This window comes from Myotis nattereri (genome assembly GCF_964212035.1).
Source record: "Myotis nattereri genome assembly, chromosome: 5".
Classification (NCBI taxonomy): domain Eukaryota; kingdom Metazoa; phylum Chordata; class Mammalia; order Chiroptera; family Vespertilionidae; genus Myotis; species Myotis nattereri.
This window is the reverse complement of record NC_138080.1, coordinates 22,162,731-22,297,122: the sequence shown is the minus strand read 5'-3', so window position 1 is coordinate 22,297,122 and position 134,392 is coordinate 22,162,731. Positions and strand designations below refer to the sequence as shown.

General features: G+C 57.8%; 3 protein-coding genes across 14 annotated transcripts; 2 read left to right on the top strand and 1 right to left on the bottom strand.

Annotated features, from left to right (window-relative positions):
* The first annotated feature begins 14,951 nt into the window (after positions 1-14,951).
* Positions 14,952-23,332, top strand: TRMT1 (tRNA methyltransferase 1). 2 transcript variants are annotated; one of them, XM_081090895.1, is made up of 17 exons: positions 14,952-15,040; positions 15,191-15,538; positions 15,625-15,680; positions 15,909-16,051; positions 16,225-16,412; positions 19,121-19,236; positions 19,314-19,426; positions 20,278-20,426; positions 20,556-20,642; positions 20,722-20,791; positions 20,876-21,010; positions 21,099-21,184; positions 21,501-21,609; positions 21,696-21,772; positions 22,630-22,749; positions 22,837-22,966; positions 23,152-23,332. In XM_081090895.1, exons 2-17 carry the CDS (start codon positions 15,279-15,281, stop codon positions 23,299-23,301), a joined length of 1,989 nt encoding a protein of 662 aa, XP_080947021.1. In that variant the 5' UTR covers positions 14,952-15,040; positions 15,191-15,278; the 3' UTR covers positions 23,302-23,332. The 2 variants fall into 2 exon arrangements, with proteins under 2 accessions (XP_080947021.1, XP_080947022.1); XM_081090896.1 differs by lacking the exon at positions 19,121-19,236.
* Positions 23,333-24,987: 1,655 nt separating this feature from the next.
* On the top strand, positions 24,988-30,559 carry LYL1 (LYL1 basic helix-loop-helix family member). Of its 2 annotated transcripts, XM_081093387.1 has the most exons (5): positions 24,988-25,616; positions 26,492-26,844; positions 26,926-27,017; positions 27,890-28,296; positions 30,399-30,559. In XM_081093387.1, the coding sequence occupies exons 2-5, from the start codon at positions 26,513-26,515 to the stop codon at positions 30,414-30,416; spliced, it is 849 nt and encodes a 282-aa protein (XP_080949513.1). In that variant the 5' UTR covers positions 24,988-25,616; positions 26,492-26,512; the 3' UTR covers positions 30,417-30,559. The 2 variants fall into 2 exon arrangements, with proteins under 2 accessions (XP_080949513.1, XP_080949514.1); XM_081093388.1 differs by lacking the exon at positions 30,399-30,559 and having other exon boundaries at positions 27,890-28,417.
* Positions 30,560-31,998: 1,439 nt separating this feature from the next.
* On the bottom strand, positions 31,999-123,971 carry NFIX (nuclear factor I X). Of its 10 annotated transcripts, none has more exons than XM_081093376.1 (11): positions 123,837-123,964; positions 95,355-95,886; positions 52,630-52,692; positions 52,247-52,321; positions 51,838-51,958; positions 50,635-50,771; positions 47,909-48,031; positions 45,750-45,925; positions 40,135-40,282; positions 37,937-38,028; positions 32,886-33,042 (listed from the first exon to the last, which is right to left on the bottom strand). In XM_081093376.1, exons 1-11 carry the CDS (start codon positions 123,861-123,863, stop codon positions 33,028-33,030), a joined length of 1,509 nt encoding a protein of 502 aa, XP_080949502.1. In that variant the 5' UTR covers positions 123,864-123,964; the 3' UTR covers positions 32,886-33,027. The 10 variants fall into 10 exon arrangements, with proteins under 10 accessions (XP_080949507.1, XP_080949508.1, XP_080949509.1 ...); XM_081093378.1 differs by lacking the exon at positions 123,837-123,964 and adding an exon at positions 96,046-96,148; XM_081093381.1 differs by lacking the exon at positions 40,135-40,282 and having other exon boundaries at positions 31,999-33,042; positions 123,837-123,950.
* Positions 123,972-134,392: the final 10,421 nt, after the last annotated feature.

The window sequence follows — 134,392 nt, the reverse complement described above, 5'->3', positions numbered from 1 at the left end:
AGAAGTTGGAACCCTCCTCTACTGCTGGTGGAGATGCAAAGTTGTGCAGCTGCCGTGGAAAACCGCTTGGCAGGTCCTCAAATGGGTTAAGCATGTAGGTGCCATATGGCCCAGGAATTCCATTTCTCACAATTATACCCAAGAGAAGTGAAAACATATATCCACAGAGAAAACTGTGAATATTCACAGCAGCACAATCCACAATTGCCCAAAGGGGCAAACAATCCAAATGTCCATTAAGTGATGAATGGATAAACAAAAGGTGGTACATCCATACAGTGGAATATTATTCAGCCATAAAAAGGAAAGAATCAGTACATGCCATAACTTAGACCAGCGGTCGCCAACTGGTGGTCCACGGACCACTGACTTAGACGAAACTAAAAACATTATGCTAAATTCAAGAAGCCAGACAAAAGGATGACCAAAATATCTACCTCATACACTGGGTCTTCATCCAGAATTCCTGACTCACAGCTCTAGCAACACTTGGAACTTCCTAAGTGCTGAGTGGCCTTTTGTTATGTTAAGGAGGTGACTTTTGGAAGCACCTTCATGGAAGCTGGTTGCTAAAGGCCCCACACATGTGATTAGAGGGGTGGAACTTTCAGTCCCCCCACCTCTGGGGAGGGGAGAGAATGGACCCAATCACCAGCAGCCAGTGATGCCATGGGTCAGTCTATTTATGGGGATCTGGAGTCGCTTGTCAGGAGAGGGCCTGGAAGCATGGGATCTCTTCCCACCTACCTGGCCCTATGCAGCTCTTCCATCTGGCTGTTCCTGAGGTATAGCCTTTTACAACAAACCAGTGATCTAGTTAAGTGACATGTTTCTCTGAGTTCTATGAGCAGCTCTAAGAAATTAATTGAGCAAAAAGAGAAGTTTCTGTGGCCAGTCAGCAGAAGCATGGTAACCCTGGCTTGGGACTGGTGTCAGAAGTGTGTTGGCGGGGCAGTCTTGTAGAACTGAGCCTGTGGACTCTGAAGCAATTTCCAGGTAATGTCAGAATAGAATTGAAAAAAAAAAAAAAAAAAAAAGAATAGAATTGAATTCTCGGACACTTTTTTGGTGTCTGAGAATTTTTGTTGGTGTGGGGAAGCCCAATCTCTATACCCCAAGTGTAATTATTTGAGTCCAAGAACCCAATTTATAGGGTTTCCTCTTGACCTCATGAAAAATGTTCTAAAATTATGATGGATGCATAACTTTGTGACTATACTAAAAAGCACAGAAATGCACACTTTTAACGGGTAAACTACATGGTATGTGCACCTCTATAAAACTGACACCATATTCTGGGCAGAACTGGGGATGAGACGTGCCAGGTACATTCTACGGGTCTTTTGAATTTTTAACCTGGTGAATGTATTGCCTATTTGCAAAACTAAACAATATTTTTAAATAAAATCAGCCCTAGCCAGTTTGGCTCAGTGAATAGAGTGTCTGCCTTTGGACTGAAGGGTCCCAGGTTCGATTCCAATCAAGGGCACATGCCTGGGTTGTGGGCTCCATGCCTAGTAGGGGGTGTGCAGGAGGCAGCCAGCCAATGATTCTCTCATCATTAATGTTTCTATCTCTCTTCCCCTCCTCTCTGAAATCAATAAAAAATTTTTTTAAAAAATGTGTAAAATCATACCCATTTAATTTATGCAAATTAACCCTAAAGTGTTGGGGTAGGAAAGAAATGCAAATTTAAGGAGCTGCCTGTGATCTTGCTCATGGAAGTTCAACCCCTATCCTGATCAGTGAGTGGGGAGACCATGGGGGTTGGGGGCAAGGGACCTCTAAAAAGTGTGCACTTCTGAGCCAGAGCCTATTCTGTCCGTGCATATTCCAACCCAGGAGAACTGGCCACATGGGAGGGGCGTGTCTCATACTCTAGGGCAGGTGTGGAGACCTTTTTTCCTGCCAAGAGCCACTTGGATATTTATGGAACATCAATCTCGGACCACACAAAATTATCCACTTAAAAATTAGCCCGCTATATTTGGTCAAACATTTAATTAACTCAACCCTAATGCCTTGGCAGGGCCAGACCCAATGATTTTGTGGGTCTTACCTGGCCTGGCTGGATGTTCCCACCCCTGTTCTAGGGGCAATCATAAAAGGTCACTGAAGGGATGCTGTGGCTTTAAAAGTGCCTCCAGGTGTAAGGGTACCCCTGCAATTCTACAGTGGTCCTGAATAAGCAGGCTAGGGAAAGAAGAGAGGCCCTGAGCACAGAGGCAGGTGAGAAGGATGAAGAGAAATGACAAGAAAGGAGTTCGGCAAAGGCCCTGGGGCAGGAACTAACAAGAGCCCCCAGCTGGTGTTCCCTCATTCCCCAGTTAGCTTTCACAGCGACCATTCCTTATAGCAAGTCCATTCTGACCTGCCTCCCTGGGTTGAGCACGGGGACACAGTGGAGACTTGGGCTCTGTCTTTTAACACTGAGTTCACTCTGAAAAGGCTGCCTAGAGAATAAAAGCAGCCATAAACTCATGGGCTCAGAGGTACACTTCGGGGCCAGGTTGAGTACTGGTTCCAGAACTGACCCACTCCTGGGATCAGGAGCTCCCAACCTCTGCTTCTCTATTTGTAAACAGATGCTGATAAGGCCAAAGTGGTTCTGTAAACTCAATCTGAACTCACTGAGTTGCTTCATCTGGCAGAACCGGAGGGAGATGCAGGGGACCTGCCTGCATGAGCTCCCCGAATCCTGTTAGTAAACCTCTGGAGAGGATTTCATACTCCCAATCCTCAGCTTGGAGGTCATGTGGCAGTTCAGGACTGTTCCGAAGTCATTGGTGAGTAAGTGGTAGGGACAAGATTCAAACCGGGTCTGCCTGGGCACTGCAATCTGTGATTTCCCCAGGCTGTGCCCTCCTTCTCATTGTCACAAAAAATCACTTAGGGCAACCAGGGGAGGGAGGCAGACAGGAAATCCCATTAGAAAGAAATGCACCTTTCCTGAGCTCAAACAGTGCTGGATGGGCCAGTAGCTGGCCCTGTGTGAGGAGGTAGGGAAAACCGAAGCACCAAATGGAGGTAAAGGAGAGCCCCATTCAGATGAGCCCCAACCCCCTTTCTCAGGCTGCCAAACAGAAACGGCTGAGTACTGGGGCTCAAGTGACCAAGGGAGAGAGTGGCCCCCCGGCCCCTGGAAAGGTGCTTCAGACTCCCAGCTTGGAAGGCTCAAGCCTTCCAAGAGGTTGGACCAAGGCAGGACAGGCAAACCACGAAGTCAGAGGCCCCAGACTTGGGTTCTGATGTCAACCACACTACTCTTTTTTTCCACCATAAAAATGCAAACGCCCTCTCCCCAAACTCAAACGGTACAGCCACGGTACAGCCGCGTCCAAGGATTTGCGCGCCCCCCGCTGGAGAGGCCGCTGATTATAAAAGTGTAACGAGGTGGCGGCCTCAGGTCGGTGGGAAACGTTTCCGAGTAAAAATAAACCACACACGCGAACCTTAACTGGGAACCCAGCTTGTGACCAACCACCTTTCACAGCTTTTCCTGGAGTCCGTGGTTAGTGAAAGCTTCCGAAGTGAGGGGGCAGGAGCCAGCCCATAGCCTGCGAGGCCGGCGCTGATTTGGCCCCAGCTGGACTCCCCGGCCAAAGTCACCAGCTCTTTCGCTGTCCCTGCCGCGGCGCTGCCCAGTGTGAACATCACGGAAAGACCAGCGGGCAAAGCTTTCTCTTCTGGTCGGAGCCCTGGCGTCCCCACAGTGCCCCCCCCCCCCCCCCCCCCGTGACCTCTCGCCCCGGCCCTGCCCGTGGGGTCAGCGTGGCTCACTGTGACGCGGGACACACTACTCTTTAGCTGTGTGGCCTCAGGCCAGCTCCTCACCTCTCTGTGCCTGTTTGTTCACCTATAAAATGGGGATGCATGCATCTAACCCACCCTGGTGGGCTGCAAGGAAGGTTCTCACGGAATTAGTTCACTGTCTAGTGGGGAGATATAGGGAGAGATTTAATTACCGTTGGGGTGAATGTTACCTAGCAGTCACCCTTGGTGGCAAGGCAAAGGGGTAGGGGAATGACGCACAGAGAGCCACAACAGTCTTGGGCAGGAAGGATGCCAGTGTGGCTGGAGGGCAGCAAAGGGGGACAGGAGGAACCTTGGCCTAATGAGGACGAATGTCTTTTGAGAGTGAGTAGTGGGAAGCTCGGAGCAAAGGGACTAAGGCCCAGGCCAACTCTGGAGAATTCCCAGCAGCGGTATGGAGACCAGAACACAGAACACAGGACAAAATACAGAGGTGGTGGTGGCAGGGAAGGAGAGAGGATGGTCAGACTCAGGAGTGAACAGCTGTGGGGAGGGAAGGAGGGGAGGTCAAGATGGGCCCTTTCTCTTTGTGAACCCCCAGTCCCCATGCCAACCTTGGGGTTGGGGGGGGGGGGGCACAGGAGTCCTCTCATTCCACACTGCAGCAGTCATTGGCTCTGGACAATTCCAATGCCCTGGAATCGGGGGACAGTGTTTTAAGAGCTGTATGTATAGTTCCTTCTCCAAGGAGACTGTCTAACCATGAGGGCAGACATTCTGACCAAATTAGTTCATGATCAGCAAATCAGAACAGAGGCAGAGGCTCAATAAATATTTGTAAATGTGTTAAACATGGAGAGGGAGGCAGGAATAGATGAGCCGTTTGCGACAGGGCTGCTGATGGGGATTACAGGCAGGGGCCATCCTGAGGGATCCCCCTAACTGCACCTGGTGGGCCAGGCACCACTGCAAGCAGTCTCAAAGGGCTCCCCTCTGAGGTGATAGGACTGCCCCCTTTATGGGTGGGGACCATATCTCAGCCTGGCACCAGCCCAAGCAGCGAGACTTTAGGCCCGAACTCCTCCCTGGGAATTGGTGCAGCTCAGCAACAGGAGTGCAGACAACAGAAATGCAGGGAGGAATCTCCCAATATTCTGGCTGAACCCCAACCTCAGAGTGCAGCACCCACAGCTTCCAAGCTTTAGATTAGCAATTGGGGGAGGGAGCACAACATGGCAATTAGTGCAAGTGGCTCAACGAATCAGTGCACAAGTCTTGGCAGGTCTGTGGGCTGTAGAGATCTGGTGTGACCTTGCTGCCCTTGCAAGGAACAGGTTGGTGGGGGAAAGGCGTTAAAGGGCTTTGAGATCAGTGAGGGGCCAGAGGGGACCCCAGAGACCTACCCCGGGGCTCCCTTCCCAATTCAGTCTGCTGGGCTCAAAAGTCCCTCACTCACCTGGCCCTGTGAGGGAATGGGCATAGAGCCATGATGAGCTCTGAGAAGAAACAGGTGTAAAGCAGGTGGTGCCTGGCCCAGGTCACCTGCTGGCTGGAAAGTGGTGGGATGGAGTCAGGGGTCATGGTTTCCAAACCACCCAATAATTTTGTCCCCACCAAGCTGAGCCCCTCACCCACCCTATCTCAGGCCTCAGCCCACTGCATTGTTCCCTCCACTGGCCAGGCTGTGTGCATCCTGCCTGGAGTGCCCTTCTCCTGCCATTGCCCACATCTTCCTCCTCCACCTCAGCTATACCCGCTCCCCCACCCCCACTCTGGGGGGTTCTAGAGAGGAAAACCCTCCTCTCTACACTCCCCACCCCCAAGCTCCTATGCTCACCTCTGAGAACACAAAATCCCACTTGACTATAAACTCCCGAAGGGCAGAAAACTATATTTTATTCCTCTCTCCTCACAACTTGGCATGTGTTAAATAGTGGAGACGGAGGTGGACATACAGCACCAGGGATATTATTCTCCCCGAGCGAGCACACAGAGGAAAGGCCATGTGAACCGACTAGAACCTGACTGTGCAGCCATCTTGGACTTCCAGCCCCCAAAACTGCGAGAAAATAAGTTTATGTTGTTTAAGTCTCCTCATCTATGGTATTTTGTTATGGCTGCCTGAGCTGAGACAGACTCGAAACACCATCTACTCACCTACAATGCTGCCAATGGAACCCCTGGCTTGGACCTCCCCATGGGTGCTACATTTGCACATGACTCAGATGCCAATTCCATGTGCCTATAACTGAGCTCCTGTCCCCTCCAGCCTGCTCTGATCGTAGCTCACCGGAAAGTTCCCCACTGAGGTCAACACTCTAGACCCCAAGGAGGGGAGGGGCAGCTCTCAGCCCCACATGAAGAGCCGAGAATCCTCCCAGCATTGCTAGTCCTGGTCCCAGACTTGAGCAGGTCTCCCAGTGAGATGTGAGGCCATAGCAGGTCTCACTGGGATGTGAGGCTATGAGCTCCCACAAGTTACTCAACAAACATTTGCCTAGCACCTGCCCGGGCCAAGAAGTGTCCAGGAGCCTGGCGTGGCGGGGGACATGGCCATTCCTGCAGAATCACAGTCAATGTGCTGCATGCAGGGGACTCTTATCTTGCCCAGAAGAGCGGAGATCTGGGGGCAGGGAGTGGCAATCTACTGAGGCAGTGGTGGGCTGGCGTCTTACCCTCAAGGCACACGGAAGGCACGCAGAGCCTTGAGGGAGAAGCAGATGTGGTTATTCCAGAAAGTGAAGGTTGGCACTAGGCTTAGTCCTCTGCTATGGGCAGAACTGGTGTCCCCCCACCCTAACCCCCATGTGCCTATACTTGGAGTCAGAATCTGTAGGAGAAAATTAAAAGGTCACAGAAGTGGGGCCCTAACTCAGTAAGACTGGTGCCCGTATAAGAGATATTTTTCTCTTCAAGCACACACACAAAGGAAAGCCATGTGAGCACACCAGAACCCAACCAGAACCTGACCTTGTGGCCATCTTGGACTTCCAGTCCCCAGAGCTGTGAGAAAGTGTCTGCTTAAGCCTCCCCATCTATGGTATTTTGTTATGGCTGCCTGAAATAGGCTTCGAACACAGCTCTACTCACCCACAACTCTGCCATGGAGCCCCTGGCCTGGACCTCCCCCGGGGGGGTGCTGGATTTGCACATACCTCAGATGCCAACTCAATGTGCCTACAACTGAGCTCCCATCCCCCCAAGCCTGCTCCGGCCGTAGCTCTCACTGGAAAACTCCCCACTCAGGCCAAGACCCTTAGATTCACCTTGGACTCCTGCAAAACCACTTTTCACCATCTGGGTCCAGAGTAACACCACCAGGGCCCCTACAATGCATATTGGGGCCCAACCTGCTTTTGAGCCTCTAGAAGGCTGTCCCAAATGGCCACAGCTCTTTATACCCTCACAGTCACCAACCTCAAATTTCCAAAGACAGACAACGTTCCAATCCCAATTCCTTCAGTTGTTTTTTTCTGTTTGGTTTTTCCTCCTTGACACTTCCCACTATCTAGCAAATGTGTTCTTGGTTTTGCGTCAGCTCCACTGGGGCAGGGCGTTGGCCCGTTTCCGGCTGCTTTGTCCTCTGCCCCTAGAACCTGCTGGGCACACAGTGGGTGTTCAACAGTTGTTTGAGAAACAATTGGGATAAATAATTATTCCCATTAATTCCAACCTGGTTCCCTTTTCCCAGTTCACAATAATGAAACTGAAACTGGAGTGGCACTCAAAAGGGGTCTCTGAGGCTGGTCTCAACGTAAGTGAATGTGAACAACTGGTCACACTGCTGCCGGATGAAAACCAGGATTCGGGACAGCCTCGGGCGCACTAGGCTTCAAATGAAACCACTTGTGTGGCTGGTGATTCTCGGGAGTGTGAGCTGCCACCTCTTCGGGAACGGAGCTCCGAGTTCCCCAGCCAGCAGAGGCTGGGGGACTGATCTGTGCTTTACCCGGGAAGCTCTGAGTCGCCCACTGATATGTGGGAGACTCAATTAAGGGAAACCAACTCCAAGTGTAAGAAGGAACTAAGGCTCCTGGAAAGCCCCATAATCCTTTACCCAGCTCAGCAGGAGGTGGCCAGATCCAGCCATAGCCAGGGATGAACCCAGAGCCATTGGGACCCTCTTAGGGGCCGAATTAGACAGCTCAGGCAAATGTTTGATAGGGAAGCACGTGTGCTCTCTAATTGTACGGATCCTACTGTTTGGCATCTGTGCACATTTAACTCACTTCTTTTTCCCTGAAAAGCAGCCACTAAACCCATGGTGGGGGACAGGATTTGCAATAGTAGCTGGCATTCACATTTGTCCCTACTGTGCACCAGTACCCAGAGAGGGCTCAGAGCGGGTGCTTCAATTATTCCTCTCGCTGGTTCTGGGGGAGGAAACAAATCTTTCTGTCATTTAAAGATTAGGAGATCAGGAGCCAGAATCACACCCAGGCAGTCTGACTCCTGTCTGAGAATCAGGAAGCTTCCTGACTCCGGCTGGCTAGCCTCATCCTCTGCACGGTCCTGTTGTTCCCCACAGCAGGCCGCTGTGACTAGACTGATTTCAGGGATAGGAAAACGGGGGCTCAGAGAAGCCAGAGTGGGGGAAGGGAAGCAAGGGCAAGCCAAGGCCAGAGCCAGGCTCTTTATCCTCGCTGGGCATGTCCTCTGCAGAAATGGGATCTGCTGCCCAGCTGGGGACCCCCCATCCAGGGTCTCAGGTGCCCTCTGAGGGCCAGGTGGGGTGCTGTTCTGTTTCCCCAGCTCTTCTCCACTCTTCCTTCCTTCACTGCCACCTCCGGGGATCAGCAGTTTAGCCTGCAGCCTCTCCAACTTCCCATTTCTCCTGACAGCCCTGGGCAATCTAGCCTCCGCCTGCAGCAGCTCCAGAACCCAGCAGCAGCCCAGCCCCCCTTCCACTCTGACCACAAGCCCTCCTTCTGAGCTACAGCCTACTCCCCGGTACAGTCACACCCCAAGGACAGAAGAGCAGAGGCCATGCAAAAGCCCTGAGGTGTTACTGCTCCAACACAAAGGAGGCTGGTGGGGCTGAGGGCGGGGGTTACTGGGACGGGGCTTATTGAAATGCACTTGGACACCACACAGGGCTTGGCAGGCTCTAAGAATGGAGTCTTATTATTATTTTACTAGGCTCAAATATCCCTTACAAAGCTTCCTGCTTAGCATTACACTTCCCTTTCCCTTCACTTCCAGGAACATTTATCTATCTTAGTGCTTGCACCAATCAGTCTTCCCAACTATAAAAGGGGCCAATAGCAGCAGCAGCAAACTTACAAGGCTGTTTCAAGGATTAAACCGACAAAATAACCCACCATGCAGTGTCCAGTAATGCCAGCTGTTATTAGCTGTGTCCCCTTCTGTCCGTCCACCTACCCCTTGCCAGACTATACACTTCCTGACAGTAACAAACATCTTATGCCTTTCGCCATCTCCCAAACCTTGTGATTTCATAATAGGCGGTACATACAGGGGGCTCCCCTGGTGCCATCACAGCATCACCTGATCGCACCCAGACAGTAACTTCTCATGTAACCCTCACCTTGGCCACAGCACTGCAGCTCTTGAGAACAGTTCCATGGTGGGGCTGCCCTGTGCATTATGTGATGCTGAGCAGCACCGTCTGCAACCACTAGAGCAGCGGTTCTCCACCTGTGGGTCGCGACCCCTTTGGGGTCGAACGACTCTTTCACAGGGGTCGCCAAAGACCATCCGAAAACACATATATGATTACATATTGTTTTTGTGATTAATCGCTATGCTTTAATTATGTTCAATTTATAACAATGAAAATACATCCTGCATATCAGATATTTACATGACGATTCGTAACAGTAGCAAAATTACAGTTATGAAGTAGCCACGAAAATAATTTTATGGTTGGGGGTCACCACAACATGAGGAACTGTCTTAAAGGGTCGCGGCATCAGGAAGGTTGAGAACCACTGCACTAGAGGCTAGTAGCACTGCCAGACCAGCTGTGACAACAAAAAATGTCATCAGGTATTTCCCAAGTACCCCCTGAGGGGGCAGAACTGCCCCTGGTGGAGAACCACTGAGATAGGTATGCCTGCTGGTTCCCACTTTATCAGATGAGGAAACAAAGGGCGCCGCCGAGGTCAAGACTTTTGCCCAAGGGTTTCAAGGCCAAGCCAGGTGGTTCAGGGTAGTGCTAACTCTCTCCACTACAGTATGTTAGTTCATCCTAACCCTCCCTGTACTTCAGTCATGACAGAGTCATGGTCCTCACAGACACTCTTGGGTCTCTGAGGACGCTGAGACCTTCGCCGAGGAGACAACAGGGGAGAAGGGACAATGACCACAGCCAGGCACTGGACACAAGACAGCCACCTGCCCAGTTCCACCTCATGGCCTCTGTGGTTCAAAGGGCTGGGGCGGGGGGGGGGGGGGGGAAGGGGATGCCATTCTCAGGAGAGGGGACCCAGGATCAGAGGCAGGAAGGTGAGTCTGCTTGCCCATGGTAGGCATGAGAAAATTCAAAATGTGCAAAAATGGGCACCCAGGAAAGTGGTCAGGGGTAATGAGGATGACAGAGGACCCAACAGAGGCTCCTGGAAAGCCCCACAATCCTTTACCCAGTTCACCTCCATGATTTCAAGACCGGGCAGCTCACCATAATCTCAAATGTAGTAATCCCCACTTCACCTGGCATGCCACCTTCTCCATCAGGAGCTTTGGCAACGGCACTGATGAATTTCCCAGTCAGACCTCACCACACCAAACCCCAATCCTCCCTGTTGACCCCAACAGTGAGCCCAGCAAAGCCAATCAAAGCTCTCATCTTCTCACAGCCTTGCTCAAGAACCTACTGGGGCTGTCCAGTGCCTGGCCCTGGCCAAGGCCGGGGATGCAGGCCAAGGGGGTCTGGACTTGCATCTGGTGTGACGGGGAAACCCAGAAGACCCTGAGGCTGGGTGCTTCCTTTATGTAAATGGGACTAAGGGTCTATCTGTACATTAGGGTCACCCCTTGCTCCTTCCTCATGAAGATATTCAGAGCACTTGGCAGAAGCCTGGCACATGCTTAATGAAGACTCTCAATGGGCTGTCCGTCTGCCTAGAACATTTGCCCCTCCTTGCCCCAGCCAACTCCCTGCTGCCCCCCCCCCCCCCGGCTGATTTATTCCTTATTATTCAAGGTTCAGATCTCCCCAAAGTCTTCCCTGACCACCCTATCTAAAGCTCTTCACCTCCCTGCCCCACAGCACTCACTCATTTCCCCTTGTCTCACTACATTCATGAATGCAGGGATAGCAGGAATGCTCTTGGTCGTTTGTTTGTTGGGTCACCTTCACTAGAATAAAAGTTGCTGAGAGAGACTCTAGGATCTGCTACTCAGGGCTGCTCCCCTAGTCCCTCGCAGGGGGTTGGCATCCTAGTGAGATAAAACTGCCCCATGGCCGACGTCTACCACCCTACCCCAGATTATGGCTCCTCTGTGCCCTAGGTCTGTGCACCCTAAGTCCTCACAGAAAAGCAGTTAGTTATTAAACGTGCCTTCTACAGGTGCAGGCATAAACCCACCACCCACACACCAAGGCCAACTGAGACCCAATCTCTGCCCCTGTTCCAGCTGTGTGAGTCAAGGTAACCACCCCTGTCCTCAGTACCCAGAGCCCTGCCAAGGCCCAGGAGGCCCCAGCCCCAGCCCAACCAGGCAGGGGAAAGGCCTCTTTACGTGGGGCTGATGGCCCAGGTGCTACCCCTCCCAGAACCCGGAGGCGAGCCACAAGATGGGAGGAGGCCAGGGCCCAAATAGAAGGCCGTTCTAGGAACGATGGGGATACTGGGGGAAGGGAAGGAATGAGGGTGACAACCCATCATTAAACCCAGATCTGGCTGATACCAATCGCCCCAGCAGTCGGTAGCTTCTGCTCCAGGTGCGAGGCTCCCAAGTCGGTGTTCTCGGGACACACCGGTAACAGCTTTGCAATTAGCGCCAAGAAAAGGAACAAAAGCTGGGGTGGTCTGACCCGGGACCAACGTGGGGAAAAAGACAAACCAGGAAAGCAAAGCAAAATTCAGCTCCACAGCCCAGCCCCGTCCTCATAACCGCCTCCCCCTGGCAGTCCACAGCTCCATCACCTCTAACCTCTTGGCTCCCGCATGGGGAAGGGGGATGAGAAAGACTGGAGTCTGAGAAAGCTTTCACTTTCCCAGCCCCCTGGGACACCATGAAAACTGTACGAAAGGGTACTGACCCATCCCCTGGGATGGCAAGAAGAAAGAATTTTTGAGGAGGAATCTGGAAGACTGGGGAGCTCCTCCAGTCATGACCCTCAAAGGCCAGCTTGGGGGATTATGGGTTTGGGCTCTAGTCACATGACCTGGGATAAGCCACCCCAAGGCCTAAGCTGACCCGGTTGGTGGTGAGCAATGAATGAGCTCATGTGACCAGCAGGGGCCTGGTCCGGACATCACCCTAGAAGCAGAGCCCCGGGGGTCAGTAACCCCAAGGGCCTGGGCTAGGGTGCCTGACTTGATCCCCTTCTTGGTGACGGGTCCTACCCGTTACCCCATCATAAACCTCCAAGACACAATGAACAAAACTTTATACACTCACCTCCCAGTTCACCTTCAGGGAGCTAGTGCCCGGGAAGCCACCGTCTAAGATGGTGATTGGGGGCCCAGCCTCCAGGTTTGAGCCTCAAGGCTCCGGTCACAATCGGGCGGGGAGAGATTCTAGGAACCTCGGATGCTCAGGTAAGGTCACCGAGGCCGCCTCCCTGCAGGTACAGGGGGTGGGGGTGTGCAAGGGCCACCCCCATGGTAAACAAGATGCCCGAGCTAGGTGTTCCCAAGCTGCCCACACCAACACCCACCTGGCAGAGGCTTGCCCCAGGGTAGGTCGGGGACCCAGAGCCGGATGGGAGTGAGGTGTGTGTGTGGGGGGAAAAAGAGTCCCCCCCATTTGGCCCAGAGCTAACTTCTGGCCGGGAAAGGGGGTACATCTTGGCATGGCACGTGCCTCTCGGTCAGCACTAGCTCTCGGACCTGCCTCCACATCCCCACTAGCCTAGCCCCAAAGCTCCGCCTCCTCCCCGACTCCCCAACTCCTCCAGGAGTCCCCCAACTTACCCGATCTCCCCGGGACCTGGCCTCTCCCCCGCAACATCTCTCCAGCCCTCACCCCAGGTGACTCCGCCAGCACCTCGGGGCTCTGCGACCCGCCGGCTCCCCGCAACCCACCACCCCCAACCCCCATTCCGAACTCGCCCCGCCCACGCCCACCAGCCCCACTTCCTGGGCTTCTCCTCGGCCACCCCCGAGCCTGTAACCTGACCCACCCACCTCCGCCCGCGACCGTACCTGCCCGCCCGGCCACGCCCCGACCCCCTCCGGGCCATTTCCCTCCGGCGGCGCCGCCCGCCCCTCCTCCCCGCACTCGGCCGGCCCCCGAGCCCGACTCCTCTTCCCCTCCCCCTCCGGGCTCCCGGGAGCCTTCTCACTTCATCCCTCGGGCCCTGCAACTTCCCCGCCGCCCCTCCCCCCGCACCTGCCCGGCCCGGCCCGGCCCCCCATCCCCCGCCGGGAAGGAGGGGAGGAGGTCTGGGCCCAATCCCGCCGTCCCCCAAGCCCCGCGGCCCGGCCTGGGGCTGGACACTCCAGGCCGCGGGCGGGGACCAGGTCACCCCGCACTCGCCGGCCCAGCCTGAAGTGCAGGCTGCGGGCCCGGTTCCTCCTCTCTCCGAGGAGGCCGCCCCGAGCCCTCCCCGTTCGGGCCGGAGCCGGACCTCGGATGCCCTCGGGCCGCCCCGGCGAGAGGAGGCCGGAACCGGGCCTGGAGCGGGTCGCCTCACCTGCGCCGTGGCCGCGCTCCGGGGGCTCCTGGCGGGCTCCGCAGCGGCAGCTGGGGCCGGACCTGGGCCCGGGGCGCACCCCCCTGCGCCGGGGCCTCGGCCTCCGCCTCCGCGGCCTCCGCGGCCTCCGCCTCAGCAGCAGCGGCAGCCGCGGCGGCCATTCATTGTGGGCCAGGCCGCCCCAGCCGAGCGCCGAACCAGCGCAAGCCCCGCCGCCGCAGCCGGGCTGGGGAGGAGCCGCCTAGGCCCCGCCCCCGCCCCGCCCCGCCCCCTAGGCGAGGGCAGCCGAGCACCGAAGGCGCCCCTTCCGGTCTCCGCCTCCAGGACCTCGGCTGTGCTTGAGAGTTCGAATCCTGACCCTGCCACCTTCTAGTCCCGCGACCTGGGGCAAGTCGCTCTGCCTCTCAGAACTTTAGTTTCCTGTCAAACGCAAATAATAACAGTGTCTGCTGTTCATTGTGCCAGGCACTGTTTTAGGGTCCTTCTGTGAATGATCTCATTCCAATTTTAGTTTATACGCTGCTGAAGAGAGCACAAGTGAAAGGTCTCGTTTAAACGTCCCAGTAACATTCTTACGTAGGAATTATTTCACACACACACACTTTATAGAAAAGGGAGGCACAGAGAGAGAAAGAAAATGGCTAAAGGAAGTGATGGCGGGTGTCAGGCTTCAAGCCCAGGGTCCAGAAGCCACAATAAAACACACTAAGTCAGATGACGTTATAAGCATTTTATCTGCACTCATTTGTTTCATGCTCATCACAAACCAATAATGAACCTTGAAATTTCTGCCCATTTTGCAAATGGGGGAAACATAAGCACAGAGAGGGGTTAAGAACCAGTAGCAAAGGGAGCTGGGACTGGGAGCCCAGACAGCCCGGACCACTACCCTGTCCTCCTTTCTTGTTGAGCGTTACGTGAAAGAGACTTCCTTGCATACTTTCGGGGTGTTGTCTTGTAATCTTTGCTCTATCTTGGGAGCTAGGACTCTTATTTAACATGGAAGGAAAGTGAGGTCCAGAGAGTTTAAGTAACTTGCCAAGACCATGTGGTCGGGCTACGATTCAAACTCAGTAAATCTGATTCCAAAGCCTGAGCTATTCTTGCAGGATGCCCCGAAATAATGTGTTTATGGCACCCAGAATCCAGGAGACGATCGATAGGCGTAGGATTGCTTCGCGTACCGCCCTTTTTCTGAGCGTCAACTTCCTCATCTGTGAAGTGGGCTGGTGAGGTGCGGCCTTAATTCCAGGAGAACCGCTGTGATCAAGGCCTTGGACACCACGCGTTCTGCGCTTTCCATGGTGCATTTTGACCCCGGCCGCCCACGGTAGGTGGCATCACTGATTGGCCAGATTCTGCCACATGACCCGCCCCCAACTGTGCCAACATGGCGGCGCCCAGGTCTTCATCCGGAAAATGTGACCGAGCCTAATTCGGTTCTCCGTTTCGCGAGAGCAGGTGAGGAGCGCCCGGGCGGCGAGGGGAGGGATCTGGTGCCGGGGCGGACCCACTTAAGGGCTTCAGGCTGCGCTGGGGCGGGTCTCCAGAAGATGGGCGATGGCGTCAGCTCACGGAGGCCACGGGCTCTCCTGAGCCTCTGTTTTGCAGATGTGTAGGCCCCCCGGCCCAGGAAAGCAGCTCTCCCCTCCCCTCTGCGCCCTCCTGATGCGGGCCGGGCGGGCACAGGCCGCCGCGGATGTCCCACGCGAGGGCCGTTCTGCGGTTCACCCTGAGTCTCCGCTCCGCCGGCCGTCTGTGTAGTGCTCGGTTTATGGAGGGGCCGCCCCACCGGCCGGTAAGTCCGCCCGCCATGGAGAACGGCACGGCGCCCTGCGGCGAAAAGCGCCCACCTGACACCCAGGAGACGACGGTCACCGAGGGGTCCGCCAAGATCGCCTTCCCCAGCGCCAACGAAGTCTTCTACAACCCAGTGCAGGAGTTCAACCGGGACCTGACGTGAGCAGGGGTCCGGGTCAGCTTGGCGGAGGGCAGTGGGTATGTGTGTGGTGAGGGGGTGTGAAGCGGTCCTCCGTCTCCCGCAGATGTGCTGTGATCACTGAGTTTGCCCGCATTCATCTTGGGGCGAAAGGAATCCAGAGTAAGTGGGGGTCCAGTGGCCTGGTGGGTGGTGGTCACACGGAGGTCTCCCCCTGTCCAGCCCCCTCCTTCCCTAAAGTCTGGAAACGCCCCGGGCTCTGCTCCTTCAGCCTTTTCTTAGGGACTTTGGGGAAGATTTTCTTTCATGAATCTTCTGTATTTTGAAGAGTAAGAGGTTTCTCAAAGAGAGTCTTGATAGTCCCTGACTTGGGTTTCTGGGTGGCTGCAGTCAAGGTGCCAGGTGAACAGGAGGTGCAGAAGGTGGTGGTGGACTTGTCGGAGCAAGAGGAGGACAAGGCTGTATTGAAAGAGGGGGCAGACCCGGCCCCTGGAAACCAGCCTCGAACAGCCACTGTGGGGGAGATCTGTGAGGTGAGGCCTGGGCATAAAACAGGTGGCAGCCCGGGAGTCCAGTGGGTGGAGGAAGGAAGGCTCCTGGAAGGGGAGAGCTGTAGGAGGGTGTGTGTGGGGGTGGGAGGGGGTGGGGGTGCTCAGCAGAGAATGGAGATATTGATGTGAGTGGGGCTCCCTGCTTACTCCAACAGGAAGGCCTGCGAGTGCTGGAGGGCCTGGCAGCCTCGGGTCTTCGTTCCATTCGCTTTGCCCGAGAGGTGCCCGGGCTCCGATCCGTGGTTGCTAACGATGCCTCTGCCCGAGCTGTGGATCTCATCCGCCATAATGTGCAGCTCAACGAAGTGGCCCACCTGGTACAGCCCAGCCAGGCAGATGCCCGGTAGGTCCTGGGCCGCAGACCCAGGCAGCTGGAAGGTGCCATCTATAGCCAGGCTGCCTGGGTCAAACCCTAGCTGTGTCATACATAATCTTGCTCTCTGATCTTGGGAGAGATCATAATCTCATAATCTAGTCTCTCTGAGCCTCAGTTTCCTTGCGTATAAAATGATAGTTTTACAGGGGTTGCTGTACTGATTAAATTAGAGTTAATTCTTGTATAGCTCATTCTTGGTGCCAGAAATTTGTACCATTATGGTTTTCATTTTAAACTTCTCATACTTTTATTCGTTCAAATGAACTAGCTTATATCCACTGTCCAATGTGTGCCAGACACTGTTCTCAGTGCAGGGAATGCATCCGTAAACATTACAGACAAAATCCCTGACCTCGTGGAATTCCCATTCAAATGCAGGGGTCAGCAGACCATAGCCTGGGAGGCCCCACAGTCTGAGTTTTGTGGCCTGTGATGTAAGAATGTTTGTTTTTTTTAATCCTCACCTCCTCAGGTGAGGATTGTTTTCCCCCATTGGTTTTGAGAGAGAGTGGAAGGGAGGGGGAGGAGGGGGAGAGACACAGAGAGAGAAACATCAATGTGAGAGAGGCACATCAATTGGTTGCCTCCTGTGTGGATGGAGCCTGCAACCAAAGTATGTGCCCTTGATCAGAATCGAACCAGAGACCCTTCAGTCCTCCAGCTGCTGCTCTAACCACTGAGCTAAGAATATTTTTTACATTTTTAAAGGTTAAAAAAAAGAATATGCAATAGTGACTGTATGTGGTCTACAAAACCTAAAATATTTACTGTCTAACCTTTATAGAAGGTAAATAAATAAGTAAAAAATATTTGCTTTCCTGACCATAGTAAAATCTAATAGGAAACAGAAGATAACAAATAATTGTAACAAATAAGTTACATAGTAAAGTAGAGGTGAGAAGTGCTCTGGAAAAAAAATTGAGGGGGTAGGGCAGGGGTGGGCAAACTTTTTGACTCGAGGGCCACAATGGATTCTTAAACTGGACCGGAGGGCCGGAACAAAAGCATGGATGGAGTGTTTGTGTGAACTAATATAAATTCAAAGTAAACATCATTACATAAAAGGGTACGGTCTTTTTTTTTTTTTTTTAGTTTTAGTTTGCCCACGGCTGGGGTAGGGGATAGAGAAAGATGGTAGGGGGGGGGGGGGGATTGCAATTTTGAAAAATGTGATCAAGGTGGGCTGTGTTGAGAAGATACCATTTACTTTTCCTCATCAAAGGGAACAATATAGGTCCAAATCCACAGAGTTATTCTGAAAGGCACCTTCGACCCCCATTGGAAGATTATGTGGTTAAATGAGTTAATGTATCTAAATTGCTTGAAACAGTGTCAGGCATGTATGTGCTACATTCGTACAGTAGGTCCTGGAATAATGCCATTGTTAAAATGTTGATAAGAAAAAGGAAAAATCACTTCCTGGCCAGGGCTACTGTCTGTGTGGATTTGGCACATTCTATCCATGTCTATGTGGCTTTCATATGGAGACTTACGTTTCGTCCTACAACCTAAAATACTCAGGTGAGGCCTGGTTGGTGTGGCTCAGTGGTTGAACGTCGACACATGAACCAGTCAGGAGGTCGGGGCTCAATTCCTGGTCAGAGCATATGCCTGGGTTTCAAGCCTGATCCCCAATAGGGGGCCTGCAGGAGGCAGCCTAACAGTGACGTTGGTGTTTCTCTCCCTTCCTCTCTCAAGTCAATTAAAAAATAAGTAAATAAAGTATATATATATATATATATATATATATGTATGTATATATATATATATATATATATATGTATGTATGTATATATATATATATGTGCAAATGAGGTAAATTGGCATGCCTGCATTGTCCCAGGCTGAGGGAGTGTGCGTGGGTAATAAGTGGCCTTGCAGTGGAAGGGTGTCCTGTCCAGGGTGGATCCCCTGAGCTGCCTGGATAGACTCCAGCCATCTATGACCCTGAACTGGAATAAGTGGGTGGAAAATAATGATCTGATTTGTTTTTATTAATTTTTCTTTTCTTTTTTTAAAAAAATATATTTTATTGATTTTTACAGAGGGGAAGGGAGAGGGACAGAGAGTCAGAAACATCGATGAGAGTAACATTGATCAGCTGCCTCCTGCACACTCCCCACTGGGTATGTGCCTGCAACCAAGGCACATGCCCTTGACCGGAATCGAACATGGGACCTTTGAGTCCGCAGGCCGATGCCCTATCCACTAAGCCAAACCAGAGCTTACTAATTTTTCTTAAATGTAATTAGAGATCACATTTATTTCATCTTTTAATGTTAGAAGTGTTTTGAGTCTTTATTTAGAATTTGAGCAATGTTTTTGTGACCAGAAATGCTGTAGGAATTTAACTCTTGTTTATATCAATTAGTCTGTGAAAACTTTGGTTTCATTACATGTTTTTCTGCTTAAAGTCACAGTTTTCAATAACTGATGATGTTAAGTGAGGACTTACTGTATTGGCTATTGTCATGCCATTGTTGGAGATGGGTAGACAGAGGCCTGAGGGGAAAAGCCATGAAGTTGTTATTATTAGCAAATGGATGCCAGGATCTAAGCGCAGGCAGCTGGCCCGAGTCCAGGTTTAAACTATCACGCTGCATGATTGAACGTGTGTAAGGAACAGAACAGGTCCCTGGCACAGGGCCCTGAGGAATTGGCCCTCTCACTCCCAGGATGCTGATGTACCAGCACCAGCGGGTGTCGGATCGGTTTGATGTCATCGACCTGGACCCCTATGGCAGCCCTGCCACTTTTCTGGATGCAGCTGTGCAGGCTGTGAGTGAAGGAGGTGAGGCCAGGCTGGCCCAGGAGTAGAGAGCAGGGCTTGGAGTGTTTGAAGGATCCTCACCCCTTCCTTACCTGCAGGCTTGCTGTGCGTTACCTGCACGGACATGGCAGTGCTGGCAGGGAACAGCGGGGAGACATGCTACAGCAAGTACGGGGCCATGGCCCTCAAGAGCCGGGCCTGCCACGAGATGGTGAGGACCCTCCCCCCGCACCCCTTCCCACCCCTCAGACCCGTTCAGCTTCCTCCAGGCAGCATATTAACGACAAGCACACCTTTAACCAGCATGGTTCCTAACAGCATGGGCTGCCAGTCATGGTCATGTGGGGGGCAGTGGCTTTGTCCAGGGTAGGAGCAATGATGACACCATTCTTTCTAGTCTCTGTTTTAACAACTTTGCAAAATTGTCTCTTTAAGGCAATTTTTCCAGGTCTGGGTTCAAGTCCTAACTTTGCTGGTAGCTTTGAGCAAGCAGCTTCCCCTTTCTGGGCCTCAGTTTTGGCATTTGTGAAATGGGCATGCTGAAGGTGGCCTGGGTACCACTGGGTTGCTGTGGGGATTCAGGAAGGCGGGCAGGCTACATCAATGGGCAGGGAAAGGAGAGGTTCCATCCTGTTCCTTATGGGCCCTGTCACAGGTCAGCCTGGGAAACGCTGCCTCTTTTTCTGGGTAGAGTGTCACGGCAGCTCCCTAGCATGGGAGGTCCCCAGCCATGCTGCAGCACCCAGTGTCCCCACTTCCTGCCGACAGGGCCCGTGGTGGCCGGACTAAGGTCCTTGTGGCCACGTCGCAGCACACGGCATGCTGATGATGCTAATCGGAGAGATTCCACTTACGGGCCCGAATGTTCCTAAGTCACTTAGGCTCCCAGCAGGGCCATCGAGGCAGAGACCGGTGAGGGAACTGAGCAGTCGCCAGGGGCCACAAGTCAGAGTACTCAGGGCTGGACTTGGCCCCCACGGAACCTACCTGGACCCTGTGCTGTGAACACCTTGTTCAGAGGCAGGGCTGATGGCAGATGCCCACCCCCCTTCACACCCCCAGGCCCTGAGGATCGTCCTACACAGCCTGGACCTCCGTGCGAACTGCTATCAGCGCTTCGTGGTGCCCCTGCTCAGCATCAGCGCTGATTTCTACATACGTGTTTTTGTTCGTGTCTTCACCGGCCAGGCCAAGGTCAAGGCTTCAGCCAGGTTAGCAGGGGTGGGGCAGGCACTGGAGCAGGCGACAGAGCCTTCCCCTGCGGAAATGAGGTCCTACAGGGGACCAGGCCACCCTGAGGGAAGAGTTGGGGTGTGGTAGCCAGCCCCGTTTCCCCACAGCAAGCAGGCGCTGGTGTTCCAGTGTGTGGGCTGCGGAGCCTTCCGCCTTCAGCGCCTTGGCAAAGCATCGGGGGCCCCTGGTGGCCGGTGAGCAACAGTGAGCCAGGAGGGAGGTGAGGGGTTTCCGAGGGGTGTGGCTGCCCCCTAAACTCCTCTCTCTGTGCAGGGTCAAGTTCTCTGCGGCCTGCGGTCCCCCTGTGGCCCCTGAGTGTGAGCACTGTGGGCAGCGACACCAGGTGGGACCATGCCGGGTTTAGGCATGGGGTCTCGAGGGTCCTTGTGTCTCACTCCTTGTCCATCTGGCCCCTGTGTGTCTGCAGCTCGGTGGCCCCCTGTGGGCGGAGCCAATCCATGACCTGGATTTTGTGGGCCGTGTCCTAGAGGCTGTGAGCACCAACCCCGGCCGATTCCATACTTCGGAGCGGATCCGAGGAGTCCTGAGCGTCGTCACTGAGGTAGGGGCTGGGCCAAAACAGGATGGGGCTCACCTGTGCCCAGCTTCCTCCATCTGCCCCATGCATATCCTGTTGTCCCCCATGGCAGGAGCTGCCGGACGTGCCTCTGTACTACACGCTGGACCAGCTGAGCAGCACCATCCACTGTAGCATGCCCAGCCTCCTGCAGCTGCGGTGAGGGCTGGGTGGGGAAGGAGCAGCGCCTGAGTGCTGGGTGCCCTGGGCAACTTGGGCCCCTTTTGGGCCAGAATCCCCCGTAAAATGGAGATCAGACTTCACTCACGTCCAGGGAGTCTCATGTACAAGTGCTCAGAGGCCAAGAGCCCTGGCCAGGGGGACAGTCTGACTGTTTCAGTCATTGGCATTATACCAGCTACGTAGTCACCCTGAGACATGCAGCCAGCCTCACAACTCACCGTGACTCCCACCCACACATGTCATCACTGGCTTTGGGATCTAGCTTGTCCCTCACAACCCCTCTTGGTCCCAGGTCAGCCCTCCTCCATGCTGGCTTCCGGGTCTCGCTCTCCCACGCCTGTAAGAATGCTGTGAAGACGGACGCCCCCGCCTCAGCCCTCTGGGACATCATGCGCTGCTGGGTACGAGCTGGCCTGACTAGATACGGGATAAGAGGGCAAGGCATGGGCAGGCGTGGCATCCCCTGGCCCCTGACCTTTGCCTCCAGGAGAAGCAGTGCCCAGTGAAACGAGAGCGGCTGTCTGAGACCAGCCCGGCCTTCCGCATTCTCAGTGTGGAGCCCAGGTAGGGACATCTCTGCCCCATGCGTGGATGCTCACCTGCTTGCAGACGGCCCAGACACTTCCCTAACAGATACATGTTCATTCTTCAAGTGAGATCCAGAATCTACCTTTTCCCACCACTTCTACCGCTTCTCCTCTGCCCCCACCCTAGTCTGGCCCTGTCACTGCTCACATAGACCAGTGTGGTCACCTCAGCCCTGGTTCCCCAGCTCCCACCCTCGCCCCCCACAGACTGTTCCCCCTACACCTACCAGAGGGCGCCTGTGAGCACCTGAGTTAGATCATGGTCCCCCCTCTGCTCAGCAGAAACAGTTCCACCTGCAAGCCCTGCCCCATTTCCGTGACACTTTCCAGCCCTCACTTATCCCCCAACTTCCCCCTGGCTCACTCCACACTGGCCCCCTCACTCAAGCTCATGAGACACAGCCCCATCTCAGGGCCTTTGTACAGGCTGTTCCCTCTGCCTGGAGTGCCTGTCCCTGAGTGCCCCCCAGGACTGTTCCCTCACCTCCTTCAGGTGTCCCTGACTCTGACCTGTCCTGCATCGAACCCCAGCCTCAGTCTCCCCAGAACCTCTGCCCTGCTCTGTTCTTTTCAAAACTCTTCTCCTGCCCTAACGAAACATAACTTGCTGATTTGTCCCGTTTCTTGTTTGTCTTGTACACTAGAATGTCAGCTTTACCAGCGGCAGGTTTCAGGTACACTGTAGGCAACAATAAATGTTTATTAAATGAGTGAGAGAATCCTGACCCAGGCAGATGCCTTCCCAAGTCACCAAGGCGGGCAGGCCCCATGGGCAGTTTTGTTGTGCACGTCCAAGGGGTGGCTGCCCCTCAGCTGCACCACCCCCTTCTCCAGGCTACAGGCCAACTTCACCATCCGGGATGATGCCAACCCCAGCTCCCGCCAGCGAGGACTCAAGCGCTTCCAGGCCAACCCCGAGGCCAACTGGGGCCCCCGGCCCCGTGCCCGGCCAGGGTGAGTGAGAGTGATGGCAGTGGGATTTGGCCAGGGCTTGGGGTGCAGAGACCTGATGGGGTCCCAGCTGCTCATCTCCCTGCACAGGGGTAAGGCAGTGGGCGAAGCTATGGAGGACAGACGCAGATTGCTCCAGAATAAGAGAAAGGAACCAGCTGAGGACCTGGCCCAGCGGGCTGCACGGCTTAAGACGTTTCCTTGCAAGAGGTTTAAGAAGGTGAGGCACCCCCCACCTCCAACTGCAGTACACATGGGTCCCCCTTGTGGCAATAGGGCAAGGATAAGGGGCAGGGAGGGATGGGAAAACAGGTTGGGCAAGTGTATGTGAGTGAGCTCCCCATCCAGGAAAGGAACCCAGCAGAGGCTGCTGGGCTTCATTCATATCCATCATCTTTCCACCAGGGCACCTGCCAACGGGGGGACCAGTGCTGTTACTCCCACAGACCCCTGACACCTGAGGCCACTGCTGAAGCTGCCCCCGCCGACTGTCCACAGACCCCCAACCAGAAGCCTCCTGGGTCTGGGGCCACCACTGGTCCAGGTGTAGATTGAGCCAATAAAGAGATTTCACCTTGCCCTGTCATTTGTCTGAGTGCAGAAGCTGCTGGCGGTCTATCTGTCTAGCATGTCTGGGGCCTGTTCCTCTGTCCATCTGAATTAACTCCCTGGGGGAGCTCTGCATCTAGAGGTTGGTGTGTCCCTGCCTGACTGAGGGAGGTGGCGTCAGTGTTTATGAGGTGTTCTGTCTGTGTGGGGAGTGGGCTGTTCCTCTACAGCAGCGGTTCTCAACCTGTGGGTCGCGACACCTTTGGGGGTCGAACGACCCTTTCACAGGGTTCGCCTAAGACCATCGGAAAACACATATATAATTACATATTGTTTTTATGATTAATCACTATGCTTTCATTATGTTCAATTTGTGACATCCTGCATATCAGATATTTGCATTACGATTCATAACAGTAGCAAAATTACAGTTATGAAGTAGCAACGAAAATAATTTTATGGTTTAGGGTCACCACCACATGAGGAACTGTATTAAAGGGTCGCGGCATTAGGAAGGTTGAGAACCACTGCTCTACAGCAAGAAGCACTTAGGCGCCCGGTTGCTGGCGCTTGCTTTTCCCCAAGCGGCCACGGGGTGGCAGCCGTGCGCTCGTACCCACGGGGCCTTCCCCCACACCCCCCTCCACTGGTGTGCTCGGGAATACAGGCGCGCGCACGCCGGTGCCACCAAGCTCCCACGTGGCCTCTCGCCGCCAGCCCTGGCTGCCTGGTTTCTCTGGCCCAGCTCCCCGCAGGGCCGTGGTGGCGGAAGCCAGACCGGAACCAGGCTCCTTGTGCATCCGCTCCAGACCAGGTGTTTCCTGCCCTGTGGCCCCTCGAGGCGGGGGGTGCACATAGAGGCACCAGCCAGGCTCCTGCATCCTCCCCACAAGGGCAGGCCTTAGCAAAGTTAACAGCGAGGCCTGGGGCAAAGCCCCCACCCTGCCACACGGTAGCTGTGGGACCCGCAGGCACCCTGCACCTTGCTCCATCTCGAGAGTTAAATGAACCTGATCCCAGAACTGGCCTTGTGGGCACATGGAAGTTCACTGGGAGCTTAGAAGTGGACCCTTGCTTCCTTGGGGAAAGTGGGATGGTTGGTGGTGGGGTCCTGAAATCACCTGGTTCCTGGAAGGTGACAGCTGAGGGCCAGCCTGGGGGCTCATGCAGCCACTTAGATAGACAAAGCACAACTGACCCAGGTGAGAGGGTGCTGGGGACCAGGAAGAGCCTTGTCACTGCTACCCTTCACCACCCAGGACATTCTCCCAACACCTCTATCACCATTCACCCTGCAGCGGCCTGGCTCTGGGATGAGGGCCAGGGACCACCGAGCTGGGGTTATGCTATCCTATGACCTAGAGGACTAGGATTGTGGGGATTTCCTGGGCACCTACTGGAAGGTTCTAGCAATATAGGAAATCTCCCCCAGCTGTAGCCTTTCTTGTCACCTTGAAAGGTGGAGTGATAGCACAGGGGGGACCAGGACAACCACCCAGGCTGGACACCCAAGATCGGAGTGTCAGAACTGCCCTCTGCCATGCCTCCCTCCAGGGTGGGGGTGGCAGAAAGGCTGGGAGGGGCTCTGTAAAAAGAGGAACCAGGCAGGGGGAGGAGAGAAGAAGAAGGGGGCCCCCAGTCACGAGCCCCAGCAGGGCCGGAAAGGGCTCCCCACCCCCAACAAGCACGGACACAGCTGGGGTGTTCAAAGCCACAGGCCAGATCCAACCAACACAGGAGGCCACTGCTTTCCTGCCTCAGTTTCCCCTCTGTGTGTAGCTGTGCACTGGGGCTGGTCCTCAGAGGGCCAGGGTCCTTCTAGTGACCGAGAGGACAGAAGGTAAAGCCCTGAGGGGTCACTGACAGTCCTGCCCACTGGCCGGGGCGGGGCGAGAGGCCGATCTTGGAGATCCCCGCCCGCTGGTTTCCTCCGGGGTCAGCCTGGCTCCTTATCAGTCTGGGCCAGGCGGCCAGGCCCTTATCTGCGCTGGCCCAGCATCCTCCAGCCACTGCGCCAGGGGTAAGAGGGAGGAAACCGGCCACTGGGGGGGGGAGGGGGGGGAGGCGGGGAGAGGGCGGGCCGGCCGGCCCCTGAGCCGCTTACTTTTCCTCGAGGGACCCAGGCTGCTGCCACCACCGAGGCCCCAAGGCCCTTGAGAGCCCAGAAAGAAGTGAAGCCCAGACAGAGTGGCTGGCTGCCTGGGGTAGAGTGGAGAGGCTGGAGAGAGCAGGGCCAGGGAGCCTGGCCTGAAGCTGGAGCCATATTCCTGCCCTGACCGACAGAGCCAGGGGATTCAGCAGGCAGCAGGACCAGCGCTGGGGTAAGAGCGAGCAGCCTGAAGGTGGGGGGATTCCCAACCCACCTGCATTCATTCATTCGTTCCCGCCTTCCTTCATTCATTCATCTGTAGGAACCAACTAAGAGGCCAGGCCAGCTTCCCCAGGACCCTGCTGGGGAAGACAGGGAAGAGGGCCCTCCAGGCCATGGGCCAAGAGTGACAGGGATATCTAAATGGGGTGTAAGGAGGTGGATGCTGATGGGTGGGGCAGGTGGGGGGTCACCAGGGCCAGAAGGAAGGTTGAGGCATGACTGTATGTACTGGCCAGAGCCAGCATTTGGCATCATAGTGTCAGCAATGGGGGTCGCAGGACTAGTGAGGGGACATTTTCAGTGTGTGTGCGGGGGGGGGGGGGGGTCACGAGAGATTATGGAAGACTTTCAGGGTCTGACAGGGAGGCGATGGGAAGAGCCTCGGGGTCCTAGATGAGGACCACAGGGTGGGCCCAGGCAGGAGGCGGGAGGTCAGTGAGAGGTCAGAGTCAATCATGTAGGAATTCCAAGGACACACTGTGTCAATGAAGGGTGTTAGGATCAGGTCTAAGGGTCTCAGGGCCCATTATGGCTACCCTGCCTTGCCCCTCCCTCCGGACTCCAGGTGCGGGGATCCTGGAGGAAGGGAATTTGCTCATGCCCTCATGGGTCACAAACAGCTCAGAGACGACACTGCTGGGCTCATCGCTGCACAGCATCTCAGGGGGCATCTCCTGCCCTTGTATCAGATCCTCCATGTTCTGGTAGTTTCTATGCCTCCCCCCGCCCTCCCCCCCACTATCCCTTCCATTTGAGGGTTCTGTTGGGCTAAGGGTGTGTGTGGCATCTGATTCCTCCTCCCACTGGCTTCCTTCCCTTCCACAGGTGAGCACCCCCTCGGGGTCCATGTGCCCGCCCCAAGCCCAGGCAGAGGTGGCCCCCACCATGACTGAGAAGGCTGAGATGGTGTGTGCCCCCAGCCCAGTGCCTGCGCCACTCCCCAAGCCTGCCTCCCCTGGGCCCCCAAAGGCAGAGGAGGTGGGCCACCAAGGTGTCTCATCCCCCAGGCTGCCCCCTGGTGTCCCGGTGATCAGCTTGGGCCACACGAGGCCCCCAGGGGCAGCCATGGCCACCACAGAGCAGAGTGCCCTTCGGCCCCCAGTGCTGCAATTCTCCGCCCTGGGAAGTGCCCCAACCCCTCTGGCCCTGCATTACCATCCTCACCCCTTCCTCAACAGGTTAGTGGGGGGCTGGGCCGGGGGCAATCCAGGGCCAGGGTCCTTGCCCACAAGGCATTAGTGACCCATGAACCCTTACAGCCTCTACATTGGGCCGGCAGGACCTTTTAGCATCTTCCCTAGCAGCCGGCTGAAGCGGAGACCGAGCCACTGTGAGCTGGAGCTGGCTGAGGGTGAGTATGAGTTTGTGTCTGCATGGGGTCCACGTCTGTCCCAGACCTTTCCACAGGGAGAGGTGCTGCCAGGGCACAGACACACACAGAACAGCCCACACGGGCTCAGTACTCACGTTATACTCATGTGCAAAACCACAGTCCTATAGCCAGTCCCACACAACCAGTCACTCAAACAAACTACAAAGGGTCTTAGCAAACACAGCATGGCCCAGGGGCCACAAAATGACAGCTCCATTTGGATGCACAGCCACCCAGGAAGCAGCCACATGACAACCATCCTGCAAGAGACAGCCATGGGACCACAACCACACAGGACACAGACAACCACAGCCACTTAGGACCATGGCCACACAAGAATCAGCCACACAACCACAGCCAGGCATGACACAGCCACATGGCAACGATCACACATCACCACAGCCATTCAGACAGACCACAAGTCACACAACCACCTAAGACACAGACGGGACCACAATCACAATACGAGTACTTCTCAGACCCACGAGGACCCGGGTCACACACAGGGACACACTCAGAATGAAGACTATAGGGCCAGCTCCCCAGACTGGCAGCGGCAAGGAAACATTCCGCTAGGCAATCTCAGCCACTAACATAAAGGTGCAGCCAGTGGCTCAGAGGCCACAGTTCTGTGCAGCCCAGTCTATCCTTGTCTAGATGGTGGAGGTGGGGGGCGGGCAGGGTTGCTAACTAGCTGGGGAGCCACGTGGTGGATCCTACACGTGCATCCCTGGCGTGGAGAAAGCCCCGCTCACCTCCTGTGTGGAAGTCCCCACTAGGGTGCTGGGAGCCTGAAGTGAGGGCAGCAGGGGGCGCCACCTCGGTGCCAACCCCTCCCCTCCTGCGTGCAGGGCAGCAGCCCCAGAAGGTGGCCCGGCGTGTGTTCACCAACAGTCGCGAGCGCTGGCGGCAACAGAACGTGAACGGCGCCTTCATGGAGCTCAGGAAGCTGCTGCCCACGCACCCTCCCGACCGGAAGCTGAGCAAGAACGAGGTGCTCCGCCTGGCGATGAAGTACATCGGCTTCCTGGTGCGGCTGCTGCGAGACCAGGCGGCCGCTCTGGCAGGAGGCCCGGCCCCGCCTGGGCCCCGCAAACGGGGGGCGCACCGAGGCCCGGACGACGGCGCCCGCCGGGGGCCTTGCCACCCGGTCGAGGCGGTGGTGCGCCTGCAGCCCGCAACCCCGGCCTGCCCCAACGGCAGCCCCGTCGGGGCGGCCCGCCCCATCAAGACGGAACAAGCGGCTGTGAGCCCAGAGGTGCGGTGACCTCCATCGCCTCTGAGCCATGAAGGGCATGGGAACTCAGCCCTGGGCCGTCGAGGAAGGGGCGGACCACGCACCGCGCGCACTGCGCTTATTTTGGAGCGAGGTCGCCCGTAGAAGGACCTGTGAGGACTTCCCTTGGGGGAAATGGCCAGGGATCTGGAAGGGCGGGCGACCAGAGGGTCTGGAAGGAACCCTGCAGACCCTCTTATCACCCACCGCCCGCGGGAAGCCGCCTCGCCCACCTCCTCCTCCCGCAGGCGAGGTCCAGGAACATCAACATGGCAGAGCGGCCGTCCGGACCTAAGTGGTGCCTCTTTTTTTTTCCGGGTTAGGGGCTCACGGAGAGGTGGGGAGGGGCTGGGAGGCTTCCTCTTCTCGCCGGCGGCGCCCCCTCCTGGAAACTCAGGGATACAAGGACCTTGACGCCTCGACGGCACGCCCGGTGCGGGGACACAGGCGCAGAGCCCACGCGGGGCCCCACCCACCCCAAACCCGACCAGGACCCGCACGATCGCGTTAGCGAAGGCTCAGGCGCTCTTGCTTTTGTTTTTCTTTATTTCTTTATTTCACATACACATTAGCCATTCAATGGAGAAGCCGGAGAGAGTCAGGCAAAGATGGTATAACAGAAGCGCAGTGACGGGGGCGGGGCGGGGCGGGGCGGAGAGGGGACAGACGGGCTGGCTGCCTACTTGCATTCCGCTAGGACACTGAAAACCCAGAAAACAAAACAGACAGTAAACTACCCTTGTTTCTTATGTATCTCAGTGCAGAGACGGGGGTGGAGGGCAGAGAGGGAGAGACCAGGCTGAAGGGGGAGGAGAGGGGGACAGGGGACGCTAAGGGGAAGCACACCAAATCCATTAGTACTATATATAGAGATACTCGTATATACTGCGTTTCTTAGCCTAAGAAGAAACTTGTTTGACGGGACGGGCGGCCTTTGCGGTCCGCAATGCTGGTGCTGGTCGGGCGCACGGATCTCCCGGGAGGGGCCGAAGCGGGGCTGGCCCAGGCTGGCTGGCGGGGGGAGGGGGGCGCCCCAAGGGTGGGTGGGGGGAGCAGAGGCGGGGCTAGGGTGCCCCTCGGGCTCTCGATTGGGGGGCGAAAGTTCTCGTGATTTTTTATTGCTCCTTTTATTTTTTCTCGCGTGTGTGTGTGTGTGTGTGTGTGTGTGTGTGTGTCGGGTGTGTGTGTGTGTGGGGGGGTCCGTTCAGCACGGTCGGGGTGGGGAAGTGGTGCGTCGTCTGAGCCACCCGGCCCCTCTGGGACCCAGAGCGCGGCGTCCGCTCCGCCAGCACGGGGTGAGAACAAGGCACTAGGTCGGCCGGCCAGCGCGGGGGCGGGTGCGTAAGGCAGTTGACAGGGCTGGTTGGGGGTGGGGAGGGGGCTGTGTGCGGGGCCGTGTGCGTGCGTGCGTGCGCAGGCCTGGGCGAATCGACCTGCCCGCTTGGCTGGTCCTGTCCTGGAGCGTCGAGCCTTTCCCGTGCTCCCCGGAGGGTGGCGGGGTGGGGGTGGGAGGAGTGATGTTGAGTTGGGGGCGCCGGGGAGGGAACTACCAACTTGCTGAGCGCGCTCCTGATAATGCTGGTGAGGGTCAAGTTGGCGTCTGGCTCAAAGAAGGGCGCTCAGGGTGGGGGGAGGGAGGGAGGAAGGGAGGGGACATTTGTTCGTTGGCATTGACCTCTGCGGGGTAGGGACTGGGGGCCCCCCGCCGCGCCCCAGGACCGGGAGGGGGGGTGGGGCGAGGTGGGGGTGCTGGGCCCCGAGGAGGAGGCGCCCGGAGAGACCCGCGGCCAGAGCAGCCCCGCCGCTGGGCGCACGCCGCTGTCCCGTTCCGTTAAACTCAACAAAGAAGGGATATGCGTGTTCCTAACAAGTGCAGGATATTTAATTGATCATAAACTTATGTATAATAGTTTGTGGGTCTTTAAAAACGTACTTTATAATGTAAGAAGCACCAGGGTTTTATGTTGAATTATCTTAAAAATATTTTTCTCTCGTCCTTTTCCTTTGAGATCTTGTGTTGATTTTTTTTTTAAATCAGGTGTTTTTATTTTTTTTAAATTCTAAAATGTGAACGTTTCCTTCAGCCCTCCCACCGAAACTGAGAACGAACGACGAAACAAATAAAAACCCCAGATCATCCTTGTCAACGCAGGAAAACGACTTAAAAAAACAAAAAGGAAAAAAAAAACCTGAAACGAACAAAACAAAAAAAAGAAAAAAACACTCAGCTTTCGTTATCCCCGCAAAGGGCGGGGCAGGCCCGGTTCTTTTAGCGTCCCCAGAGCCGCGAGGACATTACAACAAAAATAGAATTTTTCTTAACAATCTCTTAACATACAAAGATAGGAAAACTCTCTGATGCATTGCACTTGGTTCAATGAAAAAAAAAAGTTCATTTCCCCCATATATATTTTTTGTGGGTTTTTTTTCGTTTGTTTTTCTCTTCTAACACGTCCCCACATCTCCTGTGGCCTCGCCGCCTCTCGCCTGAGCCTCTCACAGCGACCCTGGGGGACGGAGCGACCCCCACGCCCTGCCCGCCCCGAGCCCCCCGGGCGCGCTCCGTCCCGGCCCAGCTGGCCTGCAGCTTCCGACCTCGCCGGGCGGGCGCCCCGCAGACCCGGCTCCCGTGGCGCCCGCCACCCGCCGCTCCGCCGCCCGCCGCCCCGATGGCCTTCGAGGGCACGTGCGGCCGGGCAGGGGGTCCCTTCCGCTCCCCTCTCAGCTCTGACCCTGTTTAGCCAACCAAACTGAAAAATCATTGCACTTTGACCGCGCGTCACGCCCGGCCCACCCGGCCCCCCACCCCGCCCTACTCCCCACGACCCCCGCCCCCAGGCTCCCGTGGGATCCCCGGTCCCCAGCTTCTCAGTCCCCGTCCTCCCCTGGGCTGCAAGCGGATGGGGGCGGGAGGAGGGCCTTTGCTCAACTTCCAACAGAAGCTACCCCCAAGGGCTCGCTACCTCGTGGCTGCCAGCTGGGGAGGGGGCGCCACCCGCTGGCCCCCTCGGCCCCTTCCCAGCCAGCTCCCTCGCCGCCTTCCTGCCCTCGCCTGCTCTGCCGCAGCCTCACACACTAGATTCACAATAAATAAAACCCATAACCCACCCCTGCGTGCAATGTTGGGCTGATTGACTTCCAGAGGATCCTGACCTGTGCTTTGTGTTTTCATACAATTAAGAAAGAGAGAGAGAGAGAGAGGCACAAGGACTTAGAAGGGGTCCAAGGAGGGGAGATGCGGGGAGGAGGGAGTAAGGCACAGAAAGACAAGCCAGAGGGGCCAAGTCACACCCTGGATGGGGCTGGGCGTGCCCCTGCTCCCCTCCCTCCCAGGGCGGCCTTCTGAAGACCCTCTGCACAGGTCCCCAACCTTCCCTTGGGGGAGGAGGGGAGTTGGGGGGGGGGAGCTACCTCCTGTGGTGTGTTACCAAATTGTTCCCAAGTTGCTTAACTGGAGGAGGAGTTCCCAATTGCAACAGCAGAAGACCCGAACAATGAATGCCCCACCCCAAAATAAAGAGTAAAGACATTACAGCTGAAATCCAGAGAGAAGTGGCCACAAGGGGTGGGGGTGGGGGGCAAGTGGGGGTGGGGGGAGAGAAAACTCCAAAACGCTTTTGAAAAAGGACGACCGACACCCAACACCCTCCAGAGGAACGGAAAGTGGGCCAGCAGGACGCCTACCTAGCGCAGGTGGCGGCTGCCCTTCCTTCTCGCTTGGCTGCGGGTCCCCTTTCTGCTCCACTCTCCGCCCGGCCACAGCAGGGCTGTCTGCGTGAGGGGCAGGGGCAGGGACCGATGGGGTGGCACAAGGGCACCTGCATGCGGGCTGGGGTGTGGGGGCGACTTGGGGCCCGTCTCCCCTCACTGGGGCCGTGGCGGAAGGGCGACCTCCCGGGCCTGCCTGTGAAGAGAGGGAAGAGGGGGCCTGTCCCCCTCGGGACTGGACCTTGGAGAGCAATCTGACTCTTTACTGTACAGAGGGGTCTGGGGTCCTGGGAATCCCCCTGTGGCCCCGGGGAGGGTGGTGGGACACCCTCCATTCCGGGAGCAGGAAACTCGCTCCAGGAGATGCGCCCTGTCCAGGGGCTGGGGCTGCTAGCCGAAGGGTGGGGCAGAGGGACTCAGAGGCGGCCCTGCCTCACCGCCTCAGGAACAGGCAGTGAGGGAGGGCTGGGTGGGATCTGGAGGGGAGCGCCCCCTGGACCTGCACCCCTCATCTTTCCAAGCTAGTCCTCTGAGGTCCCTAGTGGAGCTCTGACCCCAGCTGAGGGTGGGGTTCCCCCAGGAAGGACAAGGGTGGGGGACAGGCCCCTTCAGCAAGGTGCTGGTGGACTTGTTTGGGGATGAAGTTCCTTCCCCGGAAGGAAGGCCAGGATGGGATGGGGAGGAAGTTCGGCTGCATCCTTTCTTTCTTTCTGCCCTCTGCTTGGCAGAGTCCGTTTTGCATGTTGCTTTCTGCTTGGCTGCTGGTGCACAGCTCCGCCCGGCCGAGACCTCTTCCGAGGGCTCTCAGAAAACTGGGCTGCTTCGGGGGGGCCTGCAGGGGTCCCTGGGCTGGAGGAGAGAAGGGCTGAGTGGCTGACGACGTTTAATTTTTGCTTTTCGGTGGGGCTGGGCTGGGGGATTTTTTTTTTCCACGTCTCAAAATTTCTTCTCCCCCTGTTTGAGGAACCTCTTCTTTTCATTTTGTCATTTCTTTTGTCGATCTTATCAGAGGAACCAGGACTGAAGCGGGACAAAAAAGAGGCGATATTGAGAACAGCTGGGGCAGGGCCCTTCTCACTTCCACCTGGCCCTGTGACTGCAGGTGCTGGCCGGGGCCCCTGGAGGGTCCAGCTCCAGCGGAGCCAAGGATACCAGCACCACACAGAGCTCCATCCCATTCTGTCGGTCCCTCCTATGGGAATCCTGCCCCCCCCCCCAGACCTTGCCCCCTAGTGCTACAGTCCAGCTGGCCTTCCCGTGGGCATCGTGCCCAGCGGGTAGGACCCCCGTGGCTGGCGCTGGCACAAGCACAGACCTGGGATCTGGCCATGTTTCCAATTGTTTAAGTTTTTGTGTGGGTCCTGGAGGGTGGAGAGGATGCCAGGCTAGAGCTTTTGTCTCCGGAGGGGTTTGGGGAGCGGGGGGTGGTTGGTGGCCTAGCTTCTTGCTGAGTTTTCTTTCTGTCTCTTTAGACTTAAAAGCAAAAATTCCCATCTGTACACCCGAGCCAAGGTCCCACAGACTGAAAGGCTGGTGAGGGGGACACACATGGCTTCAGTCCCTAACAGTGGTCGTCCTGGGGGAGGGGCCTGGTAGACACACGCCCCCCCCCCCGCCCCCAATTCTCTAGCCTAAGGCAGCAATTTTCAACCAGTGTGCCACAGGAATTTTTAGTCAGGGACACTGGCCTTTTTCTTTTTTTCTTTCTTTTTTTTCCTCATTATAAAATATTTTTAATCTACAAACTATACAACTATGACTAATAACAGTGCTTTTTTTCTTAGACTGTCAATTTAAAAAAAAATGATAACAGCCAACACAATAATAAGGTGTGAATGAACCAAAATTATACCTTTTTTTTTTGGTCAGATTGGCAAAAATATGTATTTTTTTGGTGTGCCGCAGAATTTTAGTAATGTTTATGTGTGCCATGAGATGAAAAAGGTTGAAAATTGCTGCCTTGCCCTGGCCGGTGTGGCTCAGTTGGCTGAGCGTCGTCCCATACACATGCCCAGACTGCATGGTGTGTACGGGAGGCAACCAATTGATGTTTCTCTCTCTCTCTCTCCCCCCTCCCCCTTCCCCTCTCTCTAAAATCAATAAAAACATACCCCTGGGTGAGGATTGAAACAACAACTACAAACAAACAAACAAAAAGAAAATTGCTGCCTAGGGCAACCGCACTGAGGAAGGGCCTCAGGCTCCCTGGGGCACATGTCCCTTCTCTTATGATGCCAGCAGGGGGCGCTGCCTTCCCACAAACGGGCCTTGGTGGCCGCTCAGCGCAAAACATTCCCAGGGTGGACACCCCTTCCCCCTTCCCCATCATGGGCTGCCTGGCATTTTCCTTCACCAAAGGCTCTGGCCCCACCTCATGGCCAAGGGGTAGGGTCGGAGGATTCTCCTCGATGGTCTACAGTGCCTAGGTATGCCTGGTGGTACCCCTCGGGGCAAAATGGAAGTCCCTGAGATGCACAGACCCCGATCTACCGCGACCAAGGAGAACTAACCACAGAGCACACAGCGGGACCTCACTCATTCCATCCTTGCTCCAGCCCCTCACAGGAGCCAGGGACAGAGGGTGGCTGACCTGCCCACGGACTCAAATGCAAGGGGCAGTTCAGAGTTGAGGCTCCTGACTGCTACATGTGGCGCGCTCGTCCTGCCGAGGGCAAGGCTGCCAGCGTCACCGTGAGGGCCTGGGGAAGCTACTTCAAAAGCAGCCAAAAATCCAGACAGAATTTCATGTGGAAATTCCAATATTTAAAGCACTTGTGTTGGTCACACACTTCTGCCTGCAAGCCAGACCTGCCTGCCCCCCCACCCCCCACCCCCCGCCCAGGCTCTGGTTTGGGATCGCAGGCTGTTGTCCACTGTGAGATGGAGACATTGACTTTTAGTTAGGAAAGGCCTCAGAGATCGCCTAGAACTTCCTTCCCAGTGGAAATGGCCCCTGTGCTCTCCATGACAGTAGCCACACGTGCCTTCTAAGCACTTGAAGTGTGGCTAGTGTAAGGGAAGGACTAAACTTTTCTCTAGTTATTGAAATGTAAGCAGCCATGCGTGGCCTGGCTAGCTCATTGGGTAGGGCAGCTGGAGGGCATTTGGAAAAGTGGGGGTTGGGGTTGTCATAGTGACTGGGATGCTACTGGTGTTTACTGGGTGGGCAGAGATGCTACACTTCCTGCCACATGCTGGACAACACGCTCAGGGGAGGCCTGCCCGGAGTCCGACCCGTCTATTGACTGAAGGCCAAATGGAGGCTCATGGTGTGTGTGTGTGTGGGGGGGGGAGGGGCTGGCAAGTTGTGGGGGAAACGAAGCATCCCCAGCGTGGGCCGTCGGGGGGTGGGGGTGGGGGTCAACGGCCAGCTCCTGGGCTTCCTGTCCTGGCCTTTGGAGAAACTGCCTGGGTACCCCCTTTCCCCCACCTTGATGCGCTCTGGGACCCTCTTCCTGAAGAGAGGCTACACTGGAACCCTACCCCACTGCCCTAGCTGTGAGCCTGCCCCTGCCCCTCCCTGTGAAGGACAAGAGGTTTTGGGGACAACCAGGTCCCTTCCAGACCAAGCCAAAGCCCTAAGCTGGACCCTTGCAGTGGTTCTCAGCCTTCCTAATGCCGCGACCCTTTACTACAGTTCCTCATGTTGTGGTGACCCCCAACCATAAAATTATTTTCGTGGCTACTTCATAACTGTAATTTTGCTACTGTTATGAATCATAATGTAAATATCTGATATGCAGGATGTATTTTCAGGGGTCTCGACCCACAGGTTGAGAACCGCTGCTTAGGGTCTCCCGAGTTGCACAGCAGGGGGACAACCACCAGCGGCTCAAACTTGGGGACTCCCTCAGAGGAGGAAGACTTGGAGTTAGGGACAAAGGCAGCTCCAGCAGGGTCCCCAGCACCTCCTCACCGGCCCCAGGAACAGGGATCTGCTGCCAAGCACAGAGTGGCTTTTCTGCTTACCCCTCCCTGCTTCCTGAGCCAGGTCCAAAACTGATTAAAACTAAGTAAAAAGCGCTGCCCAGGGAATGACAAAATTGCTAAAATTCTCTTTTCTTCCCTCATTCTATTGTTCTCTCTCCATCTGGTGCTCCAGAGATCAGCTAAAGTCACTGGTTACTGTGGAAACCGACCCCCACTGCACCCCTGGTGCCCACCCGCTGCAGCCGCCGCTTGCCCCCAGGCCCAAGGGCTCCTGGCTAGGCTTGTCCAGCTCTGGTCCCCCCCACCGCCGCCACCGCCGCCATGCACACCTGCCTGCTCCCTGCCAAGGCCCAGGCCCCTTTTGGGAACAACGGGGAGGAAAACTTGCCTCATACTCTGACTTGGCCCCACCGTCCAAGCAAAGTGAGCAGAGAAAGTGCAGAAGGGAAAGCACTCGGAGGCGGAAATGGGGTGAGCAGGGAGGGCTGGAGGCTGTGGTCCCGGAGAGCAAGCAAGCACGCAAGCAAGCAGGGGAACAGCCAGAGCTGCAGGCAGCCGGCGGGCGGCAGGGGGGAGGGCGGAGGGCGGGAGCGCTGGAGTCCTGCAGCCCGGTGCCAGCCCCGAGCTGGGAGGGAGGCCCGCAGAGGTGCCTTCCTCTGGCACCCCCTCCCGCCCTCTGCCAGCAGGGCTCTCCCGGGCTCCCTGGCACAGAGTGGAGGGGGCTGGCTCCAGCCCCTGCTCGGAGCCATTGTTTTTCTTCTCAACACCCCCAAGTTCAAGTTCATCTGGGTGTTACATCATGTCTGGTTGCTCTTGGAAACCAGACGGGTCAGACGTGACTCTGGGGAAAGGGGGTGGGAAGCTGGAGGGGGCTGAAGTTCCCCTCCCCTCCCCTCCTTGCCACTAGGGAGCTCTGAAGTTTGCAGTTTGACAAAGTTTTTGGCTGTTGTTTTTTTTTCTTTTTCCGAGGGAGGGAAAGGAAAAGGGAAAAAACAAAACCTCAAAACCACACATACAAAACTTCTATCCACCAACTTTCTCCGGACTCAGGCCTCAGAGCAGAGAGGGAGCAGGAGCTGACAGAGGCGGCCAGGGCCCTGGGCGGAGGTGGACTTCCCCAGGGCTGAGGCCTCCTGGCCCTGGGCTCCCAGGGTGGTACTTTTATAAGCAGTGCCACCCTATGCAAGCTGCCTTTGCCCTGCTCCCGAGGAGTGTGCTCTCTGTGCCCCAAGGGCCCTGGGCACTGGAGACTATTCCCGGCCTCTCGGGGACAGGCATGGGAAAGGCAGGACGTGTGTGTGTGTGTGTGTGTGTGTGTGTGTGTGTGTACATGCCTGTGCAAAGCAGTGTCCAGGGTGTCCAGCAGGAGGGCTGGGGGTGGTTGGGTGTTTCCTTGTGAGAACTGGAGACAGATGGGAGCAGGACGGGGGGCTCCAGAAGCTTGGTCACCCTTCTTTCTAACAGGACTCAAGGGGAGTTGGGGGAGGAGCCTCCAGGGCACAATGGGACTTGCCCTGCCCCGGTGCCAGAGTCTCTGGGCACGTGGCCCACCAGGCCAGTTCTGTCCCTCTGCAGCCCACCCAAAGCCAGGGGAGAGGGGGGGGCTGGGGACCAGGGCTTCCGCAGAGCAGGAGGAGATCAGAGACAGATGCTGTCCCACCCTGACTGGGCCTCGGCTTCCGTCTTTGCTTCTCTCAGGCCTGGCTCGGAGTGCCTCCAGCCTTGGGTCCTTGGCCCCTTCCCCAGGGCCGAGGTTGTCAGAACTAATTATCCAATTAGCTGGTTAGCCAGGGGGCCTGGGAGCTGCCTGGGGAGGCAGGTTCAGCTGGGCGTGCAAAAGCCTGGATCCTGCAGCCCGGCCCCAAGCCCTTCTCCCAGACGAACTCCAAGACCCTGGCCTCTTCCCTGACACCACGATGCCCCCCCCCCCCGTGCTTGCACCCCCTGCCTCCCCCCCCCCCCATGCTCGCCTCCACACTCCTACCTGAGACTGCTGTGGGATGTTCAGAAAGTTGCCGTCCCGGGGTCCGATGCTGACAAACCGGTTGGCAGAGGAGGCGCCTGTCGCTGCGAATGCTGTGGGAGCAGGAGAGAGAGGAAAGAGCCCCGTGAGGCCGGGGGCCCACCTGGCACTGCCCTTGTGGGGCTGCTGAGAGGGAGGCGCTGGGTTAGACCACGCTGTCCAGCTTTAGGCTGGCGGTGGGAAGGACCGGCCAGAGGGGCCCCTTCGTCCTCTTACCAGGAACGCACACCATCCCCCACCCCCAGCCTCTGCTGGAGCCAGGCATCCTCTTTCCTGGCCAGGGGTTGGGAGGGGCCCTGGAGACTTCAGCTGAGATCCCACAGACCCAGCCCCCCGCCCCCCCCCCCGCCCCCGCACCCAACCAGGCACTGAGCTGGGCCAGGATAGCCCTCCTCTCCAAGCACTGAAGGGGGTGACCTTGCTTTCCCACTGGTCCTCTCAGGTCTGAAGAGAAGGGAGGCGGAAGGGTGGGACTCTGGTGGACTGGTCCCACCCTGCCTGGGGAAGGCTGTTCTCAGGCCACCTCTCCAGCAGGGGGGCTAGTTGGGTGCTACACCTCTTACTACCCTGGACAGTCCCAAGGACTGGGTCGATGGTCCAGGGAACCTGAAGGGGCCCAAGGGAGGGCTGGGCCAGACGGGATGGGCTTGGAGAGGGATGTAGGAGTTGGCTGCCGGCGAGGGCCCAGGGGTGACAAAGCTCAGGCCTGGCAGGCATTCTCTTCCTCTGATGGGTGAGCCAGGTGCTATGGCCCAGGGTTTCCCCAGGGTCTGAAACAGGCCAAGGCACAAGAGGAAGAGGAGGCTGGAGGCCCTGGCGGAGGCCCTGGCGGAGCCCCCGGGCTTGGGTGCCCAGGGCAACTGTTCTGGGGTCTGAGGGGCAAATGAGCCCAACACCCTTGAGCTTTTCTCAGGAGGAGCTCGGCAAGCTCCTAGGGGAGGGAAGGGGCCCTGCAACCCCAGGAAGGAGGAGACCCCCACAGGGGATTATGAGGGTCACAGGCTGCCTGGGAGCCCCCCACCCCCTGCCCTGTACCACATACACCCCAGGGACCCCATGCTCACCAGCTTCTGTCCAGAAGTGCCACCCTGTAGCCTGGTCCCCCTCCCACCCTGCCCACCTCCAATGACCATGACCATGACTTGATGTCTTATGGCGGATGCAGATGGGAAGATGCCATGAAGAGGATGGAGAGGGGGAAAGAACTCAAACCATGAGAGAGAAGGTGAGACAGAGAGCGCAAGACGGAGAAAAGTAGTGAGATGGGCCACCCCTCCCACCCGGAAGTCCTGGCCTGCGGCCTGCCAGCCCCCAGAGCGCCCGAAGCGCTGCCCACACCCCGCCCGCCCTGCCCGAAGACGGCACACCGCCCACCCGCCGCCTCTTCTGTCCCTCACGTCGGGTCTCCCTCGGGCCTCCCAACTCAGATTTTTCTCTTCCCTTGGACAAAAGTTGTCATTGGTTTAAAAAAGAGAGAGAGAGAAAGAGAAAGAGATGAAGTAAGCCAATGTCCAGAGCCCTCCCTTGTCCTCGGAATATCCAACCTGGGGAGAAACTGAGGGAGGGGAGGGGGGGGAGGGAGGGAAAAAAGAGGAACAACAATAAACCAAATGTGAGACTGAAGGGAGGGGTCAGGGCGGGCCTGCTGCGCCTTCTCGAGGCCTGAATGGAGGGGAGGGGGCGAGGCAAAAAGGGAATGGTGGTGGCGTCGCCTTGTGGTCACATTAAATTTTCTTGGTGTGGGGGGCACGACAAAACAACAAAAAAAATCAAAAAACAACAAAAAAAAAACGAAAAACAAAAAAATACAGCAATCAGGCATGAAGATGGCATGGCTGCGCCTCCCAGTCCCTTCCCACCCCGGCCAGCACCCCGGCCTGCGCCCCACTGTGCTCCCCCTCCCGCCCCCCAGGGGCCTGGGCCAGGGGCCAGGGCCGGGAGCAGCGGGCAGGGGGCCTAGTGGTGTGCTGGCTGGTGCGCCTGAGGCCGGGGTGGCCGTGGTGGGGGGCTCAGGTTTGCTCTCATCCGAGCGGGAGGCTCCGTGGCCGTCTCGGTTGGGGGAGACTGGATGATGGGCAGGGCGTGGGGGCTTGTCTGTTTGCAGTGGAGGCTGTCTGGACGGGCTGGGGCATGTGGTTTCCGTTTCATCGTCCACTTACAAGGTGATGGAGGAGTCAAGACGGCGCCGTCTGGGGCAGTGCTGGTGGATTTGGAATCAGGCATAGGAAGGGGCACAGGTCTGGCCACTGGAGGCGGCGGCGGTAGCAAAAATGACCCCGGGACTTTGCCCTGGCCGCTACCGTTGGGCTGCGAACAACATAAATAGAGTGACGCATGAAGGCACATCACACACAGACACACGCTCCCCTGCGCGGCCACGCCAGCTTGCTCCTGAGAGCGGGCGCTCCCGGCGGACGGTGCAGAACGGGGTCCTCTCCTCCGGGAACAGGGTGGGTGAGGGCGGGAGGCCTCGGTTGGGTCTCTCTGGTGTTTCTCTCTCTCTGTTTTTTTTGTTTTGTTTTTTTAATCTTTCGTGGTCCTCTTCTGAAGTTGTGGGAGGAGGAAGGGGGTGTCCGACGGGTGGTTTGTTATTTCTTAGGGAATGTGTTTTCGGTACCAAAAACGTGCCGCCTACCCACAGACCAGCTGCACCTAGACTCTCACTCCTGAAGACCTTCTCCTCTGACAGGAAAGATGCACCAGCTTTCCTCCTCCCTGTGTCCCCCCAACACACACACGAGCCCCCCCGCTGCGGGGGCAAACAGTTACCCTGGGTGGGTCTGGTTGACCCAGGGAGGACTGCCATCCTCCACCCCACATCATGGCCTGCGGGATGCTGGGCACTGGGGGGCTTGCCCTAGCTCCAGCAGCCCGAGGACGGTGGGGAGCTGGTCCTTTTGCTATGGAAGAGCCCGGGAGGAAATCCATTGCTGCCACTCATTCCTTAGCGGACATCCTTGTACAAGGCTCTCAGACACCAGGGTGCCAGGTCACTAGATCCGTCCCTTGTCTTTCGTTCCGTCCTGTACCTCAAACTCCTGTGCGTGGCCTTGCGTGCGTCAGCCTCGGAGCTCCCAAGGACCTAGGCGCCACAGGCGAGGCAGAGGTCCCTGGAGAGACCTCCCTGAGCTGGGGGCACGTACCTCCCCCTGCTCTGGGCAGTGTCCCCGAGGACCACCAGCAGCCGGAGTTCAGGGGAGCTGGGCCAGAACTCTTCATCCTAAACTGGCCTCTCTCTCACGGGGCAATGCTCTGCCCTCCCAGCCAGCCAGGTGTGAGAACTTGGGAAGTTTCCCTGCTCCTCCTTCAGCTGGTAGGCCACCCCTGCGGAGCCCACCCCATGGATGTCTGCCCATCTTTCTGTCATCACTGGTTGCGCCTGGACAACGACAATGAGACTTGCAAGGGGTCTCCCCTACGCCGGCTGTGCTCATCAGCTCAGTGCCCTGGGTGCCTAGCTCTGTGCCAGGCATTTTACTCATCTTGTGTTCCGTCCGCCAAGGAACCTGTCCGGCAGCAGTTCTCGCTTGGGGGCAGTTCTGCTCCCCAGGGGGCACCGGCCATGTCTGTAGACATCTTGGTTAGCACAACTTCCGGGGGCTGCTGCTAGCCGCTGGTGGGTGGAGGCAGGGAGTGCTGCTCAGCACCCTATAATGCCCAGGGTGCCCCCCAGGACGAGGGCTCATCGGTCCAAAGGTTCCCAGTGCTGCAGGTGGGAAACCCTGCTGCAAGGGAAGCTCCGCCCTCCCTCCCCCTTTCGCAGCTGGGGAAGCAAGGCTCTGTGCAGCGACGTGGTTGATGCAGTCGCTGGGCTGTGACTGGTGAGGCCTGAAGTTCACAGCCGTGTCTGTCTGACTCCATGGGTCCTATGGGTTTTCGCCAGCAGGTGCAACAACCCTCCTCCCAAATCCCAAGGTGCCCAGACTCTTCCTGTCTCCGGAAACCTTCCACGGCTCTGACTGCATCTGACATAAAGGAGGGTCTCCCCAGTTGGGATTCAAGGACCCCAGGTGGAGGCCCTCCCAGCACTGGTGCCCCTATAGCCTCTCCTCTCAGGTACATCCCATCGCAAACCGACTGGGGCTTCCAGACGCAGCCTCACAGTTGGGCTGCGCACCTGCTCACTGCAGGGCCCTCTGTCTGCAGTGCCTTTTCCTGCACTTCCCAGGCCTGCTCACAGAACACCGTCTCCCACGTGGGGACCAGCCAGTTTCCCTGAACCGCCATCCACCTCTCTCTGCCCTGTGGCTCCAGGATGCTCTTGACCTCCCCTGGGACCTTTAAAGCAGACTGCCTGCCACCCAGGCTCCCCAGCGAGTCACAGGCCACCTCTGTGTGGCTCGAGCCGGCAGCACTCAAGTCCCAGTGACTGAGTTGAATCAATAGTGCCCCCCCCCCCGCCCCCGCCCGCTGCACATTAAAACCACAGAGGCCCACGCTGACTCGTGCAGGCCACGCCCCTCTGAACTCTGGCCGTTCTGCCCACCATCCTTCACCTCTAGTGACCAGCGTAGGTCTGACATCGTCCCTCCAAGAGGTCCCTCCTGGACTTGGTTGTTCTTGCCCACTCAGAGGCCCTGACAGAAGCAAGCAGTGGCTGCTGGTCCTGGGCTGGAGACCCTCTGTGTCAAGTGTCCTTTCAGAAACGGTCCCTCCAGTTCCAGACACGGGCCAGAGGGCTCTCCAGCTCTGCAGGGTTGATGCTGAGGCACGAGCAGCAGCTGCCTTCCCTCCTTCCTACGGCCTATCTGGTTCCTATCTTGCTTTTCCACCAGGGCAGGAAACTCCACAGATCACAGCCTCTCTCCTCTTCTCCAGGCGCCATCCTGAGCCTGGGCCCCGGGGAAGCTGGGACACGGGGGCTTCCGCGGCAGCACTTGCTCCCGGGGCAGCCTCTACCTCCTTCTCCAAGCACCCGAAGGGCGTCCCCAGAGCCAGTCTATTCCCAGGAGGATCTAAAACACGAATCCCACCCAATAAAGCTAATCCCAGCTTGATATGGCTGAACATCAACACCTGCTGATTTACAACATTCGGTCTCTAGAAGCAACTTCCAACCAGGCTAGGATGTCTCTGCTCTGGTTGGGTTATAGGTGGACGTTGGTAAAATCTCAAGGTCTTGACTTGCAGCAGCATCTTACGACCTCACGAGTTAAGAGCTATAAGCGCAACCCGGCCGGCGTGGCTCAGTGATTGAGAGTGAACCTATACACCAGGAGGTCACGGTTCCATTCTCAGTGGAGGCACATGCCCGGGTGGCAGGCTCGATCCCCAGTGTGGGGCGTGCAGGAGGCAGCCAATTAATGATTCTCTCTCATCACTGATATTTCTCTCCCTCTCCCCATCTCCCTTCCTCTCTAAAATCAATATATATATACATTTTAAAAGAGCTAGAAGTGCATGCTAGTGACAGATGAAGAGGAGGGCTTGCCTGGCTGCCCCAGCATTGCTGGTGGAAGCTGAGCCAGAGCCAGGCCTCCTGCCCCTCACTGAGCCCTGGGGCCTCTCCCTTGCACGGGTGGTCTCTTCTCTCTGCCAGAAAAACAGCTAACAAGGCACCTTCTTTCTGTTCTTTGCATCTCCCCTGAGCGGTGGCTCCGTTTGGCCTTGGCCTTGACTGATGTGGTTCTTCTCAGTCGGCCTCACACTGGGGTCTGAGGCTAAGCCATAGGGGGCACTGGGCATGCCTTCTGCAGACCATCTGTAAAATCTTGGTACGCACACACACATTTTTCTGTAAAGATGACCTGCAACTTCAAGCTCTCACGGGAGTTAGGCATTTACTCCTCTGGGCTCTGGATCAGTGGTTCTCAAAGTGGTCCTCTGACCAGAAGCAGCAGCAGCTGAGAACTGGGAGAGAAACGCAGGTTCTCAGGCCCACCCAGACCGGCTGAATCGGGATCAGGTGAGACCCGGCCACCTGCGTGCCCGCCAGGCCTCTGGGTGACGGGTGACGCCCTGCGTGCTGGCTTCTCCTCTGGAGGTGGCCAAGGGGCAGGTGCCGCCTGTGTGGCCACCCCCTGCCGTGAAGTCAGCTGCAGAGCCTGGGCCCCTGGTGCTCCCCGCCCCCCCAGCATGGTGCCATCTCTGGCCTCCTCTCAGAGGCTGGGCCACCTGGAGCAGGCTCACTGCAGACGCCCCCCCTCCTCTCTTGGGCACCACAGGCCACAAGAAGAAACCCAGAGAGGCTGATGCCCAGCCGAGCTAGCCTCCCTGTCTAACCAGGGTGGCTGTTCACCCCCGTCTGTAGCTTTTTGTCCATTGTCTGTTTGGAGAAAGCACCTGCCTTGAGAAGAGAACCTTCTAGGCCAAATGAGACCTTAATCTTGAACAGTCAAGTCAAGGGAGAGGGTCAGGACTCAGCCGTCAGGATGCCGGGGGAGGGACCAGCTCTCCGGGCTAAACTGGTCGCCCAGGTTGGTCTCACTGAGTCCCAGCCCCGGCTGTCTCTGTAGGTGAGAAGGCAGGCAAGGCAGGTGGAGGGGACACTCCACACCCCAGAAGTCCCAAAGGGCCTGGTACAGGGGCTGGCAGTTCCCAAGGACTCTGCCGGCATCTCTGGAGAAAGTGCAGTAGCTGTTGGGGGTCACGTTCACTTTGCCCTGAGTGCCCTTGAAGTGAGCAGAGCTTGTCCAGAGAGGTGGGCAAGCCTCTGAGTGTGCTAAGGAGCTGCAGAGCCAGGAAGAGAAACCCTTAAAGGGCCCAGGGGGAAAGAAGCTGGAAAGCAGAAGGAGAGAGAGCAGGAGGGAGGGAAGACGGAGTGAGGAGCCCCCCCATCAATAATGCCCTCGCACTTAGCAGACGTCCACCCTGTGTGGGGCACCTGAAGGGCCGCCCCAGCTCTCCCTGGGTGTGGTCTGGCATGAGTCTGGCCCTTTGAATGGCCTCCCCCGCTAACCTCTCACAGGGGGCTCCCGGCTGGACCGGCTGGGGGACAGGAGCTGGGCCTTCTTGCCGTGCAGCATGCTGCTGGGGCGCCAGCACCTTTCCAAAGGTCGAGAGACCACTGTGCCCCAACCCAGCGCGGTCTCCCGGGGACGAGGTGAGGACCACTGTCCCCCTGCAGGGCTGTCTCTGGACCACCACTGTTTGGAATAATTCCTTTCCTGAGTGACCCCGAATTTCTGCTGGTCGGTGACCTGGGTCCTAGGGCTCACTGACGGAGAACAGCAGTGCCCCCCCAGCCCCCACAGAGCTCCACGGGAAGCCAGTGTCTCCCAGGCTGAGGAGCAGGGCTGCACTACAAACCTAGAAGGAACCTGGAAACCGCCTGTTCAAAGTCCTGCCCACCGGAGTCTCCAGGACAGCCGCCGTGGCCAAGGACGCTGCCCAGCACCCCACGATGCCCAGCACAGCCTCACACCCCAGAATGATGAGCAACCCCAAATGCCAACAGTGCCACCGTGGGGGGATTTTGATCTAGAAAATCCTTGCAGCCCCGAGGCTTAAGAGGGGTGTTAGGAGGTGAGGGGCCTGGTCTGGGTGGCACAGCTCACGGGTGCCCTCGTGGGGGAACAGAGACTGAAGAGAGGGCCGGGAGCCCGAGCAAGGTGGGGGCCCTGCTGCTGCCCCCGCCTTTCTGGACGGTGACAGAGAGGCCGGCACGATACACAAACCCCTACCGCAGACCAGAAAACCAAGGTGGCCGCGCCACTGGCTCCCTGCTGCTCCCGTCCCGGGTGGGCTCGGCTCTCGGGCCCTCTCCCTGTGATCCTGACACAGACGGACAGACGCAGAGATGAGTGTGGTGGGGCTCCGGGGCCTCTGGACTCACCTGTCCGGTGGCCTGGCCCGAGCCATCTGAGCACACAAACTGCACAAACTCCTTCAGCGAGTCCTGCCCGTGGTGGTGGTGGTAGCGGATGGTCGGGTGCGTGAAGTACGGGCTCGACTGCTGGATGATGGATGTGGAGGGGAAGTGCAACGCTGACGCTGTGGCCCGAGGGCTCCCTGCATGCACGTGGGCGGGAAGAAAAGGGCATCAGGGTGGAGAAGATGAGGGAGACGCCCTGAGGAAAAGGGAGAGTGGGCGGGAGCAGGGCCGGGACCAGGGTAAGGAGAGTGAGGGTCTGGCCTCTGGCGTGGACGTTGAGACAGCGCAAAAAAGCCCTCAGTAATCAAGGTAAGGAACATTTTGATGCGTATTTTTAAAAATCCAATTGGCAAACGGGGGCTTACACACCCATCAGCTGCTTGTCTTGACAAATAAAGTTTGATTGGGACCGGGCCAGCGTTAACGTGAGGCAAACGAGGCAGGGCCATGCAAGGATAGCATCAGATCCATCTTTTGTTTAAAATGTTTATATTTGCTCTTTGGTTTTTTTGCGATCGTTTTATTTTTTAAGAATATTGCATTAGCTCTAGCTGGTTTGGCTCAGTGGATAGAGATTTGGCCTGCGGACTGAAGGGTCCCGGGTTCGATTCCAATCGAGGCACATGCCGGGGTTGTGGGCTCAACCCCCAGTGTGGGGCATGCAGGAGGCAGCTGATCAATGATTCTCTCTCGTCACTGATGTTCCTATCTCTCTCTCCCTCCACCTTCCTCTCTGAAATCAATAAAAATATATTTTGAAAAAGAACGTTGCATTAAAACATCATTTATCCTGACGACTGAATTTTGGGTGCCCCCTTAGAGTTTGCACCCAAGGCGAGGTCCAGGGCTAGGATGGGAGCCTGGATGAGGGAGGAGAGGAGACAGACACGACCCCCGCACCTTGCAGGACGCAACGTGCACATACATCTGCGCGTGAGCAGGTGTGCACCTGGCCGCTGCTGCCTCGGCCACGTTCTTGTGTGCTCAGCCCATCACCCTTGCACACGCGTCCTCGCACACACAACTCCCTTCCCGGTCCAGGCCCCAGCTCTCCCCCAGCCAGTCCTCTCCCTCCCGTCTGTTTCCAATCAGCTTGCTCTTGCTCTTGGTTTCATTAGGGGGCTGAGGAAACTTGGCTTCTCTCTGGAGTTCATAAAAGCTGAGCGGAGCTGGGCTCCCTGCCCCCACGCTGAGGCCACCACGCCCTGCCCCAGCGCAGGCTGCCTCTGGGCTCCCAGCCAGGAGGCCCTGAGGAGGAAGCCGGGAGGGTAAACCTTGCCATTCTCTGTGTCCTATAGAAGGGCCCAGGAGATGGTGGGCGGACACAGGGTTGTGTCCAGAAAAAGTTCAAGCCTCTTTCTGCCAGATGGGTGCCGAGGTGGGGGTAGAAACAAGAGCGGGAAGAAGCAAACGAGGGGGTGGTGAGGACTCGGCTCCCACAACTTCCTGACTGATTCCATCCCCTGGGGAACATCGTGGTGTCCTCCCTGCCAAACACCTTCTCCCGAGACTGAAGCAAGAGAGCCCCCAAGTCAGCAGCCAGTTCCAGTCCTGGGAGAACAGCCCAGGTGCCACGGGTGATCCCTGGGTTCCCGAGTGCCCTTTCAATCTGCGCCCCGTGCCCACCTGGGTTGGTGAGGGGAGACCGGACCTTTGCCCAGGAGCCGGGAGAGCAGCTGAGAGGAGGGCAGAGGGAGAAGCTGAGCTTTCCCAGCCACAGCTGGCGAGAGGAGAGAACCCGGCAGGCCTGAGGGCAAGTCAGGCCTGTGCACGCATCCATGCACACACATCCCAGCACACGTTACGCAGCCATGTGCACGCATGCACTCAGTGCATGCACACACAGGCACCCGGCACACATGGAAGCATGCACACGCAAGTGCACACGGGGAGGGAGAAGCAAGTAGGAGAGCGCTTGGGAATGAGGTGAGGAGGCTGGGTCTCCAGTCAGTGCTGCCGTGGGAGGAGGGCCCGTCCCCTCGCCCACCCACTGTCAGACCACAGCCCCGTAGAGAGCCAGGGGCCCTCGCTCTGATGGACCTGGCCCCTTCACCTGGCCGGCTGCCCCTCCGTGCTCCGCCACCTCCCCGAGAGTCCCCCTCCGGGCCCTCATGTCTCACCTGGTCTGACTCCAGCAAGCACAGGCAGCGGGTGGTGAGTGAAAGCCATGCGCGGGGAGCTGCCCTGAGAGGAGAGGGCACTGCAGAAGTCCAGCTTTCCTGACTTCTTTAGAGAAGCCGGGCCTGGGGGGAGGAATCAGCAACACAGGGCAGGTTTAGCTGGGCCAGGGCGGGAGCGGGGGAAGGCAGGAAGCCAGCAGCTCACTCCTCTCCTCAGCCCCCTCCTGGCTGCCCCTTCCCCCACCGTGCTCCCTCCTGCCACCTTTGCCCCATCCGGCTGTTTCTCAGGCCCCGTGTGCAGCCCAGCCGGCACTGGGTGCCTCTGACAGGAGAGGAAAATGAGGCACTTGGGTGTGCTGGGCCGGGGGTCCATCTTGCCTCCTGACGAGCCGATAATGAGCTCAGGGGGCACAGATGAAAAGGTGGGATCCAGGAGCAGGGGATCAGGAAGGGCCCTGGGGTCAGAGCTGGCCAGGCAAGGATTGCCTCGGCCAAGGAACCCAGGGGTTGGACTGCCTTTGGATGGGGCATCTGTTTTGCTGCCAGTGCCAGAGATGGGGTGGCATTCAGCAGGAGACAGGGGCACAGAGGACACCCCTTTAGGACCCTCTGTGCCCAGTGAGCACCATATCCAAATGACACTATGACAAAGCACAGCCCGGGGCCAGGTCCTCTGTGGGGAGCTTGATTCTTCTCTGGGCTGGGCCTCAGAGGCTGTGCCCAGGCTGGGAGGGAGGGGTAAGGTGGAGCTGGAGCGGATCTCCAGAGCTGCCATCTTTGATGCACAAATCAAGTCAGTTTGGGTGGGGGGTAGGGGGCTGCAGAACAGAGAAATAAGAGCCACTTTAACCACAGAGGGAAGAGGCGGGGGAAGGGCGAACTCCCAGCCGCCAGAAGAGGTGTTATCTGGCAGCAGCTGTGTGCCACCTGATAGCTGGCACAGTGAGGGGGGGAGCGCCCCCACCAGCTGTGCACAGCTGTCCCCTAGGCCACACAGTGCCTCCCCAGCTGTTCCCTGTCCTGCAGCTGGGCTGCTTAATTGGCGATTTGTCTCAGCGCAGGGAAACAACACAGGAAGCGGGTGAGGAGGAAAAGAGGGGAAAGCGAGGAAGCTGGGGTGTGCCGCAGGACGATGTTGAGAGCCGTGTGTGGCAGGACTGCAGGAAGCAGAAATGGCGGGCTCTGCAGCAGACAGCCAACAAAGAAGAGAGCAGGGCCTGGGGAGGAGGGCTCCTGGGAACCAGGTGTAGGCCGAGGGGCCGGGGCCACCAGCCGTGGTGGATGTGCCCTTAAGGCACCTGACGGAGCGGCCACTTCACTGAGGCCGGCTGGGCTTTCCTCAGGGCCCTCAACTGCTGCTCTCGCCACCTCCCGGGGTTCCCCAGGGAAGCATCTGGACGCTGCTGGCCCACATCCCCCGCCTGCCTCCAGGGAACCCTGGGAAGAGCACCCCAAGTCATGTGGAGCCATGTCCGCAGAGGCGGGGCTCGATGGTGGCCCAGAGCCTGGTCCCTTAGCCCACGGCCCGGCCCGGAGGAGCCCTCCTCCCTCCTCCAGAGCGCTCAAGAGCAGAAGCGGATTCTGTGTCTGGGGCAGCGCCCTCCTGTCCTTTGGCCTTTCTTCTCCCTCACCCCAGCCCCTGCCCATCCACCTGGCCCTTCCCAGTAGGGCCACATCTGGAAAACACCAGGAAGAGCACCGCTGGAACCCAAAGCCCCCCCGCCCCCAGGCCTAGCAGAGCAGAGGTACCCTGTGCACATCCCACACACGCACGGGCAGTACTCCCTGGCCCCCACACACACACCTCAAGGACACACACAGCTGACCAGCAGAGTGCCAAGAAGTATCCTGCAGCCCGCTTCCTCATCTACACCTGCCACAGGCGCGCACACACTCGGGCTCTCCGGGTCTGCCCAGGCCTCCGAGCAAGACTGGAGTGACCGTGGGTGGGTTCACCAGGAAGCGGGTGGCTAGAGGGGGCTGGGAGGCCTGGGGACAGTTCTGCTCACTCTTCAGTAGCCTCTACTTCTTTCTGCAAAGCTGAGCCCTTTAGCCCAGCAGTTCTCAGCTCAGTCAGCTGGGGAAGAATCTGCCCTCCCCCAACCCTAGGGAACATTCAATGATGTTGGGAGACATTTTTGGCCATCACACCCGGGGTGTGTGTGTGTGTGTGTGGGGGTGCTACTGGCATCTAGTGGGGGGAGGCAGGGCTGCTGCTCAACACGCTTCAGTGCACAGGATGCCGCAGCTCAGAGAAGGACCCAGCCCCGGTGTCAGCAGTGCCCAGTTTGAGAAGCCGCTTTAACCCTTTGCACGCCATAGGCGTCTAGGGACGCAGGGATGGTTTCTGTTTCGGACGCGTGGCAGTTAACTGGTTATACCACCAAGACTCTAGAGCCGGGGCAACCTTTCTACAGAAATGCCAGGAGAAGGAGCCCGAGAAGGCTTTGAAGGGGAAGCCCCAGCCTCACTGCAGGGCACCGGAGGCCTCCGCCTCCCTCCTGCCACGCCCGTGGCTCTGCTGCCCACCGCGGCAGCCAAGCTCCTCGCCTCGGCTCCTTTCTTCGGCCGGCCGGCACTGCCTTCCTCTGGAAGATGGGGAGGCGAGAAGCCAGGCAGTGCCACTGACAGTGGGGGAACCGGTGGGAGAGTCGCCAGGTAAACGGAGGGAGGAGGCGAGGTTCAGGGCTGCCCTGGCTCGGGGCCAGGCCTCGCGGCGCCCATACCTGCATCCACATCGTTGGGCCACCCGCTGGACTGGCTGCTGCCAGCCGCTGGGGAGCGGCCTGTCCCGGGATAGAAGACATCGTCAACAGGGCTCTCCATCTCGCTGTCATCAATGGACTTGGGGCGCTTGGTGGTGCTGGGGAAGGAGGAGCGGGATCAGGCGGGCCCGGGTGGCCCAGGTACTGGTACTCGGGCCGAGGGAGCCTGCCCTGACGGCCCTCTGAGCTGGGAGCAGGTGCCCACTGACAGCAGCACTGCTGGGCACTCATTCGTGTCCACCCCCAGGACAGCCCTAGAGCCCCTTGGCCCCGCCTGCCTGCTCCTCCTCCTCGATCACCTTCTCCATTCGTCCCTGATACCATCATCCATCGAGTTGCTTAAGTCAAAGGGGTGGGCAACACCCTCAAATGCTTTCTTGGCCCCACAGCCCCCAGGGTCAAGGTGAGACGACTGAGGCACTCACCAGGGGGTGCCACAACCCCCACCATCAGGATAGAAACACGAAGATATTATAATGGTTTGATGCAATATTTAAACAGATCAAAATGAACACCCCAACCCTCACATGAACCAAAATGTCCAGTTGTTGGTTTGTTTTTTAAAGGGACAGGATCCCACCCTGCCCTGCACAACTGGCCCTGACCAGGGCCTACTGTGTCCACCCCCAAACATCTCTCAGCTACACCCGACCCTCTCATGCCACTGCCCCACCTCCAGGACTCGGGCCCTCCTCCAGCCTGGCTGCTGGAGGTGCTTTCTTGAGCACACAGCCCCGGCATCTTCTGCTGAAAACGCGTCCGTGCGTTTTTAGTCTAAACACCTTCCTCTGGCCTCCACAGCCCTCCAGGGAGTGGTCCCACCAGCCTGTCCCACTCGGCTGGGACGGAAGCTGCTCTCTCCAGCTGGAGCGTCCACCCCGTGCCCTTACTAGCACCCTGTAGGTCCATCCCCGAGAGAGAGACCTTCTTGGACCCGCACAGGGAGTGCCTTCCAGGCAGAGCCAGGCCTTGTGTAGGTCTGTGTTCCCAGGGCCGAGTGCCCACAACAGTACAAAGCAGGACGTTCAGGGGAGAGGGCCAGTGCCCTCCACAAGGGGTGATGTTCTGAAGCACCCAGGGCACTGTGGCACAGCTGCCCACCACATCCAAGATGGCCCGGAGGTGGGGGGAAGGGAGGGGGGAGGCCAGGGGTGCGGGGCTTACCTGGTGGAAGGAGGGGAGGTGATGGACCTCCGCCCCAGCGTCACCTGGTTTATGTTGTAGTAATTGGGACTCTCCAGGTCCGCCAGCGAGAAGTTGGGGCCTGATGCTGTGGCGACAGGAGCTGGGAAGAAGCGAGAGATGACGGATGAGCCTGCAGGTGCAGGAGGCCCGAGGCTGGGCTCGCTGGAGAAGAGCCCTTCGCTGTTGTTTTTTCCTCCAAAGTAGAGATTAGACATGGGCCTCTCTGGACACCTCTGCTCCCCTCAGCCTGGTGCCCAGGAGGCAGGCAATGTCCCAGGAAACCCTGTTTGCCCCTGGGCCCAGCAAGACCCCATCCATCCGCAGGGGGCCATCTCCTCACCCCATCCCTGATGGCTGGACCCTGGCCAGGAAGGAAGGACTCACTTACTCTGTGAAACTCTGACCAGCTCTGTTACGTTCCAGACCCCGGAAGTCACAAAGCAGTCCTGGAAGCTTAAGTGCCCTGAGGAGGGAAAAGAGCCGTGAGTGAGTGGAGGCCAGGCCAGGAGGGGCTGCCTGCATTTCCTCACAGCTCTCCCACCTCCCATTGCTCCCTCCCAAGCCCCAGGATGGCCCTCAGGGGCCCTTGGGTCTCCAGGGAAGAGGGGGTGCACTCTAGGTGAGCCCCCTTCCCTCCCCTCGAGCTGGCAGCCAAAATTCAGCTGAGGGACAGCTGAGTAAAGGGGAGGAACTGGTGGGAGGCACAGGAGGGCCTGGGGACAGGGCAGTCAGGGAGGCGTGGGCAGCAGGGCAGGTGGGCAGGGCACTGACCGTTGGGCAGTGGTTTGATGTCCGCATCTCCTTGCTGGTTTGAACTATCTGATTGTCCGGATTCTGCGGGAGACACAAAGGGGAAGATGGGTCAAGACCAAAGTGCCCCACACACGGCTCCCTCGCCAGCCCCGTTTCCAGGGACACCCTCCTGCAGTGCGGATGCCCGGGCACTGCAAGGGGTTTGGCAGCACCCCCGGCCTCCACCCACTAGATGCCAGTAGCACCCCAGTTGTGACAACCAAAAGTGTCCCCAGACACTGCCCCATGTGCCCTGGGAACAAAGTCGCCAGTGGGTGAGCAGCATCGGCTGACGGTCAGGGCCGGGAGAGCTCCTCGGAGGGAAGCCAGCGACCATTCTGCACAGCTGGAATGGACCCAAGGGCTCCCCGTCCTCCGCCTGCCTCAAGTGCCCAGAGAAGCGGCCCCTGGCTTCCCGCACTTCATTAATTAGAGCCAGTCCTGCCTGCCTGAGCCACCCCCACCTCACCTTTCTGCTTACAGGCAGTGCCTGGCAACACGGAGGGGGGAGGTCCGCCCTGACGCTGTCGCCCGCTCTGTGCCAGCCTGTCTGGGCTGTCTCATGCCCCAGTGCCACAGCTGCTCAGAGGGAGCCCCGAAACAAGGGCCCATTGTGCAGCGGGAGCTCACAGAGGGCTGGGGGCAGGGTGGAGTGTGTGTGTGAATATTTTGCTGAGCTTGGGAAAGCCCCCCGCCCCGCCCTCCAGGTCCTCAAAGCTTTGTGTGCCAGGGGCACAACAGGGACCTCCAGAATGCCTGCCTGGGCACGACAGCTGGTGAGAGGGTGGCAGAGGGGGGCCAGGGCAGGTTGCGGGGCAGGAGGAAGGCAGGCGCTGGGTAAAGAATCAGCTGCTTGCTTGGGGACAACATGGGGGTGGCACTGGGAAAACCGGGACAGGTGTTGGCCAGGGCTTTGCCCCACTCTTTGGAGCAATCCTGCCTCTGGGTCTCACCCATCACCCCACGGTCAGTCCACTGGCCGGGAATCTGGCCCCCACCAGCCTCACTGCTGAGCTGCTCACACTGGGGAGTGACCAGCGAGGAGGTTCCTGAAGGACAGCGTGGGCCCCCACCGGGGCTGGCAGCAGCGCAGCAGCTTCTCAGAGCGAAGGCCCGTCCGCGGCTCTGCTCCTGGCCACCTGCCTCAGTGTGGCCAGCGGGAGAGGACAGCTGCCTCAGGACGGCCTCAGGCCCCCTCCCCCCATCCTCTACCTTATTAGATTAAGAACATTTTTTGATTGATTGATTTTAGAGAGAGAGAGATAGGAAGGGGTAGGGAGAGGGAGAAATATCCATTTGTGCCACCATGTATGCACTCATCGGTTGACTTTTGTATGTGCCCTGACCAGGGATGGAACCCGCAACCTGTGCATGGGGGGCGCCGCTCTAACCACTGGTATACCTGGCCAGGGCACCTTGTTAGATTTTTTTTTTAAGCCCAAAAATAATCCTAGCCCTAGCCAGCCGCTGCCTCTCAGGGCCGCCCTTTCCCCAGTTCCTAACGCGGGAGGGGCAGAGCTCTCAGACCAGCTTGTGGAGCCCAGCAAGGGCACAGGCTCCAGCCCTTGCTGCCCTGGGGTCCCTGGCACCCACCCCTCCAGACCTGGGCCAGTGGAGGAGACCCTGATGCCCACCCCACGGAGTGGCCTGGTCCCCCCACAGCGGCGGCGCTGGCCTGCCTCCCGCACGCGCACACCCAGCCCAGCGACGGGGACCAGAGAGAGCCGGACAAAGAGATGGCGGTGGAGCAGGACGGAGGCAGACACACGCTGCAGGCAGGGAGACAGACAGGAAACCCCTCTACACCGGGACACGGCCCCAAACGCTGCTGCTGTTCTTCCTATTCGCTCCATGTGGAGAGGCGGGCAGGCGGGGAGAGGGGGCGAGGTGCCGCCACGCGCCTCGGGCGGCGCTGCCCGCTGCTGGCAGCCATGTTCGCCTTGGCAGCCATCTTACGGCTGGCGCCCGCGGCCACCGCCGGCCTGGCGCTGGGCTCCGTCCTGGACAAAGGCAGACCCTGGAAATCTGGACCCAGGCTCCGGGACACAGAAGCCAGCCCTGCGGCCAGGGCCCCGCCGTCCTGCTCCAGCGCCACCAGCTGCTTCCTCCTGACCAGGCCGAGGAGGGGACCGGGAGGGCCGAGGAGGGGACCGGGAGGGCCGAGGAGGGGACCGGGAGGGCCGAGGCCGGGGCCTGGGGACACGCTGCTCCACTCAGGGCGGCTGAGGCCCCCACGGGCAGCCCCCAGGCCCAAGGGCTCCTCTAGTTCAGCGAAAATGGACCCCTGCCCCACGGGGACAGTGCTCGATGGCAGCCGCCCGTGCCCACCGTCAGCTGGGGAGTGTGCCTTGGATGGAGCCGGGAGGGGCTGGCGGGCACCGGGCCAGCGGCTGCGGGATGCAGACGGGCCGTGGGCTCCTGGGGCCCAGGCGCCCGGGGAGGGCAGAGACACCTGCCCCGCCCAGAGGGGGGCCAGCTTTCTCGCCCCAGGGGCGCTGGGGAGCCATGCCCTGAAGGCAGGGTCTGCTCTGGACAGCCCTCGGAGCACACAGCACCCCAGCACCTGACACCCCTCCATCCGGGCTCCCCAGGGGAGGGGGTAACCCCAGGCCTCAGGACAGACAGGAGGGAGGCTCCAGGCCCCGCCTCACGGCTGCTGGGCTTTTATCTGGCAGAATGGGGCTTATCGGAACCACCAGCTGAACAAACACACAAATCCACGGTTAGCGAGAGAAAACCCTGTGCCTGAACCCTTTATCTCCTGTTCGCAGGCCCCACGCACTGCCCCCTGCCAGCAGCACCGGAGGAGACCTGACTGCTGCCCTGCGGCTCCTCTCTCCGCTGCCCCCCCCCCCCCTCGCCCGGATCCAGCGTGGGGTGGCTCTCCTCTGGAAGTCCCTGCCAGGCAGGCATGCGTGCCCGAGCGAGCTCCTGCCACCGGGGAGCCCCCCTCCAGTGTCTGCTTTCTCATGGGGGACAATGGGCCAGCTGGTGGCCTGCGGACCAGTGGAGGGGCAGGACGGTGTTGGCTGGCACCGGGCAGGCAGGTGCCCGGCTCCCTCTTTCATTCTCTCCCACCCAGCCCACGTCCCGGAGGCTGCCACTCTGATTCCTCAGCCGTTCAGGGTCACGTTCCCTGGCCGTCTTTCCAGCCTCCGCCTTCTCTCTGGCCTGGTCACCAGAGCAATGGGAACCCTCAGCACCGACCCCCAGTGCAGGGCCCCCTGACTGAGGCCGGCACAGAAACCCAGACCCCCTGCCTGAACCTCCCTTCAGAGACCACAGCTGCCGTAAATTCCTGGAGAGACTGGAGATAGGACAGGGGGGCCGTGGGCACTGTTACCTCCCTCGGCCCCAGACAACTCACCATTTTCCTCCTTCCTGCGCTGAGGACCAGAGAGCACCTTCTGTGTCTACACTTCCTCCCACGATGACCATCCCATGAGGCCTCCTCCAAACCAAGTTCAGCCACTGTGTCTGGGTGGGCAGGCACCAGGGCCCTGACCCGGGGCCAGGTTTGGGGATGGAGAGGCTTTTGGAGCCCACAGCCTGTTCCGGATGTTGCCAGGGGGTCAGGCTGGCTTGTGTCGCTCTGCTGACCGTCCTCCATACGCCCTCCTCTTGGGACCTGAGCTACTCGTGCACTCCACACCTCCCCTCCCAGGCAGAGCCCTCTCCCGCCAGTGGTGCCTGGGGATCTGGCCACCCAGGAGGCTCCCGGGAGGGAGGACTGTGCGGGAGAAGGCGGCCAATCGGGACTGCCTCGGTGTGGGCCCAAGTGGGCTCCCCAGAGCAAGGCTCTGAAACTGGAGGGGCTGTTCCGCATCCACCTGCACACACGTCATTGGTCACCGCGTGTCGCTGGCTTGTGGACGGGCAGGTGGCCTGGTGCAGCCCAGACATGGCTGGTAGTGTGGGCCCCTCTTCCTCAGGCCCCTCCGTATCCCCTGGAACAGCAATGCCGCCCCCATACTGTCCTTCCTACCCCCACCAGCTCTACCCTCTCAGCCCTTGAAGCTCCCTACTTCCTTCGTTCAGCTCTTAGCCTTTCTCTCTCACTCCGCGCCCCCTCGCTGTCCTTCCTTCTCCTTCACTTCCCCTCTGTCCAGCCCTGTTTCCTCTCCCGATCCTGCCTGTTGGCACATGTGTGCGTGTGCATACGTGTGCATGTTTCCAAGAGTTCTGGAGGGGGAAGCTCCAGCTGCCAGGAAGAGCCCCGTGCTGCACATGAACCCCGACTGACAATGTTTTTATATATATTTTCCAGTCACAGGCAGGGAGATATTTATGGCTCCCGCTAGGTGAGGGAGGAGTTCCTGCAAGCTGCAGCGAGGAACACTCTGCCTCAGCTCTCACCCGAGACAAACTCTCTGACAAAAGGCACATGTAACTCGCTGGCCGGCCTCCCCCCTGCACATCGCAATGCAGGGACTTTTCAGGGTTGAGAGGGGCACACAGACCGGGCTCAACCACACCCACCCATGCGTACCCCAGCACATGCAAACACTCAGGGAGATGCCTCCAGCCACTTCCTGCTGTCCCGCAGGGGTGGCCTGCGCCGTGCACCCAGAGCTGTGATCCCACCGTGGCAGCATGCTCTGGGCTAAGCCCCCGGCCAGATAGGAAACCCCTCTGGCTCTGCCCTGAACGCTGGCTTTTGGGGGCCAGGGAAGGACAGCCCTCGGGGTCCACCTGTCCTTCCCCTGGCTCTCCCCAGGCCTGAGGTTCAAGAAGCAGGTGGGGGTGTGCTCTGTTCTGGGGTGGCCGTCCTCTGAAGGGCCAGTACCATTCAGGAGCTGCTTGGCCCTCTCCAGCGTGGCACAGCCCCTCCCCCTCTCCTCTGTGATTCCGGAGCGTCCAGAGCACTGGAAACCCAATCTCAAGGGGAGCCAGAGGCCGGCCTGCAGCAATCAGAGCCGGAGAATATAACTATTGTGCCTCTTGAAACCTAAGTCCCAGAATCTGAGACACCCTGAGGAGGGGAGCAGGGCGGATGGGGGGCTAGGAGGACGGGTCACAGAGGGGTTCTCCCCATCTCAGCAAACAGGAGACTAGGGACCAGGAAGTCCTTGAGAATGAAGGGCAGCCAGAGGGCAGGGGGGGGGGGGCTCAACCTGGGCCAGGTCCAGGGGGCTTCTAGGATCTTCCCCTTCTTCCTGCCACTCCTTGCTCCACCCCCACAAGCCAGCTTGCATGGCACAGGCCCCGGAGCCACCGTGAGGTTTCTCTCTCCTCTGTCATCCCTAGACCCCGACATGGTTGGAGACAGGAGCCTGACCTGAGCACAGTCCTCAAGCTGAGGAGGGGGGAGCTAAGGGCAGGGCAGGGAGGCATGTCCCCCATATTGCCCTCATCCCTCCTTTTCTCATTCCCCCTTCACTCACAGATCCAAAGGGGTTTTGAGCCTTTGATTTGAGCCACCTGCGGGGAGGAAGAGGGGCTACGTGACAGGCAAGAGGCCCAGTCGCATCGGGAGCACTCAGGTGGTCTGACCTGCTCTGGCTGTCCCTGGGGCCTGGGCTCCAGGAAGGTCCTCAAGGGTAGGACAGGGTGGGGACAGAAGGTCAGGCCACAGAGAGCTGGTAGGACAGGGCCAGCATCTGGATGGGACATTCCAACTCTTGGTCCCTGACACCAATAGCACTTCCTTCTCCACCTCAACCCAGCCCACCGCCCTGGGTGCTGTGCGGTCCCCAGGGAGCGAGGGACTGGGCTACTGCAGGGCTTACCACCTGCAGTGGAGCTACGGGAAGGGAGGAGAAGGCAAGTCCGTGGGTCCATCTGGTGCCCAGGAGACCAGCAGAGTGGGCTCAGATGGCTGGACACAGGCGAGCATCCCTGGGACCTCAGGGTGCTCCCGGGGAGTGAGGGGCTTAGCATGCTCTGTACCTGCCGGGAGGCCTTCCTCAGACCTGCCCCAGGGAGAACCAGAGATGGGACTTGGGCACTGAAGCCGGGGGAGCTGGGTACTCAGTGGCTCTCCCCATGGGAGGACACAGTGGCCAGCGAAGGAGAGAGGAGGGACACAGCTCCGTGCAGAGCACAGCACCCAGGAGCTGGCTGGCGCCCAGGCCAGTGTTAACAAATGAGAACAGCCTTCCCACCCGCAGCAGCACTGGGAGATGCAGGTGGATCTGCAGGAGGCCCAGGGCCGGCCCCCAGCACCGCAGACATCAGTGCTCCATGGTCGTCGGTGGGGTGAGCGAGCAGCCCCAGGGCCTGGAAGTAACAGCATCTGGATGTTCTAGAGGTGCCCAGAGGCTAGGCAGTCGCCAGAGAGGGACGGAAGGTGAAGCAGCCTTTACTGAAGGAGGCAAAGGGAGGGGCCCAGAGGGAGATGGAGGAAAGCAGGGGGCCCAGCCCTGGGTCCCTCTCCACCTCCGCCCTGAGCTTGCCCTTGTCCTACCCAGGGAGGTGTCCTTGGTCTGGACCTTGTGCCCACTCAAGGAGGGCACAATGGTGCTCTACCACTGAGGAAACCCCACCATAGGGGGGTCTGGCCTCACCCCAGCACAGAGGGGGAAAAGGGGGCACAGCAGCAGCAGGGTGAGGGGAAATGGAGGTGAGCAACCAGCAACAGTGGCAAGGGGTTCCCCTTGAGCTCACACTGTGAACTCAACCTACCGGCCCAGTGAACTTGGCCAGACTCTGAACTGTTCCTCATCTGTGAAATAGAGAGACCACGCACCCACTAGGGTTCCTGGGCGATGAATAAATAAGAAAACAGGTAAAAGGTGCTTAGCCCAGGGCCTGGCTCATAGTAGGGGTTCCTTGAACACCAGCTGTTCTTCCGCCTGGGCCACCATTTCCCTTCACACCTCCATTGGCTGAAATGCTACTGCTCCCCGGGGCTCAGATCAAATGCTGACCCTCAGCTCCCCCCCCCCCCCCCCGCTCCCACACACACACACACACACACACACACAGAGCTCATACTCTTTATGACACATTAAGCTCACCCTAGAGCAGTGATGGCGAACCTATGACACTCATTTTTTTGGTTGATTTTTCTTTGTTAAATGGCATTTACATATATAAAATAAATATCAAAAATATAAATCTTTGTTTTACTATGGTTGCAAATATAAAAAAATTTCTATATGTGACACGGCACCAGAGTTAAGTTATGCTGACACGCCGAGCTCAAAAGGTTCGCCATCACTGCCCTAGAGTATAGTTCTTAGAGTCTCACACCAGAGACCATGGCCAGTGAGCTGAGGGGCTCCCGTGGGGCCTGGCCCATTACCATCAGCCAAGAGGGGCAGAGAGGTTGCTCTGCAAGTAAAAGGCAGAGCTGGACACCGTCTACAGGCGAGTCCCTCCACCCCAGCAGCAGCTGCAGTAAATGGTCTCAGGATGGTCACCATATTGAAAAGGGGGGGTGAGAGGCCGGGAACGAGAATGCCAGAAGATGGGCCAGGCCAGTAGGGAAGGGGAGAAATTGCTTGTGCCTCTGGATTCTGAAGGTGTTGGGGCCAAGGCCCTGCTCTTCCTAGCCCAGCCCTGAGGCTAGAGAGAGCTGAGGACCATGAGCACAGGCGCTGCCCCACCGATGGCTGGGCATATCTCCTGGCAGCGCCTGCTGGTGCTACGACTCAGCTGGCAGTTGGAGCCAGCATTCCCAGGAGGGCCTGGGGCCAGAAGTCATGTGATGGCGGGTCCAGAAAAGTGGCTCCAAGCCCCTCGAAGCTTGTCCCCTCCCCAATCTGATGGATAGAGAATGACATTGGAGAATGCCCCCTACACCCCACATGCCAAGCAAAGATGGGGGCCCTGAGGAACAGGTGCCCACATCCAGCCTAGGGGCCTGCAGAGCTGCTCCCCCATCGCCACCCCCACTCATTCTATTTTTGGTGCTGCCCTTGCTGGCCCTTTGAGCTGCCCAGGCCAGGCCAGGCTAGACAACCACCCCCACCCCCAGCTGATCTTAGGACTATTAATAGTGTCCCTACCTCCCAGGACCAGGCATTACTCCCCATCCCCTAAATACACTTGCCCTTGGTCTAATCATTTGTAAAGGAGCAGCGGCCTCACAGGCTAATGCCAACCCCGGATGAGAAAGGGGAGGCAGACGTTCTGGAGACCACTTGAGTGACAAGTCTGGGATGGGCAGGAGTTTGGGGAAAGGAGAGAAGGAGGTATTAAATTCCAGAGCAAGAGACAGACAGAAAGACAAAATTAAAACTATAAGAGAGAGAGGGAAGGGCCAAGACAGCAAATCAGAGCCAAAGGAAAGCAGTTCAGAGAGAGAGAAGGCTGCCATAGAAAGAACCAGAGGAGAGGAGGGTTCCCAGAGAGGCGAGGAGACGGGGAGGAAGCTGAGAGAAAGAGAACGCAAAGGAGAATAGGACTCCTTTTTTTAAAAAAAACAACACCCCAAAGGGGGAAGACTTTCCTAAAAACACTCAGGAGTGGCTTCCTGAGCACATTGCTTGGGCTGCATCCAGCTGCCAGCATCTGCCTGAAGGGTGCTCAGCAGGGCGAGGGTCTGGGGAGACCCCCTGACAATGTTTTGGGGAAGCAGAGCACCAGGAGGAGGTGCAGAGAAGGAAAAAATAATTAAGAAAAAGAGGGTGGTTCGAGAAGCAAGTCCCCACGGAGAGGAAATCCACTCGCAGGCCTGTGCAAGGGAAGGCCCCGCACTCAGCACCGACTCGCCTACGGAAAGGGGGCTGGGTGGGCCAGCGAGTGGCAGGGATGAGGGAAGAGAACACACCTCTCTCCACTGACCCCACGGGGAAGCAGGAGCAGGCCAAGGCCACCTGCCTCCCAGCCGCAGATGCTCTGCCATCCTCAGCCCCCTAAAGGCCAGCATCTGCCTCCCAGGCCGGCGGCCCTACAGGAGCGCCCTCTGCTAGGGACTTGCCTTGGAGGGGGAGAGAGACTCTGACTCACAGAAGAGTAACGACCACGAATGCACGCCACAATCCCATGTCCAAGTGGAAGCCCAGCAGCCCTTCCATTCCAATCCCACCCAGACTGAGGGACTCCGGCTGGGAGAGTGGGAGATGCCCCAAGGACCTGGCCACCAGGCTTCCCAAGCTGGGGCGTCCTGGCCAGGAGCACCCCGTCTGACCACAGCCCTTTTGGGGTCACGGTCTGTTGGTGTTTTTTACTACTGTGTCCTTCACACCTCAAAGCACAGCGGCAGTGGGTAACAAGACTCTGAAGAGACCCTTCTACATCCTTCGTTCAACCGTGGCTACACTAACCACCCAGGGGACAGACGCACCAGGTAGCTGGCACCTTCCCCTATGAGGAGAGGACATCTTTCCTGCAGACCCAACCCTTAACACTCACACCCAAGGAAGTGGGCCAGTGCACAGGGCTGAGCACACTGGCCCCCATGCCCGAGAGCTGGGCTGACATGAGGAAGGACCCAGCGTCTCCCTGTGAAGGGAAGACACCCCACCCTGGAGGCCTTCAGGCAGCCACTGTCCAAAAGAGACATGAGGAATTTGGACCGTTGGCTCCAACCTGGAGCTCTGAGAACCCAGGCTGGGCAGAACGGGGTGGAGTGGGCAGGTGGCCTCCCAAGACACTGAAGAGCTCTGGGTGCTGGAAGGAGCCAGCACCTGGAATCAGGAGCCAAATCCTAGACCTGCTGCTATAGGGCACCCAGCAGGTCCCCCGGGACTCCTTTCACTCCCTGTGCCGCACAACTCAGGCTTGCATTGCCTCCGGCTGCAGGGCGAGATGAACGATGTGAGCAGAGGATGAGAAGTGACGGTGTGATACCCTATAAAGCGCCAAACATACATATGGAAGGCGTGATGGGACCAGGCGGGGCAGCTCCCAGGGCCCTGTATTTCAGGGTTGCTGCGAACCTGAGGAGCAGCCCAGGGGCACCTTCCGGAAGCCTGGGTGCCCAGTATACGGAGCCTGGCACCTGGGAGGAGGCAGCTACCCAGGATCAGGACTGGGCAGTCCAGGCTGCTGAAGGGACAGGAGCGATATCCACGTTGTGAGTGCCAAGTTCCCCACTCACCACGCCCTGAAAGACCAAAGACGGCTTCCCGGGGCAGCCGGGCGGCGGGGCTCACGGGCCGCACCCCACGGGAGCCGCGCGCTGCACTCCCGGACGCCGCGGCTAGGTGGCGCAGCGAGTTAACACTAGCTGCCCAGGGCCGGCAGCGGCGGGGCCGGGGGCGACGAACCTGGGCACCGCCCGCTCGGGTCTCCAGGGGCCTGGGTACCCTTCGCGCACCGTGAGGCCAGAGTAGGAAAGGGGAGGACCCCGACAAGCCCGGGCCACTCGCACCCCGGGTTGTGCTGCCCGAGCGGCTCCCGTGGCTGCGGCTGCCAAGCACATCCCGTGATGTGATGTGAGGGCCGAGCTTCCCGTTCTCATTGATTAGGAACAGCTTGCGGTGCGGGGGCCGGAGAGAAGGGGGCCGGGGAATGGCAGGCGAGGAGAAGCGGGAGGCGGGGGGCTGCCAGGTGCACGGCTGGGGGGGGGAGGTGTAATCCACGGAGCCCTGGCCCACTCTGCGCAGCCGCCACCGCGGCTCTGAGCCCCCCGCCCGCCTCCCCCAGGGCGGGGGCTGCCCTGGGTGTGGGCGAGCCTGCGGCTGCAGGACTCCAGGAGTGTTCCCCACACGCCCACACAGTCCCCACCTTTGGGGGACCTGCCTCTGCATTTGATAGACGCTGGAAGAGGAATCGTTCCTTGTCCCCTCTACCCTCTCAAAGAGTGAAACATGGAGATTAGAAGTCGGAGATCAAGAACCAAAGAGAGGGAGCGAAATGCGAAAAGTCAGGAAGGGAAAAAAGAACGCCACACCAGCGCGCTCTGCAGTGGCGGCGGCTGGGCAGGCACACCCTCCCCGGCGGGCACGGAGAAAGGTCCCTTTGTTTAGCCGGGAGGTTAGCTGAGGTGAGGCTGCCCGCCCCCCCCCCCCCACACCCCTCTGACCCTGGCCAGTGCAGATTGCTTCTCTGGACTCCGGACTGAGCCTGACCGCTTCTCTGGCCCCCCAATCCTTCTCCCAATCCTCCTGCCAGCCTGCGGAGCAGCCAGTGAGGACTGCCTTGCCCAAGCACCACGGGTCACATATATGGGGCTGGGCTGGGCTCCTCCAAAAGGCCCCCTGGACACCACGCTGCTGGCCACTCGCTGTTGGTCCAGACTGCTCTTAAGCTGCAGGGTTTGAGGGGCAGGCTCTGCAAGCAGCAGGCCCCCACAAAGGCATGGCCTGAGAGGGTGGCACGCGCTAGGAAGTGGTGCCCAGGAGGCACAGGGTGGCCGGCCGCGCCCCTCTTGCCCACAGGGAGGCCCTGAGGCGTCTCCTGTACTCATTCCAGATGGCCCTCTCCAATGCCCTCAGGCTCTGGGCTCGGGGAGGCTGTACAGGGCTCCCTCAAAGCGAGGACGGGGCTCTGGTGTTGGGGTCACTCTCAGATGAGAGGTAGGGCCTGATATCACCTCTTGGCTCCCTGAGGAGGGACCAGAGTGGGGTGATAAAGGGGGGCTGAGAAGTCCACCCCCAGAGTCTATCAAAACCGAGACCAAAGAGGGAGTGAGCAGAGGTGGGAGGGGAGAGATGCTGAAACGCATGCCCTTTGCTCTGCAGCACACCCCGCCCCCCATGCCCCTCCACTGGCTCAGGTGGGGGAAGGGAACTGAGGGATGGCAGTCCCCCAAGCACTGTCTGCCTTCTGCTGGCACCTCCTCCCTATCCACTAGGGCTTCTAGCCACTTCTGCAGGGACGCAGGCTCCCCAGAGCCCTCCAACCTTTCAGGCAGAGCTCGGTGGCTTTACGCTGGGTCAAGTGCACCCCATTTCCAACTCCTTCCCGCTCCCTCCCACCCTATGCAAGGGCAGCAGAAAACCTGGAATGGGGGATTGACCGGGACCCTCTGCTCCAGACAGTTCACTGGCCTCATGCTGGGTGGTTACCTGCTCCTTAGGAGACCCAGCCTCCTATCAGCAGGAATGGAAAGCGAGGTGGTTAGAGAAAGGGGGAGGAGGAGTGGGGTGTTGCCAACCTGGCCCTCCGTGGGCTCTGGCCTAGGAAGTGGGGGAAGGGGAAAAGGGAGAGGAGCAGCAGCAGCTGGGATCCCAGGGAGCCTGAACTATCCTGCAAGAAGCTGCAGCTCAGATACACAATGTCCTGCCAAACCCCAGGCCTTTTATTGAATTAAGGCAAGACAGACTTCCCAGATTTTCCTGTGTGCGAGTGCATGTGAAAACCCTGCTGTCTGTGGATCCTGGGAGCTGGGAGCATGTGTGTATGCGTGCACACATGTGGATGTGTGAATGCTGATGGTGGGGGAGGAAGATGAGAAGATGCAAATGCTGGAAGGATGACAAAGGTGGGGCAGGAAGACTTAGTAGAATGGGGACCCAAATATTCTGGAAAAGCCAAACTCCAGACCAGGGTTCTCAACCCCCAGCCCCGACCATCCTCGGCGGCAGGGCTGCCCTGTGCACGGTAGGGTTTGAGCATCTCTGGCCTCCACCCACTAGAAAGATGCCAGGAGCATCATGCCCCCCTCAGTCTCCTCTCATCATTGCCAGCTGTCCCCTGGGGGCAGAATCAGTTCTGGTGGCACCCTCTGCTCTGAGGCACCAGATGAAACCGCTTGTGCATTTATCACCAGTGCCTCACCCCACCTCTCCTGTGTGGGGCTTAAATGGCATCCCAGTGTGCTTGGCTTCCCAAGTGGCTCACATCTGGGTCTTTTTTTCTGAGACATTCTCCCCACCTGACTCATCTGGCCAGAGGAGACCTAGAGCAACCCCTGTTTGGCGATGGTTTCATAAAGCCGCCTTAGGAAGGGGAAACGGGAAGCTCAGAGCACCTGAAGTCATGAGCCTGAGGTCGCGCCTGGGTCCAGACGGAAGCCTGAGCTCTCCATCGCTGGGGCAGAGACCACGGAGAGGTGGGGACCTGTCCCCAGGAGACCACCCCTCCTGCATGGGGGGTTCAGGGAAGCAGGCGCTGGGGGCTGGGGACAGCTCAGCCCCAGTCCAGGCCAGAAGGGAGTCACCTGTGATTGTCGTCCTGGCAGGGGTGGGGGAACCCAGTCCCAGCAGCCCTTCTCCTCTCAGGCCCAAGGAGCTCGCCTCTCTCCTGGCCTCCAGGAGCCCTGAACAGCCCCTTTCTGGGAAAAGAGCCAAAAGATGGGAGAAGGATGTTTATAAGCTGCTAAAAGGGAAAAGGAAAAAAGTGGGAGGTGGGGCAAAGAGGCCCAGGCCTCCAGGTAGTGTGGACTGGGGCCTCAATTGGGAGGAAGGCGGCCTTCCCCAAGGAGTCCGGCATCCCACTAACCAAGCAGGGTAGCACCCCCTGCCCTGCCCCGCTGCATCACAACCAGGCCTAACTATGCACACGCAGGGGTCTCTCGCCCCAGGGTTCTCTGCCAAATAACACTTTCTTGGCATTCTTATCCTGACACACAGAACTCAGACACTACTGCTGCTAGCTCCCCAGGTCAGCCTGGGTAGGGCAGAGCCGGGAGAGGGCTCAGGGCCCTGGAGAGCCCGGGGTTGGGGGTGTGGCAACAGGAGCCAGCCTCCGAGGGAGCTAAAGCTGAGTCCCCAGCTCATAGGGCTCAGCACACAGCTAATGGGAGGCTGGCAGCAGCAAATTGTTGTTTACTTTTAATTAAGTAAACAATGTCGGCTTTCCGCCTCCTCCCCTGCCATCCCAGCCAGTAATTTGGGGGATGAGAATGGGGTTGTTTCCTTCCTCCTGCCGTCTTCCCTCTCTCCAAGCACTCCTGCTTGCTCCCTGCTCTGCATTGCCCGCTGGTGCAACTTGCAAGTGCAGGATGGAGCCCCACCCCAGGGCTGGCTGACCCTCGGCCTGCTGGGCCCAGCGTACAGCAGGTTCCACCTCTGGGTTTGCCAGAGGGTGGCAAGGGCCACCTTGCCCTGAGAATCTCTAGGCACTAAAGATGTGACCCATTCTTTCTCTGCTGCTACTCCCTACAGCCACCTCAGAAATCCAGAAAACGGGTCAATGGAGAATCTGAGCAATGCAGCAGCAGAGATCAAAGCCCCAGGCGAGGGAGAGATTTTCCCAGGAGTCAGCTAGGCCTCCCGCACAGGTACCCAGCAGGTGGAACCTCTGGTCCACTCCAGCAGGCCCGTGGCTGGCGGGTCTGTGGGCAGGAGCTCACTGAATCACTGGGCAGTTGGTACTAGTTTTCCTTGGAAGCAGGGCTGACTTCGTGGCCGTTATTTCTGCTGTTCCTGTCTGGAAATCTTTAATTTTTTGAATGAGGGGCCCTGCATTTTCATTCTGCACTGGGCCCCACAAATTCTATAGGTGGTTCTGCTCAAAGGCCGAGTGAGGAACAGGAAGAAAAGAAAGCTAGTGGGCCTTTCACCGCCTGCCCTGGCCTGGGGTGTGAGTGAGGCGCTCTCCTGAGTGGAGGGGCAGGGAGGAGGGGCTGAACCCTAAGTCTGGAGGGTGGGGGGAAGAGGCTGAATTTCAAGTGACTCCACGCAGACAGACAGACAGACAGACTGGGATCTGTGTGGAAACAAAGTGCTCCTCATGCCCCTTCTCAGTAAGCCTCTAAATGAGCCAAATGCGGCTGAAGTGAGCGGAAGAGAGAAGAGGGAATTCGCTCCGTCCCCTCTCTGCTGCCTCTGCCTCCCCAGGATCCAGCAGTGGGGTCCGGAGCCAAGCCTGGCCTTGGCACTGACTTGAGTCCCCTCCTCCCCGAGAGTCTAGGAGTCTCTCCAAGGTGTTGGGGTGGGGGGAGCTGAGTCGTGTGCAAGCCCTGCTCCTCCCTCTGCTTCCCAACCTCCTTCCGAAGGGCGGGGCCTGCAGCCGCAGAGTTGGCTGGGGCTGGATGCAATTTCAGCTCAGAGCCCGGCTTCCTGGCTGGAAGCAATTTTCTCATTAGGACCCCAGGCCTGCCTGCCTGCCCGTTGGTTCTCAGCCCTCACTCCCCTCCTGTGAAACCGCACCCCACAGGCCTCCCCACAGACCACTCACACGCACAGGGAACCACACGTGTGCGAGCTGGAGGGGCGACAGTGGGGTCACTGAAGCGGGGCTGGGTGCAGCAGAGGTGCCGGTGGGTGCACAAGCCCGCAGCTGGGAAACTCGGGGCAAGGTCAGGGCTCCTCGCCCGGCTCCTGGCCGCCCACTTCAGGTTCCTGCACCCGCCCTGCCTGTCACGGGGAGAGAGAATCCCAGACCCCAGGATCCACAAGGGAGCTCGGGGAACCCAGAGCCCCGCGGAGCACGACACCCCCAAGAGAAAGCCCCGCGCGCTCCGCCGGCTCCAGCCCATCCCCTCCTGGCTCCGCGGGGCCGGGGTGAGCAGATGGGCTCTCGGGAGGCAGGCCCCCTCCCCCAGCCCAGGCTGCTCCGAGTGGAGGGTGGTCTCCAGCGAGGGAGGGAGCGCCGAGGCCCTGCGAGGGGCGGCTCCGCGCTCCGCAGACACATGTGGTTGGACTTAAAAAGCTATTAGGGAGCGAGGCGCTGGCGGGAGCGCGGCGGCCCTCGCACCAGGGGCGGAGGGAGGGCAGATGCCGAGGCGGTGAGCTCAGCACCTCCCGCTCCCTCCCTGGCGCCCCCCCCTACACACTCCAGAGGACTCGGGGGACCCTCACTCAGCAGGAGAGCAGGGCAAGCCCTCGGGGGAGGGTAGGCAGGCTGCGCAGCCTGGGTCCAGGCACGGAGCTGGGGGAGCGCTGCCATCTGAGGACTCCAGCCCAGGGATGGCGGCTGCAGGGCAGGGGCAGGGCGCAGGGGGCAGGGGGCTTGGCTGGGGCCCCGGAGGCACAGGCAGGGCCTCGGCCTTCCTTCTGCTTTTTGGGGTGACGGCGGCTGGAGGTCCCGTAAAGGGTGTGCGAGTGTGCTTGGCAGGGCTGGGAGGGGGTTATTAGGAGAGCAGGGGAGGGAAGGGAAAAGTGGGCCCCACCCATCACGAGGCCAGAAAGACCGGCAGAAAGTTCCCTAGAGCGGCCAGCTTGTAAAAAGCTCCTTTTCTTTCCAAATTATGAACATTTTTTTTAACGAGAGAGGGGGAGGGCGGTCAACCCCAGAGCAGCGGTCTAGGGCTTCATCAGGACCCTGTGTGACCGTGAGTGGTTGGTGACTGGAGGCGACAGGACCCACCAGCAGACTTCCACAATGTTCTCCGCGCTGGGGCCCCCGGCCCTCACCCTCCGCAGGTCCCCTTATTCTCAGAGACCTAACCCCCCCTACCCCACGCCTACCCCACAGAGGGCCCATCCCTGTGGTTATGGATCAAGGTGGGAGCCAGGAGGGGCTGGGGGGGGGCATGGGGAGCAGGATCAGATGTGGGATTGGCAGGCCACTTGCTAAGAACCTAGCTCCATCCCTTAGGCGGGGAGGGACTCCCTGGGGTGCTAGTAGACCTGAGGCTCTGAGTCCCCAGGGGACCTCAGGGAAATGTCCCACCCAAAGCTCTTGAGACCCTCTGAACTCCTCAGCAGTCCATCAGGCTACCCCCAGCCCCACAGGAGGCAGTGCAGAAGGGGGAGCGGAGTTACACAGCGCCTCCGCGGTGTGGCAGGCAGGAGATAGGGTGGCTGTGACTTCCCCCATTTTTATGGATGAGAACATCAAGGCTTCACCGGGACAGACCAGATCAGCCAGAGCCCTGATGGATGGACTCCACTCGCCCTCGATGGCTCCGCAGTCCCAGGGGCTGAGCTCCCAGGGCTTTCCCTTCTTGGCCCAGATCCACCCACAGGAGGGATGGGAGCTGTGGGAGGACCCTGGGCAGGGCAGCAAAGCAGGGACAGCTCTGAGCCCCTGGAGTCGGCTGGTGGGGGAGGAGCTGACCACGGAGCCTGAGCCCCCATTGCGCTCAGGAAACACGCAAAGAATGTAGCTGGCAGCGAGCCAGTGGGCCAGGACCACAAAGAGGCCTTTGTTTTAGGAGGTGTCCAGGGAGTGGATGGACAGAATGGCAGAGGTGGGGGCAGTACCCTTTGGGGTGGGACTGGAGGATGGCAGCAGTGACTGTGCTGTCCCCACACACGGTCCCCCCTCTCTCTCCCCCGCTCCCCTGGCCCCCAGAGGGTTCTTGTATCAGGCCCCAGACTTCAGGGGAGGGAGCCGGTGGGGCCAGGTTCCCCCCCCTTCTCGCTCCTGACCTCTCTGGGCTTGGAGGGGGTTACTCTCTCCCAGTTCCACCTTTCTGAACCCCAAAAGTCACTTCCCTTATAATGTGATGCTGCAGTTCCTAGGGCCCCCCCCTGACCTTCTCCTCTGGCTCTGCCTCCCCATACGTGCTGGGGGTTTTCAGAGTGATGATGGGGGCTTGGGGATGGTGAAGGGGCTCCCTGACCCTGCTCCCCGAGGTGTCCCTCCTTTCCACCAAGGCGGAGGAGGGAAAGGCTTGGAACTCGGTCCCTTCTCCTCCCTGCTCTGCAGTTGCAGGGTTTCTCTGGCCCCTTCTTGGCATCTGGAAAAGTTTGGGAAACTTAAAAAAACACACGTTTTTTGAAGAGTTTGTCTCTTGCTCCCCAGCCTTGCCAGGGAGCCACAGCCAAGAGAAAGAAGGAAAGGAGGGGCCTGGGGGAGTGGGGGACCGAGCGGAAAGTCAGAAGAGAAAAATAGGCGGGAAGGTGGAGAGCACCCTGGGGTGCCCCGCCAGCCAGCTAACCCCCAACTGGGTTTCCTGGGCCTACTAGTGACCCCATAGTCCCTAAAATCCATAAGAAAGACCCCCCCCCATAAAATGATGGCAAGCCCACTCAAGAACACCAGTTCCCCTTAGCATTCTGCTCAGCACCTTCTGAGGGCTACCCCATGCCAGACACTGTGTACCCCCGTGGCTGTGGCCCCCACAGACGGAGGGTGGGCCCTCATGTCTTAGGGTGCACAACCAGAGGCAGTTTCTATTTCCCGGTGAGCAGGATGAGGGCAACATGGGACTCTAAGGACCAGCAGCAGGACAGGCACAGTGATCATGTCTCTGTGCCCAGCATTCTCCCTCCTCTGGGGTGTGTGTGAGTGTGTGTGTGTGTGTGTGTGTGTGTGTGTGTAAATGGGGCAGGGACTGCCCCCAGGAGCACAGAGCAGCCTGGCTGGGCTGAGATGGCCTCCAGTTCTGGTTGCTCAATGGATAGGGTTAAGGGTTTGTTTGTTATAAGCAGAATTCTGGGTTCGTCCCAAGAAAGGGTCACATGTGACACATGGCCGTTCCTGTAGAGGACCCAGATCATCTTGCCTAAGTCCGGAGGGCATCCCCCTCACCCTGACATGGCCCGCCGCAGAGTCAGGGCCAAGGGTGAGGCAGGATCCTGCCTTGCATGTCCCCACCTGGCAGCCCCTGAATCGTCACCAGGCCGCCCTCAGGTGACCCACCCCTGTGCTAGCGGATGCAGTCTGAGCTCTCCGCCCAGGTAGCCAATGCGGTGCCTCCCCAGCAGCACCTGGGAGCTACTTGGAAATGCAGATACCCTGTGGGGCGGCCCAGGGATCTTTGTTGTCACAAGCCCTCCGGGGGACTCTAATGCAGGCTCTGGCGTGAGAACCTCTGGCTCAGGGGGAGGATCCGGACTGGGACTGTAAAGGAGGGAGGAGAGAGAAGCAGAGAGGGTGCGCAGAGCGGCAGGGGTGACCAGGGCAGCGCCGCCTGGGCGCAAGGGGCGTTTGGTCCTAAATCCTACAGGCAGAACGGGAAGCAAAGGACAGACAGACAGAAGGGAAGTGGTGGCGGAGAGGAGGGCAGTGGGCGGGAAGGGGTCTGCAGAGGAAGAAGAGAATCCCCCAGAGGATGGGGCGGGGGAGGGCTGCCGCGGTGGGGAGGGGGCTGTGTGCTGGGGAGGCTCCTCGGGCTGCCTGAGCTCCCGGAGCCACCCCGCCCCCTCCAGGCACCTGCTAAGGCAGCAGCAGCGGGTTGTGTTTCTTTAACCCCTGGGGCCTGTTGACACAGATTAGTATCGCTGGTCAGGGGTCAATAGGGAAGGCTCTTGAGGTCAAGACCTGAACAACTGGAGTTGTAATGAGCCACGTGGGGAAGAGGCCCAGGGAGAGGAGAGGGCGAAGTGGGAGGAGGAGGAGGGCCTGGCTGCGCTCAGAAGGCGGCTGTCGCCAGAAGGGGGGCGGGCCACTGTGCCTCCAGCTAGCCTGGAGAACCTGCCCGCTGGGGGCTTGGAGAAAATGGCTGTGGGAGAGATTCAGTGCAGAGAGGATCCAGTTGGAGGAGAAGATGAGAGTTGAAGGATGGCCGCACGGGACCACTGACCGGTGCAGATGACATCCCCTCCCTGCCTCTCTCCATCCCCCTTACCAAGTGGGCGGGCACACCCCTGCTCCTCCCTGGGCCTGCGGTGGGGTGGCTGGGGTGGCACTGCACCCACTTGAGCTGCCTGCTTGCCCTGGGCCACCTGGCAGAGCCTGTGCTGGATGATTCATGTAGAGCTTGAGTGAGGCTGGTGTGGGGTGTGTGGGTTTGTGGGGCATTGTCCCAACACCCGGTGGGACGGCTTCAGCCCCACCTTCTGCAAAGGGATCTGAGGCACAGCACTCACCCAAGCCCGGGGCAGCGGCTCCCCAGCGCCTCTGCTCACCCCCACCCTGGTGCAGGAAGGTCTGGGAGGTGCACGAGGTGCTCCAGGCCAACGCCCCTGGGCCCTGGAGGCTGCTCTGGGGGCTACCTCCAGAGAGGCTGGTTCGGATGGGAGGAAAGAACCACCCCTCTGCAGTTGGAGGAGCAAAGGAGAACAGTAAGGAACTAGGTCACATATGACCTGCTGTTCACCTATTTGGGTTAAAGGGGGCTGGATTCTCTCAGAATCGCCTCTGGAACTCCTGGAGTCCCATAACATACACCCCCTTCCATTGCTCCCGGGGAGCCACGGGGAGCGGATGCGAGGACCCTGACACCCCGGGGCCCAGAGGGTGATGGAGGCACACTGTGCACCTATGTTCGCTTGTAGTTCTGCACAGGGACCAGAGTGGGTACACACAGATCTGCGGCACTCGGGAAAAGCGAACAGGGGGCCTCAACATTAATCCCACACGTTTGCTAAACACCTTTTACCTGCTAAATGCCGCAAACACAGAGCCAGAGAAGCTGCCCCGAGCAATCTGCCTGCAGCTGAAAGCTGGGCGTGTAATAGACAAAACGCAAGCCCCACCACCACCAAGAAAAGGAGGGCTGGGCTCCAGGGGTGAGCAGTAAGGTGGGAGAAGTCTGCACCAAGCGGGGTGGCGACAGCTGGGCTGGGGTGAGAAAGACGAGGTGTTTGGACAAAGGGGGAAAGAGAAAGGCAGACTGGAGAGAAACGTGAGCAGAAGCCCGGAGTCACAGAACAGCAGGGCACCCGCAGGGCCTGCGGAGAGCTCCGCGTTGGAGAATACATGGTACTGAGGGCGCAATGGGAGGTGATGCTGGATGGTCAGCAGAGGCCTGACCGCGAGAGGCCCTGGGTGCCTGCCTGAGCACACAGCACCTCTGGGAGAGGGTGGACCAGCTGCCTGTGTGAAAAGGGTGACAAAGCTTCATACAAGGACAATTCCCCTTCTAAGTATATACTCAAGGGTCACAGTCGTATGTCTGCATAAACACTTGTTCACACGTGTTCACAGCAGTGCTGTGCGCAATTGCCAAAAAGTGGAAACAACCCAAATGTCCACCAACGAAGGATGATGGACAAAATGTGGTCCATTCATACAGTGGCATATTACTCGGCCATAAAGAGGAAGGAAGCTCTGATACGTGCTACAAGGTGGATGAACCCTGAAAGCATTAATCTCAGAGAATGAGCCAGATACAAAAGACACATGGTGTATGACTCCCTTGATATGAAATGTCCAGAACCCGTAACCCCAGAGACAGAAAGCAGATTAGTGGTTGCCAGGAGCTGGGAGGAAGGAGGAATTGCTAATAGGTATGGGTTGTTGTTGGGGCTTTTTTTTTTGGCGGGGGGAGGGTATAACTGTTCTGGAATTAAACAGTGGTAATGGTTGCACAGCATCGTGAATTCACGACATGCCACTGAATCATACAATTTAAAATAGCGGATTTTATTATGTGAATTATATTCCAATCGAAAACAAATCCGGACGAGAGGAGAAAAAGCTGGACTCGGAGAATGAGGGTGACGGTGAAGAGGCAGGGATGCTTCGGAGCCACCCCAGGGCCACCTTAGCTGGGCTGTGAGGGCTCCTGAGCTTGGGTAGGCGGTACCATCCCCAACTGAGACAAGTCGCGGGATGGAGAAAAAAGGAGGGGAGCTGGGGTGTGGTGAGCTCACTTACAGACACAGGGTGGGGGATGAGCCAGATGTCGGCCTGGAAGCTAGCTAGAGAGAAGAGTTCGGCGAAACCAGGCCTCAGACAAGCCAGGGCATCAGCCGAGAGGGGCAGATGTGCACAGAGGGGACAGGCCCCCGGAAGGCAGTACCCAGTGCATGGCCTCCGGCGAGATACTTCCGTCTACCGAGGCCTCCGCGCATAACCTGAGGATTAGACTGTCGGAGCTGACAGCAGGTGAGAGCGCAGAAGGAAGACAGCAAGAGCACCCGGGCAAGGCACCTGGAAAGAAAGGTGTGGGCACCCAGGGACAGAGAGAGTGGCCTGTCTGCCGTGGGTCCGGAGACCAACCAAACCACGGGCAACTGCAGATGGGAAGCCAGGCCTGGGAGAGCAGGCCAAGGGGCAAGTTCTCGGGTCCCTGACCAGGGACGGTGGGATGTGTGGAAAGCGAGCTTCTCATCCTCAGAGCCTCCTGAGCCTACACTTTCCCCCTGAGCAGCAGCCCTGCCCATGGTGCTGGGCCCCAGAGCTCAACACATGGCACCACTCAGTGGTTTCTGGCACCGGAGAGGAATTTATTTCCTGGACGAAGCAGCCAAAATTGTTCTGCACCTTTGTTCGCGAGCATGGTGCAGTCGGAGCCGACATTTTCTAACGGGGCCGGGGAAGAGCAACTCAAAATGGATTCAGGGAGGGTGTTGGCTGCGGAGAGAGAGGCTGAGAGGCAGAGCATTCCGCGGTCCTGGAAGGCGGATGGCGGGAAAATGGCCGTGGCCCCGTTTATAAAGCCCAGCACCCCAGGGTTTTTAGTGAGTTTGCTGTAAGTCAAATCCCGGAATAGGTGAGCCACCTGACACTTACAAGGGGGCCAATCCCAGGCAACAAGTCTTACTTTAAAAATAAGGAAGGAACAGGGAGTGCGTTTGCAGACGGTGCTACTTAAGAGATAGCCTCGCGTCCAGGGAGAAAGGGGCTCCTGTTCGTGGCTGGAGGAAGCGACGTTGCTCCGGGGAATCTAGGCGGATCGGCCCACGCTGGGTGGGAGGAATCCTTCGCTCCACGCCCCACCTCTCAGGGCCTCAGCGGCGAGGACAGGCCCACCGTCCCCCTCAGCGGCGAGGACAGGCCCACCGTCCCTTTTCAGCCTTCTGAACGGCCAACCCTGAGCCGCTGTGACCACGGTGGCTTCTTTTCTGATGTTCGCCTTGGCCCTTAAAGAGCCTGGGCCTTGGGCCCTCTCCTGGTCGGCGCCTGTGACTTAGGCCAAGACACTGTCCCAGAAGCCATCCCTCGCCTCTCTCCTCCCTCCTTCCCCTCTTCCCTTTCTCTCTACCCGTGACATTCCCGCGCGCGGAGACGTGCACAGACACGAGAAGACGCCCTCGTGCACGGGGATCCACGTAGAATCACAGCCTCGCAGCCTATTTACAGACGTTTTACCAAACAAAACATCAACTCCAGTGTTTGACAGGGGGCTCCTCCCCTCTTGTCAGGAGCGCTCTCTCCTTAAAGGGGGTTTCCTGCGATGAGCAGCAAAAATCTCAGGAAGGAGAGACGGAAGAAAAGGAGCCCATGGGAGGCTGGAGAAGGTAAAATTATAAGGTTGAAGCTGTCAAGGCAAAAGAAAAAGGGCGGGGGGGGGGGGGAGCGAAGCGACTCCACTATTAGGGACTCGGTGTGAAACCCAGAATTCACAACAGCGGAAAATCACTGTACTTTACAGAAAGCAGACGCGGTGGCCGAAGGGCTGGGCGGGTGTCAGAAGCCACCCCATGCGCAGCCTGCACACAGACAGCGCACACGCCCTAAGATACAGGACCGAGTGCTGCACCCACACGGCCCAGCCCGAAGCAGCCTCTCTCCCGGCCCTGTCTCCCAAGGGCACCTAGGATGGGGCCAAAATTGGAAAGAGAAGTGGGAAAGGGCCGCCGTGCGGGCCCATAGCAGCGCCCCTTTTGTGTTCAGGCGTGGATGGCGGGGAGAGGCTCCTGTGCCCATCCAGAGAAGCAGGCACTGAGGGTTAACCATGAGGCCTCCATCCGGCTCAGCTCCATGCCTCAGAGGGGAGGCCGGACTAGACGTGTTTTCTGGAGAAGCCATGGTGTAGCCGGCGCCTTTGCAGATGGGAATGGGAGGGTGAAAGCCCTTCTCAGCCATGCACCCCTCCCCGTGACTCCTCCCACCCAAAGGGGCCGATGAGGCTGGAGCTGGGGCAGAGGGTCTGCACCCTTAACGCCCAGATGCCAAGGCGGGCAATGAGGATACAGGCGGGTGGGGAGCAAGTGCAGGGTCTGCCAGGAAAGCGAGGGGAGCGGACTGCGGCCACTGACACCGACCATGAGATCACCGCGCCGGGGCTGTCGGCCGGGGTGCCTGTTCTGCTGGGCACCCTGCACTGAGATCTCGGGACACAGCACCAGGGACTCAGCGAGCCCTCCTGGGGCCTGCCCTGCCCTTCCCACTCCTTTCCTTCCCCACGGAGACACCCTGATATTAGGGCAGGATCATCCCCTGCTGTGGGGGGCCGTCCCTTTTGTTGGGGGACAGCGGCATTCCTGGCCTCAGCACTAAATGCCAGTAGTGAACACACACACACACACACACACACACACACACCCCGCAGTGACAACCAAAAATGTTTCCAGACACCACCAGAATCGCCTGCACCGAGAGCCTCTGTGCTACAAGATCACCCGTGTCTCCTCCTCCTGGGAGCACGTTGCCCACAGCTCTGGGCTGGTGACGGCACAGACCAGGTGCTTCTGTTTGTCCACACCAATCAGTGGGGGCTGGCGGCTGCAGAGCCCCCTCAGAGGACAGCCATTGCCCCACTCTGACAAGGGCCACCTTGTCTCTGCCATTCTGAGCCTGGGAAGGCCTGTCCCTGCAGCACCAGCCTGGGGCCTGGGAGTCAGGGGGCCCGGGGCTCCCCTGCCCTCCCCGTCCTCAGCCCTGTTGACCTCCTGTGTCATGCCCGAGCCTGGGTGGAATCCAGCCCCCCTTCAGGGCCTGCCCAGCACCCAGGGAAGGGCCGCTGTCCCTGCACTATATCAAAACACGGGGCTTTTAATAGCAGCTTCCTGTGGGGCTGGACTCCCCCACCCCTTGCCTCTCACTCAACCCTGCTCCTGCCGGTGGAGCCGCAGCGCCCTGTAATTATGGCAATTGTAATCTCTTTTACTAACAGGTAGATTAATAGCGAGGCAGGTTCACAAAGAGCCCCAGAAGGAGCTGCTCAGCGGCTGAGCGGGCGGGAAGGGCCTGACGCTCCACAGCGAGCGCGTACACAGCCGACACAGACACTCGCTCCATCACTCGAGGCCCGAGGGGCCCAGGGCCTGGAGCCCATGGCTGCGTCCCTGCGTGACCTGAGTACCCCCTGGGTGACCGAGGGCAGGCAACTGCACTCTCCCTGGGCTTGCTTGTCCTCGTGGGAGCAACACGAGTTTGACCATCCGTCGCCAGCCTGGAAGTTTCCTCTAACATCCTCAGTGTGGTTCGCACTGACATTTACACACGCACCCAACCAACACTGGTACACACACACACACACACACACACACAGACAGACACCCACAGGGTATCACATGTTGAACACCCACAGAGGAAGAGAATAGACCAAGCTTCATAAACACCCTTGTCCCACCCATGGCAGGCCCTCTAGGAGCAGGATGCCTGGCGCTGCTGCCACAGAGAAGGCGGGAGGAAGCTTCTGTTGTCTCTCCTGACCCGCAGAACCCCCTCCCTGCTGGGCCTCAGGGGTCAGGGGCCAGGGACCGGCTCCCACCTGGCAAGGCCTGACGACAGTTAAGTTCTGGGAAGATGGAGCATCAAGTAGATGGGGTGAGGGACAAGGGACACCAGAGACCTGAGACGCTGCAGCCTTCACGGGCCAGAAAGATGTAGAAAGTGAGGGAAGGCCCGTGTTTAAGGGAAGGAGAGCACGTGTGCATGTGGGATGTGAAGGTTACACAGCAGGAGCCAGGGGAGGGAGGAGAGAGAGCACACTGACGCACACAGGCATGCCTAGAGGGAGGGCCTTTGCCCTCCCTTAGTCTCCCCTTCAGTCATAGGAGGACGCACACCTCACCAAGCAGGCCTACTGTCCTGGTGGCAGACAGACAGACCTCAGGGGTCAGCTGCTTCCTCAGGAGCTCTCTGGACGCACGCTGGTGGCCACCGTAGGCCTGCATCTCGGGGGGTGGCGCTAGGGGTGACTGCCATTAGGACACCATGGCCAGCACCGGCTCACTGCCAGGAATTGCCCGGGCTCCCCCGCCAGCTCCTGGGGGCCCCGAGGACCCCTTCCCTTGTAGCAGTGCTTACAGAGAGAGACCTGAGAGGGGGGAACCTCAGACTCACATAAAACTGGGGGTTTGCGGGTACAAGTGTGTGGGGTGAATCCAAGGTTAGCTCTTACAGAGGACGAGAGCACGTGTCCATCAGAGGACATGTGAGCTGATGCAACCGACATCCACCCATTCCATGGGTGGAGCCTGGGCTCCTAGGAAGCACATCCTGATGTGATATGACAGGATAGGTGTGCGACGAGTGCGAATGTCGGCAGTGTCTTTCTGGGGCTCTGGCCTGAACAGGGTGCAGCCGGGGATGTGGCAAGATAGGCCCTGGCGTGCCGTCCGCAGGAATCACATTTCCAGACGGCAGTGTAACAGTACACACGAAGCGTCTTCACACGAGTCTACACCCTCGGCCTGGAGATTCGCTGCTGGGAAGCCTGCGTCTGAAGTTCATAAACAGAGCCCCCAGACCTGATGGCCCCCACAGAGGGGGGCTGCAGCGGCTCTGGCGTGCTGAAGTCTCAAGCACGGTTGTTCGCTTTTTAAATAAGCAGCGTTACCTTTAATAACAAAGGGTAGTTTATCATTGTCAAAACGAGAAGGGGGTAGACGTTACTAGAAATTTCGAGAATTAGGGCCAATGCAGCTAATTGGAAAAGATGCCAAACCACCACAAATCAGTTTTGAAAAATTGTGACATGGCAGAGTACACAATAGTGTTCCGTTTTAAAAGAAGCACCCCAAAGTGTTTTTTATCATAAACTCCAAATAAGAAAAATAAGCCCTAACCGGTTTGGCTCAATGGATAGAGCATCGGCCTGCGGACTGAAGGGTCCCAGGTTCGATTCCGGTCAAGGGCGTGTACCTTTATTGTGGGCATGTCCCCAGTAGGAGGTGTGAAGGAGGCAGTTAATCGATGTTTCTCTCTCATCGATGTTTCTAACTCTCTATCCCTCTCCCTTCCTCTCTGTAAAAAAAATCAATAAAATACATTTTTTAAAAAAGAAAAAGAAAAATAAGTATGTACATGAATAGGTATAAAAATGCAACAAAAGGTTAATAGTGGCTCTTTAAGTGGTAGAATTTTGATAAGATTTATGTATCCCGCTAGGTTTTGTGCTTATTTGGCATTTTTATGATGATATAAATATGCACTAATCTTATAATGAGAAAAAAAATAGCTTTTTTAAAAACAAGGGATGGAGGAGAGACTGCAAAAAGATTCCCCAATTGCAGAAGCACATAATAAAGCGATGGCAAACCACAGCTGAGGATCCAGCCGCATTCCCGTGAGCCAGTCAGATTTCAGCCTCCAGAACCTGCATGCTCAAGGGGACTCCGGGCCAAATGCCACAGAGCAGGAAGGAGGGTGACACCCCCAACCACTGTCACGCTGGGGCATGTCACACTCCTACAGGCCACACTCCCGGGACTGGGCACCGGGCCGTCCCTCCACTGGGCAAGGGGGGCTTGGGAGGAGAAAACAGCTTTCCAAGAAAGTCCAGGACAGGCACGTGGGGCCTGAGGAAAGAGGCTCAGGAGCAGAGAGGCAGAGGCTGGCCGGAGTGTCTTAAGGTGGAGACAGGCGTGCCGGGAATTCACTCAAAAACTAGTAAGACCGACTCTAAGGTCTGAGACAAGCGAAGGGGCAACCACGACGGAACAGGCTTTGGGGTCGGTGCGGAGCCGTGGCTGTGTGCCGCCAAGTGTGTGAGAAACGCACTGCTCGCATTCCTTTAATAATTCATTGCTAAGAACCAAATCCAGCCGCCAGAGCCGGGAGTACATGTACCAGCTGGGGGACGGCAGCCATCTTCGCCGTGGGAGGCGCGGGCCAGAGGGGTCCCCAGGAGAGCCAGGGCAAGAGGAGCCAGCCGCACATCTTCCTCCGTCCGCAGGAGTCACCGGAGGCCCGGGCTTCTGGCAAAAGGGGAGGCTCAGAGCAAAAGGCAATCCTGATCCCGGGCTGCTCCTTGCCAACCCATGCCCAGGGCATCTGTGAGGCTAGCGGAGGAGAGGTTCTGACATGGAGCAGACCCCTTAAAGGGTGAACTCAGGGGACACAGGCCGTGTCTGTGGAGGACGTGGGCTGGGGGCCTGCATGCTGCGAGGCCAGAAGTGGGGACCCCCCTCTGTCTCGCAGGCCCAGACAAAAAGACAGGAAAGGTCTGGAGGTGGGCAGAGCAGGCTGAGGTGTGGCCTGTGGCCCACCCAGCAATGGCTCCTTTAACAAGGGACCAGGGAGTAGAGGGGGGAGGGGGGACCAGGAAAAGGGCTGCTCTTTCCCCATTTTCCTGACACCTCATTCTCAGAAAGGGGAAAAAAATATTTTTGCAAAACCGAGTCCCTTTCAAACCATTAACCCGTAGCTTCTCACTTGCAATCCACATCCCTCCCAGCCTTCCAGAAGCTTCCACCACTCCTCATCTATCAGGATTTTCCCTGTGCGATCCCCACTCAGAAAGCACACCAGCCACTCCCCCTGCTGCACCCCCTTTTTTTCCTTAGCCCCATTTCTGATCAGGACATTTCGTGCCTTTACATCCTCTCAAGGATGGGGCCTCCGCTGCTCCCCATCTGAAGAGAGCTCCCTATTCAGAATGGGCTTGTGGGCTGGTATAAAACCACACGCGGGTGAGAGACAGATGCAAAGGCAGGTAAGAGACGGTCCCAGCTCCAAGATTTCAGCCGAGTGAGAGAAATCCACAAAAGCAAATACCAAGTGTCACAGGGGAGCAAAGCCTCCCAGCTCCCAGCCAAGGCCCGCGAGCACCTTTCCCTGCCTTTCGTTCGAAACGGGCTTCACCCAGCTGACGGCCCACTCCTGCGGCAGACTCTCCAGGGGGGCCTGCCTCCAGACGAGACACATGAAGGCAGGGCTCGCCACCCTGGCAATGCCACCTAGGGCTGTGCACCGAGGCAGCCCACACCCGCCTCTGCTCTCTGTGCGTAAAACCAGGGAGTGGGCTCCAGCTCCCCAGGGCATCCCTGCAGCCCGAGCTCTTTGTTGGAGGGGAACACAATTCAAGAGGCCTTGCCAAGCCAGGCTGGCATCTGAGTAATTATATTAATGAATCTCTGAGTTACAAAATCTAATATTAGACGGTGGCTGCAGGACCATCCTCCTCAGTGACTGTCCCACGTGGCCAGGAACACTCCTGGGCAGCAGCACGGCTTGAACAGACTGTGTGTGTGTGTGTGTGTGTGTGTGTGTGTGTGTGTGTGCGCGCACGTTGTTTAATTTAAAAGAAATGCATGCTTTTGAAACTATGCCCAGAGATCTGTGCGCCGGGCCCACTTTATAAACCACAACACCATAAATAAGCGAGAGAAATCTGGCCGGTCCTAGGGCCGGGGCCTCTCATTTGGCCCTATCTCTCGCGCTGGCAATCCCCTGAGGATTACTACTTCGTGGAGCAGTGGCCTTTGTGTGCGAAGCCAGCACCGCTCCCGCTGAATTCCCCCTGGCGCGGCAGCGGGGCCTGGCCTGCAGACCCGCGGGCCTGCCTCCCCGTCCGTGCTCATTAGCTGTGTTGATCCCAAGTCCAAATTCAAAAGTTGGGCTTGACACACAAAGGGGCAGCCCGAGGCCCAGCTGATCCTCCTCTCTGGCCAGCTCCCCAGTGCAGACCAGCGCTCCGCACCGCCATCTTGGCCATTGTCTGCCGCCCCGTCCCAGGCAACAGGAACGGTGACCCAGTTGGCCACACGATGCGTGCCGTTAGGTCTAGAAGGCGCCAAGCAAACTGCAGCCGCATAATAAACGCAACACACCCTAAACACAGGTAGGTGTTAGCCACAGGCCTGCAATGACATTTCATGTATGTTAGGCACAATGTAATCGACCATCAGTGACATAAGGTAGCTTATAACCCAGATCCTGCGAACTCCACATGAATAGGATTCATCTGTACCACTTATGAAGTTTCCTTGGGTGGCATAGCCCTGCCCTGGTGGCTGGGTCTGGGAAGTGGGCTTCGTGGACTGGTACATTCAGAGGCCCCCATGGGCCTGGTGGCGGCAGTGGCCTGCTCGCTACTCAGGAAGAGCTGGCCTGAAAGGTGGGGAAAACGGGTAGGTCTTATCTCTCAGAAACAATAAGGGTCTGTTGTTGAATGATTTTTCCATTGCTACTTTTTTTTTTTTTTTTTTTAAGATAACAGGCAAAAATGCCCCATGCCTGGCAGGGCGCTTGCTCAGTACTGTCTTAGGTTTGAAGGGCTTCCGAGCTTTGAGAAGGAGGAAGACCCTCTCAGAAGCCGCATGATTCCCTAGAAAAGATCCCTCAGCCCGAGAACCCTACATGCAACCAATCAAAACACAGGAAAAAAAAAAAAAAAAAAGAGCAGCAAGAAATGCAGAGACGAGGCCAGGAGACCATTCTGCTAGCAGGGGTGGGGCATGCCATCCTGAGGAGACACATGCAGGCTCTGCTCACCCTCCCTCCCAGGCAGGCCTCTCCCCCTCGCCACTAGTGATTCCTTGTGGAGGAACTGTCCTGTGCCAGCAGCACCCCCCACCCGGTTGTGACAACCAAAAGTGTCTAGAGCAGTGGTTCTCAACCTTCCGAATGCTGCGACCCTTTAATACAGTTCCTCATGTTGTGGTGACCCCCAACCATAACATTATTTTTTAAATATATATACATATATATTTAAATATATTTTATTGATTTTTTACAGAGAGGAAGGGAGAGGGATAGAGAGGTAGAAACATCAATCAGCTGCCTCCTGCACTTCCCCTACTTTGGATGTGCCCGCAACCAAGGTACATGCCCTTGACCGGAATCGAACCTGGGACCCTTGAGTCCACAGGCTGACGCTCTATCCACTGAGCCAAACCGGTTAGGGCTATAAAATTATTTTTGTTGCTACTTCATAACTGTAATTTTGCTACTGTTATGAATTGTCATGTAAATATCTGATATGCAGGATGTATTTTCATTGTTACAAATTGAACATAATGAAAGCATAGTGATTAATCACAAAAACAATATGTAATTATATATGTGTTTTCCAATGGTCTTAGGCGACCCCTGTGAAAGGGTCGTTCGCCCCCCAAAGGGGTCGCGACCCACAGGTTGAGAACCGCTGTTCTAGAGACTTTGCCAAACGTTCCCTGGGGGGTAGAGAGCTCCCGTTTGAAAACCGCTCTTCTAGGGTGACCAACAATCCGGTCTGCGGGAGACAGAGGGGCTTCCGGAACAAGAGTGCTGAAACCAGGAGACTCTGGGCAAAATGGGACGAGCTGGTCACCCGCCCTGCCTCCTTCCCAATTTCACCTGCCAACAAACCTCATTTCCTCTCTACCCTCAGGGATGACGAGAGGAGCTTTACCATCCAATATGAAACTACCTCTCACACACCGACGAAGATTACACCCCACCCCACGGCTGCTTCTGTGGCCAACGATTCTCCTTGTGCCTCCTTCTCCCCGGTGCCATTTCCCAGCACCATGACTTCCACAAGGCTCTCTCAGCCGCTCACCAAATTGCTCACATATTTCTTCGGTTACTGAGGCCAAAAGTGGCCTAAAACCTCTGGTAGGGGAGGGGCCCCGCCCCGGGGAGGACAGATGGGGTTGCAGAGCTTTGGTGTGCCCACGTTCAACTCCCCTTTGGCAAGTGGTCCCAGAGCCACGGAGAGGTCACCTGGAGGGGGAAAGGGCAGAGAGAGACCATTTGGCTCCCCTGTTCTCCCTCACACGGGGCTGAGTCTCACGTGACCTGCTACACGCGGGGAGGGGACCCGAGACCCTCGAAAGAGGAGATGAAAGGCACATTTCCTGCCCTGGCTCCAGCAGAACATCTGAGAGTAGATGGCCTGTCTCACCCTCCCTGTCTTCCACCCAGGGGACCCCACCCCACTCATCCCCGGCTCAGAACCTCCCACCCAAGCTTTCGATCCATTTGCCTCCCTCCCTTTAAAGGACTCTCTCCACTTGGTCCCCCGGGGAGCATTCTTGTTACTATGGAAACGATGATGTCATGTGGCCTGGTGAGGCTGCAGGGCCCTCCTACTACCCCCTAACTAGGTACCATGGCTGCCTACGTCATCACTCAGAAATTTATAGCCCAGCACTGGGTATTTATAAGGTGGCTCTGGTGTGACCACAGATACAATGTAGGGCTGGTGGCTATTTATAGCCAGAGGATATAAACTTATTACACCCCCCTCTCCTGTAATCTGGGCCACGTGTTATATAACTGCCATTATGCAATAATGCCCATTATATAATAATTATGCTCTAATGGGGATATAATCTGCCGGCATAATAAGGACACACTCCCCGAGGGCTGTGCTCGGTTGGCCTCCTGCAGGCTACCTCCAGGGATCTCCTGATCTCTCCGCACACAGCACCCAGTCCAGAAGAGTCACCAGGTGTCACCCTACTCCCGCCTGTCATCTGTAGCCTCCCCGAGACCAGGAAGCCCAGCCGCAAAGCTCTCTCCAGATTCCTTCTCCCTGTCCCGTGCCTGCCCCTGGCCTGCGGGGAACACTCTTCTCTCTGCCGTATCTTTAAGCCCGCCACAAAGAATTGTGATGGGATAAATCCTGGGAGGTGGAGGGACACTTCACCCCCATTTTAAGAAAAGGGTACGAGCAGCAACCACCCCTGGAAGGAACCTGAAAGGCCTAGAAAAGCCTTAGGACGACGGGCCAGTTGGCGGAGGGACGGTCCTATGGCAACAGCTGGGAAGCTGGCTCCAGGGGTGAGAGGCCAGAGTCAGGCCTAGTGAAGCCGGACAGGCCACTTATCAGTGGCCCCTTTTCCCCTCAGCACCCGCCCACCCCCATGCCTTGCTGGCTGGGCCTTCGGTGGGACCTCAGCACAGGCTGAGGCCTGAGCCCGGACTTCCACGGTCGGAGTACCTCCATTCCACTGGCAGCAGGAATGCCCCAGAGCAGGGTCCTGGCCACTCGGACACCAGCACACGCTGTGCTAGTCGCCCTGCTCCCAGGAAGGAATGGCAGAAACTGCCACCTCGGGGGCCAAGAGGACAGGAGCGCTGGCTCTGCACCTGGGGTGACGGGACACAGGTGGACTGGGCAGAGGCAACGTTACGGCCACAGTGGCACTGGATGGAGCCAACTCAACGAGCCCACACGTGCCATCTGCTCTTAAACTAGATTCTCTTTATATTTAAGTTATTTGCTCTATGAACTGATGAAAAATATTAGAAGAACTTACACAGATTAAGGAAGTAAGTTTCTCTCTGGTGCAGGAGGGTGGCTTGGGAAGCTAGCCGGCCTCTTACATTTCTCTATTGTTTGCATTTTTTACAAAGAGTGTGTCTTACTACAGTAATTAAAATATATATATATATATATATATATATATATATATATATATATATATCAATCACCCGGCCGGCATGACTCAGTGGTTGAGCGTTGACCTGTGAACCTGGAGGTCACAATTTGATTCCCAGTCGGGGCACACGCCCGGGTTGCAGGCTCGATCCCTAGTGTGGGGTGTGCAGCAGACGGCCGATCATTGATTCTCTCTCATCACTGATGTTTCTATTTCTTTCTCCCTCTCCCTCCCTCTCTGAAATCAATAGAAATATATATTTAAAATACATTGTTCAAAAAAGAGAAATGCTGAGGCTCAAGCCACACGTCTGGGCTCTGCATCCCGTGCAGAAACGAATGCCTGCTGCTCTTTGGGTCCCGGACAGGCCTGGTGAGGTCACTGCCTCCACACATGGGCCTGAGTCCCTGTTCCAGGCCCCAGACCAGCAGCCCTGGCACAAAGACCACGACGCAAGACATCAGGAGGGACATTCAGTCGGAGATTTGGAGGGGCTCATGATTCCTGGGGGGGGGGGGCAGTGGCTTCGTCCCAGGATCCTGCTGCCCAGAAAGGGGAAAACAGTACAGGACGTGCAAGGGAACAGCCAGGGCGCAGAGGTTCCGTCACCGTGTGAAAAAAGGTCACTGAGGTCCTAACCTGGAGGGGAGGCCAGAGCTGAATACGGGCGACATTCTGTCTGATCCCTCTGCTTCTTCCGGGCCAGGGGTTCTCAGCCGGGACAATTCCGTCTGGAGCTATTTTGGTTGTCACACCTGGGGTGGAGGGTTGCAACTGGCATCTCGTGGGTGGAGGCCAACGGATGTTGTTAAAGCATCCTGCAATGCACAGGACGGTCCCGTGACAGAATGATCTGGCCCCTGAGTCAACAGTGCCACGATTGGGAAACCCGGCTCTACGGAGGCTGCTATCCCTGGTTTAGAGGGTAAGTCCCTGTCTTATTAGCCACGGAAATGAGAAAATCTCTGGCCACAAACTAACCTCTCCACAGCCCAGCCCAGCCCCTCGACACGCTGGGAGAGGTTTTACGCGCACACAGCCCCAAAGTTTGCAAACTTTAAGAGAGGGGTCAGGGTGAGCGTCTACGTGGAAGAGCATATCAGACAACGAAGAGCAGATGACTGCAAAAGTTCCATCGATCGGCTGGTTAATTAGGATAACTACCTGCATTTTTATTTCAAACCACAGCTCCAACCAGGCTCCCAGGAAAAGGGCATGACAGAGCAAGGATCAGGGATCCCAGGACCCAGCTGCGCCCGCCTAGCCCCACGCCTGGACTTCCTGCACCCTCTACCTGCCCTCTCCCATGCTCCAGGCGGGGGACCAAGAAGCTGAGCTGGCCGAAGCAGGGCAGGCTTTCAGCCGACAGGCCCTGTCTATGGAATGATGCTTCCTCCCAAGTGGGAGGCAGGGGCTGGTGGTGGGAGGGAGGCCACTATCCAGGCCAGGCCAGGCGCCCTCTCTCTGTCTCCACCCCAACTGCTCAGCCGGCTGGGGGAGCCCTTGAGCTGGCTGAGCCCCAGGCTGGGCTCAACCCCTCCATCACAGCTCTTAGAGAGCAACGGAGACCATGGGGACCGGCAGTGAAGTTCAAAGGCCGCAAGGCCCATGGAGGAAAGCCGAGGTGCTCACTGACCTGGAACTTGGGGTCCTTCTGCCAGAAACTCATGGTGTGATCCGGGTACCTCGAAATCTGTGTACTTGGGTTCCCTTCTCTCTATAGTGGGGATGATAAGACCCGCCTTGCCTATATCACCCGACCATCGTAAGGAGGGACCCAGCTCAGCCGGCTAACAAAACCGGGCTAATTCTTCCCGTCTTTCAAGATGTGGTTCGAGCAGGTCATCTTCCGGGACGCCTCCCCGGTCCCCGGGTCTGGTTCACCACCTCCTCACGACACACGGAGACCCCTGTGTGAGCCGCCTGAGCACGCACACACGTGGCTGGGAGCTCGGGTTTGAACCTACAACTGGTGTGAGCATCTCAGCGCGTCACATACGGACAGGACTCAGCACGGAGCCTCCGTCATACTGGGCCTTCGATGGAAAACTGGAATGAAAGCAAGACATGGAGACCACGGGTCTGCCTCGCCTCCCTTGACAGGGGACAAAGAGCTTTGGGAGCCTGGACAAATGGGTGCCCCTTAAGTTACTGGATGCCCCCAAATAACAGCAACGCTGGCCCTGACCCGGGCCGTGGCCTGCTAGGGCATCATTAAGACATCAAAAGTGAAACTAGAACCCGAACCCCACCCCCAACAACAGACAGGCCATGGTGGTGGGTAGGGGGAGACAAGTCACTTGGGAGCCAGGCTCACAAAGGGCAGCCCCAAAATATTAAAGAAAAACTCCCCCGAGGGCCAGGAAATGGGGAAGTAAGGAGCCCAGGCACCCAGGGTGGCAAGGTCCAGTCCAGCCAAGCCTCCCTCCGCCTCCGGGACCCTCCTGCGATGCCAACAAGCCCTTCAGCTCAAACACGCTTAAGATGGCGCCGGCGGCCTGTGGGGCCAGGCGCTTGTCGTGCTATTTTCCACGGTGCCCTCGGTGCCAAGAAAAACCTATCATCAGAAATGCCATCAGCTATATTTATCTATCGCTCAGCCCCCCAGCCTCCTCCTCCCGTCTGCCAGCCAGGCCCTGCGGAGCCCCCCTCACCCAGTGGGCACACTTCCCTGTTGCTGACGCCCGTGACCACCTGCCCGAGCCTCGCTCCCCAGCGCTCTCTTCCCGAACCCCTGCAGTCAGGCCTCCACGCGGGCATGACAACCTTCTTCCTGGTATGTCAGGGCACGCCCACGTGGGCTCCCGTATGCACCTGACAGGCACGGGGCTGGTGTTTCTGTCCCCAGCCACGGGCAGGCAGGGCTTCCTTTGGCCCCCTTTCAGCCGTAGCTCCTTCCCTGCTTGTCAGAGCCCTGGCAGTACTGGCCTGTCCCCAGAGTCCCCCACAGGCCACCGGCTGGGTCCACTGGGAGGGGTGCCCATGCTGAAGTGTCGCACAAACTGGCCATCCTGGAGAGACGGGAGGCACAGGGGGCAAGAGCAAGACTGGGGGCTCGTCCCAGGCCTGTGGGCACCATGCTGCTGGGCTGACCTTTCACGCCCCCACCCCAACGACATCACTCCCTGAAGGAAAGTGGGGAGCCCCTGTCTGCATTTCAAGGTGCTATGAATATCAGAGGAGTGTGCAGGCTGGAAGGATGCCCACCCCCTTTGCATCCAACCAAGAGGGAAACGACAGAATCTGGAACGAGAAAGAGAAAATGACAAAGCCAAGGGTCAGGATGACTCCCGTCCTACGGCTGTGAGCAGGCCTCTGCGAGGGGCATGTCCCTTGGGGCCAGGCACTCCAGAACTTTCCCTGGCCAAGCAGTGGGACTCCCTCCTGGCCCTGCCCACCCTCAGGCCCAGCACAGAACATATGAAGGTGAATCAATGACTATATCCTACCCCCCCACACACACCTACTCCTTACTTGCAGGGGTACCCTCACTTCCCACTCCAGCCCTCTCCACGGAAGGGTGCCCCCTGCCTCCGAGCCCCCAACTCAGAAAGGAGTTCCAGGGAGCCGACCACTCTGAGAATGAAGCAACCCAAATAAAAATTTTAAAACCCAGCAGCTCTTTCTCTCCTGCCCCCTCCCCCTCCATTGGCAAATGAAAACAAACAAGAAATCAAAGAGGCCTTTTGTGCGAGCACCGCTCTGACACGGCTGGGGCCTTTGAAAGGACTTTTGAATCGGACACTGAAGGATAAAATAACTGAAGCGTGGCAGCTCCTGAGACGGGGGGTGGTGGGACGGACGGAGCAAAGAGAAAAAGGGGTGGAGAGGGAGCCGCCTTCTTCCCTGGGCAGAAAGGGGGATGTTCAGCTGTGCCCTCCTCCCCAGCTGCCTTGGGACACCAGAACAGAGGGGGACCATCCTTCCTAGGCACCCCAGATCTTTGCAACCCTAGAAGATTGCCCAGATGGGCCCTGCCTCCCTCCCCTCTTCATGGCCCACTTGGCGCTGCCCCCGTGAAGCTCTGCCGGGTCTTCCCTCCCCTCTACATGGGTCAATGCACGGTCCTGGTCGGTCGGTCAATCGGTCGGTCAATCGGTTGGTCAGTCAGTCATGCCTGCAGGATGGTGCCTCCTAGAAGTCATCACCAGGCCTTCACCCAAACCCTGCCGGCCGCACGCAGGACTCTCTCATTCTCAGACCGGGCCCTGCTCACAGTAGGTTCACCAAGTGCACATTCATGAATAAAGGAAATTCGACCATCCTTCGGCGATGCCAAAAAGTAAACCAAATCCTCAGGAAGTCCTTCTGCGCGCCTGGACCCCAGCCCTCCTGCTGCAGAGTGGGCCCTTTTCCTCCGGGCGGCGGTGCGGCACAGCTGGTCACCAGGCTGGGGTTATAGGTACCCTCCCCTCCGGCTTATGCGTGGCCCATCCTCTGCCTCACACATCCCTCAAGCTCACACAAGGGCAGCTCTTTTCTTCCTGGAGCTACAGCTTCCAACTCAGCCAGCAGAGTAAGCACTCCCCCAAGACCCCCTGCGCATCGCAGCCAGCAGGGACCTCTACCTGGTTGGGTGGTGGATATGCAGCAGGCGAAGGGAGGGGAGCAGATAGCCAAGGGGGTTCCACCACAAGACCAAGCTCAAGGGCAGGGTCTGGGCATTTCGATCTCCTCTCTGAGGTCGGCCTGAGCCCCATCACCCTTCCACACCACTCAGGGCCAAGCACCCCATGTCCCGTGAACAGAGCAAGGGCAGCCTGGGTCAGCTTCACAGGCGTGCGACCTGGGCAGCTGCACAGGCCCACGCTCTAACTGTTGTCGCGTTGCAATCCCTAATCATTTTGAACGAGGAGCCCCGCGTTTTCATTGTACACGGGGCCCCGCAAATGACATCGCTGGAAGGCCCTGCCAATTTGGAGCAGCTACCATGAGATCTGATCACGCCTGCCGTTTCTGCGTTCAAGACAGAATGCTCCAGTTAAAGAAGGCCTCCAGGTAACCAAAAGGCAAGGGCGCAAGAGGCTGTGCCAAACGCGGGCGGCGCGAGAGAATGGCAAGTTAGGTCTGGAGAAGGAACAGCTTCCGGGGGAGCGAGGTAGAAAGGAACCCCGAGAGCTGCCTTAAGCATTTGAAAGGCTGCCCTGTTACACCTAAGTTGTCCCTTAAGACAGAGAAATGAGACCTACAGGTAAAGGGAAGAAGACAGCCTTGGGCTCGTGACATCATGGCAGCAATTGCAACAGTAACCCACTGCTTGCCTACTATGCCCCCCCCACCCCCCACCCCCGGGTTAGACGAACAGAAGAGTTTTACAACCAAAGCTGAACAATAGCGACATCTCTTCCAGGATGTTCTAGGGGTTAAACGATAGCCTGTATTTCTTGCACGGTATGAATCTAGTTCCTGGGCCTTGCAGTCTTTGCTGGCCCTGACACCAGATGGCGCTGCCTCGAAGCCGCAGACCAGTGGCATTTCTGGGGCTTGAAAAAGAAGGCACGGTGGCCATGGCTGGAGTTCCCCGCCCCCCCCCCACACACACACACACACACACAAAGGGCAGCCGGTGCTCCTGGGACCCTTCCCACGAATTTACACTAGTGCCACCAGACGGACTGGGCGTCCAGCAAAGGCTTCGGGGAGCATTGCTGGCATCAGCCATATCTTGGCACGGCTGACGTAGCCAAGTGATGGCCTCCACTACCGAGGAAGGGGGGAGACCAGGAGCCCTCCCTCCGTCCCCAAAGCCAGTGCTTCCCGACCAGTGCTTACGGCAAAGTCCCAAGCCCGGAAGCAGAATGCAAAAACCGGGGAGACGCTCTACCTGAGGGCGACCCTGACCCTGAGAAAGTTCACTCAGACACATCGTCAGGTGCTAAGCCATTCCCTTCCACAGGTAAGGCCTGGCGGCGAGGAGGGGGCAGATCTCCTTTCGTAGCAGCGCACTGCCTGACGCAGGGACCCGGAGCCTGCAGAGTCAGACGGGAAGCCCTACAGGACAAGTGGCCTGGTTCCTTTAACGACAACCCAAAAGCTGCTAGAAGAGAAACCAGGAGAAAGAGGGAGAGGAGGAGGGTCACCTGGAGATTATATCTGGAAAGACGGATCCACCCATTGCCATGCAGAGACCTGATCTGGATCCAGATCCAAACAAACAAAATTAGGAGATAATGAGGGCCAAGTGAACACTGACGATCAGATCGCACTAAAAAAAAAATTTAAAAAAAAATGCTGCTTTTCTTTAGGTGTCATGGTGGTACGATGGGTACGTTTTTTCAGGAATCCTTCTCTTCGGAGATGATGCAGAAATTACATTTACAGATGAAAGGCTCCACTGCCTGGCTTTTCTTCCAAATAACCCAGCGTGGGTGGGCCGTGGGGGTTACGGATAGACAGAGACTGGCCACCAGGCGACAACTGTTGGCACGGGTGGTGTGGGATCCTTCTACCACACAGGTCCCCGTAAGGAAAAAGCTGAGACAGAGAAAGGAGCCACCACCCAAACGCGTGGACTCCGCGGGCCTCCACCGCGGGCCTGTTGGAAGGACCTGCTGGGGAAAGGCTGACACTTCCATTCGGTGAAGCAACTTATTACTTTCAGGTTGTTCTTCTTTCCTGGGTTAGGAAAGGTCTGGAGATGCCGGTTCACCTTCAGAACCGGAGGAAGCGTTGGAGATAGTCCGCCAGCGCTTCCAGACCAGCTCGGCCCGCCTTCCTCACACAAGCGGAGGCCTCCTGGCCCCACGCTCATCTCCACCTCTGGCCACCTGCCCTGGGACACCCCCTCTGGACCGAAGGACATCACCAGACACGCACCGCCTTCTCCTCCCCGCGGCAGTGCTCTCTGACCCTGCTCTGCCTCAACTTCCCCTCCTAAGTGCGGTAAACGGCAAGATTCCTAGAAGGAAGGATGCCCTCACGGAGGACACAACACACAACCTTTTGGACCCCGTATGCTGGGAGCATAGCTCCCGACATCACACTTGCGTCCTTTGTCCCCTCTCAACCATGCCATCTCTTGAAAGCGTCATGCGAGGCAGAACAAGGGCTCAAGAAAGCCGCGATGACAATGGCGGCCAGAGGCGAAGCCACTCCCCCACACTTTCCACCATGTCAAGTTGGCTTGTCATCAAACCCGGCACCATCCGCTCAGCCCAGATCAGGTTCTTCAGCCCAGTTTTAAGGAAAGAAAACACTTCTTTTAGAGTTCAAAGTAATGCTTGTTGGAGCCCTGGCCACCCCACCCGTTCCCCCAGTTCATACTGGGAGGAAGAGCAGGCCTGTGGGTATGAGCGTGGAGAAGCTGGGCTGCCTCATTGATGCCATTTGGGGGTCCGGCCAGAAGACGTTTCCTAGCAAACTGGGGTGACTTGGAGAAGCCGTGCCTGCGTCACACCATCCCGAGACCACCTACCCAAGGCCCAATGGTGGCCCATGCCCCACCAACTCACCCTCACTCTTTCAGGAAAGCGCCCTTGAATTAAAGCAATTCCAGCAAGAAAAGCCTTCATTGAAATTCCCTGGAGTTCCAGGACCTGAATTATAGACACATTATTTTTAAAAATCCTTAGTTCTCCACTCAGCTTTTGCCAAGGAACTCAGCCAGGACAGAGGTGGCTGTGGCTGCATGTGACGGGGCAGCATGAATTCACTCATATTCCTGGGCTGATGACCTCATGACAGCTGGGGGCGGATGGGGACACCTCTCTTCTCCTGACATCTGCCTGGTCAGTTCAGGAGAGAGGAGGCTGGCCCTGAAACAGCCTCTTTCCTCGCACAAACTTCACCCGACCTCGGCCCCATCCGTGGTGGCAGCAGTCAAGAACTTGGCCTAAAATAAAGGAGGCCAGGAACACAGCTCAGCTCCAGGGCCAGCGTAGAGAGCGGGCAGGAGGAAACCAGCGCAGGAGGAAGATGCATATTGATTTCTGTCATAGAGACCCTGTTTCTAAAATCAAAAGGTACAGAAACCCGCATGGAGGAGGTCCCTGGCAGACACAAGCTGGCGGCTCTAAGCCTTCCCCAAGCCGCCTCCACCACCACTAGGCACACACACACACACACACACACACCCCTCTGACTTGCTGTATAGACAGAGAACGAGGGAATAACTTTTTAAATTTCTTTGGTCTCTTTTTCAGAAAGAAAAAGGATGAACAAGGGAGAAAACTCGCAGTTGGTCATTCTTCATGAGGATTCATGATAGTCACAGGGGCAGGGGCAGGCCTAGAAAGATCCACAGAGGGAGGTGGAGTTGGGCGGGGGTATGGGGGCCTTCTGCCTCTAACCAACTACCAACCCCACCTTTCAGGACAAGAGACAACGTAAGAAGAGAGGCCTCAAGCACCACCTTTTCCTCCCCCCGCTTAATTCCACGTATGAACTTCCAGTCGAGGTTCCATTCCTGACACAATGCTGAAAGCTCCCCAAAATTTCATTTCTGGATTAAGTCACACCACTCCTCCCAACTTCCCAAAGAGGCAAAGGGGTGACCACAGCAGAAAAGTGAGTTGCTTTTCTTTTTTGTGAATGAACAGGAAGGAAGACACACACACACACACACACACACACACTTGCGAGGAAAGAACATTCACTTGAGTTGAAGTTAAGCCACATTCTCTTACATTCGCATAAAGAGAGAAAGAAGGAAAAAATACTGGGATGGTGGAAAGGAAAACACACGCAGAGAGAGAAAGGTTTGGTAGCCCTCTCATTACAAGTTGGTTGGGCATAATGTAAACACACTTCTGCCTTGCTTAATCACAGAGTGCCGCCCATTTAGGTTTCAAAGGCGGCAGTAAATTGGGCGTAGCTGAGTGGAGGCTAAAAATTAACCAGCCATCTCTGTTTCAATTTGTAAGAAAACAAAAGCGGAAAGAAATTATAAAAAGGGAAAGGGGGGGGGTAGGGAACAGAAGGGGAAAACTGAACCACCCTGACCCCAAAATGCAGAGTAAAATTGGAAAAGCAAAGAGAACTGGAACTACTTGGAACAGAAAAAGAAAAGGAAATTTTACAGTTTTGTTGTTGTTGTTTTTTTTTACTTTCTCTGCTTCTTTAAGATCTCTTCCGTGCTCCCTGGCATGCCTGTGCCCCAAAGCCTCTCTGCCCGCCAGCAGAGTTGCAGGGAGTGTGGGCACCCATCCTGTTTTCTGGTCACTTCAGCAGAAAAGAAATCAGGTGAAGGAGAAGAGCATAAGACACCCCATGCTCCTTTTCACTCTCTATGCAATCAGATGACTTTCTTACTCTCCGACAGCCAAACCCCAGCCCAAAGAGCTCCTGCCTGGGCATCTGGGCCCCAGAATCTGCCCACCTCTGCCTTCGCTCCTCTTCTCTATTCCTGTCTCATAACCAGAGGTTTTACACACCCCTCTCTCCACCGAACTGCTGCCCACCCCGCTTGTGCCAAATCCGGCCTTCCCTGAACTTGAGGGGAAGCGGCAGGAAAGCCAGCACCTGCCCCCAAATACTTCCTTTGGCTCATGTTAAATCAGAGCAATGAGTGGATTTTTTTTTTTTTTTGTGGTGGTGGTGGTGTTTATCACAAACTCTCACCATTGCAGGTAATTCTGGGACATCATGGCCCCAGTCCTAAGCCCTGCAATGTCTTTTGGGTAACATGGTCCTGCAAAGATGCAGATGCACGAAAATCGAAAATCAGAACATGGCAAGGGAGCCAAGGAGACAGAACAGAGAGGGTGGAGGGAAACAGAAGGAAAAACGGAACATCCGGCGTGCTGCAGGCCTGGGCAGGACAGGACGGGCGCCCTGGGTCGGTCCTTAGGGTGTATCATTCAGAGAGAAAAGCAACGATAAACAGGACAAATGCCAGCAAGTAAAATAAAATGGGGGTGGGGGGTGGGGGGACCGAGCGTGACCTACCCGGAGTGTGGACAAAGTAAGCCAGATAAAGATCCAGTTCTTTGATTGTGACTCCAATGTGGTGTGGCTGGACGCACAGGCCGGGGTTCGAGCACTGGGGCGACTTGTAGAGCCGCTCCCCGTCAGTACTTTCCAGGGGGATCCCCTTAAACAAAATCACCATGACCAGGTCCAGCCGCCACACCTTGTCGGCCTGGCGCAGGCAGTCAATCCGCCGGATCTTGCCCTTCTGGTCGGGGTTGGAGAGCACGCAGCACGGGGGCTTCTTGCCGGTGATGGTCAGCACGAAGTCCTCGCGGAACTCGGGCCGGATGTCCTTGCGCAGCTTGGCCAGCAGCCGGGACGCCCACTTCTGCTTGATCTCGGGCTTCTCGCCCAGCAGCTCGTCCTTCACCGCGCGCTCCTCGTCCTTCGACATCCGCTTCTCGTGCTTCTTGAAGTACTTGCGCTTCCGCGCCTGCAGGTTGAACCAGGTGTAGGAGAACGCGCGGACGTGAGGCAGCAGCGCCTCGATGAACGGGTGGAACTCATCCTGCAGGCGGCAAGCCGGGAGCATGCGGGGCGAGGGAGGACGGGACGGGAGGAGGGGAAGACGGGGTGAGGGGGAAAGAGAACGGGAGACACGCGTTAGAAGGGGACGCAGGAGAAATCCCCTTCGCCGCCGCCTCCTCCTCCTCCTCCTCCCACCCACGGCGATTTCCTCTTGCGATTGTTCTACGAAAGTGCAGTCTGGAGGCACCACCAGCCCGGCCAGCCGCCTGCGCCCATCGCAGCCTCAGCAGCCAGACAGAGGCACCGGGCGCCCGAGCGCACACCTATTCTCTCTCTCTCTCCCCCTCACTCGCTCACACACACGCGCACACACACGCGCGCACAGACAACGTTGCGGTCCACACACACACGCTGCTGGTATCCGCGCCAGGCTCTGTCGCGCCCATGACATCTCCATGTTCTCTCGCAGCCTGGAACGCGTGTCGGCGCGCCCCGACACGGGGTCCGGTCTGCACGGGCGCCCGTGGACGCGCACTCGGGGCGTGTGGGTGCCGCCTCGCCCCCAGCGCCAGCCGGCTCGTGGCCACCCCCAAGAAGAGAGAACATGCCATCCGCCAGCGAGCGCGCGAGGAGAAGGCGCTGGCTGCCCCCTCCCCAGCTTGTTTTCATTCTCTCTTCTCCGGCTCCCATTGGAACACCCACCCCAGCATTAAAAAAAAAAAAAAAAAATCAGATCGAAAAGCCTAAATATGTGATTCCAGCTTTGTTACCGACACCGCTACTAATGTTAATCGCAGTCATAAGGAACAAAACACTCCTTGTTAGCACAAATAAGGTGGTTGTCTCGGCCACATGAGGGTTAAAAGCTACGTGGGGTGTCCCGCGCCCCGTCCCTACTGACCCCTTCACCCTCTTTCCCACTCAGTCAGGTGACAGAGGGCCGGGCTCTCGCTTTGGGTTTTTTTTTTCTTTTTTTGCTTGTTTGCTTGTTTGAAGTTTAAATAATAATGGATATCTGCTTACAAAAATAAAACTGGAAAAAATTAAATAATTACCATGGATCTGAAGCACCCGGCAAAGCCCAACGCCCGATTCTGAGCTTCTGGACTCAACAGAGTTGTGAGTTGGGGGCGGGTGGGGGGAGGGGGGAGGAGGAGGAGCAGGGGAGGAAGGTAAATGTTTTAAAGGGGGTTATTATTGGTGTTCTGGGGAATAGGGGCCGGGCTTGGGTGGATTCTCAAACCCTTCCCCCTCCCCCCCCCCACGCTCCATTGCACAGAAGGGGAAAATTAATATTTTTTTTGAAAAGGAGCAAAAAGAAAGAAAGGTCAGGGATAGCAAGCAGAGAGAGGGAGCAAGCCGGTTGCCACACACAGCAGGTAAACAAAAGCCAACAAAAAAAAATTCTTTTTTTCAATTTCACCCCTTGTGCATCCCATTCCAGTTTTGTAAAACAGAGAGAAAGATGCAAATTTTAAAAATCAAAACCTACTTCCCGACACCCCCCCCACCCCACCCCGTAACACACCCTACCCCACCCCCCTGCAAAACAAAACAAAAACAAAAACCAGGAGAGGGAAAAGCAGCAGCTGAAGAAAAAGGCTTTCGGCTTTGGCAGCCGCACAGGGTGTAAACTTGGAGCTGCTTCCCTCCGCCTCTGAGCCTGGTCGCAGGCGAAGGGGGAGCTGCAGATCCCGGGGAAGGGGACGAGTTCGGACCGGCTGCAGACCGTGGCTGGCAGACGGATGCCAAAGAGAGAGGGAGCGAGGGCGGGAGGGAAGAAGAGAAAGAGGGAGAGAGCAAGGGAGATGGAAATGGGATGGGGCCGTGTGAGTGTGTGTGTGTGTGTGTGTGTGTGTGTTGGTTGGGTTTTGGATTTTTTTTTTTTTTGCTTCCTTTCTCTTTCTCTCTCAAACTCCCTCTCTCTCCCCTTTCATGCTCAATCCCCATCCATTTGCTCTTGCCAAAGCCAGTAAAAGGGGGGGAGGAGGAAGAGAGAGAGGGGAAGAGAGGGAGAGAGAGAGAGAGAGGGAGAGAGAGAGAGAGAAGGATCCACCTATTTGGCAATGAGACACCCTCGAGCAGCCAATGGCTGCGTCCAAGGGGAGGAGGGAACCGAGCGAGCCGGGAGGGTGGGGAGAGCCCCCGGCAGTTGGAGACCAAAAACAATTTGCCCAATCGACAAGTTCACGTCTAATGAACAAGCGAAGTCCAGCAGTTATGAATTTTTCATTCCGGGCTCACCCGGGTCCATTTGGCAGTGGCCACCCAGCACATTTGGGGGGGGGGGGCGGCTAGGATCAAGGAAGACTCGGAATTTTTTTCTTTTTTTTTTTAAGCCAGAAAAATAAATAAATAAAGGCTTGACTCTGAGCAGGCTGGCGGGCAGGCGAGCGGGCGGGCGGGCGCCCCAGAAGGCCTTGGGGAAAGCAGCTGCGCCTTCTCCCTGTGTTTTGGTTTCATTCTCTCTCAGCCTGCAGACTCTCCCTTTTTCTGGTCCGATTTCTTTTTTATTTATGGAGAGCACAGGGCGAGTGGAAGTTCTCCTCCTTGGCCATACACACGAGCGGGGCTATGAATAGAAAGAGACGAAGAAAGAGAGCTCGGAAAGTGTCGATGCCAGCAGCACTTCCAGGGCAGGGACCTGGCGCCCAGGGGGCCGCCATCCCGGCCACCCCTTCGTCCTGGGGCTTCGGCTCTCAGGAGCACTCCCAGACCAGGCGCACCCCCCCACCCCGGCCCCCTGAACACCCCCCTCCCCAGCCCCCAGCAAAGTCGGCTGCCTCCCTGGGCCCACACCCAGCCACGCAAGCTCCATTAACGGTGGCAAGGGATGCCAACGCAATGCAGCTCGGCTGGAGAAACTGCAACAGTTTATGAAAATAGCCTCCTGTCACAGCGCTCCACTCCGCTGACAAGCACTCCGTGCAGCCACAAACACAACAGCCAACCCCGGGGAAGTGACAAAGGCAGGAAGATGGACACTACTTCCCAACAGTCACCGAGTCCTACGGACACCTCCCCCACCACCACCACCCAGATGCTCAATTCTTTGCTTTTCCAGCTCTGTCCCCTCCACTAGACCCATATTTAGTGTTTCTTGGTTGGAGGAGGGGAACACTTACCTGTCCCCCAATTCAGTTTATACTAAAGGGCCCGAATCATATGGAGCAAGGTGCACGAGCATAAAGTAAGAAATCTACAAGACGGAGAGAGGGCTAAAAAAGGAAACAACAGCACAGCAAGGAAAGGCTCCGGCAGGAAAAGTGAGACAACGTTGGGGAAACCAAGTCACAGAGCAGAGGCTGATGGGGAGCTCCTGTCCCCCCCCCTCCCCCCCCCGCCCCACCCCTGCTCTCCTCCCAGGCAGGAAGGTCAGAAGGAGGGAGTCAGAGGCTCCCGGGGAGGGACGATTGAGCAGCCCTGCCATGGTAGGCCCTGGAGAAGCAGTCAGGAGGAGACAGTTATTAACGGAAGAGCAGAGGAGAACGCGGAGAGGGAGAGACAGTCCCTGCTCTAAACCATCCCCAGAGCTGCCCTCTCCCAAGGTGAGGCTCAGCCCTCGGCTGGCCACAGAAAAGAAGGGTCGCTGCTCACTCCTGCCCCTTTCTTCCCCACCTGAAACCCTGTGTCTGCCGAAAGGTTGGGGGGGGGGAAGAGCGGGGTGGGGTGGGGACACACAAGTAGCCCCCAGACTTCCGCTGAACCCTGACAATGGGAAAGGTGCCGCCCAGCACCTGCAACCTCAGTCTGGGCCCTGAATGGTGTGACAGGAGCTCTGCGGTGGCTGACCCCCGGCTGCCAGGAAGAGGTGAGAGGGCAAGAGGCAGGCGTCATTGCCGACAGGCCCCTGGGGTTGGCATTCAATAATTAACGTCCTGTTAATAACCAGCTTTGGTCCAATTAGCCAAAGATGTTAGCCGGGTGACATAAGATACTCACTACCTCGAGAGAAGCAACCTTATGTTCTAAAGTCAAGATGAGATGGTAGAAACTACAAGTGAGTTTATGTTTGTCACGGGGGTGTTTCCTGGTATTTTGATTTACACTAAATATTAGGCACTAGACAGAAAATGGCCAACGTGAGCCTCCTGGAGGATTCTGGCATGTTCTATCTCACAGACCACAGTGCCGGGTGGAGGAGACACGCGGAACATGGTTGTTTCTGAATCTGGTGGTACAACTGGGTAGGTGGTAGGGAGATGGCAGATGGACGGACCCACATAGAAGTTGGGGAGGAGATCCATGATTCGCTCCTGGCTGGAGGGAGGGGTCAAAGGTTGATGGAGAGATGGGACATAGAAGTGGCTCGGGAGGGCCAGGGGAGGGTCCCAGGGGAGCCGCAGGGACCCACACAAAGCCCACGGCGCCCCTTCAAGGCTCCTCAACCCGAGGAGCCGCAGGCCCTTCCCAGGGAAGCAACACGGAGGGGGAACAATCGTCAATTGTCCTTCTGCCCGTGGCCTTAACCTTGAAGGTGGGCAGAGAGGATTCCCTGGCGGTGCTCTTCCCTCGCCCGGTTCCCCCAGTTCCCCCAGTGTGGAAGAGCAGCCTGGGTCTTCCGGACGCTGGGGGAGGGAGGGCAGAGGGCTCCCTCTCTCTCCTGTGGGCACACACACACGGAGAATCTCACTCAGGTTCCATTAGAAGCACTGGGCACACCCCTCCCCCTACCGCTGAACCCCCCCCCCCCCCCCCCCCCCCCCGCATGCCACTGGTGGCTGCTTTGGGCCCTGGACACGCCCCTCAGGAGCGCCAGACAAAAGGGGACTGTCCCCCTTTTGTTAAGAGAGTGGAGGCTCCTGTTGGAAGATTACCTGTCCCAGACCCAGACTCCTTCCCTGCTCCTCTCCTGCGGCCCCTTCCCCCTGCATGGAGCTCAGGCTCTCAGTACCCCCACCTGAGCCAAGACAAAAAAAAAAAAAAAGCTTCCAAGGAGTCCGGGCTTCTCCAGGAGTTCAAGGGTTCAGGGGATGGAGGGAGCAAGGGAACAGCCAGGCCTTGGAGGAGGAGAGGGGAAGGGGGAATGGAATGAGAGAAAACAACCTACAGCCGAGGGGAAGTCAGTGATGCTGGCGAGAATAGTGTGCGAAAAAGAAAATTAACCACGGGCAAGCGGAGAAGATACAGGAGAAGCAGGGATATCTGGGGGTATTTTCCCCATTTAAAAGAAAAATCGGGAAGCCAGAGGCGAGACATTACACATTCGCATGGGCTTTGGTTTGCGGAAAGCAAATTTTCTGCCTTTGTGAGAGAAAGGCCTCTCTTGTTATTGTCCAGTATATAGAATTTAATTTTAAAAAAAAACAGCAACGGTTTCAGTAAAACATTTCTAAAATAATCCCCATGCTGGTTGCAGCCATCCCTAGGAGAAATCTGGCCCAGAAAGAACAGGACTGAGCAGGCCCAGGAAACCAAGCCTGGAGAGAGAGAGAGAGAGAGAGAGAGAGAGAGAGAGAGAGAGAGAGAGAAGCTGGGCCCAAAACTGCAGAGAGAGAGACCCACGAAGATGGAGTGGGAAACGAGCAAGGAGAAAAGACAGGGGCTCCGGACAAGGGAAGGGGAAAAAACCTCGCTGAGAAAAATGACTGCTTCTGTCTCAAGAAAGTGAAACATGTGGTTTTCCAAAACTCCACAAAACAAATGAGGCCTTGTGGGTTATTTAAGGGAAAACAGAAAAAGACATACAGAACCTCACTCACATCTACAGGATTCAAACGTCTCGGAGGAAACAAAATAATTTTCCCAGTCTGAGATAGGCTTCTTAACCGGCCCATCCCCGCCACTGGTGGGGGAGACCTCTGGAAGCACGAGAAATTATATCTTCAAAGCCAGGGCCTCTGTTTAGAGGGCTCTTTAGCTTTTTTTTAAAAAAAAAAATCCTATTTATCCACATCCTGATTGCTTTAAGGCCTAGATTTATTTTTTTTAGACCCTGGACACATGCTAATTATATATATATATCCATGCTAATTTGGATAACTCCACACAGTTAGTGCAAATAACTGACAAAGCCTACATAGAAATTACCAGATATTTCAGTATCCATTTTACTGCCGTATATCACATATTGGCAGCCTGGGTGAAAAGGGACGCAGGAAATTTTAAAAGCCCACCAATAAAGCCCCGATTAGTTTTGCCCAATTCCTGGCATTTTATAATTCGGCCTTGGCCCCAACCAAAAAAGCAGACTCTGACTTTGTATCTCTGAGATCTCCCATCTTGTTCCACGGCAGAAGGGGCGCAAGAAGGCAGTGGCCAGACTCACTCGGGGACAGAGATGGAGAAAAAGACAGAAAAAGGAAGGGGCTCCCGGCTGCTTGTCCTAGATGGGGGTGGGGCCTCCTCTCTGGGGGGTGGGGGGTGGGAGGGGGGCAGGCTGGAAGGGACTCCTCAGCCAGAGCAAAATCATCCAAGAGTCTGGAAAAGCCAGGCATGGAAACCAGAAATGCACATTGCGAGGAGGCTCCGAGAATTTGGACAAAGCGGGTTTTTGGCTGCCTTGGGCCTGTTTTTCTCTGCTCAGGAAAGGCGGCCCCAGCACGGCTTCTCCAGTGTCCTCAGCCGCAGGCTGAATGGATTTGCCCCACACCCCAGTGCTGGGTCTAGGGCAGGGGCTGCCTCGGAACCAGGCTGCACACTCCTCTCCTATAAAACCGTCCCCCCCTTTTCCCTTCCCTTTCTCCTCCTGACTGCAAACCGGGAGCGGTGGTCTGGGATCTGGCCAACAGGCAGCCTCGCTCTGGCTCTAAACACCACCCTACTCCAGGCACATCTCCCCTCACCCTCCTGGCACCGAATGAAATAGGGTAGGGACGGGGGACTGAGGGAGACAGTCTATTCTCTCTAGTGCAACTGGAAATTGTTTACTTTCATCCTCTACAGGGAATAGGAAACAAAAACCCTAGTCTTTAATTCATTATTTAGCTTGAAACTTCCTTGTGTCACCAAATAGAAGTAAAAGCTGGGAAGGCCAGAGCCCTCTCCTGGGGTGGGGGTGGGGGCTACACAGGGATGGGGTCCTCCCAGAGCTAAGAACACACAGGACAGATGACAGACAAGGGCTGTGAGGGGCAAGGGCCGTGGACAGCCTGAGCCTCGTCCACCTCTTGAACCTGGAAAGACTCCGTCCATGGTGGCCAAAGACTGGGGAAGAAGGAAGAACCCCACAGCCTAGCTTGACAAGTTTCTCTAAAAAAAAAAAAACACAAAACAAAAAAAACTGAAAAACTGACCAAAGGCCCAGGAAGGGGAGATGAGCACAGGAAGGTGAGGTCTGTGCCCAGCACAGTGTGTTAATATCTGTGGGGCAAGAAAGAAGGTCAGAGCAAAAGGCAAAATGTTGAAAACTCCCAGGAGGCCCAGCTGCCAACTGCAGACCCCAGAAAAGGCTTAGGGATGGATGATCCAGGGAAGATGTTCCTCTCCCCCCCACCCCCCAGTCCTGAACCTCTGAAACTCCTCCTGCAACCTTTCCAGGCCCTTGCCAAAGCTCCGCCAGGACCTGCTGTGACACCCCAGTTGCTTTGCTGGGTCTATTCCTCCGGCCAGGCCACCGGAGAGAAGGCCTGGGTGAGAAAGGAGTTTCTCTCAGACCCCTTGCCATCGCCCGTCTGCACTCCAGTGCCCTTGGCTGAGAGAGCCTCTTTCTTGCAGTTGCTTCGGCAACGTGCAGTGCCCAGAGCCCCCCAGGCAGAGTGCTGGGTGGTCGGGATGGGAACAGCCCGGGGTTTTTACTGCTCCGGGGCCCAGGGGCTCTTGCTGGGTAAATGGCCTCCCCAAAATGTACCATTTTAAAAGTTGGAAGGAAGACGTTTTTTCAATCCCTCAAAATGTATTGCTCCCACAACTATTTTATTATCAGGCTCATTGCCAGGGAAACCGGAGAATCCTCATTCCCCTGGTGTCCGGCCCCTGCGGAGGCTGGCACCCGGGCGCCCGCTCGCCCGCTCGGACCGTGCCTACCTCTCCGCACAATCCGCTGCTCCCTTTCTTTCTCCCCCTCTCTCCCCCTCTGTGTCCTCCAGCTCCAACACAAACTGTTTGCACGGGAAGTCTCCTTCTATGACCCGATTCAGCACACACAAGAGAAAACTGTGGGCGACAGACCCGACGTCCTAACGAACTTGAGTTAATTAATGCTAAGGAAGAAAAGAGGCGCCCTCGCTCTGTTGAATCACGGTTCACTAGCCCTTTCAGTTTGCTGTGGGTGGAGGAAAAAAAAAGAGGCTTTTTGGTTCAAATATTTTTGGGGGGCGAAGGGAAAACAAAAACAAGGCAGAAGGGCCGGGGAGGGCGAAGCCGTCAGTACCTGCCGGGAGGAGCGGCGGCGAGGGCAGGGCGGCGGCAGAGTCCTCCCCCCGCTTCCGACCCCGCTGTGCTGGGAAGGCCAAGGTGGGGGCCAAGAAAAGGGAGGGGGTCATCAATGGATTGGCAGGCCTGTTCAAAGGCATCGCTGCAAAAATGATGGTCAACGAGAAGATACATATATATTTTTTAAGTCCAAACCCAACAACTCGATTTGAGCGGAGCCGTGAAAATGTTTTAACTGCGCAGAAAACTGAAGTATGGATGGCAGGCATACAAAAAATTTAAGTGTGCGGGGAAAAAAAGAGGTGGTAATGGGGGGGAGGGCAGGAGAACAGCTGCAATTTTGCTTTCCAGATGTTGACACCAAAATGTAATTGGCAAGAAATTCCCTCCTTACCACTTTTTATCCTTTGGTTCTGAGACGTTCAAATCCTGCCGCTAGCCCTGGGCCTGCAGCTCGTCTCTCGGCACCGGCACACGTGGATGGGTCTGGAAGCTTTATGATCAGCCCACTAATTTTTACAAGCCCTTCCACCCATCCCTCAGCAGGGAGGCCTGGAGGACAGTCTTTATTTTAATTATTATTATTGTTTTCTAACGCACAGCCTTTACTACTGAGGCTGGGCCTCCCCCCCCCTCTTTTTTTTTTTTTCTTCAAAAATAAACTCTTTCACTGAAGTGTGGCCCATATAAGGAAGAGTGCACCGGTCTAAGTCGGCCGCACAAGACATTTCCACAAAGTGAACACACCTGTGTCACCCCACCCAGGTTCAAAACTAAAGCATGTTCAGCACGCCGAGTGGGCCTTGCGTTTTTAAGCCGTGGAGTTCTCACAGCGTGTATGCCTTAGACACAGCCCCTGCCCGCACCAGTAGTTTCAAATTTGAGCACCTAGGCCCATGCACGTGTCAGAGAGCACCGTGCACTCATAGGATCACAAGGAGGGGGAATGAAGAGACGGCCCCGGCCTTCTCACCGCTGCAGAGGGGTTTCCAGGCCCCTCTGTGCCTGCCCAACTCGGACCCCATCAACAGGAGAACCAACGGAGCAGCAGGGTTAGCCGATCTGCAGGTTGTGTGTGTGTGTGGGGGGGGGGGACAAACAGGGGCCACCAAGCAGAAAAACCCCAGTATGGATGGCACGCATACACTTGGATGGAGGGGGAAAGGGGCTCTGCAGTCAGGGAAGGCTGCCCTCAGCCCAGTCCATAAAAGCCGTGCATGGAGAGGAAGGGGTGGCAGTGGCGAGAGGGGGACCTAGGGAGCGAGGGAGTCCTGGGCTGGGGCTGCCGGGAGGGAGGGAGGGAGGCCCAGCCCTGTGGCATCTTCCTCCCCCTTCCCTGGCTCCAGCCCCAGCTGGCTCCCCCCCCCCTCACTTTCACTGGCACTAAATTTACTTTATAATTTTAAAATTAAGTTTCTTAAAAAAAAAAAGCAGGAAAGAGAAAGCATTTAAAGGCAAAATACCTCCCACAATACCTCTGGGGGTGGGGGTTGCTTATGTAAAAAGACAAATGCAAAGGATCCCTAAAAAGTCCAAACACCGAATAACAAGGAAAAAAGAGAAACACACTTAATTAAAAACACCTGAACCAAATAAATAACTCCCTCCGCAAGGCCAAGGCAGTGCACGGCCGGCCGCTGGTGCAGTGGGCACCAGCCCTCACCCCCATCTCTTACCCCTTTCCCCTCTCCCATTGTGCAGCCACGTCTCCCCCCAAGCACCCTGGCAGCCCCACACCTGGGGGAAAGCCTAGGGCAGCCTTTGAGCCTCCCACCAGCCTGGAGCAAACCCATGCAACCCTGACAAAGAGTTCCTTCCTCTATTTTCCACATCCCCCCAGGCCGGCCGTGCCCACGTGCCCATGTGCCCACGGAAGGCCCTGCAGCCTGCTCTCTTGCTCCAAATCTAGACCCTGTGGGTGGTGGCACTGTCCTGGGGCGGTGGGATAGGCACTGCCAGGCCCATCCCAAGCGCAGCTCTCTCCCCTGCCAAGGAGGGCTCTTGAGGACCGCGTTTTCTTTACCTCTATCCTATGGGGCTGGAAGGAAAAACGGTGCCGCTTAATTAAAAATATGGTGGGCTCAGTGGTTGAGTATCAACCTATATGACCCAGGAGGTCACAGTTTGATTCCCAGTCAGGACACATGCCCGGATTTCGGGCTCGATCCCCGTGTGGGGCGTGCAGGGGCAATGATTCTCTCTCATCATTGATGTTTCTATCTCCCTCTCCCTTCCTCTCTGAAATCAATAAAAATACATTTTTTTAAAAAAAACATGACATGGGATCTGAGCTCTCTGATCTTTAGAAACACTTGATTACCTGATCCTATGGTGGGGGGGAGGTGTAGAATGGGCGTGGAGACTCCCCCACACATACACCGGCTTGACTCTCCCAGCAGCCCACTGCCTGGGAAACGTGCCCTCCGCTGGCACGGGGGTACCAGAGCCCGACTCCTTTCTTCCTTTCTTTCTTTTTTAAATCGCTCTAGCGCAAACTAGGCAGTGGGTCAGGGCCCAGAGGCGGGGAGGGAAGCGGAGAGGGTTGTCTCTGAAAGAGGGTAAAAAAAGAAAGCGAGGCTCCAACTCCAGAGGAGAACGGGCGCCCGCCGCTGCCTCCGCCGCCCGCTGCCTCCGCCGCCACCGCTGCTGCTGCAAGTTTCCTGGCTTGTGCCAGTTTGGGGATTTGCGAATCAGACCGGAGCGGAGGGAAAGGCTGGTGAGAAAAAAGCTCGCATGGAAACGAACCAGTTCTGCCTAAAAGCACGCTTCCCGCTCTGAAATAAGACAATGCCGAAGGGAGAGGAAAGACAAGTGATTTCTCACTCTTTAATTATTCCAATGCTTAACATTATTTAAAAAAAAAGAAACCACACACATTAACCAATGTTATATTCTAACCCTCAACAAAGCTGGTATTTTTCTCTGATTATAGATTTGCCGTGACAAACCCGGGCTCTGAGGAGAGGCAGCGCAAAAACGCGCGCCTGAATGAGACACAATTTTATTAAAATCATAATAATCCTTGTGATCCTCCAGTGCCTGTTTGGCGGCAGAGATCTCAGGTGCCCCACGCCCCGGCTCCACTCCACCGGGGAACCAGCAAAAGAGCTCGGGAGAGAGGCAGGGAACGCTCACCAGCTCCACGGAGTGCCACAGTGCCACGGGCACACATTTTCCTTTCTTTTCTTTCCTTTTTTTTTCTTTTTTTTTTTAACAGCCTGTTTCCATCATTCAGCCTCTGTCTCACGCCTTTTTGTAAAATAACAAAACTCCTTTAACATATTGTTTTAAAGAAGAGGGGAAAGATGGCCCTAGATAAAAGGGGGAGAGGAACTAAGTGTGGTCTGGGAGTTCGGTGGGGTCAGGGGAGTTGCTGCTGGGCGGGCTGGGCGGCCTCTGGGTCCAGGGTGAGAGCCTGCGCTGGGGAGTCACCTCCCCCCACCCGACTGGAGCTGGGTGAGTCATTTGCACGTGGAAAAGGTAGAGGACCTAAAACCACCAACTGGAATTTAAGTAATTGGGGTGATGAGCCATCGGTTTATCACTGGCTTCCCGGGGCGCTGGCTGGGAGGCCCCGGAGGCTTTCTCTGCAAGTCGGGGGGCTGTTGGAGCTCGGGGGAGGCTCGGAGGACATCAGCGGGTCCGTAGCCTCCTCCTCCAACAGGTTAAGTCAGGCCCACAGAACGAGCACACGAACACACGATCTTTTCCCACTTTCCCACCCGCTCCGGGCCTGCCCAGGAATTGCAGCAAAATGGCTGGTGGCAATGGGTGGGGAGGCCTGAGCGCCTCGGAAAGAAGTCCGCCCTGAGAGGGAAGACCGTGTTGACCAAAGGGGATCTGGGGGAAATTATTATTATTTTTTTTTTTTAAGTTTCTTGGAAGCGGCGCAACCCCTGCGGCCTGCAGGCAGAGGAGAGGGAAAGGGAAAGCGCATTTTCTGCCACTTAGTCACATTTCTTCCCCGTGCTCCATGGAGGCCAAACGCCCCCAAACCCAGCCAACCCTCAAAACAAACAAAAATCTCCCGTGGTAAATTTCCCCGCCCTTATTCCCCCAAACGAGGCTGCTTGGGGATAAATGGAGAGAGGCTCCTTCTAGGCCCGCGATCTGGAGGCGGAGATGTGCGCAGTGCCGCGTGGAGGAGGGCCGCTCGCCAGACTGAAACCCCCAAGCTGCCCTCAGGTTCTGGGGCACTTAAAACAGCCACAGAACAACAGGATTCACCAGCATCCATTTCATTTCCAAAGCCCTCTCCTGCAGGATCCCGTCGGATATCAGGGTGAGCACAGGCGGAGTGAACTGAGGCAAAGGCGCCCGCACAGGGCTGGCGACTGAAGCGACTGGAGACTGAACCCGCCTTAGAGACCCCAAAAAACGCACCTCCACTTGAGCCCTTCCTGGCGGCAGCCTTTGATGTGGCAAAAGGCTAACGCCCCACCATCCAACCAAGCCAGCCCGCAAGGCCTACTGGAGTCAGCGTTGGGGTCGCTGTAAGGTGTGAGGACCCGGTACTGTGGGCAAGAGCGGCGCCTGAACAGTGCGGGAGTCCCCCAGTCTACAGAGCGACTGTTTTCTGTGGTCCTCATTCCTGGATCAAGGCCTGGAGCATCGGCTAGAGGGAACCAACCCCGACCACATGCACTTCCCAAAGGAGCGGCCTCCAGGCGCCACTTCCCACCTTTTCTCCTCTTCTCGTGCACGCGCTCCCGACCCTACGCAGAGCCCACTGGTGGCCGACGGCACTCTAGAGCCCCAGAGCCCCGCTGCCCACACCCTAGAGACGGTGCTGTCCCCTCCCACCCTGTGGCACACAGTGCAAGTGACCGGGACTGACAGCCCCATGTTCTGCAGGGAGGGAAGCACACAGCCCTCCCACAGCCTGAGCCCAGGGGAGGTTTCCCCACGACCCCCACCCACGCGTATCCCCCCTCCAGGCATGAGTCAATTGCAGGGGGTCTGGGAAATGCCATGCACACACACACACACACACACACACACACACACAGCCTGAGGTCCAAGGAGCCCATAGGCAGTGGGCACCTGTCGGTGAACACACGCAGGGGGGCTCACATACAGGGCATGGGCGGTACATCTCTGCTGGGGTTTGCACAGGCACACAACGTGGACTGGAAAAGCTTGGGGCCATGAAAGGGGCTGAGAAGGGAGGTGTGGGAGGACCATGTAACTTTCTTCAGCCAGGTTGGGGCATCAAAGCGCTCTGGTTGGGCAGTGGGGCCATCTAGGGAATCCTGGGACACCCCACCTCCCTCCACCACCACCTCTGCTCAGCAATGTGTTTCTATTTTAAGATATCTCACACCCCTTCAAAACCCACCCACACTCGCTCCTGAGGTCCATGTGTGCACAGGGACCCGGCCTCCACGCCCTGGGCGCCCTGGGCGCACCTGAGGGGAAGCCAGGAGAGCTGGGAGCTGGGAGCCTGAGCCACCAAGCTGGACTCAGGGGGCAAATGGGAGTTGCACCCTAGAAGGGAGGGCATGAAATGGTCTCTTTGTGGAGAGGAATGGAGGCCGTCACACAGGATTAATTTAAGCAACAGCAAACACACACCAAAAATCGGGTCTGGCCGCCAGCACCCACCCCCGCGATTGTGTTTCGGGGAGGGCTGCGGGATGCAGCAGTGCGGCTCAGCCTTTCCGGAGCGGGTCCCTGGCCTAAGGACTTGGAGCCGCACAGTCAGGAGGGGAAAAGCTACTCCCGCCTGGCCCCAAGGCTCAGCCTGGGGAAATGGGTTCTGCAGGTTTGGGAGAAAGCCGAGTAGGGGTGGTAAAAATCCAAGTACAGATGAGAAGTGGGAAGGGGGGGGGGAGTTCTTACATAGAAATATATATATATATATATATATATATATATATATATATATATACATTAAGGTACAAATTTCCAGTATAAATATAGCACATGCAGGGACGCTACCAGGCAGCTCTCGGACGGGGACGGCTCACCTGCACCCAGGGGCATTTGGGAAGACTGGCGCTCCAGGAGCAATAGGGGTGGGACCAGTCCTCCCCATCCGAGTCTCCTCCCCGATAAGATAACCCGATGTGGCTTTGGAGCCAGGTGCCCAGGGCGGCCTGGCAGGTGTGCGACTCACGTGAAACACATGCATGCGCAGGCTGGGGAGGTGCGGACTCACGTGGGCCTGGAGCCACGTGTGTGGGCATCCGACCGACCCACCTGAGCCTGGGACCCCCATGAGGGCCTAGGGCAGGGCAGTGCCTGCATCCTGAACATGGCCTGGGGGACAGAGTGGCCTCCTGTGCGTTTGGGACCCCATCTGATGTGGGGCGAGGGAGTGTTGATGGGCTGTGTGCTCCCCAGCAGTCCCATTGGGCTGTCAGGCCTGGGTGTGCATATGAGCTGGAGGTTCCTGGGGTCCCTGTCTGGGGCACTGGCCAAGGGCATGCTTAAGACCCCTGTCGGTGCTGCTGTACAGAGTGTGCTTGTGTATGTGCCCATGCCAGAAGGAGGGCCCGCTGGAGTGTCAGACTTGGGCACGCATGCCCCCAGGTGCCCGTGGAGGCCGCCACGCAGAGCTGTGCGCATATGCTTGCAAGTGTCCTAGAGGCGGCCACGTGCACAGGAGCCACCATAGTGGCTGGGCCGAGCCTGGATCTAGCCCAGCCGTGGGCAAACTACGGCCCGCGGGCCGGATCCGGCAGTTTGAAATGAATAAAACTAAAAAAAAAAAAAGACTATACCCTTTTATGTAATGATGTTTACTTTGAATTTATATTAGTTCACACAAACACTCCATCCATGCTTTTGTTCCGGCCCTCCGGTCCAGTTTAAGAACCCATTGTGGCCCTCGAGTCAAAAAGTTTGCCCACCCCTGATTCTAGCCCCTGAGCCTCCAGGTCAGGGGGCAGGGCCTGCCGGGGCCTCGGGGAGGATATGGTTGGGGAGGATATCGTTGGAGCCCTGTTGGTTTTGGCCCTGGCAGCTCTACTGGGGGAAGCCCCGAGGAGCAGGAGCAGGCAGGCGGGGGAGGAACAAAGAAGGAAAAAGTGAGGGAAGGCAGACAACACAGGAGGAGGAAGCACCCTGGAATGCGGAGGGCCGTAGGGAGTAGGGGTGCAGGGCACCAGAGGCTCAGGCTTGGGACTAAAGACTTGCCTGGGAGCCCGTGGCTGCCACTCTCCCTACTCACACCCTATACCTCCGTGGTACAGAGCTTTTGAAGATCCAGAACTTCTCTGCCTTCTGGGACCCTGGCCCCAGCCAATGGGCTCCAACACACAGTCACTGTGGGCTGCCAGGAGCCAAGTAGTATTTGAGGTGGAGGGTATGGCTCAGATTTCCTCCGCCTTGGGGCCCCTCCCCCCATTTCTTGGCTGGGCTGCTTAGAACCTCAGTCTTCCCATCTGGGGAATGGGAAGGGAATGCCCATGGGGAGGGCCAGGAGAGGGAGCCTCAGGTGGATGGGAGGGAGTTGAAAAGCAGGATGACCGGTTTGAGTCCTGCTTGCCCCTGGGGGCCTGGCTAAGTAGTTCCTGCCACCCCACTTCTGGCCCCATGACCCTGGCACTTGACCCTGAGGCCTCCGTTCCCTCCTCTGTAAAGCAGATTGCTCATACCTGCCTCACATAGGGTGGTTACAGGAGGTCTCGTGCGCCCGCCCGCTGCCCTGGCATAATTGCTCTGGAGTTGGTAGCTGTTATTTTTATTGTGAGGAGTCTATGGCTGTGACAAGCTGTGACGCTTGGTGTGATCGTGCGAGGCTGGCTGTGTGTGCGACTGTGCCGCTGTGTGTGTGTGTGCGTGTGTGACAGGTTGTGTGTGAGACTGTGCGTGGACGACAGATTGTGCCGGTGTGCAGCAGTGCCTGTGACAGGCTGTCACTGTATGACAGACTGCGGGTGGTGGGGTGTTGCGAGTACCGACTGTGAGTGGAGATGAGGGGGTATGTGGGGCTGGGCCGGGGTCCCCCCACAAACCGACCTGGGTGAGGGTCTGGCTGACAGTGAGGCAGGGAGGTTCTTGGGGACTGGGGGGGTAGTCCAGTGCCCCTGGGGCCTTGGCCTTTCCATCGTGTTCATCAGGACCCCATCTGCTTGCAAACCTCGGGTGGTGACAGGTCAGAGGGACCCTATGATAGAGCCTCACTTACACCTGCTGCGTCAGCTCCGGTGCCTGGGTTTGTGGGATGCCAGGAGGGTCATCAGTAACCTCGGGGCATCATGGGCCCCAGGCCTGGCTGGCTTTGGTGAGGGACACACACCCGGGGCCTGTTTCCCACGCTTTTCCCTGAGCCTCAGGCCTGGGCAGGGCTAGTGAGACCAGGAAAAGGAGGGATCTGGGGAAAGCAAGAAACGCTGGGAGAGAAATTGAGAGAGAAGGTGAGAAAAGACATTCCCCTGGTTCTCTGGAGAACCCAGAGCTGATCAGGGCCAGGGCCTCCAGTCAGGTAGATGCACATCAGGCTGTGAGGTCAGGACTGGCAGCCATGCTCTTCCAGGCCCCGTGCTCAGACCCTGTGCAATTTCAGGGGCTCACTCCTCAAGTCAGTCCTGGCAGAGGGATGAGAAGAAGCAGGCATTCTCCTAACCCAGCAGTTTTCAGCCGGTGTGCCACACACACTGGTGTGCCGCAGGGTTTGCACAACAGGCAGTGCCTGACTGTGAGGTCAGGGGCACTGACCTCCATTCAGCGGTTCTCAACCTGTGGGTCGCGACCCCTTTGGGGGTCGAACGACCCTTTCACAGGGGTCGCCCAAGACCATCGGAAAACACGTATATAATTACATATTGTTTTTGTGATTAACCACTATGCTTTAATTATGTTCAATCTGTAACAATGAAATTGGGGGTCACCACCACATGAGGAACTGTATTAAAGGGTCGCGGCGTTAGGAAGGTTGAGAACCACCGCACTGGACTGTCATGTAAAAAAATGACAACCGCCAACACAACAGCGATCCGGTGTGAATGAATCAAAATCGTACCCTTTTTTTTTTTTTTTTTGTCAGATCGGCAAAAATCATATTTTTGGGTGTGCTGTCGTTTGTGTGGCAGGAGATGAAAAAAGGTTGAAAATCGCGGCCCTAATCAGTGTGGGATTCCACTTTGCACACCTCTCAGGCCCACCACTTCCTTCTACAACTGGAGAAACAGACTCGGAGAGGGAGGGGACCCTTCTGAGGACCCACGCATGCCCGGGAGACCTAAGAATATCGGTCTCCAGGCTCTGAGAAACCTCACCAGCTGGAAGAGTCCCAAGGCCCACGGGCCGGGGGCAGCCCCCTGCGGGCCCCGCCCTCCCCTTGGTGTGTCAATGTGTGTGTTGTATGTGTTAGGGTGTGCGCTGTGGTCCACAGCTGTCGTGTGCCTGTGTGTGTCCCTCTGTCGGGGCAGCCTCTGTGTGTCTGTGTGCCCATTCGGGGCCAGCCCCTGCCACTGAGGGGGGAGAAGCGTCAAAGCACACCCCCCCCCTCGAAAGTGTGTCTTTGATACTTGCAGCCTCGGCAGCGAAAAGCAAGTTTCCACAGGGCCGTCTTGGGCTGAGGCCAGGCCGTCCTCAAATAACATTTGAAGTTACTTAGCAAACTTTGTTTAGTGCCGAGAGAGGCGCGGGCAGCGGGCTGGGGGGGGTGGGGGGGGTGCGGGCAATAAACCGGTTCCTCCAAAGTCCCTTGGCCCTCTGGGGGCACAAGTGCCCAACGTGGAGCTTGGTTTCCCACCTTAGCTCTAGGGAGGAGAGCGGGAATCTGGAGGCCTTGGAGGGAACTTGGGGGAGAGGGGACGGGGCATCCCACAGACGTAGCCGCCCTTTGGGAAGCACAGGCTCTGGGCTGGGGCAGAAATGTCCACCCTGGTCTCCTGGTGGCCCAGAGGCTGACACGAGCCCGTCAGAAATGGGAGGGTCCACATCTTCTCTGCCACCCTTTCTTGCAGCCCCACTCTGCCACCCTCTAGGCAGGCGGCACGAGCTAGCCTGGAGCATGTGTCCCCTAAACACACACATAAGCACCCAGAAGCCCTTGGTGCCCCGTGCCTGGCCCCCCGCCTCTCGCTCCCAGGCAGGAGAGAAGGCTGGAGAGCCAGCAATGGCGATGGTGGAAGGTTTGAAAGTGAAATTGGCGCCTCTGGGAGGGGGCAGGGGAGGAGATGCCAAAATGGTGAGCCATTACAGGGAAGAAGGAGAGAGAGGGAGGAAGCCGGCAGGAAGATGGGAGCCAGGCAGGCGTAGTCACCAAGCTCCAGGCTACAAAAGGGCAGCGAAAAAAGCAGCCCGGGCCCTTCCAGGGAGCAGGCCTGGGGGACAAGCCCCAGGTGGCACAGGACAGACAAGGGCCAGGAGGCACCCAGCGCTTCCCCACCCCCACCCCAAGCTTCGAAATGGAGACTGGCAGCAGCAGCCGCTCGGCTCTGCCCGGGCATGGGGTGGGGGGTGGCGGGCAGGCAGGGCGCCAAACCAAATGCCACCAGCCTGGGCATGGTGGTTGCCAGCCCACAATGTCGACCCCACCAGCCCCCGTCCAGAGCCCTTATGCCTGGGGCTTTGAGGGTGGAGAGAGGGGGGAGCCAGCTAGAACCGGGGGTCCGGCAGACAAAGCCAGGTCTCCCCAAGCCGTGGGCAGCTCCCCAAGACCCTACAAAGATGGCGCTGCCTGGCACTGCCAGGGTGACGGGCTTTGGTAAAAATAAACCGGCCCGCCCCGGGGAAGCTAAATCAAGGGGCCCAGGTGGAAGTGCCACTCTGGGCCGCCAGCTGCCCCACCCCACCCCCAAGCGCAGAGTGGCAGGGTTGAGAATGCCCAGTGCCCATCGAGCCCCGGTTTCTGCACAGGAGGGGCGCCGGCCATCTTGTCCCCAAGTCCTGGACGGGCAGCGTAGGTTTTATCCACAGTACGGATAATGGGAGACCTCAGGCTGCAGCAAAAACACGTGTTCCGGGAAGACGGTGGCAGGACTGTGCTGAGCCACAGACCGTTTACCTCCAGACTGCCCCTGTGAGGGGGAAAGGGGCCTGCACTTCTCCCTCTTGGCAGACAATGCTGAGCTGAAAGTCAGCCTCACAGACCACCTCTGCTGAAAACGCAGCTGCCGTGCACGTCAGCAGGTCCTGGCTGCTCTCCTCTCCCCATACGTCGCCCTCTCCAGTACTGGACACTCGCTCACTGACCGGGTCCATTGTCTGCCCTCCCAGCAGAGCTGGCACCTTGGCCGATGCTGCTCCCTACCGAGCCCCCGGGGCCCAGAACGGAGCCTGGCACCCAGGAGGTGCTCGGTAAATATTTGCCGAAGGAATGCACAGGCCCCCGCCTGCACCCCCAGCACACAAGCTCCGGCTGGGTGCCCAGCAAGGTGTGGGAGAGGGTGTTGGGCCCCCCCTGGGGGTGAGGGCAAGTCTAGCCAGTGGGGGTGAAAAGGAGGTGGACAACCTTCCACTCTCATTCTGAGCCCTGGACAGAAGAAGATCTGAAGGTCAGAGTGGTAAGGAGGGCTCAAGGGCTGACAGCGGGGGCCAGTTTCAAACGGGGGGATGGGGACATGCAGGATCACGCTGAAATTTGGGAAAGGTCGGAGAATAAGTTGCCATTCTTTCCCATCAGCAGGAATTAGGATGACGGTGATCAGAGAAGGGGCCTGGCTCCACCACCTCCTAGCTCTTGTCCCTGACACTGGATGCTCTTTCCTGAGTTGTTTTTCATCTACACGATCAAGCACTTCCTTTATGACACGCGTTGTTTTAAAACACGTTCTGTAAACCAACTTCTCTCATCCTTACCACAACCCTGTGAGAAGAAACTGAGGCCCAGAGAGGTTGGGTGACTTGCCCAAGGTCACACAGCCAGTGAACAGCAAAGCCAAGCTTCAAACCCGGGAAGTTGGCTCAGAGGTCCCACACTCAAAATAATGTGCAAACGTCCCAAATGTCAACAATGCTGAAGTGAGAAACCCTGCCCTGCTGTTACACGTGCACACACACACACACACACGCACACACACGCATGCGCGCGGGCACAGCTAACCCTGCCACACCTGCTTCACGAGGAGGGACTCGGGGAGCCACGCTGGGAAGGCTCTCAGCCCAGGGGACCACCCAGGGAGCACACAGCACACGTTAGCCATCACTCTGATTTTTAGGAGAAACACTCATTTCATTGTTATCCTGCAAAAGGCTTCCTCCCGGTGTGATTCTGCCCACGGTCTTTCTTCGCTCTTTCTCCCGAGTCAGAAATAAGGAGTCAGAGGCCAGAGGATGAGTGAGACAGTCCTGAGGAGGACGAGTCTCAGGAGTCAGCCTCGCCTCCACCCCAGCCTGTTCTGACGGATGCCAGAAGCAGGACAGTACGAGTGGGGCCCTCGGCCACTGGGCCTACCTCTGGCCCCACTGCTGAGCCCAGAAGGCTCGGCGTGTCCTGAGCAGGGGTGGCACGTGGCCTCCCAGGCTTCAACACACTAGCGCAGGGATTCAGAGCTTCAAATTCCATCAGAAGAGATCGGGATGGTTGAATCCGCTGCTCAGAGACAGCCAGGGGGCCAGCAGGCAGAGGGGCGGGATGAGGAGGGCGGGTCTCATCTCTCAGGCACCATTTCCAAGCAAGACCAGGTGTGACCCAGGTGTGACTGTGTGTGTGGGTGTGACCCTTGTCCCTGTGTGCTGGGGCAACGCAGGACTGTGTACATGCCACACCATGTGTGCCTGGACCTGGAGGGTAAGATTCTGTGAGACACTGTGTCAGCTGGCCTCCTGCGTGTGTGTGTGTGTGTGTGTGTGTGTGTGTGTGTGTGTGTTACTATCTGTCTGACAATATATTAGGGCTGACCTCCACATTGGCGCTGACGACATTTGGGGACCATCCTCTGTGCTGGGGCACCCTGTGCACTGTAGGGTGTTGGGCAGCCTCCCTGGCCTCCACCCACCAGGTGCCAGTGGGCATACCCCCTCCAAGTGTGACGACCAGAAGTGTTTCCAGACACCGCCAAGTGTGTGTGTGTCTCACCGAATGTCTCCGTGCATTGCTGCGTGCATGCGTGCGTGGGCTCGTGTGAGTCTCATGTTCGTGGGGGTGGGTGGGCGCTCCTGTGTGCGTGTCTGGGGGCTCCGACAGCATGACTGCACGCTCATGCCGTGCGCTTCCCACTGAGTGTCTTTGGGTCTGTGCACTCCTGTGTGTTTGGCAGTAGCGGTGTGTCTGTACTGTGTGTCTCGCGGCGCGTTATTGTATAACCACGTGTGCCTGCGGGTCTCCCCCCACAAGGGTGTTCCTGAGCCGATGTGTTCAGGTGTGGCGGGTGTGTCGAGGTGTCCGTGTGTGAAAACGAGCATCTTTGTGTGGGGACACCTGTGTGTGCCTGACTGAGGGAGGGGTGCTGTGCGAGGGTGTGCTGTGCCTGTGTGTGACAGCGTGGCTCTTTGTGCCGGCGTGTGCCAGGGAGAGGGTGCGACTTGGTGTGAGATGGACCTGAAATAAAGCCCCGAGGTGATCTGACTGAAGCCCGTATTTGGACAGACCCTCCTGGATGATTTGGCCCCTACCCCCAGCTCCTGCTGCCTCCTGAAGCCAAGGAGGTGGGGTGTGCTGTCCCTGCCTCTGGCTTGGCTCCCTCCGATTCAGGTGGGGACAGACCCCCGCCCTTTGCCTGATCCGTGCCAGGAAGGCTGGCACCAAACTGTCAGCCAAGGGAGCAGGGTCCTCAGTAGTGGTGGTGGCACTGCCCCCTGCCCACTGCTGGCCACCACCCTGGCTCCCTTCAGGGTGAAGCCCAGTGGGGGGAGAGCTCCCCACTGCAATCCTGGCTTCTGATTGGCTACGGAGCGCCGCAGTGCCCGCCACCCGCCTCCCCCTCCCCGGCTGGCGCAGCCACATTGGTAGTGGTGGCAAACGCAGCTCGGAGTTCTGGGCACAGCTGCGCCTCACAGAGGCCTGCCAGCCCCACCAGAAGCCAGACACCCCAGCTCCGTGCCCCCGACCCCTCCCCACCCACCCACCCGCCTGCCCAGCCACCGGCAGCACAGTCACCCTGGCTGCTGCACCCTCAGGCTGCCAGGGCCAGTCCCCCCCTCCGGCCCCCTCACCCACCAGGCTTATGCCCCCTTGGCCAAGCCCACTCAGGGGGGGCCCAGGCCCCTGCACATGGCCATTCCCGCTCTCAGAGGGGCTCTTCAGAAAGGGGGAGGCAGCAGGGGGGGCAGGGAGAGGGGGAGCTAGTCCTTCTTCTTTTAGTGAACGCGCCCAGAGCTGGAGCCAAAAATCGAGGAGGAGAGATATTCAGACAGAGCCAAGACGCGTTTGGCAGGAGAGAGGGAGAGAGGGAGCGGGAGGAGGGGAGAAGAGAGGGAGGAAAGAGAGACGGGGGGAGAGAAAGAGGGGACCTCAGTTTCCAAATCCATGCTCTCGGAGCCGTGGAGGGACAGCCCCGGGTGTGGGACCCAGGGCAGACCCGGCTCTGGGGGTGACGGGCTCAGGCCCACAGAGACAGCCCAACACCCCAACTGGCCAGGCCAGGACAGACACAGGCAGAAGCCAAGATCAATGCACACTGGGCAGACAGAGGGAGGCCTGTGGGCGGCCCAAACACATACCCGCACCTCACCACACAACGGGCTTCTGTCCATGACAGGCCAGGGGCACGGGCAGGGCCCACAGCGGGGCCACCACGGCTGCCCAACCTCATGGGAAGCAATGGAAAGACCGGCATGCTCCCAGCCGCCAGCCTGACCGCCAGAGTGGGCATTTCACACTATGATGAGAGGCGGAGGGAGGCCAGCGAGAGGAAATCGTGTGGTGCGACACACATGGATGGTCACAGGGACAAAGCCCAGCATGCACAGTGCCATGGGGGCAAGACTCATAGGCACAGCAATGACACGTATGCCCTACAGATCGACGCAGACGGGTCGACATGCATGGTGAAGCACACGGACACAGCCCTTCCTGGGGTGGTCAGACACCCAGTGGATAAGAGTTGTACGGGGACACACCACAGTGGTACCGGAACACAAAGACCACCTCAGCCACCCGACACACACAGTGACACACACCCCGTCACCTAAATACATGGAGATGGAGCTTGGGGTGACCCTCAGACAGGCAGCACCCAGCAATGGACACTCAGAGACACGGAGACACTTGAAAAGGGGACCTGCACAGACACACGCGGCCACATGGCTGTCCACGAGAAAATGGGGGCTCTGAGGCCCAAGATGCCAATGAACACGCTCAGATCTGGGAGAAGCAGGTAGCCACTCACAGCCTCCACGTTCAGAGCTTTGGGAGCGGGAAAGTGAAGGCATCCCTCTACGCCCACCCAGCTGGAGCCCTGTCCTCAGCGCTGAGGGAGGCACAGACAGCCCAGACTCCTCTCCTCTCTTGGTCCAGCTGGAGGAAAACGCAAGACCCCAAGTTCTTCGTGCTTCCAGAGCAGCGGGCAGGGACCAAGCAGATAAAAGGCTGGGCTCCCAGGGAAGGCCAGTGGTCAGACACTGAGCACCAGGGGGATTTTGCCACAGCCACGGCTGCACGCCCACCCTGCACACACCCAGGATACCCACCGGACCCTGACAAGCGCTCACACAGGGTCCCACACGTGCGTCCTGAACTCCTGGCGCACCCAGATGACGAGGCCCAGGTGCAAATGCAGAGAGGACCCTGGAGCTATAAAGGTGCCCCTGAAGCCACCATCAGGACCCACCCTCAGCTCCGGGCTCTTTGCCCTTTGCCCCATTCATATCTGTGTGCATACACACTCCTGCACACTCCGGCCCAAGGCCCAAGAAACCGGACGCAAAGTGGACCTGGTGATGATGAGGGTCAAGATTAGGGAAAGGGCGAAGGCAACCAGAGCCCCCCGAGAAAGGCATCCGGTCCCCAGCGGCCCTGTCCCTTCTCTCCTGCCCCCTGCGCCCCACCACCCCTGCCTTGGACCCCTGCGGCCCTCTGCTTGGTAAACAAATGACCACAAGTCATCCTGTCCCTGGAGCCTCTGCTATGTGTCTGAGCCTAATCACAGCCTGAAATGCAGGCCCTATTATTGCCCAGTTTATAGACCAGGAAAATCCTGCGCTTCAGGTCACCGCGTTAGAAGATACAGAGCTAGAGCTCAAACCCTGTGCTCTTACGGTACAGCCCAGCTCTCACCCTTGGCTCCGTCTTCCATCTGGGAACCCTGGAGTCTACACAAGACATTCCTAGCTGGGCCAGGACACCCGGCTCCAGCTCCCAGGGAGAGGGAAGCACCCTACCCGCTACGTTCCTCCAGCAGAGCCCTGAGCTCCGAGCTCGGCCCAGCCTCAAAACATCTCATGGAGCCCAACCCAGGTCCAAGAGCGGCCTACCCCATCCCAGTTCGTGCTGCACACACCTCCCACCCCAGCTGTGGGCATTAAGCAGGCAGTGCCACTGCCGAGAGAAAAATGTGCATATAAAGGAGGCTCCATGTGGGTTCGGCACGGGGAGCAACAGCTTCATGGGGACAGAGAGGTGGCCACAGTGACCCAGGGAAAGAGCTGAGCGAGACCCCCTCCCACCCCCGTCCCCTGGAATGGCTGTGCATGGCTTCACAGAAATCAGGGTACAAAAGCACCCCGTTGCTCACGTGGCCGTGTGGCACGGAATGTCGGCAAGCGTGCATGTCTGAGAGCATGTGCCTATCTGTGTACACACCTGGGTGAGCCAACAGCATTGTGGAAAAGCGTCCCTCTATCCGTCCGTCCGTCCGTCCTTGAGTCTGTGTGAGCAAGCGTGGGGGTGAAAACATACTCGCGTCGGTTTGTATCCGAGTGTGGCTGGGAAGTATTGTCGAGTGTCCGTGAGCCGATATCGATACACACGTCTCATTTTGAAGGATGTGTGTGTGTGTGTGTGTGTGTGTGTGTGTGTGTTTACGTGTGTTGGGTGGGGAGGGAACGCAGGTCCCCGTCTCCTGTGTCCATAGAGTTACCAATGGCCCTGTGTCTGGACATCAGTGTGAGCAGGTCATTCATACCGCCAGCTTGGTGGCGGCGGCAGCGTATGTGTGTGTCTACATTCTGGTGTACGTCTGTGTATCTGGAGGGGGAGTCCCGTCCATCTGGCCCCTCCACTGAGGACTCGGGTCTGCAGCTGTAGTGGGCTCCAGCAGCTCCAGCAAGCGCCCCGCCCAGCCGCCCTGGATTTCGATGCTTTTTCCAGAAGGAGATTTCCACCCCCTTCCCCCTCGCCCACAGTGCCTTCCCCCCGCCAGGGCCCCGCTGCTCCAAGCTCGTTCCTGCTCAATCATTTATTGACTTTAAAATCGAAGCCAATTCTGGTTTGAAAAAAGAAAAGGGAGAGAGAGAGAGAGAGGGAGAGATGGAGGCCAGAGAGAGACAGAGAGTCCGAGATGTGTGGAGGAGGGGGGAGCAGAATCAGAGACAGACAGGGAGAGACAGGGACAGTCAAAGATATAGAAGGATAGAGACGGGGACAGAGACAAAGGGAGAGAGAGGATGAGAGAGAGAGGATGGGGGGGGGGACTATCAGAGCAAACTATGGAAGCAGAAAATTTTGTAAAAACAGACTCTGGATCCAAGAGATGTCACTCTCAGGAAGGACAGACTGCTGACCCGCAGACTGCAGCCGCCCGCCCAGCCACCCCGGCACACTCGCAGCCTGGGCCTGTGGCGGAGCCGAGTCCTCGCTCCCTTCTGGAGTGTCACAGAATGAAGCCCTGGCCATCCCCCCCGCGCCTGGGGGCTGCCCCAGCCCCTTCCTAGTCTTGGCACAGTGGACCGGCTGGCATTTTCTTTCCCAGGGCACTGTGACATCTGAGGGCCTAAACTCTCACCCAGGCCTCAGGGGCAGGCCAGGAAGCTGGGCTGGCAGCAGGTGGGCAAGGGGCTGCTCCCGTGTGGCGTCTCGGTCCCACCAGGCCCTACACACCAGCCAAGCAGGCCTCCCAAGCATAGCCCCAAAGGCAGCCACGGCTCAAACCCAGCTCGGTGGACAGGAACGTCGTGTGGAAGCCCAAGATGGGGTGACTGGCCAGTCAGAGGCACAGATGTAGGGGGTCCCCAAGTTGCTACAGTGGTCAGAGTGCCTGCTCACACCTGCACTCACACTGTGATACACATGTGTAAACATGCACCTCACGAATACATACTCACACCTGTACAGGAAAACCTGCTCCCGGGGCCCCCCCACACATCCATACCACACAGGCCTACCAACGGCCAGCCCACTGGAGCCACACACAGACTGAGATCAACTGAGTCAGCCTCTCTCTCTCTCTCTCTCTCTCTCTCTCTCTCTCTCTCTCTCACACACACACACACACACACACACACACACACTTGCATCTGTAGATACAAGAGTGGGGTGGCCATGGCTGACACTCATCCCAGACATACCCTCTTGCCCCTTGCAACACGCCAGGCCCACCAGCGGCCATATTCACGTGGACTCCCGCTCCCAGCTGTGGGCACACTTGGCACATGGCTGACAAGGCTCAGACTGGCAGAGGGAACACTGGGGACCCCAGGCCTGGCCTAGAGATTCCCCACAGACGCAGGTCCCGCTGAGCGTCGCCGCTGGGCAGCCCCCAGGCGTCCCGGCTGCAGAGCCTGTGTGGCCAGCCTAGGCCTGGCCCTGCAGGCAGCGTGGCCAAGGCCGCTGCGGGACTCTGGTCAGCTCCCGTGCCCTCTGCGAGCCCGGGGAGGGGCGGCAGGGCAGGCACCCAGGAGCCTTTGCCTCCGCCAAGCGCTGCTCAGGGAACTTCGCTGGAGGCGGGACGCGCTCTGCAGCGCACCAAGGTCGGCGCTGTTTTGCTCGGGGTTGGCCCGACGCGTGGTCGCAGCACTGTCGGGGCGTCCACGGCTGCCTCCCGCCCTCCCGCCTCTGGGTGGCGGGACGGTATTCCCCCGGCCCGCCCGGTCCGGCGCGCGGCAGCCCGGGAAGCGGGGACCGGAAAGTTTGCGCCGAGGAAAGTTTGGAGGGGGGCCCGCAGCGGCGGCGTCCAGGGTCGGCGGAGAGGCGCGGCCCAGGCTGGCAGCAGGCCCATCCCTCCCTCCCCTCCTCTTCCCTCCTCTGCCCCTCCGAAATTTGGGAGCCCCGCCATTTTCTTAGCCCCGCTCCCATGTGAGGCCTGAACAAAGACTTTGGGGAGACGCCCGGGCCGCTCGGCCCGCCCTGGGCACCCCGGCCGCACACAGGGGCCGCTGCCACGCACGCCGGCCGCTGCCACCCTCGGGAAACGCTGCGCCCGCCCCTGGGAGCAACACCGGACCGGGTCCCGGCTCTGCGCCCTCGGGGTCACCCTCTGCCACTCTCTCACCCCCGCAAACACTGCCAGAGGCCATGCCGGGCGGGTGCAGCCACCGTGGCCCACAGATCGGCGGGAGTCCCGTTGCCCACCGCACCCCAGCCGAGCGCGCGCGCACGCACACACACACACACACACACACACACACACACACTCACTCGCACTCCCGCTCCGGGCAGCGCCACGCACGCAGCCGGCCACCCCGGGAGACCCCCGTCGGGGTCTGCCAGGGGCCAGGGTCGCCGGCGCACGGGGGCGCCAGCACGCGTTCCCGGATTCCCCAAAGCACGACTTGCACCCCTCCGCCGCCCGCGGGCTCACTCCCCCGGCTGCCGCGCGCCCCCTCCGCCCGCTCGCCCCGCCTGCGCCGCGGGGCAGCCTCCTGCGCCCGCTTCCCTCCCCGGTCGCGCGGGGCGGCGGCCGGTACCTGGGTGAGGCAGTACGGGGAGTACATAGCTGAGCGCCCGGGCGAGAGCGCGGCGGCTGGCCGCGGCGAGGGGAGGCCCGGCCGGCGGCGGCCGCGCTCGGGCTCCGACTCGGCTCCTCCGGCCTCCGCCGCGCGGCGCCCGCCCGGCCCGCGGCCCCGCGCTCGCCGCTCGCAGGCTCGGCCCCGCCGGCTCCGGGGCCGCCGCCGCGTTTGCCGCTGCCTCTCGCGTCCGCCGCCGCCGCCGCCGCCGCCGCTGCCGCGCGTCTACTCCATGCCGCCGCCGCTCGGCCGGTCACCCGCGCCCGCTGCCGCCGCCGCCGCCGCGCTGTGAAAGTGAAAGTTTAGACAAAGTTTGGAAGCGGCGCACTCCGGGGAGAGGGAGCGGGCGGGCGGGCGGGAGGAGGGGCGCGGGGAGGGGCAGGCGGGCGGGAGCGGCGGCAGGCGCTCACACACACACACACACACACACACACACACGCACGCACAAGCGCACACATGCACGCATGCACACGCGCGGGGGCGCACACCGTCACGGCCACCCCGACACGTGCTGGCCCGCGTTCCAACGCAGACACACGCTGGCACACAGCGGGGCTCGGACCCCTCCACACATGTCACGTACAGAACATATTGCCACACGTTTCACGTTCGGACAACAAAGCACACACAGCGTGGGCACATACCCGGGCACACATTCCACACCTGCACACACACACACACACATGCGCGCGCGCGCCAGGTCAGGAAACCAATCCATGATCCATACGCTGATATGCACACAGGACCCCCATCACAGGATGGTACGGGCACCCACGCATTCCAACAAGGAACCATGTTTAGACACTGAGATACAGACAGATACACACCAACATGGGCCTCACACAGATACACAATAAGACATACACACAGCAGGGCCTGCTGACATGTACAGATTCACGCTGACACACAGACACAGGCATGATCACACAACCACACCTTGACATGCTCCAGGCAGTCAACTCCTACACATGGACACAACACAAACGCAAAGCCGCACCAAAATATCTTGGTAGTGGTGGTGACACAGAGGACACACCCAGGCGCACAGAATGACACTGATAAAAGGGAGACGCACGAACACACCTCACACAAACACACACCATCAGCTACCTGGACATACATCCAAACAACACCAGGAGGGCACCGAGATACAAAGTGACACTGGCAGCCACAGCAACACACACACACCACACACCTGGAGCCCAGCTATGCCCTGGGCCTCGGGCACACGGAACAACAGTTTTGATACCCAGTCAACTAGTAATGCCCCTCATGGTATCACCAAGTCATGCACACAGGTGCCACACACATGCACCCAGGCCCCTCCCACACACAGCAAGCACATATACTCATCCTTGGCTCTCTCTGATCATGGACATACACAGGTCTAGCAGAGGCTGCACAGCCCAACCTCCAGGGATAGAAAAAGGCATGGAGGCCTCAAGTCCATGTGCACACCCTCCCTGGTGAGGCTGTAGTCCCTCAGGTAGGCCCCTGACCCCCCATTTCCAACGCAGAAATGACCTGGGGTGAGATGGTGCTGGGGGCCTTGGTGTGGGTGCATGGGGAGCCCTTGGGTGACCCCCGTGGTGGGCGGGGAGGTGGTGCCACAGCCCCCAGGCAGCTCCTGCCAGGACAAAGCTCCCTCCTGCTGCCAGGTGCAGCCAGCACCTTCTTGCCCTCCTGGGCCAAGAAGCTGTAGCAATGCTCAGCTATGCATTGTCTGTCGGAGGGGTGTTGGTGCCCAGGTGTGTGGGGGTGCGGGTGTGTGTGTGTAAAAATATCCCCGAGGGGGAGTGCTCCTGCTCACACGAGACCATTGAGGCAGGGTGGCCGCAGCGTCCTCAGGTGTCTGGGTGGGTCTGGGTGTCCTCTGGGGGGAAGAGACGCTGGTCAGTGGACATTCAGGAGTCCCTTTGTGTGGCCCGGTGTTGTGTGGTGGTGCTGTGGGTCTGGCTGTGTGCCTGGGAGATGTCTGTGAGTCAGAGAGGGTGAGCATCTGTCAGGCCCTGTGCCAGGCACTGGGGACAGAGTGAGGACCAAGACAAAAGACCTGGCCCTGGGAGGCTGACATTCTAGTGAGAGTCAAGTGTAGCCGGGGTCTGGGTTTGACAGGAAGTCCTAGTGATGGGGGCGCCCCGGTGAGCATGTGTGTTTCAAGCTGAGCGCCGTGTGTGTCAGCTCTGGGGGTCTTTCTGTCAGAAGGTGTCCGTGTGTGTGACAAACCTGTGTATGTGTGGGTCTCTCTGTGTGTCCTAGAGTATATGTGGCCGAGGGGGCAAGTAAGTGTGCAAGGGTCGCAGTGGATCTGTCTGCGTTCAGGGACTGTGTCTGTGGGTCACTAGAAGTGTTTCTGTCTGTGGGGTGATCCCTGTGGGTCTGGGGCAGTGATGAGGATCTGTGTGGGCACAGGTTCGTGTGTGTCAGGGAGAGGGGCTCTGTCTTTGTCAGGGAGCCCGTCTGTACAGCTTGAATTGGTGTGCGTGTGCTTGTATGACAGGAAGGGGTCTCTGTGTGCCTGGGGGGGGGGGGTCTGGGTATGCGCGTGTCCGTCATTCCGTGCTCGAGGAGCTCTTTCCTGGATCCCGTGGTCCAGCTCGGCCTCCTGTCCTGCGCCACTGATGCAAGGCCTCGGCGGAGGGAATTGATACGTCCTTAAAAATTCAAGGGCTTCTAGTAAACAGAAACTTTTAACACCGTTTAAAGTTTCAGGGCCACCGCTGCCGCCGCGCTCGCTGAGGGAGGAGAGCAAGGGGGAGGGGGCACAGGCGGGGTGAGGGGGGCACCGAGGGGAAGGGTGCAGGCCGCAGGCCTGGGACTGGAGAATGGGGGGCTGAGGGGAGGGGTTTGGGGATTAAGGGGGATGGGGATCTGGATGTCTCAGGAAAGAGGCCGGGGTAGGGGCTAGGTGAGGGGGTGGGGGAAGGGGAAGGGAGCAGGGAAAGGCAGGGGTTGGGTATAAAAGGGTCTGGAGCCTTTGAGGAGGCCCAGGAGAAGCTGGAATGTCTGGGGGAAGGTGCTGGGGATATGAGAGCCCAGAAGGGGGTTGGGGACCCCAGGGGGAACTTGGATGGCCAAGGGAAGGGGCAGAGATGGGTGTGGGATGGGTATGGGGCCCGAGTGAAGGGTCACTGGAGCAGTGTGGGCCTGTTGGGGGCTTGATGGGAAACAGTGGGGGTGGGGGGATGGAGGCATTTGGGGTGTCTGGGACTTTAAGGTTGTTGGGGGCTTAGGGGCAGACCCCAAGCCTTCCTTGGCCCCCTGCTAACAGCCACTAAGCAGGCACAGGGCTCCGAAGACCCCCACCTTGGGCCCAGTCCTGGCCCCACCTCCCTCCCTGTCCTCTCAGCCCTGCCCACCAGCCATGCCAGACCCTGAGGGCTGCCTTCATCGCCCTCCCAATCCTGCATCTGGCCCCAAACCTGGGCCCTGCTTAAACCCATATCCCATTCCCATTTCACACACTCATACCACACGTCCACTTGCACACACACACACACACACACACACACTCCTTCATTCACACACACACACCCCACAATATTCAACCCTCTATTCTTAGACACACAGGACACCCATCCTTTCACTCAGCACACACAAATACAACATCCACACGTACACACACAGGATACCCATATTTCCATTCTAACAGACACACACAACACCCATTGTCCCATTTACACACACACACACACAATCATACAACATCCAATACACACATAGGACACCCATCCTTCCTTTCATACACACACACAGCATCTATACACACACACAAGACATTTATCTTCCACTCCAATAGACAGATACACACACACAACATCCATTCCTCCTTTGAGAATCACACACAACATGCAGACACACACACAGGCCACCTATCCTTCCATTCATATGCAACACCCATCCTTTCTTTCACACACAGCTTCACACCACAAAACCCTCCCTGTATGCACACACACACACTCTTCCTCACATACCACATCCACCCATATAAATACAAACAAAACACTTGTCCGTGTTCATTCACATATCTGCACTCAGAATTCTCTCCATACACTCAGACCCCCCGCTATACCCACAGCACTCCACACACACACACATCTGCTCTGCTCCCCCCTCCACAGCTGCCACTGGGGAGAATTTTTACAAGGAGGCAGAGGGGCTGCTCTGGAGGATACCCAAGCTTCTCCATCCCCTTCCCCCCAGAAGCCAGGTCTTAGGACACACCCCATTGAGAAATCATGGGGGAGGAGGGCACTGCCATGGGGCTGGGCACGTTGGGGTGGCACAGCTGGGATCCCCCGCATTCCTCCATGCAGGGCTGCCACCTGGCTGGGCTGGCAGCAGGTGTGTCTTCCAATGCAGGTGTGTGGGGGGAGGGGGAGAGAGGAGGAGGAAGAACCAGCCTATGGCACCCCCTAGCCAGGATGCGTGGGATGGGGGGCACTGAAACATCTGGGTTCTGGCAGCCAATGTCCTGGGCCACTGAAAGTGGGGGTCAGGCATTGCTGTGCTCTAGGTCAGCTGGGCAGGCCTCAGGGGAGGTGGCAAGCATCTGGCACACAGGATAATTGAAGAGCCAGGCCAGGGAAAGGAGAGTCGAGGGATGATGGGGAGACAGGTGCTCTAGGGCCCTCCTGGCAGGACCGGGATCCCCACTTCCCAAGAGGGCTCAATGCCTCTCCTGACCAAACTATCTAGGACCCCAGGTCTGGTCTGGGGTCCTAATAGCCTTTGTCTCGCTGCCCCAACCCCGGCTGGGAGTCCCTAGTGGGATCTGAGCCAGAGGAATTATAGTCCTCACTCCCAAGGCACACCTAGCCGGGCACCCCAGATCCCCTCACACACACACAAAATCCCAGAGTCCACAGGTGTACGCACACATACAGATCCGCCTCCTCCTCGGGCGGGGGGGTCATATAAAATACCATAATCACACACAGACACAGGATCACCCAAAGATGCTGTCACACGCCCTTCCAGAGTAGCACACCGACACACACACAGCCACGCATACCTACCCAGAGCCACCCACAGAGTGACACCAGTAGCACCCCGGTCACACACTAAGACCCTCACCGTCACATAGACCCCCAGAGAGACTCAGATATACACTGACTGACAAAGACACATGCAGACACACACAGACAGTTACATGGACTCCCCAAAGCACTAGTTACACAGACATACACAAGACCACACACAGTCACCTAGGGATACCAGATCTCACACGGGACAGACCTAGTGGGTCACACTCACAGGTGCTCTCAGAATCATCCATGGCTGTGGCACACACAAAGTCATGCAAAGTCATACAGATGCTACACATACACACACTCACGTATCGCTCACGGTTACAGTCACAATCAGACAGTTGGTCACATGACACCCAAAGACACATGCAGGCATCCCCAAGTCACAAATGCAGACCCAGGCTAGCCCGCAGCTGCACGCACGTTCCCACAGAGGCGCAGCCTGGCCAGGATGGACGACAGGAGGGCGGCAAGGCCTTGTGGCTGGCGCTCACATGGAGGCAAAGGGAAGGAGTTGGGGAAACCTTTCATTTGCAGCAGGCAGGAGACCCACCCACCCGCCCTGGAAACCTGGCCCTGGCTCCTGAATGGGGCCTCTGTACGCTGCCGCCGCCCAGCCATCCCAGGGAGAGAATATGGGGTTGGGGGTGATCCAGCTGCACCATGTCCCTGGCCAAGCCTCAGGGCCACCCGGCCACATGCCAGGGCTCAGGCTGGAGTCCCCCAGCACCGAGTAGCCCTTCCCCGACCCATCCTCACTACCTCTGGAGGCCAAGCCCCAAACCCAAGCTGCGCAGAGACCACGGAGGGGCAAGGCCATGTCCCTGCTGGTGTTGGATACCCAGGTCTCCGTGCCGAAGGCCCAAGCGCCTCCCCAAGATGGGCAGCTGCCAGTCCCATGCCAACAGGCCTCTCAGTCCAGCATGAACGTATGACAGCATGGCTGCAGGTGGCTGAGGATGAGACAGGGTAGTCATGTGTGAGAATGTAGCCAGACTCCCTGTGCCGCCTGAGGGTGGGGGTGGGGCACTCAGAGCCCCTTGGCTCATGTCAGCACACACACACAGTGTCATTGTCACCTATTGATCATCACACAGCCACTGTCTCATCTTCAATCACATGGTCACACACAACCACACTGTCGTACACGCTGCTATACACACCTTCAACCACACAGAACCGCACTCACACCTTCAACCAGTGACACTGTCACACCCTCAGCCATGCTGTCAGACACAGGAATACTGCCACGCCCTCAACAATTCTGGTCACACACGCCTTCGGCCTCACAGTTTCACACGTCTTCACAGTTAGCCTGGCATGCCGACCCTTCCATGATGTCAGTGTCACACTGACCAGCAGAGGCACACTGACATACTCTGGGTGCCCCTACAGCTGTCTAGCCATGTGGCCACACAGAGTCACTGCCCCCCCCCCCCCCGTCACAAGGAGGGGAAGCAGATCTGATCACTTCATCTCCATGGTGTGGCACACAGCTGTCCCTAGAAACAAACCAGTCACTCCAATAACACAACACACCCTTGCTGTCATGGTGTCACAGAGCAGCCAGCCAGCAGGTACGGCCCCTATATAACTGCTCAAAGATACCTGATGGCACATGCTCAGGGCATGTGACAGGCACACATCTCACACTGCCACACAACACCCATAGTCCCCGGACAGAGCTACAAAGAAACAATGGGTGACAGCCACACCACCGTTACAAGTACATCCTGTCATACAACAGGCGCTCTCCCCGGTGCCTGTCACAACATTGAGACAGCCCCTTAGTGGTCCCAACAGGCAGCCAGGCATGCTAAATGGACTCCATGATAGTCACTAGGACACCCCGGTTTCCCAGTCGTAGAAACAGGGATAGGCCCAAGCTGACACCCCTCCCTGCTGCAGTTGGTGCATGGAGAGCAGGGGGGGGGCTAATGGATGTGCAGCTGTCAGCAGTGGGTGCCAGCCCCCACCTCATGAATATTCATCAGATGAGGCTCTCCTGAACCTGTGGGGAGTTGGAGGTCCCAGGCAGCTGGGCACCCCCTTCTGTGCCAAGTGTGGGAGGGCTCAGCCAGGCCCCAGCAGTCCTCAGAGCCCACTCCTAGTCCCACACATAAGCACACACGAGTTTGTGAACACAGACCCCCCCAGACACAAAAACGACAGTTACAAAAACTCTGAATTACACCCCAAAACACAGCCATCCACACTCTCACAACACACACACACACACACACACACACTCACACACATCAGGCATGCAAACACATGCACACAATCCAATGAACTCAAAATCACAAACATATAATCACACCCAAACCACAGACACCCATCATCTCTCTCTCTCTCTCTCTCCCTCCCTCCCCTCAGCCATGCAAACACAGTCACACAGTCACATGAACTCACAAGCATACAACCACATATACACACACATTTCTTTTTTTAAAATATATTTTATTGATTTTTTTTACAGAGAGGAAGGGAGAGGGATAGAGAGTTAGAAACATCGATGAGAGAGAAACATCGATCAGCTGCCTCCTGCACACCTCCTACTGGGGATGTGCCCGCAACCCAGGTACATGCCCTTGACCGGAATCGAACCTGGGACCCTTCAGTCCACAGGCCGACGCTCTATCCACTGAGCCAAACCGGTTAGGGCTAAACACACATTTCTAAACACACGGACATACAGTCACCCCCCAAACTAGAAAGAACCAACTACTTTTCATAAAGCACCCACACAACGTATGCAAACACTGACCCACAACTTGACACACAATCCCACCGCCTCTCAAATGTACTCACACACAACCACCCTAAAGAGCACCTTCACCCACCATCACACACACGCACACACGCTACGATCTCATTCTGCCCACGCCTGACGGGTTACAGAAGGGGGAACTGAGGCACTGCGAGGCTGAGAGCCCCTTGAAGGAAGATGCCCCTCCTGACTCAAGGCAGAGGCTGCAGCTGGGCGCCCCCTGCCGGCCTGGGCCCTCCAAGAGCGCGCGGGGAGGCGGGCACGCGCCTGACGTAACCATGGCATCCTCTTGGCACGCGTGGCCGGGGCGGGGAGGGCGGGGCGGGCGCGTTGCCATGGCACCGGAGGGCCGCGTGAATGGGGTATTGTTCGCCCCGGCGCCCAGCGCCCTGGCCTGACTGTCCTGGACCCACCCGGACCCATCCGCCGCAGAGGAAGGGAGAGACAGAGATGGGGAGAGACAAAGATGGAGAGAGACAGACAGAGCTGTAGATGGGGAAAGAAAGACACTGAGGAACCAAGGGGGAGAGACAGAGACAGAGAGAGACAGAGAGATGGAAGAGACCTGGGAGATGGAGAGAAATGCACCAGTGAGGAAGGACCCACAGAGGGGCAGAGGGACAGAACCTATGAGAGGCAGGGCGGGGAACTGAGATGGAAGGCGAAGGTCTGGGGTGGGAGCCAACCAGTAACCACGGAGCCCACTGTGCCTTGCGCTCCGCCTGGTCACAGGACGAGGCAGAGGACCAGGACTCCCAGACAGAGTCAGAGATACTGAGACGGGCGGAGACCCAGCAATAGAGACCCAGCAAGATGGAGGGTCAGAGACACCAGGAAGAGCATGGAGCCAGTGCTCTGAGGGTCCTTCCTCCACTCCCCTTTGGACAACGTGCCTCCTCCAAATGGACACTCTGGGAAGGCCCCCTCTGTCCGGCACACCTCACCCACCACTGACAAGACACCATCCGCACAAGGACCTGGTCTTGGGGACACTGCCCCAGACACGCTGAGCCGCTCTCATGGACCCCGTGGCACAGCAGATACACCCACAGACACTCAGGGACACAGTTAGGGTCCGTCAGACACACCCATACGACAGGGACGCCTACCCCACACCAGAGTGACAAAGCTAGAGGTACGGCCCATAGAAGCACTGTCTCATGCGGACTCTGCCAGACACCTGGTCCCAATCACACATGGCCACACAGCCCACAGGCTCACACTCCACAGAACACTGCCATGTGTGGCTAACCAGGCACATGGTGCCCTCTCACACCCACAATGTCCCTGTATTTGACCCAGAGACTTGGCCTCCTGGCCCCCAGCCCAGATGGGGGGTCCGGGAGGATGCTGGGTCCAGTTCTCCATGTTTGACAGACATTGGTCACCAGTCCAGGTGGGAAGGGGAAGGAAGGGAGGTGAAGCCCCTCTCCTTCCCCTCAAAGGGTTGAGTCCAGCCAGGCCAGGGCAGTCCCCAACTCCTTCATGTCTGGGTCATCTGGGCCCAAATCTGAACCAAGGGTGTCCCCTGGTGGCCATGTGTGGTCTCTGCATCCATTGCGTGAGGGTGTGGGGGGATGGCAGGCAGCCCAGTGGCCTAATGTGAATAGAAGGGCAGAGAGACAGGCCCAGGCTCAGCACCCAGAGCCTAGAGACAGGAAGCCAAGGTCTGGAAGCCAGAACCCAAAACCAGAATTCAGAGCCTGGAATCCAGACCCCAGAATCCAGAATCTGAATCTAAATTCTCAGGTACCAAGAACTGGGGACCCAGAATCTAAAATCCAGGTCCAAATGCCCAGAATCCAATATCCAAAGGTAGAGATCCTGTCCTCAGAATCTAGAATCTGAGAGCCCTGAATCCAGATACAACAACCGGAAGCCTAGAGCCCTCCTTAGAGCCATCCCCTGCCTTCCCTGAGCCCCCAGATTGGAGCAGAGCAGCAGGGGTTGGTGAGGACAGGAACAGGTTAAAGTGGCAGGAGAGGGGCCCTGCAGTGACCACACAGAGCCTCTGCCAGCTGCTGCCCTCACAAGCACGCATGCACACGCATGCACACACATACTTCAACAGAATCTTACACACAGACCACATGCCCAAACAGATAGCCAGCCTGTGACCATCAGATGTACAGCACCACACACTCAGATGCACACACACAGTCACACACACACAACATCACACATAGACCCTGACAAACACCATCATCCAAAGACACCTGAACCCACCATTCACTCCTCTCCCAGCACATGGATGCCCACTCATCTGTGTACCCACATGATCTCAGAACTGCCCCCCATCGCCAGCCATCCCACCAAACTCAGACGCATGGCCACCACACCCAGAAATGCACAAAACCGAGACTCCCAATCCTACTCAGACATGCTCACAGAATTGTGCAGGCTGGTGCGCATGTACACACACACACACACACACACACACACACACACACCTCCCCTAAGCAGGGAGAAGCTCCATGCCTTGGCAGCCACACAGCCCCTGGGAACAGGACCCCCGGGACAGGGCTCACTGTGCACCCCCATGCCCACCCCATCCCCCCCCCCCTGGCCGGCTGGCGGGCTTTAATACAGATGCCAAACTCATAATTGTAACTGAGGGTGACAGGGTCACCTTGAGCCCCAGATGCTCGCGCGGTGACAGATGGCGTTGGCAAACCTGATTAGCAGCCCCTGTGCCAGCGCCTGTGGCACCTGCATCC

Excerpts from the sequence above, each read along its gene's own strand:
- TRMT1 (XM_081090895.1), top strand. The coding sequence starts at position 15,279 with ATGTCCCACGCGAGGGCCGTTCTGCGGTTCACCCTGAGTCTCCGCTCC. Across the intron at positions 21,011-21,098 it reads TCCTGAGCGTCGTCACTGAG|GAGCTGCCGGACGTGCCTCT; the intron begins GTAGGGGCTGGG and ends CCCCCATGGCAG. Across the intron at positions 21,185-21,500 it reads CCCAGCCTCCTGCAGCTGCG|GTCAGCCCTCCTCCATGCTG; the intron begins GTGAGGGCTGGG and ends TCTTGGTCCCAG.
- LYL1 (XM_081093387.1), top strand. The coding sequence starts at position 26,513 with ATGTGCCCGCCCCAAGCCCAGGCAGAGGTGGCCCCCACCATGACTGAG. Across the intron at positions 26,845-26,925 it reads CCTCACCCCTTCCTCAACAG|CCTCTACATTGGGCCGGCAG; the intron begins GTTAGTGGGGGG and ends GAACCCTTACAG. Across the intron at positions 27,018-27,889 it reads TGAGCTGGAGCTGGCTGAGG|GGCAGCAGCCCCAGAAGGTG; the intron begins GTGAGTATGAGT and ends TCCTGCGTGCAG.
- NFIX (XM_081093376.1), bottom strand. The coding sequence starts at position 123,863 with ATGTACTCCCCGTACTGCCTCACCCAG. Across the intron at positions 52,693-95,354 it reads TTACTTTGTCCACACTCCGG|AATCCGGACAATCAGATAGT; the intron begins GTAGGTCACGCT and ends TGTCTCCCGCAG. Across the intron at positions 38,029-40,134 it reads CTTGACTCCTCCATCACCTT|CATTCGCAGCGACAGGCGCC; the intron begins GTAAGTGGACGA and ends CTGCTCCCACAG.